The 104898-nt window shown below is 42.6% G+C and overlaps 9 protein-coding genes and 1 non-coding gene across 13 annotated transcripts in view; 3 read left to right on the top strand and 7 right to left on the bottom strand.

Annotated features, from left to right (window-relative positions):
* The first annotated feature begins 16640 nt into the window (after positions 1 to 16640).
* Positions 16641 to 37057, top strand: bace1 (beta-secretase 1). Its single transcript, XM_023961451.1, has 9 exons — positions 16641 to 17493; positions 30293 to 30381; positions 30475 to 30691; positions 33299 to 33436; positions 33509 to 33643; positions 33736 to 33837; positions 33931 to 34080; positions 34987 to 35158; positions 35715 to 37057. Exons 1-9 carry the CDS (start codon positions 17179 to 17181, stop codon positions 35951 to 35953), a joined length of 1557 nt encoding a protein of 518 aa, XP_023817219.1. The 5' UTR covers positions 16641 to 17178; the 3' UTR covers positions 35954 to 37057.
* A 374-nt stretch (positions 37058 to 37431) lies between these two features.
* Positions 37432 to 37515, bottom strand: trnal-uag. The gene has a single exon. It is a non-coding gene; the product is annotated as a tRNA-Leu (tRNA).
* Positions 37516 to 46131: 8616 nt separating this feature from the next.
* pcsk7 (proprotein convertase subtilisin/kexin type 7) lies at positions 46132 to 68926 on the top strand. 2 transcript variants are annotated; one of them, XM_011483069.3, is made up of 17 exons: positions 46132 to 46243; positions 46847 to 47157; positions 47356 to 47592; positions 50738 to 50872; positions 51350 to 51515; positions 51602 to 51692; positions 51813 to 51867; positions 55918 to 56056; positions 56138 to 56238; positions 58844 to 59011; positions 59821 to 59925; positions 60476 to 60578; positions 66449 to 66605; positions 66687 to 66781; positions 66885 to 66990; positions 67081 to 67198; positions 67781 to 68926. In XM_011483069.3, the coding sequence occupies exons 2-17, from the start codon at positions 46906 to 46908 to the stop codon at positions 68066 to 68068; spliced, it is 2316 nt and encodes a 771-aa protein (XP_011481371.1). In that variant the 5' UTR covers positions 46132 to 46243; positions 46847 to 46905; the 3' UTR covers positions 68069 to 68926. The 2 variants fall into 2 exon arrangements, with proteins under 2 accessions (XP_011481371.1, XP_011481372.1); XM_011483070.3 differs by having other exon boundaries at positions 46132 to 46248.
* A 1631-nt stretch (positions 68927 to 70557) lies between these two features.
* On the bottom strand, positions 70558 to 77160 carry LOC101169057 (transgelin). 2 transcript variants are annotated; one of them, XM_004075971.4, is made up of 6 exons: positions 76986 to 77140; positions 74074 to 74110; positions 71632 to 71820; positions 71382 to 71553; positions 71192 to 71294; positions 70558 to 71121 (listed from the first exon to the last, which is right to left on the bottom strand). In XM_004075971.4, the coding sequence occupies exons 2-6, from the start codon at positions 74083 to 74085 to the stop codon at positions 70983 to 70985; spliced, it is 615 nt and encodes a 204-aa protein (XP_004076019.1). In that variant the 5' UTR covers positions 74086 to 74110; positions 76986 to 77140; the 3' UTR covers positions 70558 to 70982. The 2 variants fall into 2 exon arrangements, with proteins under 2 accessions (XP_004076019.1, XP_004076018.1); XM_004075970.4 differs by lacking the exon at positions 74074 to 74110 and having other exon boundaries at positions 76986 to 77160.
* Positions 77161 to 81507: 4347 nt separating this feature from the next.
* LOC101168807 (caprin-2-like) lies at positions 81508 to 84534 on the bottom strand. Its single transcript, XM_020708547.1, has 7 exons — positions 84362 to 84534; positions 83137 to 83236; positions 82656 to 82835; positions 82257 to 82415; positions 82087 to 82175; positions 81919 to 81999; positions 81508 to 81827 (listed from the first exon to the last, which is right to left on the bottom strand). Exons 2-7 carry the CDS (start codon positions 83234 to 83236, stop codon positions 81699 to 81701), a joined length of 738 nt encoding a protein of 245 aa, XP_020564206.1. The 5' UTR covers positions 84362 to 84534; the 3' UTR covers positions 81508 to 81698.
* A 5701-nt stretch (positions 84535 to 90235) lies between these two features.
* Positions 90236 to 91471, bottom strand: LOC101168564 (complement C1q-like protein 4). The gene is made up of 4 exons (XM_004075968.4): positions 91363 to 91471; positions 91202 to 91291; positions 90999 to 91139; positions 90236 to 90921 (listed from the first exon to the last, which is right to left on the bottom strand). The coding sequence occupies exons 1-4, from the start codon at positions 91367 to 91369 to the stop codon at positions 90488 to 90490; spliced, it is 672 nt and encodes a 223-aa protein (XP_004076016.1). The 5' UTR covers positions 91370 to 91471; the 3' UTR covers positions 90236 to 90487.
* Positions 91472 to 92215: 744 nt separating this feature from the next.
* LOC101168138 (C1q-related factor-like) lies at positions 92216 to 93658 on the bottom strand. Its single transcript, XM_004075967.3, has 4 exons — positions 93606 to 93658; positions 93221 to 93325; positions 93007 to 93147; positions 92216 to 92918 (listed from the first exon to the last, which is right to left on the bottom strand). The coding sequence occupies exons 1-4, from the start codon at positions 93610 to 93612 to the stop codon at positions 92482 to 92484; spliced, it is 690 nt and encodes a 229-aa protein (XP_004076015.1). The 5' UTR covers positions 93613 to 93658; the 3' UTR covers positions 92216 to 92481.
* Positions 93659 to 94330: 672 nt separating this feature from the next.
* LOC101167887 (tripartite motif-containing protein 65) lies at positions 94331 to 99202 on the bottom strand. The gene is made up of 11 exons (XM_011483065.3): positions 98188 to 99202; positions 97796 to 97891; positions 97463 to 97696; positions 97209 to 97371; positions 97024 to 97128; positions 96898 to 96939; positions 96209 to 96250; positions 96077 to 96118; positions 95873 to 95938; positions 95592 to 95791; positions 94331 to 94857 (listed from the first exon to the last, which is right to left on the bottom strand). The coding sequence occupies exons 1-11, from the start codon at positions 98698 to 98700 to the stop codon at positions 94522 to 94524; spliced, it is 1839 nt and encodes a 612-aa protein (XP_011481367.2). The 5' UTR covers positions 98701 to 99202; the 3' UTR covers positions 94331 to 94521.
* A 205-nt stretch (positions 99203 to 99407) lies between these two features.
* nudt8 (nudix hydrolase 8) lies at positions 99408 to 104521 on the top strand. Of its 2 annotated transcripts, none has more exons than XM_004076017.4 (5): positions 99408 to 99585; positions 100189 to 100953; positions 101025 to 101157; positions 102614 to 102691; positions 103830 to 104521. In XM_004076017.4, exons 2-5 carry the CDS (start codon positions 100190 to 100192, stop codon positions 104010 to 104012), a joined length of 1158 nt encoding a protein of 385 aa, XP_004076065.1. In that variant the 5' UTR covers positions 99408 to 99585; position 100189; the 3' UTR covers positions 104013 to 104521. The 2 variants fall into 2 exon arrangements, with proteins under 2 accessions (XP_004076065.1, XP_020564204.1); XM_020708545.2 differs by having other exon boundaries at positions 99487 to 99585; positions 100095 to 100953.
* Positions 104472 to 104898, bottom strand: part of mfrp (membrane frizzled-related protein) — a 7864-nt gene continuing 7437 nt past the window's right edge. Inside the window, exon 13 of the mRNA XM_011483064.2 lies at positions 104472 to 104898. This exon is cut by the window's right edge and continues 1087 nt beyond it. The gene's annotated coding sequence lies outside the window, so the exon portion shown is untranslated.

Raw genomic sequence — 104898 nt, 5'->3', positions numbered from 1 at the left:
AAAGTATCAACTCATTTCTCAACAATATAAACCTGCCCAAGTTAAACGAAGATCAAATCACAAATTTAGACTCTCCGCTCTCGTTGTCTGAGCTTCATGAAGCTCTGTTACTTATGCCCAATGGTAAAGCACCAGGGCCTGACGGCTTTCCTGCTGAGTTTTATAAAGAATTCTGGGAACAACTGGCACCAACATTTTATAAAACTGTCACATCTATTAATGAGAGCCAATCAATGCCACCTAACATGAACTCAGCCAACATAATTCTTCTTCTAAAACCAGACAAAGATCCCACTAGTCCTTCAAGCTATCGCCCCATTTCTCTAATCAATGCAGATGTAAAAATTATCTGCAAAGCACTAGCACAGAGAATAGAAAAAATCACTCCTCACATAATTCACTTCGACCAGACTGGATTCATCAAAGGCAGACACTCGGATGATAATGTCCGTAGACTAGTTAATATAATAGACTTTGCCACCATTGAAAACCAGGAAATGACGGTACTATCGCTGGATGCTGAAAAAGCCTTTGACAGAGTTAATTGGAAGTTCCTTATTGCTGCCCTCCATAAGTTTGGTTTTGGAGAAGCATTCATCAATTGGATCAAAATATTATATCACAACCCCAATGCATCAGTTAGAACTAATAAACAGACTTCAAACAGGTTTTTTCTTGGAAGAGGAACCAGACAGGGCTGCCCACTCTCTCCTTCTCTTTTTGCAATATTTATCGAGCCTCTAGCTGCAGCAATAAGACAGAATGAGAGTATTAAAGGAATTAAAACCAAACACAGCCATCATAAAATTAGTCTCTATGCAGATGACATATTACTGTTTTTAAGTAATATACATTCTGTAAATGAAACGGCAACAATCATTAATGAATTCTCTTCTATATCAGACTATTCCATTAATTGGAATAAATCTGTTTTATTACCACTGAACAGTAATGCGGAGCAAGGACTCACAATACCAGTCAAATCAGGCAATATAAAATATCTAGGTATTTATTTTTCCCCCAAAATTTCAGAACTGGTGCAGCTAAACTACACCCCATTACTGAAAAACATACAGGACGATCTAACACGCTGGACCAACCTGCCTTTGTCCCTTATGGGCGAGGTAGCCACGGTAAAAATGAAAATCTTACCCAAAGTTAATTATCTCTTCTCAATGATTCCCACACAACCGCCATTAAAATGGTTCAAAACATTAGACTCATCCATATCAAGCTTTTTATGGAACAATAAACCTGCAAGAATTAGTCTAAAAACTTTAAAATCTGCAAAAAGCTGTGGAGGATTAGAATTACCTAACTTCCACAATTACTTTCTTGCAAATAGATTACAATATATCTTAAAATGGTTAAAAAATAATCCAGAAACTAACTCATGGTTAGACTTGGAACAGGCGTTATGTGGAAAGATCAACCTGTCAGATCTTCCATTTATTAGCCAAATAGTTAAAAAACAGGATTGTTTCAAAAGTATTAATATAAATGCCACTTTAACAGCCTGGTGGGAATTTCTCAAAATATCAAAATCATCAATTCAACCGTGCAAAATGACACCCATCTGGAACAACCCAGACATCCTCATAAACAAAAAAATTATCCACTTCCCAGCTTGGCAAGCAGGGGGCATAAAACAACTAGAGCACATAATTATTGATAGAAGATTCATAACTCCCCAGGAACTTCAAGACAAACATGGAATATATAACTTCTTGGAATATCAGCAACTTAAATCAATTATTACTAAAAAGTTTAAATACAGAGACAACGATTTAAAGCTACCAGATGTAGTTACCACTCTGATCAATTTCTCAATGAATAAAACTCTCTCCAAAATATACAAACTTTTATGCAATTTAGATAACAATATTTCACTTCCGACAACAAAATGGGATGCGGATTTGAGCATCAGCACAGATGAAAGTTTTTGGTCAGAACTTTGTCTAAACACCTTTAAAATGACAAAAAGTCCAAATCTGCAGCTAATCCATTTCAAAACTCGGTAACACTTTATATTAAGATTCCTTAACAAGCTTTGTTAACACATTAACAAGCATTATAAATGAATTTATAGGGTGTTAGTAAGACATTTATTAGTACAATAAGTCTAATAAGGTTTATTAAATTACTTAGTTAACACATTTACAAGCATCATTATTAGGATGTTTTTAAGATGCTAATGATGCATTTACTGATATTATAGGTGCCTAACAAATGTGTCAGTGTTAATAAGCTTAATAAGATTTATTAACAACCTTTGTTAACAAATTAAGAAGTATTATTATTGTTTGGGGTTCTAGTAAGATATTTATTAGCATTATAGATGTCTCACACAAGCCTAAGTGTTCATAAGCTTAATACGTTTTATTGACTAACTTAACAAATTAATAGGCTTTATTAATGTGTCAGATGCTAGTAAGATATTTATTAGCATTATAGATGCCTTGCAAATACCTGAAAGTGTTAATAAGATTTATTAACATCTAAAGTCAGACCATTGTCTTCTAAATCCATATTACTAAACTGCTTATAAGCTTTACAAATGTATTAATTAACTTTGTTAATAGTTTATTAATTGTTTTGCAGCACCTCATCTAAAGTGTGGACGTATTTTACCACAAACAACCACAAAGCATAAGGATTGTAAAAAGAACTTTATGACATTAAAACAGACTAAACGTACACAAATCGTTCTGTAAAAGATATATAATAATTTAATTCAGACAAATGATTTTTTTTGTTAAAAACATATAAACTGGTGTTGGATGACTCTAGCATCATAGCTAGTAATAGGATAAAGTATTAGCATCTATCCTGAGTGAAACATTCATTGCAAATCCCATCACCAGGAGACAGTTCTCTGCATTCAATGCCAACTGCATTCAACCACTGTTGCCTTGCTTCAAAGTCCACAAGAAAGTTTCACAAGCCAGTCATTTTTGAAGAACGTAGACAATAAACCTACAGGAGCCATGCTAAAGCTAACACGCTAACGACCGACCGGTACAGAATCAAAGATGGGCGGGGCTTTTTCCGTCACCTGTGTGAAAGCAAAGTCTAAGAGGCCATTCAATTGGCTGAAAGTGAGCACGCCTGTTTTGCTGATGAGTTTGATTGACAGATTCATTAGCCAATGGGGACATTAGTTAACCTGCCCATCTTTGATTCCTTTCATAATCAAAGATGGGCAGGTTAGCGTGTTAGCTTTAGCATGGCTCCTGTAGGTTTATTGTCTTCGTTCTTCAAAAATTACTGGCTTGTGCAACTTTCTTGTGGACTTTGAAGCAAGGCAACAGTGGTTGAATGCAGTTGGCATTGAATGCAGAGAACTGTCTCCTGGTGATGGGATTTGCAATGAATGTTTCACTCAGGATAGATGCTAATACTTTATCCTATTACTAGCTATGATGCTAGAGTCATCCAACACCAGTCTATATGTTTTTTAATATGTTTTATTTGTCTAAATTAAATTATTATATATCTTTTACAGAACGATTTGTGTATGTTTAGTCTGTTTTAATGTCATAAAGTTCTTTTTACAATCTTTATGCTTTGTGGTTGTTTGTGGTAAAATACGTCCACACTTTAGATGAGGTGCTGCAAAACAATTAATAAACTATTAACAAAGTTAATTAATACATTTGTAAAGCTTATAAGCAGTTTAGTAATATGGATTTAGAAGACAATGGTCTGACTTTAGATGTTAATACATCTTATTAACACTTTCAGGTATTTGCAAGGCATCTATAATGCTAATAAATATCTTACTAGCATCTGACACATTAATAAAGCCTATTAATTTGTTAAGTTAGTTAATAAAACTTATTAAGCTTATGAACACTTAGGCTTGTGTGAGACATCTATAATGCAAATAAATATCGTACTAGAACCCCAAACAATAATAATACTTCGTAATTTGTTAACAAAGGTTATTAATAAATCTTATTAAGCTTATTAACACTGACACATTTGTTAGGCACCTACAATATCAGTAAAGGCATCATTAGCATCTTCAAAACATCCTAATAATAATGCTTGTAAATGTGTTAACTAAGTAATTTAATAAACCTTATTAGACTTATTGTACTAATAAATGTCTTACTAACACCCTATAAATTCATTTATAATGCTTGTTAATGTGTTAACAAAGCTTGTTAAGGAATCTTAATATAAAGTGTTACCCAAAACTCTTCACAGAATTTACTACACTGGACAGAGGATGTTCAAGATGGGTCTCAGTAACTCAGACATTTGTCAGCACTGTGACAGTAATCTACCCGACAATTACATGCATGCACTATGGTTCTGCACGCCTGTCCAGGCTCTCTGGCGGCAGGTATGTGCCGATCTATCAGTCTGGCTTAAGGTTTCAATCACAGCTTCACCGTCACTTTGTGTGCTTGGTGACATGAGTGCCATCGATGTAGAAGGAGGATTAGGCTCTATCATTTTCATAACTCTTTGCATTGCTAAAAAAACTATTTTAATAAATTGGAAAAGCAAAAAAAATATAAATATAAGTCAACACAGAAATCTGCTGCTTGATCATATCAGCTTGGAAAAAATGTCAGCCCAAAGTTCAAGTAACTTCGAAAGAATTCGGTCTCTCTGGTCTCCCATAGCTAACTCCGTGACTTAGGGGGTGGGGGGGGCATGGTCGTCGCTGCTCCTTGCCCTTCTGCCGTGGGCCGGGGTGGGGGTCGGGGCCTCCGGTGCCTGGCGGGGGTTGTTGGGGGCTCCGTTGGTCGGGGGATCGGGTCCGGCGCCTGGGTGGGGCGGGCTGGGGCGCTGCGTGGTCCTTTGGGCTTGGGTGTGGGGGTGCGTGGTGGGGGGGTGGGGTGGTGGTCTGGCCTGGCTTGGGGGGGTGGTCCCTTTGCCTGTGCTGGGGGGGGTTGGCGGGGGGCGCTGCTCGGGGGGGGGGGGGGGGGCCCAGCGGCGCTGGATGGGCTTCCCATCTACGCCTGGGGCTGGGATCGGCCCTTCCCTGGCTCTGGGGCGGGACGGGACAACCCTCTTGGGGCCCCCGGTCGCTCTGGGTGTCCTCCGCTTCGGCTGCGGGGTCTTGGGGGGGGTGGGGTGGGGGGTCTTGTCGGCCCTGACCTGTGGGGGGGCATTCTGGGGGAGGGGGGGGGTCCACTATTGGTACGGGGCAGGGGGGGTTGACGGGTCGGGGTCTCCGCTGAGGCCATCGGCGGTTTCCCCGGCCGGTTGGCTGCCTCGGTCCCGTCGAGGCCTGACCAGAGCTCTTCTAGGGCCGGCGTTTGGGGGTGGGGGCCTGGGCTTGCTCCGGGGGGGGCCGGCGCTTTCTGGCTCCTCTCTCTCTGTGTGGGGGGGGTGGTGCTGGGCCTGGGGTGTCGGCGTCTCCGGGGGTGGGGCCCCTGGGATGGGTGGGCCTGGCCCCCTTGCTGGGGGGGGGGCGGGGGACAGCTGTTTGACCACCGGGGGACAGTCTATCAGTTGTCCCCAACTTACCCCCTTCCTCATATAACCTCATAATAGGGTGAGGGGGTGGGGGGCTTAGCCTGCGATGAGCCTTGGGGGGGGGGGTTTACTAGGCAGTGGCCCCCCTCCTATGGTTGCCGTATGGAGTGGGCCCCCCCTCTTTCGGTTTTACTTGCACCTTAGACATGTAGGGCCCTTGGTAGGGGGGGTGCTTGGACATCACTGCCAGCAAGCAGCGGATGTCCTCCTAGCACCCTACCCGCCAATTTTAACCGCACCTTAGACATTTAGGGCCCCTTGGTGGGGAGGGTGAGGGGACGTCACTGTGAGTAATCAGGAGATGTCCCCTTAGTGCCCTACCCGCCAATTTTAACTGCACCCCCCTTAGTAAACACACTCCTCCCCCCTCAATATATACATCCCAACATAAACACACACACATGCACACACACACCATCTCAAACACACATACACGCACACACATTTTGCAAGGAAGGTGGGACCTGGGTCCATCTGTCCCCTGCCTCTTCCCTGGTGGGGGGTGCGGGCCCCTTTGCAACGGCGGCCGTGTCCCCGGGGTGCCGGCTTCCTGGGCCCGGCGGTGCTCTCTCCGCGCGGTGGGGGAGTTCACATTACATCTGAGCCGGGGGTGTCTGGTCCCTGGGGGGTGGGTTCTGGTCCTTGCTCCTGAGTGCTGGGCCCCGCCAAATTTCCAACTGTGGCCGAGCCTGGTCGGGCCATATTTATAACACCCCTTGTGGGCCCTCTTTTTTTCCCCGGGGTTCCCCCCTCCTGGGCGGGGGCGGCGGGCCCCCTGCCTCGCTCCTCCCTGGACCAACCGTGGGCCGGGCGGATGGCTGCCTGGAGTGCGGAGCGGGTCTCCCTTGGGGGGTCCTGGCTCGTACCTGGGGTTGGGGCGGGGGGATGCCCGGAACTCCTGGGTGGTGGTGGAGTGCTCGTTTGGGGCTGTGGGCGTCCTTCTCCGGTGGGGCTCTGCGTTGGGTTCTCCCGGCGCGGCGGGGGGGCTGCTCTCCTGGTTGGGCTGGGGCGGCGCTCTCTTTCCCTCCGTGCTTCCCTGGCCTCTGGCTCTGGGGGCCTTGCGGCGGCCCTGCTGGCCCTGGCCTGGGTTGCGGGCTTGGTCGCCCGGGCGGCGGTTGTTCCCTGCCGGTTCCCGTGTGGCGTTGGGGGGATTCCGGCTGCCGCTGCTGCTGCGGTGGGGGTCTTGGGGTGGGGATGGCTGGGCACTCTCCCTCCTTCTTTTCACGTTCCACCATCCATTTTAGAAGAACATAAAACCTCACCTGAGCACTGGTGTTAGCTCACCTTTGCACTAATAGCTTGCATGACTGAATGACTGAAATGTTTCACACTAGTTGGTTTTAAGGCATAAGTATGCGTGTGTGAACACTATCTGTTTTGTGTACATGCCGACAGGTGGACATTTTTGCAGCTAGCAGGTGTGTTTATAACATTTGAGTGTGTGTGTGGACGGGCCCCGCCCTTTTTGTACTGCATTTGAACCTTACCATAATGATTAACAACCAGTAAACTTGTTGCTGTATGCTGCTTCATGGTCTTATCCCCCTTCCCCTCCTATTATCACCCCCTACCCCCCCTCTCTCTAGCGTCCCTCTCTCTTCTTCTCCTCTTTCCTTTTCCGTCCGGTCCAACACCAAAGATTTTCAGACATGATTGAAATTAATAAAGTTTGGCCTCAATTACAAAAGGGGTTTATTCAGACATACCTTTGGTTTGTCAGAAGATTAATAACCCCTCTTGTTAAAGCAAAATATGTCCAACACAAGAGGCCCTCAGCTCTCGTCTGTCTGCCCAGCTGTTGGACAGGACAAGTTAAAAAAAAAAAAAAAAAAAAACAATTATAGGTGAGCAGCCCCTTAATAATAATCATAACAGTAATAAAAGCACAATTAGAAGATAGTCTCCTGCAGCTTCCTGCTGATTTTGCTGTTCGAGGACAGCTGCAGCCCCATGAACAGCTATAGTGCGAAAACCATACAGTAGTGGTGTAACCCTTGTGCTATCCTAGGCACTTTAACGTTGGGAGTTGGGTCATCTAGACCCACTAAACAGTGCGCTGAACCTTTTTTCTTCAATGATTTCAATTCAATTTCAATTCAATTTTATTTGTATAGCCCAAAATCACAACAACAGTCGTCTCGATGGGCTTCGAAGTAAAACATGAACTCAAAAGGATCACGAATACAAAGAGTTCAATAGTAAAATACTAAAATGAACTAACAAACTGACTATGCTATACTGGCATCCCTGCCCTTAGACCCCCCTTCGCGGTAAGGAAAAACTCCCAAAAAAACGGATTCCGGAAAAAACGAAGAAACCTCAGGGGTGCCCACATGAAGGAGGGATCCTCCCCCAGGACGGACAGGCGATTTACCAGAACTCAAAGAGAAGAATTAACTTATCTAAATCTACAACTACACATTTGAAGTCCAGCAGACGAGCTTCATCCAGCCGTGGTTGTGGGGACAGTCAAAGGCGCGAGTCGAGCCGGAGACAGGAACCACAGCCAGATGTAGGAGCAGGAGCAGAGACGAGGTACTCGGTCAGGTACAGAGCAGAGACGAGCCAGAGATGAGCCAGAGGCAGGATCCACAGCCAGGTGTAGGAGCAGGAGCAAAGGCGAGGTAAACGGTCAGGAACTGGAGCACGGATGAGCCAACTGGAGTCTGGAAGCACTCCCACTCCCCAGGAGGGGAGAGGAAAAGAGGGACAATACATGAATCTCACTGTACCAAACAGAGGCATGGAGAACTAAATGATGAATAATGATCAAGAATGGAGAAGAGAGGAAGGGTAGAAGTAGAAAAGAAAAGAGGACAGAACCCCGGAGCACCATAGTTACCCCAGCTTCAACTTCTAGCAGCCTTTTAAAGGAAAAAGTTATTAAGTTTAATTTAAACAAATTAACATTAAGTTAAATAATCTCTAAATACTAACTAGTCTGACAATAAGCCTGTCCAAAGAGGAATGTTTTCAGTCTAACTTTGAATGCAGAAACTGAGTCGGCCTCTCTTACATGAGCTGGGAGTTTATTCCATAAAACAGGGGCTTGGTGACTAAACGCTCTACCTCCAACCGTACTTTTACTAATTCTAGGAACCACAAGCAGTCCTGCATTTTGGGAGTGAAGTGTTTTTATTGGATGGTAAGGTACTATGAGGTCCTGATTTGTGATCTTCACTGGTGTCCATGGATTACATGAAATCTTTCCACCTTTATCCACCTTTGTCATGGTAGGAATAATACGTCAAAGTAATGGGGGGTCATCTAAGATAGCACAAGGGTTAAACATAACTAGCAAAATGTCCTGGAGAAGGCGAATCACTGACCTAAATCCCACAGATAATTTGTGGTTGGACTTGAAAAACGCTGTTCATGACCAACATCCACATAATCTGACCAATTTGAGCATTTTTTTTAAAGAAGAATGGAGAAAAAACTGTGCAAATGTACAAGATTAATAGAAACTTATCACAAAGACCCTACGGTGTGATTACAGCCAAAGGATTATCTACTGCGAAATACTGACTTAAAAGGGGTGCATAATTATTTAACCAATTATATCTCTTTATATTTTGTTTCATTAACAATACTGTGTATGAATCTGTTTTCACTTACTAACATTAAAGGGTGTTTCCAATGAGTTCTTGTGTGAAACAAAGACATTTAAATAATGATGAAGGATTTATAGAGGCAAGAAAAAGGAAAAACATTCAAGGGGGGAATACTTTTGCAAGGCCCTGCTACTCCATTCACATACATATAAGTGATTATTAATCACTTATTAATGATAATAGTTAGGATAATTAGTCATGAAATGATTGGAAAATGATGAACTAGCAGGTAAAAGAAGATATAAAAATATCTAGATACATTCACACATAAATCTACTGTATTAACTTATGTCACTCCATGTTTCTTTGAATTAATTGCTCACATAAGACATTATTTACACACAATTTCTCCCAGTACCGGCAAAAAAGGAATACAGTAATATAATAATGTTACTTTTGTTTTATTTTTTGTAACCTCCCCCCTGATTTTTTTTTTTTTTTTAGTCCTTGGTAATAGCAGTTGGATGGGTGTAAGACTGCTATGGAAGAGACTTGGCTTCCCCTTCGAGGGGTGCAATTATATGAGGTTCCGTTTGTGCCAAAAATTTGTATTTGTGTCCACTGTCTATATCTTTGGTCCATTGTCTATGTCCACTGAACGAGTTCATTGAACATTGGTTCATGCGTTATGTTTAAAACTTTGCATTTGGCTTTGTCGTTACTCCCTCTGTCGTCAGGAAAGTCCTTGGCAACCGTTGCTAGTGTTGTTAGCTACGTCATTTCCCCGTGTCATGTCGTTCGATCTTGTCGTTTTTCAAATTTTGCCAAAGTCGTCAGACAAGTCCTTTGTACGGCCGGTAAATTGTTTCCTGTACTACCACGGAACAGAAAAAAAGTTTATGAAAGCCGGCGCTAGCGTTAACCATGACAAACACTTTTTTAAAAGTGCGTACAGCACTTTCACATTCCCGAAGCGACTCTTGACAATTGTTTCAAGTTATTTAGAGTATGACTCCAATTAAATATGGAGAATAAAACTATTGTTTATGTCTTTTAAAAAATAACTGATCTTTATCAAAAATGTTGTCACAAATCGGGTGGATAAACAAGGAGCAGACGCGTCAAAAACTTTGACTGGATTTTGATCTTTTTTCTTTAATCTGTTATGTATTTATTTGACCATGAGGTGGCGCTCTCGTCATCATCAGATTTAATTGAAGCCACACTCTAAATACCTTAAAACTATTGACAAGTTGCTTCGGGAACGTGAAACCGTTGTATGCATGCACCCCCTCCCCCCCTTCTCACAATGCACATTTGGAGGAATATTAATAAAGCTTTTTTTTTTTTTAAACGTGTTTCATTCCGTGGTAGTGCAGGAAACAATTTACCGGCCGTACAAAGGACTTTTCTGACAACTTTGGCAAAATCTGAAATACGACAAGATCTAAGGACACGACATGGGGAAACGACGCAGCTAACGACACTAGCACGGTTGCTTAGGATTTTCCTGACGACACGGGGAAACAACGTAGCAAACGACATTAGCAACGGTTGCTAAGGACTTTTCTGACGCCGTAATGAGACAACATGGGGAAACGACAATAATAAAGACAAATGGTAAGTTTTAATCATAAAGCAAGCATATACATCACAAAGCAAATTCAAAGTAGTAATCAAAGAAGCATGGGCATGCAGAAGATATTGCTTAGTAGTACACAGACATGAACGAATGTTCAATGAACTTGTTTAATAGACATAGACAGTGGACGCAAAAACATATTTTCATATTTTGGAACCTCATACGGGGAACCTCATATGGGGTTCCAATTGTGCCAAAAAATGTTTTTTGTTTATTTTCTATGTCTACTTAACAAGTTTATCGAACATTGGTTCATGTCTGCGTAATGAGCTAAAATCCAATGTGGGTCCTTAGGCAAGAGCCTTTGGACCGCTGCATATCTGCATATCTGTCCTTTGAAAATACAGGGTTATGTCAGGAAGGGCATCCAGTGTAAAATTTCTGCCAAAACACCCATAGGAATTAGATGATTCACTGTGGCGAGCGTCCCCTAACGGGATAAGCTGAGAGGTGAACAACAAGGATGTACAGTTTATTGCTCTTTGTTCATTACTGTATGTCATGACAATGTTTTACAGCAGTTAAAAAAACCTTTTATTTAAATAAATCTGAAACCATTCTAGTTCTATGTGCAGCAGGATGAGCTGCACAGCTGAAGGCAAACCCCCTGACTACCTGGGAGTAGTCTAAAAATGGTTTGGCCCAACACTTGAGCACTTGGTGTCTGGTGCTCAAACCCCGCCCATTTCTTGGTGGCTAACCCTCTGTGCTTCCTGGTAAGTGTGGTTGTGCCATCTCGGGTGAATCTGCTTTAGGTTTTCCTAAACAAATTGTGTTCTTTATCTGAAAAAGTAGGGATGGGAATAGAAGCCCCATGAAGCCTCATTGGGGTTCATGTAATTGTGCCGGAAAAATGAACCAACCATTCAGGGCTTTGAAACCACACAGAACAGCGACATCTGGTGGCGGACTGGATGTATATCATGCTTCAACTAAGCTCCTTGTAACACTTCAATGTGGAAACGTATGCGGAATGTGGAACGTAAAGCAAAACAATATTGTTAATGATGATAAAAAAATAACGTTAAACAACACAACGAGCTACGTTTGCTGTGAGAAGTGCTTGACACAGCAAAACACACATCACATGAAGAAAATAAAAGCAAAGCAAATTACAAAAAAAAAAGTAAAGCACTAGCTTTGAACTCAGGATTCCAGGGTTCAAACACTGTGACTATTCCACCAATCTATCTGTACCGATACGATGATCTTTTGCCATCATATATTGGTACAAGTATTTTCCTTATAAACAAAGTTCATAGTGAATTGTCTTATTAGGAGAAACCGAGTTGAAACGATCCTGAGCCACAGTACATTTTTTTTTTTTCCAGGAACCATGGTAAAGTGCAATGAACTGACACTGATTCCAATACAGGGGAAACAATAGAACTGGTTTTTGGTATTTACAGAGAACAGCGTGGCCAACTGTTCAAACACAACAAGATACATGTGAACCGTGGTTCGACCAAACAATGCATTTGGTGCTTCATACGTCATTCAACCACGTGATCTGCGCTAGTTGACACACGCCCCGAAACATTGTGCTGAAGCACTGTATTTCATGAAGGTGAAACGCGCGCTGAAGCGTCTGTGTCAAACGGGCCATCCCTATGAGAAAGAAAAGAGCTCTGGCATCCGGAGCTACCCTCTACACCCCAGTGAGCTTAAGGCGTGGATGAGTTTCTCCTCTCTGCTCTGGTTATCAGTTTGTTTGGTCTGAGCCTCTGCCTGTCTGTTTTAATATTTATTAATTGTGTATTAACAGATTTTTGTTTGTATTTAGGGGCAGCAGAGGCACTGCTGCTTTTGTTTGGCTTTCCTGTTTTTAAGCTCACAGCAGTTACACCTTGCTTCAACCAGTGGGCTGCAAGCTCTAGGCCTCGGTGCTCCAGCTTCTGCCAGTGGGCTTCAGGCCACACTCCAAGGCCGGACTTTCATCTTCTTGGCCTTTGTGGCAGCCAACAGAGCGGCGTCAAAACCTCTTTTTCTGCATTGTCATTGGACTGAGGACCTGGGGGGTATTCCAGAAAGCAGGTTATGCTAGCTCCCACAGTAAGTTTGAGGCTAAAGAAGTGTACAACCACCGCTTTCGGTTCCAGAAATGGAGGTATGTTTCAGGGTATGTCAAGTTGCCATGGCAACTGATGCTCTGAACATAACCTGATCTGGAGCAGGTTTAGTTGAAGGTTAGTTTGTTTACAGAGAGGTGAAGCAGCATGGCGTGTCCATTTGAAGATGATTTAGTAGATGAAGAAGCTCAGATAATACTTTTTCCACCGTGAGAGGGTGATAAGACCACATATGGATGTTGGAAAGATGAACCTTTTACTTTGATCTAACTTCATTATTTGCTTTAGTTAAGATAAATCAATTCTTTTTAGTTAAGTCAGCTTAAAAATAACACGTAGTTATCAGAAAATTATTTTACTTTCATTTAAATTAATTCAATTAAGTAGGTGTAACTTTGGTGCTGCTTTTAGTTCGACACTGGAAAGGATTCTGGGATATCATTCCCTTATCCCGTCTGGACGGATTTGGGTTTAAGTGTGGCTTTTTGTCTGAATGTGTTTAGTTATTTAGCTGTTTTACTGTGTTTTGCCGAGTTATTTTGTCCTACTATGTTTAATTCTTTCTGCACCATGAGTGAGGGGGAGGGAGAGGATGATGAGGTTGTATGCACCCCGACTATAATGTGGTATATTGATAAATTCAAAGATATGATATATGGTTGCACATATCAAATCTATTTTGTTTCATTCGTTTTATTGTTATAAAAATGAGTATATCTGCAGGCTCAAATTTAGACACATGAGAGTTCAAGAATTACAATAAATTAAGATGGAAAAACTTTAATTGAATTGGAGTAATATGACATTTATTTAGATAATTATGTATATTTCAGTTGTAAAAAAAATTGAGTTAGACGTAAGAAATTAGGTTGAATACATTTAACTCAATTACTTGTTACCAATTCAATTATTTTAAGTTGGATAAGTTATATATATATGCGTCACAATGAAAATAAGATCAGAAACTTGTGCGTTTACTTTCTTCTTTTTCTCCAAGCAGAAACTCTTTCTTTTGCTGATGATGCAGCCGTGTTACTTTTTTGATGGACGTATAATCTTCATACGCCGTCATAAATCTCAGACTCCGTCTCACTGAAGTGTCGCACTTTCTTTTTTTTTTCTCCACGCGTTTCCATGGTCACTCTGGAAATCGGTGATCTATTGAGAATGTCTTTATGTACCTGCTGTGCACGCCCATTAACCCAGAGTTACCAAGTGGAGCGTAATTACGCCAACTCATATCCGGTCTTTTGGAACCGACATACCCCGAGTAAGCAAGTTCAGGCGGATTTCAGCCAGAGTTCAGGGTTAAAGTCAGGCTAGTTTAAACATGCTTCCTGGAAAAAAAACCCTGCTGAGAGGTGTCACGCCCTTCCAAAGGGCCTCTGCTGTGTTGTGCTGGTTTTATCCTGTTTTGTGTGTGTGTGTATGTGACGGTGGGCATTGATTGTGGTTTTTTTGGTTTTCTTTCAAACAATATTGCCGACCCTTGTTATATTTCTCTCCTCCCTTCTTTTCTTAGGGCCGAGTGCAGGGCAGGGAGTGGAGACTCAATTCGGGCGTGTTTGGATTCAGTTTATATTTTGTTTTGTTTTTTCCACGAGTGCATGCCACAGAGTGGGGTGTTTTCTGTTTTAGTTTGGTTGCCAATCTCCTCCACGTGGGTGTGCCCACATAAGCCTCGGCCCTCGAAGGGTTTCTTCCCATTTCTCTTTTTTATTTTTATTTTTTTTATTTTATTGAACGTAACAATTCAATACACAACAGTGTAAAACATCAACAAGGAAAGAAGAAGCCAGGGGGGTATTACATTTTACACAAGGACATTGAAACTGACGCATAGATCAAATGTTTTAAGGGCTTTCTTATTGTCAGATTTTCTTATTGTGTTCAGGTATTGCTTGAACTCATTGACAAAAACAGAAAAATGAGGGGTATGATTTCTAGCTTTGGATTTATGAATGTGCCATTTGCATAAACAGAACAAAAGGTTAATGATATATAATTGTTCTTTTTTATGAGATGGACAGTGGGTGAGGCCAAACATAACATGTTCTAAGTACAGGCGAAAGTCTGGGTCAATGTGGGCGGAAATGAAATTACAAACTTTAGACCAGAGAGTTGTGGAAAAGGGACATGACCAAAATAAATGTACAGCATCTTCAGGGTGTTCTTGACAAAAAGAGCAGCTTACATCAATATCTTCTTTGAACATTTGCTTGGATGAGTAAAATTTGTGGATTAGTTTAAATGAAATTTCTTTCACTTTATTGGTTAAAAAGTATTTTGTTGGTAGATTCCAGATCTTTTTCCATTCTAAATGGTAAACTAATTTATTCCAAAAAGAAACTACGTAGGCAGGGAAACATCCTTCTGAAAGAGTGACGGCGATTTGCGTTACGTGAAGAAGAAAAACAATTTTGGTCTATTTCTATCTTAGTTGGATCAATTGGTAATAAAGTTGGACTCTGTAATGATGAGCTTTTGAATAACATGTAATACATTTAGGAATTGCTTTCAAAACAATGTTAAACTCAGTTTTAGGCATTTTGATGGAATATTTGAGGCAAAATTCTTCATATGACATTAAAGCTCCGTTTGAATTAAACAGCTGATTAACCAGAAGGATGTTTTGAGTAAACCAAGATGGATAAAATAAAGATTTATGTCTATATGTAATGTCTTTATTGTTCCATATGTAGTATCTGTGTGGAGAAAAATTGTGTTTGTAGATGAGTGACCAGGAAAGTAACATTTGTTTATGGAAGGAAGAAAGCTTAATTGGGATCTTTTGTACATTATAGTAACAAAATAAAAGAAAGTTTATGCCTCCTAATTTAGAAAAAATGTCATTTGGTATGAAATTCCAGATTGAAGTTGGATTCTTAATAAAATGTCTCAGCCTGTTTATTTTAAAGGTATTATTTAATGTACAGAAGTCTAGAAAGTTAAGACCACCCTTATCGTAAGTGTTCATTACAACTGTTTTTTTAATATAATTGTTTTTGTTCCTCCAAATAAAGTTAAATAGCATTTTGTCAATGGTTTTCAGGACTTTCTTGTCAACACTGAGGTATAAAGCTGCGTGCGTTAGGCGGGAAATTCCTTCAGCTTTAGTTAGCAAAACTCTGCTTCTCAATGACAAATCTCTCTGGAGCCACTGGTTCAGCTTTGTCTGTGTTTTATTAATAATTGGGTCAAAATGTAATTGGCATCTGACTTTTTTATCTTTAGAAAAGCTAATTCTTATGTAAGTGATGGACTCTTTCACTGGAATATTGCAGATAGAGAGGAAGTCGCAGTGTTTAAGAGCAAATAATTCACATTTTTTTATGTTTAAGCAGAGTCCAGATCCAGCAGAAAAATTATTGATCAGATTTATAGCTAACGGTACATGCGAATGATCTTTTAGAAACAGGGTGGTATCATCAGCTAGTTGGCTGATAGTGACTGTGTGGTCTTCTATTGAAATACCTTTTAGTGGAATTGAGTTTTAGTCGGTAAGGAGCTGGGTACAGAGGAGGAATAAATAAGGGGAAATGGGGCATCCTTGCCGGAGAGGTCCCAGCATGAAGTTTGATAGAACAATTTCCTCCTGCATACATTGTTTTAACAGCTCCTCTAAAAAAGGTCTTTCTTCCCATTTCTCCCTCCCCAGTGTGATTGAGTCCCTTGTTTTTAACACATTTTAGTAAATAAATTACTTTTAACTGGTACCACGTCTTGGCCTAATTTTAAACAAGAATCTGCGCGCCTATGTTGCAGCGCTTTGGGTTCCCCGGACGCTGTACCCGGGGTGGCGTTGTTGCTTTTTTTTATCTGCTACGACCACTTGCCACATGCTTTTATTGTGGAGGGCTAACCGGAAAACGCCTACCGCTGCTGACAGCGTTGACTCCCATCATCCCTCCAGAGGATGCGGCGGAGTAGATGGAAGAGGAGGCGGAGGAGGTGAAGGACTGAAAGGCGAAGAACAGCATGAACTGGTTGGAGGGGAAGGACGCGGATTGTGGTGTGCCGGCGGCAGGTCCACTCTGCGGGGATGGTTTCCGCCGTTTGACGGGAGGAAGTGTCGCGACCCTGCGGGGAGCGCGGAGGGACAACCTGTGTCTTTTTCTTTTGCCTCAAATGATGTGTGGCACTGAAAAATAAGGCTGGGCGAATTGTGAGGACCTCATTTTTTATTTCTGTGACCTTTTTAACGCTGAGCGGCGCGTTGTCGGTGTCTGGTTGACCCGGTCACGGAGCGGGAGATCAAAGGGAGCTCAACCCTCTGCATTGTGGGTCAGCTGCCATCATGGCTTTAGCCGTCATCTTAGCATCCTCCTCGCCTGCCCCTGCAGACTTCATGTCAACCTGAGATTCACGTCGAAAACGCTCCACATCGACCAGAATTCAAAGCACCGAGGCGTTTAAAATGAAAGCGTTGACGCTCCAGCCTCCCTGGCTGGTAGAAATATGTTTCTGGACGGCCTTGTGGCTGCTCGGCAGCGGGGAGTCCGCACCGAGCTCCCCGGGCCTGGCGCCCGCCATCCGCGTGCCACTGCGGCAGGGCGCTGGCGGCGACCAGCCGCTGCCGCCGGCCGTCGGCGGGAGGAGCAGGTCGTCGGCGCGGAGGCGGAGGGGAGCGGCACCGGGTGGCATCAGCTTCGTGGACATGATTGACAACCTCCGTGGGAAGTCCGGGCAGGGTTACTACGTGGAGATGGCCGTGGGCTCTCCTCCGCAGAAGGTAGTAGCTGAAACCACGGTCACGTGACTCTGATGGGTATGGTTATGTGGGTGCACGCGCACTGTCTTTTGCCCCATCTTTTTGAAGTGGGGGGTAGGAAATAATGACGGTGCAGCTGTGGGCACAGGCTGGCACCAGGGGGTAAGAAGAGAGAAGGAGGCCATTGAGCCTGACAGACAGACAGACAGACAGACAGACAGACAGACAGATAGATAGATAGATAGACAGACAGACAGACAGATAGATAGATAGACAGACAGACAGACAGACAGACAGACAGACAGGCAGACAGGCAGACAGACAGGCAGACAGAGGGAATCCCTGTGAAATGAGGGAGGTGGATTTCTGCTGTCAAAATTCAGAATCAATTTACAAGTTCACTATTTAATTAAATATTGATTCATTTTCCTGTTTTTTTCAACCAAAACAATAACATAAATAGCTTTCAAGGTAAATTCATTCATAACTTTCACAAATCAATATTGCATTTTCAAAGCAAAGATCAATTGAATGAAAGCTCACCCGAGAAAGAAGAGCTATTTACAGACTGAAAGAGGATGAAACGGGCAGATGGGAAGAAAATATGAGAAGGGCTCAGGAGAAAGGAGTGCTGGGCTGTGGCAGAAGGGGAGTTTTCAGGAAACAAAAGAAATGTTGAGAGGGATGAAGGAGCAGAAGTGCTGAGTAAAGGACCTGTGAGAGTCACTGACACGTCCTGCACACAATCAGAGGCATCTGCCTGTTTTTAGATCGGACAGTTTCATGAAAATATCTTTTTTGGAGCATTTTTATACATCAGTGAATGTCTGTTTTTGCTCAGCCTTTAATTCTGCTTAAAACCTAAAAAAATGTGACTCTAACAATATGATGCACGAAAAAAACAAAACAAAAAACCCCAGACATTTTTAGGCTTTTTAAAAAACCTTTTCCCTAAATAATTTAATTCTGAAAGCTTTCCCCCCAAAAAAACAAATAAAACAATTTTGACATTTTCCTTTTTCCACTTTTTCCATTTTTCCACCATAAGAATCTAAAATTAACACCAACCCTTTCAGGCTCTGTGCCACTAATGTCAGTGGGACGTATTTTATTGCGACAGGAAAAGACTTGGGTGTCAGGATGCAGCCTTTAGTGTTTGTGTGCACTATTGAGTGTGGTGCGTGTTCATGTGTGTGTGTGCTGAAGAAACAGCTCAATCCGGAGTTGTCAGCAAATTCTCTTTCCCCGAGGAGGAAGACAGGCCTGCAGGCTAGAAGTGCTGCTGCTTGACTTAAAGAAAGACCTCCTTTGATCACATTCTTAACTTTTGTAAAAGCGTTGCAGCGTTCTTTTATTATGATTATGCCATTTTTAGCCAAAACTTTTAAAAAAATCTTTGTTTTTTCTAAGACCGTTTCTGTAAAGCAGCAATTCTTCTATGGAAATTTACCTCAGATAACAACAATTTGAATAAATAAATGGCGTATATTTTAAGACTGGCCCAAGCCACGATGTCATTGTGATGGTCCCAAGCCTGGATAAATACAGTGGGTTGGGTCTGGAAGGGCATCCGGCGTAAAATATGGGACCAATGATATCCACACCGGATCAGTCAAGGCCCTGGTTAACAACAACCACCATCAGTACGTTCAGCAACAAGGTGCCGGTGGAAATTGGGCCACTGTTGGTCCAAGAAGGAGGACAGCAGGCAGGAAGGGAGAGAAGAGGAAAGTCATCAGTGTTGGACTGAGACTAGAGAATGTTGGAAGTATGACAGGAAAAGGTAGAGAGTTAGTTGACATGATGCAGAGGAGGAAGGTAGTCATACTCTGAGTCCAGGGGCCTCATTTATAAACGTTTCGCACAAAAGAAGGCGTACGCCACTCTCTACGCAATAGTTGAGATTTATAAAAAGCAAACTTGACGGGAAAATGTGCGGTCCTTCACACAAGCTCTGACCCAGGCGTACGCACAAAAACGGGTGAAATGAGAAACGGCGACACCGTCGGCAGATGGAAGAAACACGTGAAAGTGAAAATGACAATACTGCCTCTCAGAAATAACATGAAGACTTCACAAAGCAAGTCTTACAATTAACAGCTACACCAACACCCGTTTGATCGATCAGCAGTGAAACAAACAAAAATATCAAATGAAAATTACAACAGAAATTCAAATGAACACTTATTTGCAGAAAGAAAAGTGAAACATGTTCTGCAATATTGGCATGTTGTGCAATTCATCCTCATAAATAATATAGATAACAGAACAAAATAATGTACAAAACTGATATTCTTGTCAATGTTGGGGAAAGTTGTTTTCATAGTAAAACATTTCTTCATAAGCTACAGAATTATGGTATTCATGCATATGCCTTTAGTTTGTTTTATTTTTGATAAAACAATGTATGGCGTATGTCTCAACCATTCAGAAAGCAACAAGAAATTACATTTGCGCTGATCAATTTCTCATTTCCATGTCGATTAATACCGACATCTGTAGCTTGTCAGATGTAATTAAATGGAGGGAAATAAAATGCTGACTTTGATGTCCGACCGTTTCTTTTTTATTTAACCACGGTCCGAGGTTGTGAGGCTACAGCATGATTTACGGCGTCTGCCACCGTTTGCCGCTTACGTGCCTTTTTGGCATTAGTAATGCCCACACTGTGCCCTCCAAACAACACTTTTCTCCTCTTTTCCACCTCGCCAACGATAACTTCTACTTCGCATTGAGTGAAGTTACGTTTTTTTTGATTTCCTCTCTGTGTTTGCCATGGTTTCGCAATCAATGAATATTCATTTGTGGGCGTTTCACGGACTATTTATGGGCAACTATGGGCGTGTCATGAAGCCGCAAAAGCTGCGCTGCATTTAGAATTGGTTGTGATTTATTAAGGGAAAGATGCGTAGGATGTGCGTGCGCACGGTTTTATAAATCCGAATATTTCTGTGCGTACGCACGTCCTATGTTTCATCCGTACGCCACTTCTGACGCAAATCCTACGCAAAGTTTTAGAAATGAGGCCCCAGGAGACCAGGTGGAAAGGTGGCAAGACTAGACACTTAGGAACAGGGTTCATGTTGTTCTATCATGGTGGAGATGGGAGGAGAAATGGAGGGGGAGTTATCTTAAAGGAGGAGTTTGTTGGGAGTGTTGTGGAGGTATAAAGAGTGTCAGATAGAGTGATGAGTCTGAGGATAGAAATGGAAGGTGTGGTGGTTAATGTTGTTAGTGGGTTTACCCCACAGGTAGGATGTGAGCTGGAGGAGAAGGAGACATTCTGGTTGGACCTTGATGAAGGGATGATGAGCATCACTGGAAGTGAGAGAGTTGTCATTGGTACAGATTTTAATGGACATGTTGGTGCAGGAAACAGAGGTGAAGAGGAGGCAATGGGCAGGTTTGGTATCCAGGAGAGGAACGTAGAAGGACAGATGGGGGTTGGTTTAGCAAAAAAGATGGAAATGGCTCTAGTGAATACGTTCTTTGAGAAGAGGCAGGAACAAAGGTGACCTATAAGAGTGGAGGTAGAAGCACACAGATAGACTACATCTGGTGTAAATGGTGTAATAGCGTTTTTCCCTAGGAAACATCGGACTGTAACAAAACTTTCAACCAACGCCAGCAAAACCATCCAATCCCAGTTCAATATTGTTTCCTCATTCTTCTTATGTGAAAATGAAAAGTCTTACACTTTTAGAAAAATGATTTCTTTTTACATTTGTGTAATTAAATATTGTAATAATGATTTCAATGGCAAAATTGCTCTATAATGGACTATTCATGGCCATAAGGACATGCAGGTAGAAGAAATTGATTCCCCCTAGATTGTCGTGTAGAGCAGCGGTCCACAACCCCTGGGCTACGGACCGGTACCGGGCAAAAAATGTATACTCTCACTTTGATCATTTCCGTTTTGTTTATTTTATCTTCTGACACTGAAGGAAGTTATATTTTGGAAAATTACAGAATACTGTTCACCACATCTGTCTGTCTTGACATGTCACGTGACTTTAGACTTTTACAGGGTTTGCATGGTCATGAAAAACCTGGAAAAGTTTTGAAAATGAAAAATGCAATTTCTAGGTTCTTGGAAAATTGTGAAAAATCTGTAAAGTTTTGGAAAAATCAGGAAATATTAATATTTTGGGTGCAAAAAACACAAAAAAAATAGTTTAACATGAAATTGTGGCAGAAACTCAACCTCACGCTTACAGTGTTTACGCTGCCGTAAAGCAGTTTAAGTTGTCGTCATTACAGCCTATGGCGCTCTCAGCTTTGCTATGGTAAAACTGTACAAAATACTGGGAAATTTACACTCCTACCTGTCTGCCCGATCACAACTAGTGGCTTTTCATAGAGAAATATGAACTGTGGCTACTGAAAGACCTAAAACTCCTTTTGCACCAAAAACCTGCAAAATGCAGACATTGGTCCAAGTCCTTCGACATCAGCAGCATGAGAGAAGCGGGCTGGTGACAAACGCTGCCGAACACTCAGAGAACTTTTAAAAACGTCTAATGATGGCGTTAGCATGGAAGCGTATCACTTCAAATTAAAAAATAAAAATGAAAAAGGTAATCTTCCTTCCAATTTTTTCCGTGATTTTTGTTCTAATATTTTTAAGAACTGTGAAAGCAAAGAACTGCAAACAGGCTGGGCTTTCTAACCTCATCTGCTCATGAAAACCAGAAGATGAGCTGACATTAGACATGATCCGTTTGGTTTCTGTTTGTCACCAAATCGTCTGTTTGTTCTCCTTTTTTATCCATTAACATTGCAGAGCAAAGTGTTGGAGTATTTAATAGAGGGCCAGTATGAACTGTTTATTTATTATTGTTTGGGAGTCCATCCAGTCGACAATATTGGGCACAAAGCAGCAAAGTCTGTGGGAGACCTGCTGGATGCTCATGTTGTGGGTGTGGTCAACTTTGTCTTCTTTGCCATAAATTTTTCAGATTTTTGCTATAATGTTTTTTCAGAATTTGCTTTAATATTTTTTGGACTACAACAGTTGTTGACTGTTGATGTTAAATTTATTGTCTGTCACTTTTGAACAACTTCATCAAGGCCGGCGCTGCTTCTTCTTGGTTGCAGTCAGTAGCAAATACTGATACACACTCATACAGTGCTCTTTTGTGGTTGTTAGTGGGAAAATAACAAAAAGGATCCTATTTATTTGAAAGAAGACAAACACATATAAGTCGCGCCTGAGTACAGTCCCTGACAAAAGTCTTGTCGCTTATCCATTTTGTAGAAACAAAAGTGTATAACCTCACTTTTAATGAATCCATTGGTTTTAGAAATGTCTCATATGAAAGCTAAAACCCTCCCAAATTATGTTCAATATACTAAAATGAAATTGCTTCACTGAAGAAAGATTGATCATTTCATGAACACAGAAAGCTCACATTTTGGCAAGACAAAAGTTTTGTCGCCTTGAAATATGATGCACCCAATCCTAGATTACAGCCTCACCTGGGCTGGGTCCGGATGCTGGGGGGGCTTCTGGCCTGGGGGGCTCTCCTCCCCTCTCCTGGTCTGGCTGGTCTGGCTGGGTAGGTTCTGGCTCCCTTTATGAACACACGGTTCACGTCGGCAGCATGCATGTATCTCCACCCCCACGTGCACGTGCACACTGCCACACTGCTCCCTGTCTGCTTCATCCCTCCTCCTAACCCACAGTGTAGGGATGGACAGATTTTTTTCGCTCATCTTAGTGTCAGATTTTCACATTTGATGTTATATTTGTCTTTCCAGCAGATCTGGTATAAATGTTACAGCCTAAAATAATAACTTAGTCAAATCAGTGCTTGTATCCTCACCTTTTCACCTTTCTTCCTTTTACTCTCCCCCCCCCCCCCCCTCACATTCTTCCCCTCTCCCTCCCCACACACACTAAATGTAACAAATAAATAAAAAATAATACGACAAAAAGGGGTTTATACAAATCTACACTCTAGTTTCTTGAAGCTATATAACCTCTTTTTGTGATAGTAAAACCTGTCCAACACAAAAAGCCTTCAGCTCTAATCTGTTTGCTCAGCTGTTGGACAGAACAAGTTAAAAAAAAAAAAAAGATTACAGCCTCACCTGTGATCAATTACTGATCAATCAATTAGTGGGTGTGTCTAAAAAGAACCCCAGCACACCAGGCCTTCACATCAACTGCAACTTGACCTCTGACAACATGCCTAAGATTCACCCTGAGACCAAAGCGTTGATTATCAAGAAGCTGTAGACCAGATCCAATGCTGAGGTGGCTGACACCTTCAATGTGTCTCAGCGTCAAGTACAAAGAATAAGAAAAAGATTTGAAGAGACTGGAGATGTTTTTGACAAGCCCAGGTCCGGCAGACCCCGCAAGACAACTGCTCGGGAGGACCATTTGTTGGTTCGAAAATCCAAGGCCAGCCCCTTTTCCACGGCAGCAGAGCTCCACCAGGCCTGGTCACCTCAAGTCCCTGTGTCAACCAGAACAGTTTGTAGAGTTCTGTCTGAAAATGGCCTCCATGGTCCAATCAGTGCCCACAAACCAGCACTAAACAAAAGGCAATTGATAAAACGTGTGGCATTTGCCAAGGCCCACAGCCTGCTAAAAGGATGGACGCTGGAAAAGTGGCAGACGGTGGATTTCTCAGATGAGTCTTCAGTTGAATTACATCACAGCCGCCGCAAATATTGCAGGAGACCAACTGGAGCCCGAATGGACCCAAGATTCACCCAGAAAACAGTTAAGTTTGGTGGCAGAAAAATCCTGGTCAGGGGTTACATCCAGTATGGGGGTGTGCGAAACATTTGCAGGGTGGAAGGCAATATCAATAGCCTAAAATATGAAGAAGTATTAGCTACCTCTTCCATTCCCAACCATAAATGGGGTCAAATTCTGCAGCAGGATGGTGCTCCATCGCATACTTCCATCTCTACATCAAAGTTCCTCAAGGCGAAGAAGATCAAGGTGCTCCAGGACTGGCCAGCCCAGTCACCAGACATGAACATCATTGAGCATGTCTGGGGTAGAATGAAAGAGGAAGCATGGAAGACCAAACCAAAGAATCTTGATGAACTCTGGGAGGCATGGAAGACTGCTTTCTTTGCTATTTCTGATGACTTCATCTATAAATTGTATGAATCATTGTCAAACCGCATGGATGCTGTCCTTCAAGCTCATGGAAGTCATACAAGATATTAAATATGGATCTCACAGTAGCACTACTTAATTCACTGATGTTATGCAACATATTTTTGTTTTTGAAGTAAATTATTTGTTAAATTTTCACATTACTCTCTGTAGGCGACAAAACTTTTGTCTTGCCAAAATGTGAGCTTTCTGTGTTCATGAAATGATCAATCTTTCTTCAGTGAAGCAATTTTATTTTAGTATATTGAACATAATTTGGGAGGGTTTTAGCTTTCATATGCAACATTTCTAAAACCAATGGATTCATCAAAAGTGAGGTTATACGCTTTTGTTTCTACAAAATGGATAAGCGACAAGACTTTTGTCAGGGACTGTATAAGGCATTCCCCGGCCAAACTATGCAAAAACGAGACTTGTATTCCCAAAATATGGTATTCAGGAATGCATCTTAATTTTCTCAATATATGTCTTCCAGCATCAGAAAAATTGCCACAATGCGCCACATCTCCGAAAAGAATATTTGCAGAGAACAAAACGAGATGGTGGGTTTGTTGTTATTGTGCTAATTTATGTCTTTTTTTAACACTCTACCCATGGCCCTGTATGGGTCAATATGGAAAAAGTTTTTCTTCAGACATTGTCATATGTGACGGATGCACCACTTCCATTATCAAAACCCCTTACAGTTCATAATCCTGTTGTACGTGACTCAATTTGAATAATTCATCAAATTTATTTAATTTAATATTTTTTAACTTGTCTTGTCCAACAGCTGGGCAGACAGATGAGAACTGAGGGCCTCTTGTGTTGGACATATTTTACTTTAATAACAGGGGTTATTAATCTTCAGACAAACCAGAGGTATGTCTGAATAAACCCCTTTTGTAATCGAGGCCAAACTTTATTCATTTTAATCATATTTGAAAATCTTTTGTGTTGGACCGGACAGAAAAGGAAAGAAGGGAAGAAGAGAGAGGGATGTTAGAGAGGGGGGGGGGATAGGAGGGTGATAATAGGAGGGGGGGTATAAAACCATGAAGCAGCATAAAGCAACAAGCTACTGGATGTTTATCATTACGGTAAGGTACAGATAGAATACAAATCTCAAAGGGGCGGGGCCTGTCCACACACACTCATGTTACAAACACACCTGTTAGCTGCAAAGATGTCCACATGTCAACATGTACACAAAACAGATAGTGTTCACACACGCATACTTATGCCTTCAAACCAACTAGTGCGAAATCTTTCATTCATTCAATCACGCAAACTATTAGTGTAAAGGTGAGCTAACACCTGTGCTCAGGTGAGTGTTTATGTTCTTCTAAAATGGATGGTGGAATGTGAAAAGAAGGAGGGAGAGTGCCCAGCCACCCCCACACCAAGACCCCCGCCGCAGCGGCAGCCAAAACCCCCCAACGCCACACGGCAGCAGGTGGAGAACAACCACCCCCCGGGCGATCACATCCACCACCCAGGCCAGGGCCGCCGCGGGGCCCCCAGAGCCAGAGAACAGGGAGGCATGGCCCCATCACCACCCAGGAGTTCTGGGCATCCCCCCGCCCCGACCCCAGGTACGAGCCAGGACCCCCCAAGGGAGACCCGCTCCGCGCTCCAGGCAGCCACCCACCCGGCCCACAGTTGGTCCAGAAAGGAGCAAGGCAGGGGCCAGCCGGCTCCGCCCAGGAGGGGACACCCCGGGGAAAAGGGGGGCCCACGAGGGGTGTTGTAAACATGGCCCGACCAGGCTCGGCCACAGTTGGAAATTTGGGGATGTCCAGCACCCGGGGGCAAGGACCAAAACCCACACCACAGGGACACGGACTCCCCTGGCTGAGGTATGATGTGATCCCCGGCTTCTGGCCTTGCCAGAAAGCTCAGGGAGCCCCCTCCCTGCGTGGAGAGAGGGCCGCCCGGCCCAGGAAGCCAGAACCCAGGGGACACGGCCTCCGTTGCCAAGGGTCCTGTACCCCCTACCAGGGATGGGGTAGGGGACAGATGGTCCAAGGTCCCACCTTCCTTGTGAAATGTGTGTGTGTGTGTGTGTGTGTCTGTGAGGGTGTGTGTGTTTATGTTGGAATGTATATTTTGAGGGGTGAAGGGTGTGTCTACCAAGGGGGTGCAGTTAAAATTGCCAGGTAGGGCACTGAGGGGACATCTCTTGATTACTCACAGTGATGTCCCATCACCCTCCCCACCAAGGGGCCCTAAATGTCTGAGGGGAATAATTCATCAATTAAAGAAACACTAGGTATTTGGGAATAGGTCTGTTTACCCCAATTGCATCAAATCCTTCTTTTCCACCCTCTGTGTCAGATGCCACTTTTCAAAGATGACACCAAGCAGGTCTGAAGGGCTCCAATGATTTAATTACGGAAAAACAATTTGCATCTTTGCAACAATTGTCATATCTGTATAATCTGCCAGCAGGACACTTTTTTAGACATTTATATGTGCGTCATTTTATTATGACCTCCACTTTTTGGATGACATCCTTACGTTTGATCCAAATCAAAAGATGTCCATCAAGAAAATGTTTAGCATGTTTCCAAACATGTCTCTCTCCATGCAAACCGTCAAAACATCTTAGGAAATTATCCCCAAATCACTATAAAAGATCAGGACAAAGTCATGACAAAGATGAACTCATCTTCAGTGTGTGCGGGGCATTGTCTTATACACTTAAAATAGTTTACTGTGCACACCTCCATACATCCAAACTGGCTGAAATGCTTCCACAAATGGATCCTACATGTGACAGATGTAACCAGTAGCAGTGGAGGAGCTGTTCCTCTGCAGGAGCTGAAACTCAAAATGCACACACGCATCCAAAACAACAAAAACCTGCAGGCCAGACCCGGGGTCGTAACAGGTATGGAGGTATGGGCTGAGGAACTCTAAAGAAGAAACGTGAATAATTAACAGAAATTAATCTGAAATTGAAATGAATAAATTAAGAGAAATTAATCATTTGTGCACAACTTTGCAAAAATATGAATAAAAAATTTTGTTTTACGTTTGACACGTCTGTTTTGAATACGACTCTTGCTTGACTTGAATACGAAATTTCCCCTGTTAACAAACTGTCAAAAATACATCACAGGCGCATACACCGAGTCCCAAAACTTCGATTCAACAGAGTGAGCATGCGCTTTATACCGCATTTATTAAACTAAAACATAATTAAACTTTAGAATGTTATTGATTCCCTGAAATGGATATTATCTTAATACCATAAACCTGTTAAATAAAAAACACAGATTATACCAGCTGCCATTTTTATGTTGTCAGGTGACAACAGCTGATTGTGTAAACCAGGGGTTCACAAAGTTTTTATAGCGGAGGGCCAAATTAAGAACTCAACATTAGACTGGGGGCCAATTTTGGTGAAAAAGTGGATAAAGAGAAAAAGTAGTTTTTACTAACTTTAATGACCAAGTGTCATTTGTCCAGTTAACCAGGCCCTCCAGATGTTTGTCCAGAGGTTGCTGCTCAGATCTTCTACTCGTATCTATTTGTATCCTTTGCTCTGGACAAACAATGTCAGCTCCTTTCAGCATCCATTCTTTTACAAACTACCCGTCACTGAAGGACTTGCTTTGCTGGAGCGTTTCCAAAGCTACAACGTAGCTACTAGCTTCAGTCACAGCTTCACTGGATTTAGACATTTTAGTGAACATTATCTGCTGTGCAGCACAGCCTGGTTGTAGTTGTTGGAGCTTATTGCTGCGCTCCTCACCGGTAAATTTGTCATAGATTTTATGATTTGTTACATAATGATGATTTATATTGGTTTCTTTAAGCGATGCATTTACCTGCTTGTAAATCAGACACAGGACTTTATCCATGAGGTACGACACAGCAAGCATTTGACCACCTAGCTAGAAAACGCCTTTTCTCCTCACCAACACAACCTTTTCCTCAAAGGAACCTGCTCTGGATCTCTTTTATTGAGGGCCACAAAAAAATCTTCCCGCGGGCCGCCATCGGCCCCCAGGCTGCACTTTGAGATCCTCTGGTGTAAACAACGTACCGGACCTGGAAGTGGTGGGGAAAAAAAGAGCATCAGATGTCCCACATAAATGTAAAATGTCCATGTTCATTAAAAATATCATGACATGACAAAATATCTCATATTAAGATAACGATGAAACAAAATAACCAAAATGCCCTAGCAGGCAGTGGAGGGATTCCGGTTTCTGCCGCTGGGAAAGCGGGAAATTCCCGCTTCACTAGCCAGTTTATTCCCGGAACAGGAACAGGACAGCTATTTATTGTCTATACATATATACTGTATGTATAGTATATATGCTAGGCTGTAATTATAATTGGTATAATTGTTAACAGCAGAAAGGGGGGAGGGAGGGTGGTGGTCATTGTTTGTCCTTTTTTGTGTGGAAAATACAAAAAATATATTAACCAACCAAAAACTGCTACAAGAACCTGTTAAAAACAGCAGAAACACAATTTTGATCAGATTGAGCCTTCAAAGCAGGCAGTGTGTGTGTTAGAGAAACAAATTGGTGTGAACACCAAAGTCAGGATTTATCCTGAGCTGACAAGCTTGGCCCTTGAGACAGTAGCACTTGTGTGGGTATTTTAAGAGACAATCCATTATTGAACAGCTTGCTTTGGCTCAGTGGCTGGCTGCCTGCCTGCCTGCCTGCCTGCCTGCCTGTCTGTCTGTCTGTCTGTCTGTCTCTGTGCGTCCATCCTAGCAGCTAATGTCCTGAGCCTCTTTGAATCTGCCCGTCGCATGTTACCAATCTCATTTAACGGCGTAGAGTTTGAGAGGTGCACACCGGACACCTTTGCTTTCCCATTGATGGCTGTGTGCTCCATTCACAGATTTACTGGAAAATATGATACTCACACAGAGATGCAGACATAGGAGAAGGACGAGGGACAAGGACATTAAGGTTAAAGGGAGGTATGGCACTGCCAGAGGCTAGAAACTGATACAGACCATGTCTGAAATTCAGATCAACCAACGTATAGACGTGTTTACACACGTGTAAGAATTTGATATATTGAAAGTCCCACTCCATTCATCTTTTATTGTGTTGTAAAAGTGTTCCCAGTGTCTTTTATTTATGATTTTGCCATTTTGAGCCAAAATAAAAAAAAAACCTGTTTAGCTTTTCTAGGACATAGTTTCTGCAGAGCGGGAGGAGTTCAACGGAAATTTGGCGGGACTGTTGCTGTGGAGTAAGCCTGCCTCCACTTCCCGTCACCCATCTGTTTACATTCTCTCTTGTTGGCTTACAGCCCCTCTCACCCCCAAGCTAACATTACCGGTGCAACAAACCCGGCAGATCTATCCATCCGTCCAGTTCTGATCCAGATTCCAGCTCAGACCAGGAAAACAAAGACGTTCATGGATCTAGTTTTCTAAAAGTGGAGCCAACGGGGCAGAGCAGGGGGCTGGTGGAGATTGTATTTTCTGCGCCACAATTACAATCTTTTTCCAACAGCTCCTGATTCATAACAACTTGATTAAAAATACTTAGAAATCCTATTTTAGTCTTAATTTTCTTAATGTATGTCTGCCACCATGAGCGAAATGCCACAATAAACACCAAAACACAATTGAAGTGGATCTTTAAGTATTCCAAAGCAGCCATGTTGTTTCTGTTCAGCACACAGTGATGTATCTTTTGCTTCTTCTCATTTCAGTTAAACATTCTAGTGGACACAGGAAGCAGTAACTTTGCAGTTGGGGCAGCTGCTCACCCGTTCCTGCGCAGATACTACCATCGCTCTCTGTGAGTGCAGGCAATGTCCTCGAACGCACGGCCAAACTGGAAAGAAAAGCTCATCGAGGAATGTGACGTTCACCCCCTCTTGTTCTTTCACAGCTCCAGTTCCTACCGTGACATGGGCCGAAATGTGTACGTTCCTTACACTCAAGGCCGCTGGGAAGGTGAGCTTGGTACCGACTTGGTCTCTGTGCCACACGGACCCAACGCCACGCTGCGGGCCAACATCGCTGCCATCACCCAGTCAGAGCGCTTCTTCATCAATGGCTCAAACTGGGAGGGGATCCTGGGCCTGGCCTATGCTGACATTGCCCGGGTAGGTCCATGCCCTCTATCTTTGGATATTTGATCAATAATAAGAATGGATTGGATTTATCTGCTTTTGCAGACACTCAAAGTTCTTCCAATGTGTCCATTATTCATTCATACTTGGTAACTACTGTTGTAGCCACAGCTGCCCTGGGGCAGACTGACAGAGGCGTGGCTGCCGGTTTGCGCCTCTGACCATCACTGAGACATTCCCACACCAGTGGAGCCGCACTGGAGGCATGGAGGCTGAAGTGTCTTGCTCAAGGACTCAACGACAGATGACTGGGGCGGGGATCGAACCGCCAATCCTTCAATCATTGGACAACCTGCTCAAACTAATAAACTGACAATAAACTGCTTACTAATAAACTATGTTAGTGAAAAAATTCTATTTTAAGTTTTTATGCCAAAAAGTTTTAGATCACCTCAAGGCCCCTTCATTACTGGGATTGTCACATTTTATGTCATTTCAAAAAAGTTGAAAAAACAATTTGTGTAGCTTTGAAAAGCTCTTTTTCCTTTTCTAACTCTTTTAAAAATAAAATAAAAAAATAAAATAAAGCAGAAAATATTGAGTTTCCAGTAGAGAAACCTGCAATATCTTACACTAAAACTAACCCCTTTTGCTACAATTTTCTACATATAGAGTTACAACCCAGGAGACAAATGTTACGGTTCGTAACCAGAAAGGACCCAGGAGCAGGAAGGACTCGAATCCAAGGAGTTTGGAAGCCAAAAGGTTTAATAACCAAAATACTCCACACAAGTGGGACCAAAACAAGGGAGAACTGACAGGACTAAACAGGACACTGTGACAACAGAACCACAAAGACAGAACCTTAAATAACTAAACACACTAACTGAAAATAGTAAACAGCTGAGAAGCCTGGTGAGAACACAGAGGGTGGAGGGGGGGGGTGCAGCTGGCAGCTGCAATCATGACAACAATGACAAAAACTCAATTGTTTTTAAATTCAAAGAAAATCTATCCATTAAAATTGGAAAAATGAATATACTTGGCTGTTGGGTTTAGCGCCTCAGAGCAGCTGCTTGAGTCTGAAACTCGTCAAAGTGGTTTGTTGTTGGTCCAAGCAAAGCACACTGACCCTGTGGAGGTGGATTGGGAGGAGCTGGAGCTCACAGAACAGGTTTTGAGAGGAATACTCAGAAATGCATGAATGGGTTGTTTTTTTATGAGGAATTAACATTATAACACACTTATAAGCTCATCAGGTTTATTTTGCGTGATATAGACTCTTTAGTGACCCACTCCAATGAAAACGGTGATTTAGGTGTTTTTAACATGTTTTTGTAGCATTTCTCTGATGATGGAGGACACGTATAAAGAACAGTCATATTAAAATTGCATTTCAGAGTATTTCATTATTCAAATTCTTCTGAACCAGGAGCAGGACAAATGCAGTTTGAAAAAGCTTGTAGTTGACAGCCAAACTATAGTCAGCAGTCCTCAGTCTCCCTGCTCTGCTCCATTCTGATCATCCTCTGACAGACACACAGATCCATGAAGGTCTGTGTTTTCCTGGTCTGAGCTGGAATGTGGATCAGAACTGGACGGATGGATAGCTATGATACTGCTATCTATTTTTATTGCACTGCTAATGTTAGGTTGGCGCTGTGAGGGGCTGTAAGCTAGAAGGAGAGAGTGTAAAGAAAGGCATGATAAACTCAGAGGTAAATTTCTGATGAACTCCTGCTGCTCTGCAGAAACTATGACCCAAAGGTTTTTGGATTTCTGCTCAAATGGCATAATCATAGTCAAACACCAGAGCTTTAGCTAACATTAACATTTAGTTAACATTCTTTAGACCACCATAACTCTGAAGCAGAGAAAGAGTCTTGCTCTGATGTGCAACACTTTATAGTAGTGAAGTCTTAACACGATCAGCGTGCGGAGAAATCCAGCCTGAAGAGTTCTGGTAGGTCAAAGATCATGTTATTTAGGTTATTTAGGGGTCACCGACGACGTCTTAAAGGGTTAACTTGCTCTAAAATTGTCCGACCAACAAAAATAACACTGTATTGTAATATTGGTTCCTTTTTTAAATAATTCTAATGAAACACGGCTTTGTTCCACGTGAATGACTTTAAAAAAGAACGACTACGATGATGATTATATTTTATTTCAGACATATAAACTGCACATATAGATAAATATACACATAGAAACATACACACATGCAAACATCCAACACACAGTTGTCATGTGCAAACACCTATTTGGTTTTATTTAAATTTTATGCCCCAGCACACCCCCATACAATTCCAATGTATATTCATAAATATTTGCAGATTTATAACAGTTTGTTTATGCTTTGTCAGCATTTTTGGCTGTCGTGAACAATGAAAAATAGCCCGTCTGATTACATAGACAGGATTCATGGCTTGGAGATAAAATGGATGGATGGATGGATGATGGGTGGGTGGATGAATGGTGGATGGATGGATGGATAGATAGTGTTACTAACCCGCAAAGTAACCACTACGTTTTGTACAACAAGTATGGATGTTTTAAGCTCGTATTCACTTCCCTCAGACAGTCATAAATATTTTCAGCCATGCTTGACTTTTGGGATCCATTTCTCTTGTCTTCCAGCCGGATGAGACGCTGGAGCCTTTCTTTGACTCTTTGGTCCGCCAGACTTCAGTCCCCAACCTTTTCTCGCTCCAGCTGTGCGGTGCCGGTTACACCCAGAACTACTCCTCGGGCAGCTCCACAGTGGGAGGCAGCATGGTAGCACAATCCCCTACGTTTTGAAATATGTCTCATATTAATTCTTTATATAATACCTCTTCTTCTCGTTAGATCATCGGAGGAGTAGACTCCTCGCTTTATGTGGGAGAGATTTGGTACACTCCGATCCGCAGGGAGTGGTATTATGAGGTTATTATCGTGCGCATTGAAGTGAATGGACAGGACCTCAACATGGACTGTAAAGAGGTAAGATATAGTGCAGCAAAAATGAGTCATGATTTGGTGTTTCATGTAGGGAACATGGAATTTGTCACTCCTCGACCGTCCATCTCTTGCAGTACAACTATGACAAGAGCATTGTGGACAGCGGCACCACCAACCTACGCCTACCAAGGAAAGTCTTCCAGGCTGCAGTCAAAGCTATTGAGGCAGCCTCTTCGGTGAGGAAACACATTCAATGGCTCTAACACGAGTCTGACACGAAATGAGGAGCTGGGAGAAACCAACAGCATTCCTCTGACCTTGCTTTCCAGACAGAGCAGTTTCCCTCCGGGTTCTGGTTGGGGGAGCAGCTGGTGTGTTGGCAGGCCGGCACTACGCCCTGGCACATCTTTCCAGTCATCTCCCTGTACTTGATGAGTGAAAACCGCAACCAGTCCTTCAGAATATCCATCCTGCCGCAGGTAAGTTCAACAGAGCGTTCCTAAGCTTAATGCGGCTTCCATTTCAAAACCACAGGCTTTTAATGAAATCACTCAGGACTAAAACCAAACAAACAATTGGGTTATTTAGCATGCCCTGTTGTTAAAGTCCAGCGCAAGAGGCTTTCAGTTCTCATCTGTCTGCCCAGCTGTTGGACCGGACAAGTTTAGAATAAAAACATAAAACTTTCATTTTAAATTGTGACTGCCCCCCAGTGGACTGTCCCAAAAATGACTTCACTGATGAAACATGTCAGTCAACAAGTTTGTGTTTCTGAGAAACTGAATTTGGTGTAAACATGTTCAGCAATGAGAACAGCTGTCAACAACACACGTCTTTAGGACATTGTCTCCCAACAAATACAATCAAATCAGGTCAGATTTTGTGTCAAAGAAAACATCAAAGTTTAGAAACTCTTTCTCAGCAGCCAAATTAAAGTGTTTTCGCAAAAGAAAACTGTCAAGTTGACGTTTGGATAATAAATGAACCGTTTTAAAAATAATTCTGTTATATTTGTGCTAAGCCTGATTTTTTTTATATTTAATATAAAAACTGTTGCAGGGTCACCATCAGAACTGTGGTTCTGGTGACCCATCAGAACCAGAGTCCTGCATATCTAGAGGGCCTTTTCATTTCTTCACAAACCTAGTTTAGTAAGTAAGTATGTTTATTTCTATAGCGCCTCTCTCAGATAAAATCACACAGTGTTTCACAATAGTAGAAACATAAAATTGCAACCAGGCATCACACATCACAGACAAAAAAGACTAAAGTAGATCAGCTCACAGCTCTTCTGAATCAAAACGTCTGACCTGACTATTAAAACACTCAACGGAGTGGATCTGTGGTAATGACAAAGGGAGGCCATCCTCCTGTTGTTTCTGCAGCAATACCTGCGGCCAGTCGAGGACGTGGCCTCTGCTCAGGAGGACTGCTACAAATTTGCCGTGTCCCAGTCCAGTACCGGCACAGTGATGGGAGCCGTCATCATGGAGGGCTTCTACGTGGTGTTCGACCGCGAGAAGAAACGGATCGGCTTCGCTGTCAGCACCTGCCACGGTGAGGAAGATCAACCCTTCAAAGACCCTCACGGGTCATCTTTTCATCAAAGCGTTTCCAGTGGTCTTTTAATGATGATGATGCTGTTTTTAGTCAAATTCAAAAACCTGCAGCATTTTCTAGGACATTATTTCTGCAGAGCAGCAGGAGTTTATTAGAAATATGAAACACCAATTATCATCTATATGTCTATGTCATTAGAAATTCCCCTCTGAGTTGTGGGCGGGACTGTTTTCACAGAGTAACCCTCCCAACAGTCCTCTACCCATTGCTGAGAGCTCTCCGTTTACACTCTCCCACTAGCTTACAGCCCCTCACACCCCAGACCTAGTATCATTGGAGCTATCCAGTCGTACAGTTTAGATCCAGATTCCAGCAAAGACGTTCATGGATCTGTTTGTCTGCAGGGGGATGATCAGAATGGAGCAGAGCAGGGAGCTTTTCCTGATGCAAAGTTCCTATGTTCCACTTTCTTGGCGTGGTCGTTCAAGCCTCGTGGTGTTGTTGTGATGTGTGTGCTTCTCCAAGCCATTCAATGGCATTTGTCTGTTGGCAGTGCATGATGAGTTTCGCACCGCTTCTGTGGAGGGCCCGTTTCACGGCATCGACCTGGAAGACTGTGGCTACAACATCCCACAGACGGACGAGTCCACTCTGATGACCATCGCCTACATCATGGCTGGGATCTGTGCTCTGTTCATGCTGCCGCTCTGTCTGATGGTGTGCCAGTGGCGCTTCGCCCGCTGCCTCCACCCACACAGGGACTTCGCTGACGACATATCACTCCTCAAATGAAGGGATGGACTCACATGAAACCTATGCTGAGCTGGGTTGTGTCTAAAGGGAATGGAGGGGATTCTTGACACACGTGATAGAAACAGTGAATGGCGTACAGAGTGACCCCGGCTGACCTGAAGTTGTTTGTGAGGAGAGTCATAATGAACTCGACACTAGCACAACACAAGGTGCAGCGGTCAGCATCCTCCTTGCCTGTTTTCAGCTACCTATGCAGATCAGCTTGGCTAAACGTGAGCTAAAAGGAAAAAAACATTGTTGTTTTTTTGCATTTTATCAGTGTAAGTGAATCCCTGAAGTGCTGTTGTTTTGAGAAACCCAGAGAGTTGGGAGTGATCTTCATGCAGTCATGTCATGTCTAACAGCTTCACTGGACTTTGGGACATCGGTATGCAGAATCCTGGGCAGCAGGATGTGGAGTTGATGGCAGAACATGGATGTTCACCTGGCCTAACGAAGACACAAGTAACCCAGATATGGAAACAATAGAGTCCTTATTATGTTGTTATGTTTGAACATGTGAACGTGGTTGTGTCTTCTGTTTGCAGCTTTCGAGTGAGTGAAACAAGTAGCTCAAGCATGCCTGTATGTGCACAGCTGTACTTCACTGTAACCCAAGAGCAGAAGGTTTTGAGGCTAAGTCCAAAAGTTAATCAAAATCTATATACCAACGTATCCCTGCACACGCCAGGAAAGACTTCCGACTGTGAGGCATTCAGATGGATCCTGCAGAATGCTCTGTTTATGCCACAGTCAGCTGAAAGCAGAACTTTACCTGTTGTATATAAACCATGTGCATTCCTAATGTTCTCTTTGCACATTCACAGAACACATATATCTTTGCAAGCGACTGCTGAACTGGTTTTATGGGCTTTGATGACTAAATAGGGCTTTTTTTTCACTGGCACTAACCCTTCACACCTTTTAACACTTAGATGAGGAAAGCAGCCCCAAATATGTTATATACTAAATAACAAATATATATGTCTGTGAGGGACAGTTTGTGTCGTCTCTGAAAAAGCTGTAAATAGATCAAGTCTGATATTTATCTGTCAGATACTGGCAGCCCAGAGGAACCAATAAAAAGGCTTATTGTAACTATGATGTTGTTGTTTATCGTATTCTAGTTAAACAGAAAATATTGGTTTTTGAAATAAACATTAGAAAATAACTTCATTTTAGTTTTAAATTGGGTTTTAGACTTTAACTGACTTTGAACACCTGTTTCTGACTTATGTATCACTAAATCATAGTATTGGAGCATTGAAACTGAGTGTTTTTTTGAAGAGCTTCATTCATACTGATGTGTTTGTCTGTGCTTTATTTTGTTTTCACATTTTTCCCTCCATAATATGAACAATATCTATTAATAACATGGTGGCCTTGAGCATATATATTTTATAATTGTGACAACAACTCTTTATGTGGCAAAGATCATATGTCATTTATCGTTCCTAACACAAGCCACTGTATCTTTTTGTCAGGAGTGGGGTTTGAACCCACGCCCTCCGGAGGAGACTGCAACCTAAGCGCAGCGCCTTAGACCACTCAGCCATCCTTACCCTCACACTGATGGTCAAACTGAAGGAAGGAGTGGCTCGATTCCCAGGGGCGGCATGAAGAATTAATGCTACTGCCAACCTCATAAAAACGGACAGACAGTAGCTGCGTTTACATGGACAAAAGTAATCGGAATGAACACCTGATCAGAGAAAAAATGCGTTATGTAATCTCACCGTTCAGAACACTCTGACCCAATCAGACTCAGTGGATCAAAATTTCCTTCTGATGGAGATAGGTGGATTATGCTGATTGTTGATCTGATGGTGGTTCATTCAGATTGTGGGTCACTGCTGCTCTGGTTAACGTCATGCATAGACGGTGTGGCGCTCCAGAGGAGGCTTTGCACCGCAAACAGGACCAGCCGGCTGCTCCACGCGAGGGACCCATCCATGTTCCAGTTCAATTCAATTTTATTCTATTTGTATAGCCCAAATTCACAACAACAGTCGTCTCGATGGTCTCCAGTGTCCTTTCTTTAATTTTTTTCTAGTCTCTGGCAGCAGGAACGTTAAAAATTTTGATAAGGTATTAAAGTTTAACGTATTTGGCTCATTTTGTTACAGTTTTTCCGTGGTGGTGGTGGTGATAGTGGGGGGGGGGGGGTGAAAGTTTTTTTCTCCTCCAAAGGGGGGAACAAGAGAAAAAGTTTGAGAACCACTGATATATCGTATTCATTGTTTGGGAACATTTCATGGAAAAGTCCAAACTTTTAAACAGTAGTGTATATTAACACTTCTTTCAGCACCACAAAGAGAAACAAGATTTGTTTTGAAGAAGACCAATTTCCATGCACCCAGCCGGGTGCATCTCCATAATTTTACGTGTTTATTCTTTTAAAATGACAACATTTTTCAGATAATTTACGATTTTATTCTCAGAACTTTTTGTTTTTATGTTAGCTCTAACACTGCGGATATAGCAGGCTAATGCAACATAAATGCAGTTATCACTCACCAAGATAATGTATTTTCCTACAATCTATTAAAGTTTGATGCAGCTTTTTGCAAGATTCCTCATCTACCTAGGTACACACTTAGGCTACGTTCACACTGCAGGGCTTAATGCTCAATTCGGATTTTTTGAAAAAATCCGAATTGTTTGCTAGACCGTTCACATTTCCAAGTAAATCCGAACTTTTGTGATCTCCAGTGTGACCGTGACACGACCCAAACGAGACCCGCATGCGCAGAAGCCAGAAGAATACTCAACGGTGAACGACGTCACTCGTTTGCGGAGCCAACGTTAACAATGGATGTCAACAACAGTGTTGTCAAAAGCGGAGCTCTTTTTGTAATATTAAATTTATTTTCACAAAGGAGCAGCAAAATTACAATCTTCTCATTTTAAGAAGGCATTGGAGTCGGGATCGTCTGTACCCACTGTAGTGGAAGAGGAATGTGTATGTGCTGGGGCCGCGCGCCCGCGTGTGTGCAAGCGCGTGCCGCGATAGAGAATAGGGGGGGGCAGTGTGGGCGCGCATTCATGTTGTGTGTTACGGAGGACGGTAATAAAAGAAGGTTTCCCCCAAAATAAATGCTATGGACTCTTTATTAACCCGTTCTGGAGAATCTAAGGATCAGAACAGGGAGGAGGAGGGGGATTGCCTGGGTCCCCCGCGCTTCTGAGCACGGTCAAAGGGGAGAAAGAAAAAAAAGTTATCGCGGTAAAGGTTCAACACCACGCTCTGCCATTTATCTGGAATTTTTTTCAAAAACCGCCCAGTTGCGATCAGAGCCCTGGAGTTTGGCCTGAAAAGAGCGATCAGCCCAAATATTAATCCAATCAGTGACCTCCCTTCCCTTCTACTGACTGATCTCAGCAGCATCGTCCACCATGGTTGACGTTTACGTTCTCGTTCCCGCCTACTTCAACGCAAAATGATGACGTTTGTTGCGTGTCGATGACGTACAGTTCGGAATCAAGTCGCCTGGCCGGTCAGACGGCGGTCGCAATTGAAAAGATCGGCTACAATTCGGAATCAGGCCGGCAAACCCACGGGGCCTGGGTCGCATTTGAAAAGATCGGATCTGTGTCATTCAGACTGTCATGAAAAGATCGGAATTGGGCCGCTTAGGGGCAAAAAATTCGGAATTGGGTCGTTTCAGCCTGCAGTGTGAACGTAGCCTTATTAGAGGTTCTTGTCAAAAGGACGTTCAGATGCATTTCTAAGAACTACCAACTTTTTCCCTTACTCAGGTCTTCTTTTCTTCCACTCAGTCCTTCAAGCATATGTTGGAAAAACGTCAAAGATCAAAACAATGACAAGACGATCACTCCTACCAAATCCCAATGACCAACACTCCAAAATATTGACTGTCACCAGTGGGGAGGCTGAAAATTACAGATTTCAAAACCTGTTGTTTTTTTGGACATACAGTAGTATGTTTAGTTTATTGGAAGTTGTAAGTTGTGGGTGGGACTGATGTGTTGAGCTAGCTTGTGTACTTGTGTACACAAAGTTGGAGGCCATGTTGGATAGGTCCAGATGCCGGCTCACTGTGCTGCAGTTGCCCAAACAGAGCTGGAAAAACAAGAATGTGACTTTCCACCAGTAAATTATTACTGTCAGCTAATAAAGGAAAACTTCTAGAAAACATTTTCGGAAGATCTGAGTGAGTTTACTCTCAATAGTGAACGTTTAGACGGATCTTGTAGTCTGTTCAAAGTCCATGGTAGCTTTAGAATTCACACTATTTCATGTTTTCTGGCAGGACCACCGATCTTTTTTGGGGTATTTTGGAGGATGACCTGCTGAATTGAAGCATATTTCTAAGTGGAGGAAAAGAGACTAACCAGGATTCCCTCGGGAGGGGCGAATAAAGGCCGCCAGGTGCATTTCCCCCACAGCGGTGTGTCGTGTCTGGCTCCGGCTTGACAAGCCCTGGCGTGCTTTACAGCAAACGCCACCCGGGCCTGACCGCACCAGGGCCATAGACTGAAGTGCTCAGTACGCCCTCTTCCCCCCAGACCGGTGCAACTGGTGACCGACTGGGTGGAGACGAAACATTAATACCATGAGCCAGGGCTTATTTTTGTCATGATCAAAGTTTTTTTAAATCACTCATTAAACTCAATAAACTCATTGGGTGGGACCACTGGCAGGGGGGGAAGGCTGTGCTCAGTTCCTATCTTGCCTTTGTTTACACTCTCTTCCATCAGCTTAAACACACAACCCTCCCAACCCCCAAGCTAACTTTAGCTGTGCCACAAAAATGGCGAACAATGTCAGAGCCAAACGGGTTCTGAAGTGGTCTCTGTCTCCTTCTGACTGACTGAGACTGTGGTAGATGGCTGTGGGACATCAACATCGTCTTGGACCACAGCAGGCACTTCTAAATATTTTAAAAGTGCATCTAATGTGAATAGAAAAATAGAACATACTTACAAAGTATTTAGACAAATTTACCAAAGTAGAGGGGATTAAAACTGTATATTTTAATGCAATTTCTGACAACCACCACAAAGTAATTCTAATAATACTGAGAAAAAGAGACAAAGTACTGAATATATGTCATTACAAATATATAAATAACATGACAGCAGGTTATCATGTCGTGTTATGCTATTTTAATAAAAGCATAAGTGAAGGAATTAATTAAAGCAAAAAGAAAACCAACAAAAAGGTTTCATATCAAGAAAAAGTAAAGTCTCCAGGATGTCCTTTCTTCTCAGATTTGGCATGTTCTCCCTGTAAACTTGTGGGTTTTTCTCCGGGCGCCCGGTTTTTCACCACATTCACATTACAAAAACAACAAAATACAACCACAAGGAAGCACTATTCTGTGCTTTGATGTGCCGTCCCAAGTCCGGATAAATGCAGAGGGTGTTTACAGGGAGGCTTTTGGTGTAAACCAAAGCCAAATGACAAACAGCAAGGATTCACTATGGTGACCTCTAAAAGCCCCTTAAGACAGACCTCTTCAGGGACGTTCAGTCTATCACAGACTTTAAGCCTCCTCTGCAGACCAGTGAAGGCCCCACTTCTCTGTTAAATCAGCTGAACGACTAGTTTGCCCTCTTCGAGGTAGACAACAACACAATAGAACAAAACTATACCAGTGTAGCAGGAGGATGCTGCACGGCAATAGGCAATCCCCTCATGGGAGTAGTTTAAAAATGCTTCGGCCAAACACTTGAGCACTTGGTGTGCGGTGCCCCTCTGGGCTTCCTAGTAAGTGTGGTGATGCTGTCTCCCAGTGAGCCTGTTTTGGATTCCTAAATAAGTAAAAAAAAAACTCCCCTCTACGCCCAAGCGAGTTTATTTGAGTCCACATGGAAGACAAAAATTACATGTTTAAATTTCAGAGTGACGTTGGGGTGAATATGTTCTTTGATAAAAAGCGTTCTGCTGTACAGAGATCTTCGGTGAAGTGGAGTTTTGAAGAAGTTCGTCAGCGCCAATGAGTTATATTGCTAGAGGAGACATCACATGGTTCCTCATAGGAGGAGAGCACCACCATCTTGGTGAGGTCAAGTCACTGCTGCAGTGCATGCATGTGAACACATTTTTTGCTAAATGCCAATTCATTGTGCGGGCCAAAAATCAGAGAAATGAGTCCATGAAGGAGGAAGGTTTATCATTTCACAGGTAAGTATTATAATTTTTTTCTTTTAATGCTGCAGGGGCTTCATTAATAGAACACACGTTGACATGCATGATGCTGCAGGGCTATTATCAACATGCTGCATGATGTATGTATAATTTGCTGTCGACATAAATGTAAACTTTCTTTTGTTAAACCTACATACAGTATAGTAGGACTAGGCTATTGTAGTAATATAGATTTATACATTTATTTATTTAGTTTTACTTTTTTTCTTTTAACTTGTCCTGTCCAACAGCTGGGCAGAAAGATGAGAGCTGAGGGCCTCTTGTGTTGGACATATTTTCCTTTAACAACATGGGTTATGAATATACATACCTCTGGTATGTCTGAATAAACCCCTTTTGGAATTGAGGCCAAACTTTATTCATTTTAATCATATTTGAAAATCTTTTGTGTTGGAGCGGACGGAAAAGGAAAGAAGGGAAGAAAAGAGAGGGATGTTAGAGAGGGGGGGGGTAGGAGGGTGATTATAGAGGGGGGGGCGTAAAACCATGAAGCAGCATAAAGCCACATGTTGCTGTATGTTTATCATTACGGTAAGGTTCAGATGTATTACAAATCTAGAAGGGGCGGGGCCTGTCCACACAGACTCAAATGTTATAAACACATCTGTTGGCTGCAAAAATGTCCACATGTCTACATGTACACAAAACAGATAGTTTTCACACACGCATACTTATGCCTTCAAACCAACTAGTGTGAAATATTTCATTCAATCACACAAACTATTAGTGCAAAGGTGAGCTAAAACCTGGGGGGTATTCCAGAAAGCAGGTTATGCTAGCTCCCACGGTAAGTTTGAGGCTAAGGAAGTGGATAACCTCAGTTTTCGGTTCCAGAAACAGAGGTATGTTTCAGGGTAGGTCAAGTTGCCATGGAAACTGATGCTCTGAACATAACCTGGTCTGGAGCAGGTTTAGTTGAAGGTTAGTTTGTTTTCAGAGAGGTGAAGCAGCATGACGTGTCCATTTGAAGATGATTTAGTGGATGAAGAAGCTCAGATAATACTTTTTCCACCGTGAGAGGGTGATAAGACCACATATGGATGTTGGAAAGATAAACTATTTTACTTTGATCTAACTTAATTATTTGCTTCAGTTAAGATAAATCGTTTTTTTTCTTTCTTTTTTTGTTAAGTCAGCTTAAAAATAACACGTAGTTTTCAGACATTTATTTTTACTTATATTTAAATTAATTCAAAAGAGAGGTTCCAAAAGACCGGATATGAGTTGCCGTAATTACACTCGACTTGCTAACCCTGGGTTAATGCACGTGCACGCCGTGTACATAAAGACATTCTCAATGGATCACCGATTTCTGGAGTCACCATGGAAACGCGTGGAAAAAAAGAAAGCGCTATACTTCGGTGAGACGGAGTCTGAGTTTTTAATGATGGCGTATGAAGATTATACGTCCATCAGAAAAGTAATACAGCTGCATCATCAAAAGAAAGACTTTCTGCTTGTAGTAAGAACAGACAAAGTAAACGCACGAGTTTCTGATCTTATTTCCATTTTCCTTGTGACGCATATATATATAACTTATCCAATTTTGCCACCTTAAATGAATTACTTCTATTGGTAACAAAGTTAAATTTAATTCAATCAAATTTATGTATTTATCTAACTAAATGTCATATTACTCCAATTCAATTAATATTTTTTCCATCTTAATTCATTATATTTCTTGATCTCTCATATGTCTAAGTTTGAGCTGGCAGATATGCTCATTTTTATAACAATAAAAAGGACGGAAAAAACACACATCAAGCACAAATTCAGTATATAATTTTCCATCACTGTAATTACAGTGTGGATCAGTAGGGGTGCTATATAAACTCATCATCCTCTCCTTCACTCTCACTCATGGTGCAGAGACATGGGCACAGTAGGACAAAATCACTCGGCAAAACACAGTAAAACAGCTAAACAACTAAACACATTTGGTCAAAAAGCCACACTTAAACCAAAATCCGTCCAGACAGGCAAAGGAAATGGTATCCCATAATCCTTTGCGGTGCCGATCTAACAGCAGGACCAACGTTACACCAACTTAATTGAATTAATTTGAATGAAAGTAAAATAACTGTCTGAAAACTACGTGTTATTTTTAAACTGACTTAACAAACAAATGATTTATCTTAACTGAAGCAAATAACTATGTTACATAAAAGTAAAAAAGTTTAATTTTCCAACATCCATATGTGGTCTTATCACCCTCTCATGGTGGAAAAAGTATTATCTGAGCTTCTTCATCCATTAAATCATCTTCAAATGGACACGCCATGCTGCTTCACCTCTCTGTAAACAAACTAACCTTCAACTAAACCTGCTCCAGACCAGGTTATGTTTAGTGCATGAGTTGCTATGGCAACTTGACCTACCCTGAAACATACCTCCATTTCTGGAACCGAAAACTGAGGTTATCAACTTCCTTAGCCTCAAACTTACCGTGGGAGCTAGCATAACCTGCTTTCTGGAATACCCCTCTGGAAAACCACCCTGTGCTCAGGTGAGTGTTTATGTTCTTCTAAAAAGGATGATGGATTACGGGTCGGGGTCTCCGCTGAGGCAATCGGCGGTTGCCCCGGCCGGTTGGCTGCTTCGGTCCCATCGAGGCCTGACCAGAGCTCTTCCAGGGCCGGCGCTTGGGGGTGGGGGCCTGGACTTGCTCCGGGGGGGCAGCACTTTCTGGCTCCTCTCTCTCTGTGTGGGGTGGGTGGTGCTGGGCCTGGGGTTTTGGTGTTTTTAAATGTTAAAAACAATGTTAAAACATTTAAAAACATTTAAAAACACTGTTATTTTTTTGTCCGTATCCCTGTGGGGTGGGTTATGGTCCTGGCCCCTGAGCGCTGGGCCCCACCAAATTTCCAACTGTGGCCGAGCCTGGTCGGGCCATGTTTACAACATCCCTTGTGGGCCCCCCTTTTCCCTGGGGTGCTCCCCTCCTGGGCGGGGGCGGCTGGCCCCCGCCATGCTCCTCCATGGACCGACCGTGGGCCGGGTGGGTGGCTGCCTGGAGTGTGGAGCGGGTCTCCCTTGGGGGGTCCTGGCTCGTACCTGGGGTTGGGGCGGAGGTTGCCCAGAACTCCTGTGTGGTGATGGGGTGCTCGTCTGGGGCTGTGGGCACCCTTCTCGGGTGGGGCCCTGCATTGGGCCCACCCGGCGCGGCGGGGGGGCTGCTCTCCTGGTTGGGCTGGGGCGGCACTGTCTTTCCCCCCATGCCTCCCTGCTCTCTGGCTCTGGGGGCCTCGCGGCGGTCCTGCTGGCCCTGGTCTGGGTGGCGGATGTGGTCGCCCGGGGGGCGGTTCTTCCCTGCCTGCTGCCGGTTGGCGTTGGGGGGTTCCGGCTGCCGCTGCTGCTGCGGTGGGGGTCTTGGGGTGGGGATGGCTGGGCACTCTCCCTTCTTCTTTTCACATTCCACCATCCATTTTAGAAGAACATAAACACTCACCTGAGCACAGTTGTTACCTCACCTTTGCAGTAATAGTTTGTGTGATTGAATGAATTAAATATTTCACAATAGTTGGTTTGAAGAACACAAAAGCACATATTCACGCGAACACACAGTACACACGGTTCAGTGGGTGGGAGGGTGGAGTGGGGGTGTCCCACTGTGTTACAGTCAGAGCGCAGCTGCAGAGAGTGCTCACTGGGGAAGATGAAAAATAGGAATTTTCTTATATAATTCTCTTATTATACATATATATATATATATATATATGTGTGTGTGTACCTCACCAAGATGGCGTCGCGCTTCGCCAGGCTTCTCAAGCGGGCGTGTCTCCTCTAGCGATATAAGTCATTGTGTTGCAACATACAGAACAAAAAAAATGCAACAATTATGCACTTATAATGTACATTACAATTCTGAATACAGAATAAACGTGTTACATCCTTAGGAAGATTCTAATTATTAGTAACAATCACAAAAGGGAATAAAAATTAAATAAAGTAAATAGAACTAAACAAGTCATTGGTCAGCGCGTCTTTCTCCAACGTGTGACGTAAGCACGCACGCACGGCCATCGCAGCTCTGTTGCGGAAATGAGCTGACAAGCTCAGCGAAATAATCAAAACTCTTCACTTCCAGCGGAGAGGACACCCAAATTCCGTAAATAGTAAGGTCTCGGCACACTTTCTCAGTGTTTGACTGTAGTTTCTAACTCCTTTGGTGTCGTTTCATGACCTGACAAGCGCGGGAAGGCTTGTTGTCAGACTGTAGGCAGCTCGCCAACAAAAACAACTGCTCCGCGGTGAAAACACGGGGCTTACCGCTCATGCACGGCCCGATTCGTGACTGCTGTCGCCAACATTTGGGCCGTAACTTTGTTTTTGTGTCGCCGTAGAGCTTCAGCTGTGGCACAGACGCCGGTCGGTTGTTACACGAGCTAGCTTACAAGCTACAACAACGAGCTCGACGGGAGCTAATGTCGTGTTAGCCACAGTCTTTGAGCTAAAGGTTAAGAAAATAAAAGCTCCCGTAAAAACGAGCAGTTTGGCTGAAGGCAGAGGCGCTGAAGCAACGTGTGGGCAGCTGGCAGATCCTCTTTGAGACCGTTTTTGGTATAGATAGATATAAAACCTCTGTTCTGTTTGTTTTATTTTTATCCTTTTTTAGCATCGTCCAAAAATGTTTTGTAAATTCAGTTTTATTAGTTATATATGCATGTATTATACAGTCTTTCTACAAGGTCGCCATGAATGTGTCTCTGTTTGTCCAGATTGTTGCTCAGATGAAGAGGACTTGCCCGGTTGATCTGCCGTGTCGCCTCTCCTTGCTATGGCAACGCCATATTTCCCAACATTCCTGCTGCTCATCCTGGTGTCCTCCGTGGTCCTCTTCCTGCTGACTCTGATGCCGTCTGTCACTCCGTCCCTTCCTTCTCCACACTCGTCTCCTTCCTCACCCTGGACGTCCTCCTCCTGTGGTCCCGGTCAGTCCTGGGCCGTTCGGCTCCATCCTGGAAGGCAGCATGAGGAAGATGAGGATGTGGAGCAAGACTCTCTAGATCTGGATGTAATAGCAGACAGGGTAGGTATTAGAGTTTTCACTCCTTGTTATGGTTAAAACTATTGGATTGTTATTTGTTGACAATTTGTAATACTTGATTCCATCACTTTTGTTGTAAATGTCCAAAGGAATGTTTTATTTCCCACTTAAAACTCTGAGCCGTCCCTAAGGACTCAGCTCCTTGCTGTGTTTTTAGCGTCTTTCTGTTGTTTTTCTCAGGTGGCAGACCAGGCTGGGCTGCAGAATAAAGGCCAGATCGGACAGCTGAAGGGCCATTACCTGCTGTGCTCTGGAAGCTCTGACTCTGAGGCTCTGGGAGGGCTGTGGACGAGGAGTGCAGGGGAGGTTCTAGCAGCACATCCTCAAGTTCTATGGTTCTCCAAAGAGATGTTGCTCAGTCGTTCTAAACGATCAGTGGCCTTCAATGACCCCAACTACCCCAAGCAGTGGCATTTGGTGAGAGCATGTACTTCATATAAATGCCTTTTGAATTCTAATTTAGACCTTCTAATGATATTGTGGTTTTGGATAAATCAAAATACAAAGCTTCCTCTTTTCCTCATTGTTTTATAGAATGTGTATCATTACTGCTGGGTTTCAGCTTGACACATGTAAGGGCCGTTAAGGGCCTCGCGTGTGTTTATCACTAAATAGAAATAGTGTATTGTTTAAATACATTTCCAGTTGTAATCAAAACCAAACTAACAGAAAAAATACTCTTGAAGGAAAATGGATTTGTGGTTTGATCAGTCTTGTTGCTAGAAGGTTTTTTTTAAAGCCCAGCTTTACTACTGAAACAGCATCTGGTGGTTGTCGTCAGAAATGTTTATGCTGTTGTAAATGGAGGCTGATCTTCATGAGCAGAATGTTGTAAAGCTCATAATGGAAGATGCCATTTTTTATACTGTGTGCAGGAGGAGCGTTTTAAAAAATAAACTCCTCTCTGCACACTTTATCCACTCTTTCAGACAAATTCAAATTCAAAAGGTCGAAGCCTTCATAGAAAAATTAGTCCAGTAATATAACAAACCTTTGCTTGCAGTCAAAGATGAATGTAAATGTGGCAAATTAAAAGCGTTCTGTACAGGAGACACAGCACGGAGGAGACTGAACACCACCGAAAAAAATCAGAAAATCCTCATTGCAGTCCTGCTCTTGAAATGCCTCCGCGCTTTGGCCCTGTTTTTTTTTTTCTTTCAACGTTTATGACTGGATCCGACCCGCCTCCATGTTTTGTCCGGCCCACTGAACAATATCAGAGATGCATGATTTTGCTTTTTTTTTTTTTTAATCTGGCCACACGATGGAGACCCCCATAAAACATGACCCCCCCCCCCCCCTGCAGTCTGTGCTCCAACCTGAAACCCTCTAAAATCTCTGTCAAACAGAACAGAAGACAGTCTTTCCTTTCTACGTCACAGTTCATCTTTCAGGGCTTAGCTCATTCTTTTAGACCAATTATGCTGTTTTTTTAAACAGCGCACCCCGTTCTGTGTCTGATTGGCTGGAGACCCTGTCTATCGATCTCCTCTGTGTATCCTGTAGAGAAACGCTGAGCTCTTCAGATCAGAAATCTGTGATCAGATCTTTGTTTTCATTCTAAGATCCTGAACTTAATTTCTATGAAGGTTTGAGAATTTAAACAAGAGAAAAGTGTGAAAATGTTCATGTCTGTGTGAGAAAAGTGTATTTAGGCAGTGAGGAGTTTTACTGCCATAAACGTCTGGAATCAGACTCTGTGGATTTCACAGATCACGGTTATTTTTAGAAAGTAACTCCTGCAATAAACGAGGAAACTCTGTAGTGGTGAAAAGGTAAAACAGATATATGCGTAGCTGCAGCAGAAGACAGAGAAATGTGCTTTTTCATGATTACTGAACAGACGTGCAGGACACAGAACAGCTGCTCAAACTGTGAGACGTGAGGAGCTGCAGACCTCAAAGTCTCAGTGGGAATATGACGGGAGAGGAGCCACTATTTATTGTTGTTTTTTTTTAATGGATCAATATTCTTTTTCTTGACTTTTTTTGTCTTTGTAAATCACAGAGAGAAGTCATTTTTATTTCATAAATATTATTATTTTATTAAAGGATCATGAATGAATGAAACTTTATTCATAGAGCACTTTACAACTCCCTAAAGGGCTTCACAATAAAAGAAAGACAAAAGAAGTTTATGGTTTTAAAGAAAAGAGTTATTATGGCCTCACAAGAAGAAGTTTGTGGACCTGCTCTAGCATCCATGTGGTGTTGTTTTTCATTTTTCCCATTATTCAAACACCACATGAACGCAGCATTTCTCAAGGATCATCAAGCTGTTGGTGCAACTGGCTCTAAAATGAGAACAAAAGCTTTAACCTAAAAACTCTAAAATGCTCTGTTTTAAAATATAATTTTTAATCCAAATGTTTACATCCAGATTCCATGGTGTTTCTCTCTCACTCCACGCTTCTGCTCCTGGTCCGGCCCTTCTATTCAATTTTAGAACCCCATGTGGTCCGCCAGTCAAAACGCTTGCCCACCCCTGCCATAAAGCCATGTCAACAGAGTCTTTCAAATGAAAGAAAGAAGTCTGAATTTGAGATGAAATGTAGATCCAGTGTATTATTTTAAATCCTGTTGCATCTCTAGAAAGATGTCTCAATCCTAATACTCCTACAGTAAAGCTGTTTTCAGATGGCTTTACACTTTATGGTGAAGTTGCGAGTGGGTGACGTTACCTTCACATTTGCATTTCCTTCAACATGTTTGTCTCTTTTCTATATTTAGAATCCTGTGTTTCGTTTTCACTTTTTTCTACACAAATAACTTTGAAAGTGCTGCCAGCGCACGGCTCTGAGTGTTGATGCGTCACATAACGTTGCTTCTTTTATAACCTTGACATTTTTATTCCAGTGACACTTGACATTTTATTTCAGATTTTGGATTCTGTTTAATGTGACACCCTCCCATGAAAGTCCCAGTCCCATCATCAGTTTTCAGAGTGAGGATGCTGTTTTTAGCCAAAAACCTTTGCTGTTTTCTAGGACCTAGTTTCTGTAGAGCGGCAGTGGTTCATCAGAAATTCACCTGTGCGTTGTGGGCGGGACTGTTGGCATTGAGCAACCCCACCCCCTTCCTGGCACCCATTTGTAGATGCTCTCTCCTGCTAGCTTACAGCCCCTCTCAACCACAAGCTAACATTAGCGGTGCAACAGAAATGGTGATCAGTATCAGATCCATCCATCCGTCCAGTTCTGATCCAGATTCCAGCTCAGACCAGGAAAACAGAGACGAAAGCAGAGCAGGGAGACTGAGGCCCCGCCCAGTGTGGTTTTTACGTCACAACTACAAGCTTTATTAGACAAAGATTTTTTGTCTGCTAAAGACTCAGAAGTACAATTTTGAGTTTATTTTCTTCACATATGTCCCCCATTATCCTTTTCTGTAATCAATGCATTTCTTTTTTCCTGTAATGAGTCTGATAAATCTGTGTGATTTTTCTTTTTTCATTTTTTGTCCACAATTCATGCTTGAAATAATCAGAATCAAATCAAAAATGCCATAAATGGTGTTTAAAACCCTATTTTCCTCAGTAACACCCCCCCCTCCTGTCTGTGCAGCATAATGACGTCAACAGAGGAATGGATATCAATGTGACCGGAGTGTGGGAGCGTAACATCACCGGCCAGGGGGTCACAGTGGTGGTGGTGGATGACGGATTGGAGCACACCCACCAGGACATTCATCTCAATTATGTAAGTCTGAACTCAGAAAACAGCTTTCTGATGGACAAAAACAAAAAAATTGCTTACCAGGTCTCATTTTTGGGGAGCACCAGATCATGTGGATCCATGGGAATCGTGTCTGTAACTCTGTTGATTTCACTTTACCGTCACTGAAATCTGCTGTGGTTTCAGTCATTTTAGGGATCGACTGTATTTGTTTGTGTTGGCTTTTTCTTGAGAAGCAAACAAAACAAAAAGATCAGCAGACCAACGTCGGAAAAAGTCAGATTTGTTAGGTGTGTTTTTTAACAATGACTGCTGTAGGCATGTCTCCAACAACATTGAAGAAAAAACTCTTTTGGAACGTGTCAAGTACCAGTTTAGTAACAACGTCTGGTTCATATCTCATTTCTGGTTGGACCTGTTTAGTCTGAAGCTAAAAACCTAACGCTTTGAATGAGTAAACGTCACACTCAGTGATTGTTTTTGTATGCCTGTCCCTGTCAGAGTCCTGAGGGGAGCTATGACCTGAACTCCAACGACCCGGACCCCATGCCCCACCCAGACTCTCACAGTGATAATCACCACGGGACTCGGTGTGCCGGAGAGATCGCGGCTGTCCCCAACAACAGCTTCTGCGCCGTTGGTGTGGCCTACGACAGCAGGGTGGCAGGTACAAGACAATACCGTTCAGTGAAGGCGCAAAGGGAGGAGTTCTGCCGTGGGTTTGTTGAATAATGTCTCCTGCTGTCTGCTCAGGTATCCGAGTCCTTGATGGCCCGTTGACGGATAGTCTAGAGGCCATAGCTTTCAACAAGAATTATCAAGTTAATGACATCTATAGTTGCAGGTAGGAGAAGGCTTCTAGTTTTATTTATACCCATTGCATAACTGGAAATATGCTCTGATTTGTATGAACATTACAAATATGATCATACTGTCCTCTGAGCTAGAATGTTGGTTCTTGCAGTTGGGGTCCAGATGACGATGGCCACACGGTGGATGGACCTCACCCGCTGGGGAAGGTGACTCATTGCTTTGACAGTTCTCTAATTATCCTGCAGAGGGCAGTAGACTGCAAAAGATCAGTCGCTGTAGACCAGTGTTTTTCAACTAATCAAAAAAGGCTCAGGTTTCACACTGAATAGTTTGCTGATGTCTTTGTGGAGATCTTCAAAATAAAAGCACCAGATTTCTCAGCATCCTTCAAAAGGAAGGTGTGAAAAACTTGACGGTAGCTCCTCCCACATGCAGCGGGAACGTTGGGTTTATAAAAAACACTTTGGAACTAAAGTTCAGAAGTGGAGGACACGAATTTGATGCATGAATCACATTTGATGTGAACAGACAAGTGATTTAAATGAAGCACCTGGAGGGAGGAGGGGGGCAATCTGCAGCACACGTCTGTGCAGAACCGGTGATCTGAACGGATCCCGGATCTTCCGTGCAGCCGTAGCAGCTTCACGCGGGATCCGGTGTCAGAGCGTTTAAAAAGGGAATAAAACAGTGGAGGTCAGAGACGCGAGTCTGTCCGGCATCAGCACCACTGGATTTACTACAACTCCCATGATGCATTGGGCTAATGTAACGGCGTCTCTTATGGCGCTGCTGTTAACCGTCATGAAGCACAACAAACGCAAACGTCTGTGCTAACAGTCTGCAAATCTTCTTGATGAAATCAGAAAACAGTTTATTTCTCTCAGAGACTCCAAAGTTTGGTCCAAGTCATCTTTATAAAAGAAACAACTGCTTTCTGATGTTTGAAGGACAAATTCTATTCCAGACTTCAGTCACTTTAATAAAGTAGATATTAGGTTTAAATAAAAGTAACAAAAACAAAGAAGCAGCATTAAGGTGAAGTTTCCAACAGACACATTTAAACTAAACGGAAACAATTTAATCTCCCAAAAATAAATGACACGTTTTTGTTAAAGTTACCTTTTTTGGTAACACTTTATATTAAGATTCTTTAACAAGCTTTGTTAACACATTAACAAGCATTATAAATTAATTTATAGGGTGTTAGTAAGACATTCATTAGTACAATAAGTCTAATAAGGTTTATTAAATTACTTAGTTAACACATTTACAAGCATTATTATTAGGATTTTTCAAGATGCTAATGATGCATTTACTGATATTATAGGTGCCTTACAAATGTGTCAGTGTTAATAAGCTTAATAAGATTTATTAACAACCTTTGTTAACAAATTAAGAAGTATTATTATTGTTTAGGGTTCTAGTAAGATATTTATTAGCATTACAGACGCCTGACACAAGCCCAAGTGTTCATAAGCTTAATAAGTTTTATTAACTAACTTAACAAATTAATAGGCTTTATTAATGTGTCAGATGCTAGTAAGATATTTATTAGCATTATAGATGTCTTGCAAATACCTGAAAGTGTTAATAAGATTTATTAACATCTACAGTCAGACCATTGTCTTCTAAATCCATATTACTAAACTGCTTATAAGCTTTACAAATGTATTAATTAACTTTGTTAATAGTTTATTAATTGTTTTGCAGCACCCCATCTAAAGTGTGGACGTATTTTACCACAAAACAACCACAAAGCATAAAGATTGTAAAAAGAACTTTATGACATTAAAACAGACTAAACATACACAAATCGTTCTGTAAAAGATATATAAAAATTTAATTCAGACAAATAATTTTTTTTTAAAAACATATATACTGTTGTTGGATGACTAGCATCATAGCTAATAAGGATAAACTATTAGCATCTATCCTGAGTGAAACATTCATTGCAAATCCCATCACCAGGAGACAATTCTCTGCATTCAATGCCAACAGCATCCAACCACTGTTGCCTTGATTCAAAGTCCACAAGAAAGTTGCACAAGCCAGTCATTTTAGAAGACCGAAGACAATAAACCTACAGGAGCCATGCTAAAGCTAACATGCTAACCTGCCCATCTTTGATTTTGAATCAAAGATGGGCAGGTTAACTAATGTCACCATTGGCTAAGGAATCTGTCAATCAAACTCATCAGCAAAACAGGCGTGCTCACTTTCAGCCAATTGAATGGCCTCTTAGACTTTACTTTCACACAGGTGACGAAAAAAGCCCCGCCCATCTTTGATTCTATACCGGTCGGTCGTTAGCGTGTTAGCTTTAGCATGGCTCCTGTAGGTTTATTGTCTTCGTTCTTCAAAAATGACTGGCTTGTGCAACTTTCTTGTGGACTTTGAATCAAGGCAACAGTGGTTGAATGCTGTTGGCATTGAATGCAGAGAATTGTCTCCTGGTGATGGGATTTGCAATGAATGTTTCACTCAGGATAGATGCTAATACTTTATCCTTATAGCTATGATGCTAGAGTCATCCAACACCAGTATATATGTTTTAAAAAAAAATTATTTGTCTGAATTAAGTTATTATATATCTTTTACAGAACGATTTGTGTATGTTTAGTCTGTTTTAATGTCATAAAGTTCTTTTTACAATCTTTATGCTTTGTGGTTGTTTGTGGTAAAATACGTCCACACTTTAGATGAGGTGCTGCAAAACAATTAATAAACTATTAACAAAGTTAATTAATACATTTGTAAAGCTTATAAGCAGTTTAGTAATATGGATTTAGAAGACAATGGTCTGACTTTAGATGTTAATACATCTTATTAACACTTTCAGGTATTTGCAAGACATCTATAATGCTAATAAATATCTTACTAGCATCTGACACATTAATAAAGCCTATTAATTTGTTAAGTTAGTTAATAAAACTTATTAAGCTTATGAATACTTAGGCTTGTGTCAGGCGTCTGTAATGCTAATAAATATCTTACTAGAACCCCAAACAATAATAATACTTCTTAATTAGTTAACAAAGGTTGTTAATAAATCTTACTAAGCTTATTAACACTGACACATTTGTTAGGCACCTATAATATCAGTAAATGCATCATTAGCATTTTGAAAACATCCTAATAATAATGCTTGTAAATGTGTTAACTAAGTAATTTAATAAACCTTATTAGACTTATTGTACTAATGAATGTTTACTAACACCCTATAAATTAATTTATAATGCTTGTTAATGTGTTAACAAAGCTTGTTAAGGAATCTTAATATAAAGTGTTACCCTTTTTTAATTCAGACAAAAGATAAAAATGCATAAAACTTTAACATGGACACTTTTGTGTAGTTACAATATATCTTGTAATCATGAGGATAATGTTGGTCTTTTTTGTCTAAAATTGATCAAACATGCTGTGATTATATAATTGCTCAAAATGTACAGTTTTCTCTGGCACAAACATAAAAAAATCACTGGTCAGAAAGATTATTTTATTTATTTAATTGAGGTTGCATCAAATTTTAACTGGACGGAAAAACAACTACAAATTTTTAACTAATTAGTAGAAAATTAAATTATCTCAACTTTTAGGAAAAACAGCTGCAACTTCCAGCTTTTTGTGCCTGGATTATTACAAAAAATGGACACAAGATCATGGAGGGCATGTTCATCAAGACTACAGAGTTTCTCTTTTTCCCTTTTTGGTTGCTGGTGTGCCGCTGGATTTTTGTCAAGGAACAGGCGTTCAGCGGCTCAAAAGAGGTGTAAACACAGCTTTAAAGAACCACTCTGAGGAAAATGCTGTTTTTCACATTTTCCATCAGCATTTTTCTGATGATGGAGGAGGCATAGAAAGAAAGTTGATCTTAAAATGTCAATTTGGAGCATTTCTTGATCCAAACCACTGTGAATCAGGAAGGGATGAAAAAATAGATTGTATTTGTCACTGGACGGACCACAAGCTCCCGGTAATGTTAGGCTGGAGGTGTGAGGAAGAGCGTGTAAACAGAGAGCTCTTATTAATGGGAGTGGGGGTGCTCTGCGCCAACCGTCCCACCCAAAACTCAGAGGGGAATTTCTAATAAACTCCTGCCGCTCTGCAGAAACTGTCCCACAAAATGACACAGGCTAAATTAAGAGAGCACTAGGAACACGTCTACGACAGAAGACGACTGCATCGGTCTTTAAAACGACAAGCTGGGGACCGATTTTCCTGCAGCTTTCAAACTTGACGTGTTTTTATGCTAACAGGCGGCTCTGCAGCACGGGGTGATTGCAGGGAGACGAGGCTTTGGGAGCATCTTTGTGGTAGCCAGTGGTAACGGAGGTCAATATAACGACAACTGCAACTACGATGGCTACGCCAACTCCATCTACACAATCACCATTGGTAACGCACAGACTTTCAGTCATGTTTATGGTCCCCTGAGAGCTTAGATGTGTGAACGTTTGCATTGTTTGACTGTTACAGGAGCGGTCAACGAGAAAGGCAAGATGCCGTTCTATGCAGAGGAATGTGCGTCCATGCTGGCTGTCACTTTCAGCAGCGGGGGATCCAGACTCAGGAGCATAGTAGGTTTTACCACAAACAGAGGTGTTCAGACAAACACAACTTTGTTTGGTTTTTACTTTTAAAGGGCCTATATCATGCAAAAACAACATTTTGGCCTTTCCAGATATGAAAATGTTTATTCCTCTCCAAAAAAAACCTCAAGCAGCATTTTGATCCATTCACACATTTCTGAGAGCAGTGATGAAAGTCTTCCGGGAATTCCCGGACATCCGGTTTTTTGAGCAAACCGATCGCACCTTCCGGGAAACAAAGACCTGATCTCTACGGACAAATCGCTTTCCGGATGAAAAAATTGTCTGAAAATGGCGAATTTTAGCTTTATTTTCGATATTTCTCCGTCTCTATCTTCGTCTTCCCGGCCTAATTGACCAATGACGGGACGTTTTAGTTGCTTTCGGATGCGTCGACGGCTCTGATTGGCTCTGTCTGTACCACGTGGTCAGCGTGACGGATTCCCTAGAGACCGAAAATGGCGGACCCACGCTGACCACGTACACAAATAAATCTGAAGAGTTTGCGATCAAATTTGTGTTAAAATAATGGCGGGCATCGTCATAATTGAGCGTGGTCACGACCTCAGTTGTGAGAAGACGATAAAAAACAAATTTAAGTGGTCTTGGCTGGAGGAAAAAGACAAATATGGCGATTTCTTTTTATTGTACATTCGCAAGACAAATGTTGGAGGTGGGTACAATTTGTGTTCAGAATTTCACTCTCAGCGGTTTTAATACAATTAGTTATTTATGCAGAGATTAAAACATGCTAACTGTCTTTTACATTGTTTGAAATTGCCATTTGTTGCCATGGGGCGACAGTGGCTCAGGTGGTTGAGCAGGTCGTCCAATGATCGAAGGGTTGGCAGTTCGATCCCCGCTCCCCCCAGCCAACCGTCGTTGTGTCCTTGGGCAAGACACTTCACCCTCCTTGCCTCCAGTGCAGCTCCACTGGTGTGTGAATGTTTGTGAATGATCCCGGTGATGGTCAGAGGGGCTGTAGGCGCGAACTGGCAGCCACGCCTCTGTCAGCCTGCGCCAGGGCAGCTACGTCAAGTCTTTTTTTTATGTCGAGTCTTTGAATGGTTTGTATGTACCGTTTGTTAAATCTGGTCTGGGATCTTCTTCTTCTTTATTTCTTTGATCAGTGACTAAGGAGACACCCCCCCCCCCCCTTGTAGATTTTCTTGATCTGACTGCAGAATAAACGACCACATTGATCAAAACTCACTGCAGTCGGACTCAAAGATGCAGATGAAAATGAAATATACTAGTAGTGCATTTTATTAAATAAATTTACTTTTTACAGGTCATGCTTGGTGTACTTTGTGTAGAAAGGTAGTTAGAAAGATAGTTTAAAGCAGATTTGATGCAATTATAGTTTGAGAAAACAGTGCAGGTGGATGTTGGACATCCGTCATTTCTAAAGCAGAAATGGTTCAAATAAATGAGGTACTTTCTTGGAATATCATAGTTACTGGTGTTCTTTTTCCCATTTGGGGCTTTGATGTTACTATCTTTTAGCAATTGTATGTTTTGCAGCTTTTAGGAAAAGCTTAGATTGTAGGATTGTGTTACTTTTAGCAATTCTCCAAATTATATTTTAGGACCAGCAAGTCCTTATTGGTAAGTCAAACTAGGGGTTTGAATGTTAAATCATGATGCTCCAGTTAGTCTTAGTTTTTTGATTAAGAAGTGAATAAGTAGCTGCCAGAATGGACCAGGATTCATCTAAGACCATGTATTTTTCAAAAATTTCGCTCCGCTCCCGCCATATCGCTCAAAGAAAAGTTCAGGGATTTCATCACTGGAGAGGCACCAGCCCCTCCCAATCCACGAAAATGAGCAGGTTCTCACACTGTGACATCACAAAGTGAGGAACCGCCCCCAGGCTAACAGACACACTTTCTCCACGGAGCTAGCAGCCAACGGCTAAACGCCTTTATTTCATCAGAACAATATCCACATCCATCTTTACAGAAGTTTAGATGTTGATCCACAGAATGCCACAGGCTGGTGATATTCTCCGTTTAGTAAATCTAAAACTGTTTCCTCTAGAGCTTCATGCTAAAGTGTTTTATTTGAAAGATCCTGGATTATTACTAACACTAGAAGGAAATCGAGTAACGTGTAATTTCCAGTTATTTAAATTGATATAGTATTGATTTAAATTTGGTGGTAGAACTCTGATCATATATACTGAAATTCATCTTTGATTGACATTTTTAAATGTCACCCAAGTAATGACAGATGGATTATGGGAAAAAGATATTTATGGAAGATTTACAGGAAGTTGAAGAAATAAACTCTTTCTGCTTTTTATTCCAACAAAAAAACATCAAATTACCACTACAATAGAAGAGACAATTTTAATCGTTAAAATATGTGAACTGGGCTTGAAATGAAACCTTTTGTAATTTTATTAGTAATTACATAAGTAGAGGGAGAATTTTAAACACTTTGAACAGCCCTCACTGGTGGTTAATATTATCTAGCAGCCATGTTTTTATTCATCAAAACTAGCCTTCTAAACACGACATTTACCATCCAAATTCAGCAGTAATGCTGTTAAAGTCGCTTTATGACACAGGAAGACGTTTCTGCTCCCCAGGTGACGTCAGACTGGTCCATGCAGGAGGGGACGGGCTGCACGGACGGCCACACCGGTACGTCTGCTGCGGCGCCTCTGGCGGCGGGAATGATCGCCCTCATGCTGCAGGTCCGGCCCTGTCTCACCTGGAGAGATGTGCAGCACATCATTGCCTTTACTGCCACCAAGGTTAGTGTGTGGGAAGAAATGTATGTGTACATGAGGGGTTTTATGGCAAAACAAATCAGTGCAACAGTAACGAGAGCCAGAAATAGAAGAACTAGAATCACCTTCTATGTGGCAGAACAACCGATTGAACTGTGAAGGGTTTTGGTGTCTGCTCCGTAAAAGAATTTAGCCTGGTGCTGCATATGCTTGATTGAAGTTGTTGCTGTCAAAGTTAACCCAACATTGTAACCCCCCCCCCAACATTTAAAGACCCCCCAGGTCATCTGTAGATCTGTAGATCTTTGGTCAAATCGTTGCCAGAAGTCTTTTAATTGTCATTATGCCGCTTTTAGGTTTTAGCCAAAATCAAAAAGTGGTGTCGTTTTCTAGGACATAGTTTCTGCAGAGCAGCAGTAGTTCTCTAGAAATTGGTCTCTGAGTTTTGGGCGGGACTGACAGCGCTGAGCAACTCCGCCCCCCGCTGCTGAGAGCTCTCTGTTTAAGTGTAGCAGGAAGCTGGTGGCCCACCCAGCCTTGAGGTTTGAATAACGACATATTCAGAAGTGTGAATTTGAGCTTAGTTTTCTCCATCATGACAGAAATGCAACAAGAACAAGTAAGAAACAAAACACCATTGTCATCATCAGAGTGGGTCTTTGATGTTTGAGACTGAAAAACTCTGTGAAAAGGTTCCTTGAATGCATTATCACAATATTTGTAGTTTTAAACAATAAGGACAAAAGGAAAACGTTTAGTTAATAGAAAAAGCAAACTGTTCCTCTGAATCAAACAGACTGTGAAGTGAAAGTGACTTTTCTCTGTTTTTGTAGTGTGACCCAAACGCTGACTGGCAGCAGAACCAGGCAGGTTTCAATCACAGCCACCAGCACGGCTTTGGCCTCCTCAACGCATGGAGGCTAGTTAATGCAGCCAAGGTACACACCTACACACACACACCTGCACACACCTACACACACACCTGCGCACACACCCCCACACACACCTGCACACACACCTACGCACACACCTACACACACACCTACGCAGACACCTACGCACACCTCCGCACCCACCCACGCACACACCTGCACACACACCTGCACACACACCCACGAGCACACACCCGCGAGCACACACTCGCGCACACACCTGCGCACACACACCTACGCGCACCCCTACACACACACCTATGCACACACATCTACACACACACATCTACGCACACAACTACACACACACACCTGCACACACCTACGCACATACCTACGCACACACACCTACGCACGCGCACACCTGCGCACACATCTGCGCACACACCCCTACACACACACACAACTACACGCACCCTACACACACACCTATGCACACACATCTACACACACACACTCTTGCGCACCTACCTCCGCACCTACCTACACATCAGTACACTCCTACTCACGTGCACGTCCACAGTCCTCTGGAATCTCTCCCTCTGGTGTGTTTCAGGTCTGGGAGACGGTGCCTTTCCTGGTTTCTTATCAGAGCTCAGTGATTCATGAGGAGGCGGAAATCCTGATCTATCACAGGGAGCTGGTCCGTACCTGGAACGGTAATGTTTTCTTCTGCACCGCCCTCTAGTGGACAGTTGGGTTTACAGTCCATTCCTCCACTCTTGCTGCTCTGTGCCTTCCTGTCCTTATTAGGCCGTCTTTGTGAGTTTGTCTTGGGAGATTTCTTTCAGGTTTAATCCTGTTTCCAAACCTCTTCTTTTTGTCTTCTGAGATTTTTGGGTTTGTGCTTTCTCTGTCTTTACTGTCTTCCGTTGTCATGGTGATGACCTTTTCATGGCAGAGTCATTTCGTCTTTCCTCATCTTTTAACTCTCCTCCCTCACACTTTCCTTTCCTTTATTTTACTGCCTGATTGCATCATCACGCACAGCTGCTGTGTGGATTTATGCTGCGTTCATGCAGCAGCTTTTTTAAGGATAAGGCTTAGAGTGTGTGTAGATTTATGTACTGGATCGTTCCTGTGATGATTGTTTTTGGCCTCTAATGAAGAGCCGAGTGTTAGTTTTTTTAGTGTCTGTAGTTTTCTGGCAGACCCAGAATTCTGAATTAGTCTCTGTGAGAGTAAAAGCTGTATGTGTGGGAGTGTTAGGTGTGTAGGCAGACAACCAGCACTCCTGAAAACTGAGAGAATGGGGAAGGAAAAAAGATAAAACTCAAAGTTTGGGTCTTTCTACAATGTCCTTGTGGCATTATTCTCACTACGGAGAACATATATGAAGATTTTAAGATTTCTGAGTGTTTTTTTTTCTAATTGTGGTCAGGCAGTAGCAAACGAGACAATCTTCTTTCTCTTTCGGCTTTTCCCATCAGGGGTCGCCACAGCGAATCATCCTTTTCCACCTCAATCTATCATGAACATCTTCTACCCTAACGTTAGCCAACTTCATGTCCTCTGTTAAGACATCCATATATCTCCTCTTTGGCCGTCCTCTTGCCCTCCTGCCAGGCAGCTCCATCTCCAACATCCTTCTACCAATATATCCACTATCCCTCCTCTGAACATGTCCAAACCATCTCAGTCTGGCTTCTCTGACTTTGTCGCTAACACAGGCAACATGAGCCGTCCCTCTGATGTACTCGTTCCTTATCCTGTCTAACCTGGTCACTCCTAAGGAGAACCTCAACATCTTCATCTCCGCTACCTCCATCTCAGCCTCTTGTCTCTGTCTCACTGCTACCGTCTCTAACCCATAGAGCAGAGCTGGTCTCACCACTGTCTTGTACACCTTTCCTTTGAGTCTTGCTGACACTCTTCTGTCACACAACACTCCTGACACTTTCCTCCAACCGCTCCAACCTGCCTGCACTCGCCTCTTCACCTCTTTTCCACACTCCCCATCCCACTGAACTGTTGACCCCAAGTACTTAAACTCCTGCACCTTCTTCACCTCAGTCCCCTGTAACCTAACGCTTCTACCTTGATCCCTCTCGTTCAGACACATGTATTCTGTCTTACTACGACTGACCTTCATACCTCTTCTTTCCAGAGCAAACCTCCACCTCTCTAGCTGTTCCTCCACCTGCTCTCTACTCTCACTGCAAATTACAATGTCATCCGCAAACATCATTGTCCAGGGAGATTCCTGTCTTACCTCGTCTGTCAGCCTGTCCATCAGCATAGCAAACAAAAAAGGACTCAAAGCTGATCCTTGGTGTAGTCCCACCTCCACCTTGAACTCCTCTGTCTGACCTACAGCACATCTCACCACCGTCATACTTCTCTCATACATGTCCTGAACTACTCTGACATACTTCTCTGCCACTCCAGACGACCTCATACAGTACCACAGCTCCTCCCTCTGCACCCTGTCATACGCCTTCTCTAAATCTACGAACACACAATGCAGCTCCTTCTGACCTTCTCTGTACTTTTCCATCAACATTCTCAAAGCAAAAATGGCATCAGTGGTGCTCTTACGGGGCATGAAACCATACTGCTGCTCACAAATCTCCACCTTCTTCCTAAGCCTGGCTTCCACTACTCTTTCCCACAGCTTCATTGTGTGGCTCATCAACTTTATTCCTCTATAGTTGCTGCAGTTCTGCGTGTCACCCTTGTTCTTAAAGATCGGGACCAGAACGCTTCTCCTCCATTCCTCAGGCATCTTCTCACTCTCTAAAATCCTATTGAACAACCTTGTTAGAAATTCCACTGCTGTCTCTCCTAGGCACTTCCATACCTCCACAGGTACGTCATCAGGACCAACGGCCTTTCCGCTCTTCATCCTTTTCAGAGCCTTCCTAACCTCATCCTTTCCAATCTCTGCTACTTCCTGCTCCACAACAACCACATCTTCCTCCCTTCTTTCCCTGTCATTTTCCTCGTTCATCAGCTCCTCAAAATACTCCTTCCATCTTTTCTGTACACTCTCTTGGGTTGTTAGCACCTTTCCATCTCTGTCCTTAATCACCCTTATCTGTTGCACGTCCTTCCCATCTCTGTCTCTCTGTCTGGCTAGCCTGTACAAGTCCTTCTCTCCTTCCTTTGTGTCTAACCTGTCATATAGCTCATCGTAAGCTTTCTGTTTGGCCTTTGCCACCTCTCTCTTCACTCTACGCTGCGCTTCCTTGTACTCCTGTCTACCTTCCTCAGTCCTTTCTACATCCCACTTCCTTTTAGCCAACCTCTTCCTCTGGACGCATTCCTGTACTTCCTCATTCCACCACCAAGTCTCTTTACCGTCTTTCCTCTTTCCAGATGGCACACCTAGCACCTTCCTACCTGTTTCCCTGATAATTTCTGCTGTAGTTTCCCAGTCCTCTGGAAGCTCATCCTGACCACCCAGGACCTGTCTCAACTTCTGCCTAAATTCCTCACAAGTTTCTTCATTCTGTAGCTTCCACCACTTGGTCTTCTTTTCTGTTTTCCCTCTCTTCTTCTTCCTGACCTCCAGAGTCATCTTACACACCACCATGCGGTGCTGTCTGGCTACACTCTCTCCTACCACCACTTTGCAGTCATTAACCTCTCTCAAATGACCTCGTCTACATAGGATGTAGTCCACCTGGGTACTCCTACCTCCACTTCTGTATGTCACTCTATGTTCCTCTCTCTTCTGGAAGTAAGTGTTGACTACAGCCATTTCCATCCTCTTTGCAAAGTCCACCACCATCTGTCCCTCCAGATTCCTTTCCTTCACACCAAACCTGCCCATCACCTCCTCATCACCTCTGTTGCCCTCACCAACATGCCCATTAAAGTCTGCTCCAATAACAACTCTCTCTCCTCTGGGAAAACTCTCTATGACCTCATCCAACTCACTCCAGAATCTCTCCTTCACTTCTAACTCACAGCCAACCTGTGGCGCATACCCACTGACTACATTCACCATCACCCCTTCGATTTCTAACTTTAGGCTCATCATCCTGTCTGAGACTCTTTTCACCTCTAGAACACTGTTTACAAACTCCCCCTTCAGAATCACTCCTACCCCGTTTCTCTTCCTATCAACACCATGATAGAACAGTTTGTATCCTCCTCCAATACTACGTGCCTTGCTGCCCTTCCACCTTGTCTCCTGCACACACAGTACATCTACCTTCCTTCTCTCCATCATGTCTGCCAGCTCTCTGCCTTTCCCTGTCATTGTGCCAACGTTAAGAGTCCCTATTCTCAAACCTATGTTCCTGCCTTTTCCCTTCTCTCTCTGGTCACGGACCCTTCTGCCTCCCCTCTTTCTTCCACCAACAGTAGTCAAATTTCCACCGACACCCTGTAGGTTAACAGCATCGGTGGCGGTCGTTGTTAACCCGGGCCTCGACCGATCCGGTATGTCTAAAGTGTTGTGGATGATTCGCATGGTTATTTTGGCAATTTTTACGCCGGATGCCCTTCCTGACGCAACCCTCTCTATTTATCCGGGCTTGGGACCGGCACAGAAGTTACTGGCTTGCAACCCCTGTGGCTAGATTAGTAGCAAACGAGACAATGCAGATTGAAAAAGAACCAATCCGTGATGGAGAAAATATGCTACACACAAGTTGTACCATGGTTCGGGTGAATACTTGATTCTGATTGGCTGCTGGGTGTGGATTAAAAAGTGATAACCGCACGTCTAAAAAAGAAGTTCTGGTCACATAGCTTAAGTGTTCTATAACACTGCGCCCGCTTCTTTAACCCTAGAACACTTTTGCGATAAAAAGTGACATCATCACTTTTGCCGGTGTGGGAACCGGATCGACTCGGCTGCCAGAACTTCCACCAATGCTGACGTCACCCTACAGCAACACCAGTTGGACAAACTACTTAGCGATTTTACGTTTCCTTTTGTAAAGTTTTTCTCACTCATAACTAATAATGCCATTTTTAGTTTTAAGGTGTCAGACATAATTGTTTGTTACGTCGGACATTATTATTTGTTTCACCAAATGCAAACTGTACTTTAATCATTAACATAAGCATTAATTGAATTCCATACGATGGAATTACAGAACTTCATTGGATTTAACAGTTATGATTGCAAAGTTTATATTTCCCGTTTAAAACTTGTAGAAAGTATTAAAAAACTAATTACAAAAAACAGCACACTTTTTTTCTCAATTTTTATTTGTTCTTCATGTTTTATCAAAACAAACAACCAAAAAAAAATTTGATGTAATAGTCATCCATGTTTCTCACGAATAACGGAAATTTACAGTAATATCGTTCACTGTGACTGACCAATCACTATCGTATTCGTCATCGTGCCAACTTACAGCCAATCAAATAGTGTCATGGCATCATTGGTCGAAGGACCCCGAGAAGATCTGGCAGCCCGAGTCGATCCGGGACCCAAACCGGGTCATTTCTACCCAAAATGATATACCCATCAAAAGGTACTTTTCACACGAAATAGATCAAAACATAACAACACGTGATGAATTAGAGTGGCTTTGTTTCATTTTCAACTGTGTTATGTGTAACAAAAATCTTTTTAGGAAATTCCTAGAAACATGCTCAAAAATTACTGAGAAATTTGAGATCAAAAACTTCTTAAAAAGTAACAGAATGATACCAGAAACTTGGTCTTTGGTCCACCCCTTCTTGGGACATGTGAAACTTCCGTGGTGAAGGCACACCCTCCTGGACATGTTGACATTAATGTAGATAATTTTGCTGGGGTGAAAATCACCCGGCGATAGAGCTCTAGGGTCAAAACAACCTTTATCTTCATCATCTGGACAAAAACAAGCGGTAAGAGGTGAACTTTCTCTCTGAACTGATGCTTTATTCAACACATCGTGATCATCAGCATAGAGATTGCTCTCCTTTGTAGCTGCAGTCGAGGTTGGTGCAGCGCGTTGTCACGGTAACATGATTACCTGGTCCGCTTTTTGTGAAAGAAGCGATCCAAACTGAAAAAGTAACGAGAATAAAGTACTAAAAAGTGATTGAATATTTCTTTCTTTTGTAAATGACCATGGTTTAACCGGGTTAACAGCCTTTACAGTGTGCATTATCAGAAAGTGTCGGATGGTTCAGGCTTCCACGGCGTGCGTTCATTTCTGATAATTCGTGGGCCATTATCCCTTACGTTTTGAATCATGGAACTGTCGATAATAGGTGTGTGTGTCCTTTTGTGTCTCCTCTTTCACACTGCAACGTTTTCTGGACATCACCCCCACTCCACTGCCTCTTCCGTCCCTCTGTTAGTTTTTCCTCATGCCCTGCTTTCAGCGGGAGGCCCTACATGGTCACGGAGCGCTGTGGCTCATTAGCAGCCAGGGAGACGCAGAACCGAGTTCTCTGACAGCTTTTCAGGAGAAAACAGGGGAGGAGCGCCGCAGACTGACCACGTCTCTCATCTCCTGCTTTCCCTCTTTGTTTCATTGATTACAAAATGTAGATACTTAAAAAAAAGAAAATTTACATGGGTGCCACATCAGCTCTCAAAAAATGACTGATGATGATCCGCTCTCCTCTTCTTCAGTTTCTGCCGCTGACCTAAAAGAGTCTGGAATGCAGACGCTGGAGCACGTGGCCGTCACCGTGACGATAACTCATCCTTGCCGCGGTAGCCTGGAGGTGGTGCTGGTTTGTCCCAGCGGGATGCGTTCTCTCATGGGGGCTCGTCGAGCCACCGATCGGTTAGTGCGTCGTTTGAAAACGGGAGAAAATGGCGGTCTGTGTGTGGGCCTCAGTCAGGAGTTTGCTCTGTGTGTTTGCAGCGACTCTGCAGGCTACACGGACTGGACCTTCTCCACCGTGCGCTGCTGGGGGGAGAAGGCTGAAGGCGTGTACATTCTGAAGATCTCAGACCACAGTAAGACGACGCCACACATGATGATGTCGAGCTCTCCTGAAGGGCAGCTGAATCACCATTCCTTTCTATGCTTTCAACTTAATTCCTCCTTAACTTTGTGCAGAGGAAGCCATGTCTGACCGGTGCGCCGCTGTGGGGGTGCTGAAGGAGTGGAAGCTGAGCCTGTACGGTTCATCCATGAGCCCCAGCCAAGTGAAGGAGCGCCAGACGTGCGTCTTTGCTCTGCAGACTAGTCCTCCTGTGCCTGACGGCAGTGATTTGGTCGCAGTTTGACCGGCTGTTGCTTGATTGATTGGCAGGTTGGTGAAGGAGGCCATGAGCGGCAAATACCTGGACAGCAATTTCTCGCTGCCTTGCCCCCCAGGCCTGGACATCCCATCTGAAATCATCCGACCTTTTACATCCAACAGCCTCAAGGTACTGGCGGCGTTCCCTCACTCAAACACCAGCAATTTATAGAACTTAGGGATTTTTGGAAACGCTGTGACCTAAAAAAACACAAGTTTGAGCTGAAAGAGCGTTGAGAGTCCTGCAGAAAGTTGTCCTCCTACAGATTGTGACACTTTAGAAATTGCAAAGTAAGTCATTCATTCCACTGGGCTTTTATTGAAGTTTCATTTCCTGAAAAGATGGGAGGCTTTGGGCTTTGGCTGAATTTCCTCACTACTCGCTACTTTGTGCTCTACATGGGGCGCTCGCCATCGTTCCAATCTACAATTCCAGAATCCAGTACTCTGGAATAGAGACAACAATGCATTGCATTTGAAAGAGTTCGCACGGGAATAAATGTTTGTAATGTTTTAAGTTGTGTCTTCACAGCCAATACTGTCACAGATTCAGATTTTCCCTGGTAGAAGGTTGAAAGTTCAGGTCACATCCATCCGTTTGACATTTGATCAATTCAGAAACATTTCAGTGCTTTGATAGTGATGCATACAGAATAAGATCTGCCTGTCTTTGTGTGAAATCCACTAGCTTCCTCTGTGTTTCCTCCTGCAGTTCCTGCTGCTGTTTGGATGCTTCGCCCTTTTCTGGTCCCTCTACTACACTCTGGAGGTCACACTGGCCAACAAAAGCCTCCGCGCCGTCTTGTGCCTGCCCAGGAGGCAGGATTCCAGCTCTGTGAAATTTAGACACAGCATCAAAGGAGTGGAGGAGGCGCTAACGGAGCAGGAGGCTGGGGAGTACAGGGAGGAAGAGGAGGATGACTCTGGGGTGGAGTTGCACACGGTTCTGGACTATGAGGCCAAAGTGCCGCTGTTGGCAGGAGAGCAAACTGTAGTATAAACCAGCTAAAGGAACGCTGCCGGAGCTCTGCGGCTCGCTCTCCCTCGCCTGGGCTGCTTCTGGCTGGAGGTGAGGGCGTCCAAGTGGACCTCCAACTCAAAGGAGGAGTGGACTCTTCGTCCTTCTCCTCATCTCTCAGACAAGTGACCTTGTTTGGACTGTAACTGTGCGTGTTTGTGTACTTCCTCCTTAAAAATGTCCTCAAAGACACAATAATGTGGGAAAACCTTTTGCTTTTTAAGGGTTTACATGGACAAATCTGAGGTTTACGTTTAAGTAAACTTGTTGTTACTCAAGGAAACATTTGAAGAGCTGCTTCTGGACAGCGACGTGGAAAAAGTTTAAAATCCCACAACAACTATCCTGTCTGTGAAGCTGGAAGAAGCGCCAACAGGTGTGTTTGTTGAACTAGTGAAGACAAATGTGAGAAGAGATGAACGTTGTGTGTGTGCGTGTGATGCAGTGCTGGGTTTTTAACATACAGGGGTCTTCCACTCTCAAATGTGAAGTTTCATAAAGGTACTCTCTTTTTTAAAAGACGTTTATTTTCTGAGGTGTGTTTTTTTTTTTTTTGACTCCTTTGTGGCGGGTGGGTTTTTATCTGCTGGTTCCTCAATCAACTACTGTTTAAAAACTTGAAATGGAGATTGGAATTTGTATTTTTTTATAAATTATAATATATAAATGTGTGCCTGTTGTACACATGTACTGTATGCTGACAGTGTTGACCTCTTTACACCTCTTTTCAGATTGTAATAGGAACTCTTCTCTTTTTCTATCTGAATGACTGGAGTGCAGATTGGAGCTGTAATGCAGTGCGAGGCACAGATGATTGAAAATAAAATACGTTTAAACTATCATGGATTCAGGTGGATTTGTTTCTATTGGTAATGGACTTGGGGAGGAAATCAAAGCAGAATTTTGAGATTTTTTACATCAAATCCTGAAGTTTTTCTATCATCTCATCTAACTTATTGTGGAAAAGCTCACTATATAGTTCAAGCATTTCCTCTGGTTTTCTACACAAGAAAAATTGGTGTGTATTTACGTATACATTAATTATATAATATAATATTCAATACATTGATAATTAGCTGCTTAAAGTCCACCCATGTATGCGCTGGTGTTAGCTAACAAGGCTACAAGTGAAACATCTGAACTGTTGCTAGCTATGCTAAGCTCAGAGATTGTTTTAGACCCACTCAGATCATCGGTGGAGCTGTTGTTAAATGTTCCTCTAGTTATGTGGTCTTTTAATTATATTGATGTCAAAGGTAAAAGACTGTCGTTGTTTTCTGGGAAATAGTTTCTGCAGAGCGGCAGGAGTTCTGTTGGCGTGTAGCAATGTCGCCCTCACTTTTAATGAGAGCTCTTTGTCTACAAGCTCTCCCACTAGCTTACAGCCTCTCACACCCCCAACCTAACATTAGCGGTGCAACAAAAATGGCATCAGGTCTGTCCATCTGTCCAGCTCTGTTTCAGATTCCAGCTCAGACCAGGAAAACAAAGACCTTCATGGATCTGTTGGTCTGACAGTGGATGATCAGAATGGAGCAGAGCAAAGAGACTGTGGCCCCGCCCAGTGTTTTTTTTTTACGCCCTGAAAATAATTTTTACAGGCCCCCTAACACAGCTGCAATCTTTCTTCGTCCTCTCTTTTGTTTTTACGTTCACGTGTACCCTGTTCCATCCCTTCCTCAACATCCTTTACCTGCCTCCCTGACAGCCAGAGGAGGGTCCTGGACCTGCTACTGAGGAGTGTACATGACAGACAGACATTCAACAGTATTTCCTATGATATATCTCTTTCCAATAGCACAGTCACCAACTTGTGAAGTTGTCTGACTGGACTGAGCAGCATCCCTGTCTGCTGCACACACCAGATTCTCTCTACCCTTCTCACTGCACATTTTCTATTTCCTTTCTTTAAAGGGTTTATTTGTTTCAATCTATTAAAATTGGTAAACATGATTTATTTCATTAACTCTAATAATCCTTCTTTTGACAGATTCACCTTTGTTTTGAAATTATTAGTCCACACACACCCTGTAAAAACTTTAAAAGTAGATGAATGGATGGATGGATGTGACCTCCGCCTCTCCCAAAATGAGGCCAAATTCCTCACCGTTGCTCCAGATACGGGCACCGCCATGTTGAAACCAGTCAGCGATTGGTTCAAGTCGCTCTGAGTCTTCGGATCCTTCATGAGAAAAGTGTCACAAACACCATTTTCTTCGGAGTCTTTAAGTGCATGAAGGACGACATGAACCTCAGTACCAGTAGATGTGTGCCCGCATCTACGACAGGCAGAAATGAGCAAACTTTGCTTTAACTTGGCACAGTCCATCTTTTCCCACCTGGCTTGATCAATCTTCCTTTGTTTTCAGTAAACTAAACCTTCATGAATGATTCTAAAAGACTGAGGCTACTTTTGTTTTATATATTTCAACAACAGGTGACATTTCCAGAGTCACAAAATACTTCAGAAATTATGTCAAAGTCATTTATTATTAAGAAAATGTACAAAAACATTGGCACTGACAGAAGTGGTGAACTACAAAACACTACTGCAGCATGAAGAGGCGTGTGTCAATCTGGACTAAATAAGCAGGTAAACATTTTAGTAAAATATAAATTCAAAATTTTTTTGGATTGTGTTGCACAAATGTCAATTATGGAGAGGATTTTATGTCAGTAAAGATTTTTATGTTTCAAAAATGTGTTGTGTTTTCTTTGTCGACCTTCCTGGAGATGACGGAGTCTGCTGTGTCAGTCATGTTCGTCATTAAGACATTCAGTTTTCAGTTTTTCGGCTTGTTGTTGACCCGACTGTTAACAGCTTTCAAAAAGAATAGTAGAGCTTTGACGTTTTTAGGCAACAGCAATGGCCAAAGAGCAGTGATTTCTGTTTTTTTTACAGGATCTGTCTGGGCCGTCCATAGCTCATGCCCTCCTGACTGGCACCTTTGTTGGACCCCATCTGCAAGCCGATCACGTTTTTGCCCGCCTTCAGCTGGTCGTCGCTGAAGTCTCGCTTGTTCTCTTGCGCCTTCCTGCAATGACATTTGGAAAGAGTTCTACGGCGATTCCTTCTGTTGGCCCGCTTGGTGTCACTGAACTCACTTGAAGAACCAGTTGGGGTCTCCGTTGTAAGTGCCTTCGTCCTTGGTGACGGCCAAGCTGCCCAAGGCCGACAGGGTCCTCTGCACCGCAGCCAGATCCTTTCCTGCACCAACACATGCGGGTTGAATGCTTCACAGGCCACAGCGCCCAAGCCTTTTCTGCAACCACACCCCAATGAAACCCATCTGACCTTCCCAGAGGTCCACGGTCTGGAACATGTCAGTCTTGGTGACGCCGTACTTCTCTGCCGCGTTGAGGAACTGGGAGATCTGCTCCATCTGCTTGAAGGCCATGGGCGAGCTCTGGGTCTTCTTTACGGGTTTCTCACCAGCAAACAAGCTGTTGATAAGTTCCCCTAGAATCTGCAGGGACAAGATGAAGCTGCAATGGAGCACAGTCAACACCAAAAGAGAAAAAAAAAAGAGCGTGATTACACTCACACATCCATCCTTCAACCAAGCCTGGAAGCCCATTTTTCCTGGTTCTGGTCGACCCACGCCGGAGCCACACTGACGGCAGATCCACTCCACGAGGATCTGCTCCAGCTCCGGGTCGTACTTGCTGTCAATCTTTTCTTGAACCTGCCGGCTCATGCCGTAAGACGGGCCTTTGTTAGCCATGCCAGCACTCTGGAAGATGGTGGATGGAGAACAGTGTGGTAAAGGGAAAAGATTAAGGACATCTTAAATGGAAAAAGGGGAAAATAGGATCATGTGTTTTTCTTTGCTCAAATTTGTCCAAATATCTTCAGTTCCCCGTCACTTTTGATTTTGCCTCAGAGGATGCAGACTATCTTCTTCTGTAGTTTGAAACTGCCAGATACCGGAAATCCTTCCTTCCCAACACAATTCAGCTCTACAACCCCTCACAGTGTAGCAGATGACTTTTGCACATTTAGCACAATGTTACCTGTTTGTAAATAGTCTGTAAATTATACCGCCTTATTTGTTTACATTTCTGCTACATTTTTTTTTCTATATTATTGTTTATTTAATATTACGTTACTTTCTCTTATGTTTCCTGCCATGGTAACGCACAAATTTCCCACGTGTGGGATCATTAAAGTACTTCTGATTCTGATAGTAGTTGGCAAAAAGCCTTTCTGGTGCATGATCACCATGCAGACCACCTCCAAATCTGTCTCCAAAAGTATTTCTGAGCCCTACCCCTCATCTGCCCCACCCTAAATGGTTTCCACGGTCACCAATAAATTACCCCAGCCATTATAAATTGTCATCACAAGGCCTAGACGGAAACTAAACTGAATGAGGTTTGTTTAACCCATGTGCTATCCTATGGGGTCCAGATGACCCACCCTTCCATTGACGTGTTCTCCCTACCATGACAAAGGTGGATGAAGGTGGAAAGATTTCATGTAATCCATGGACACCAGTGAAGATCACAAATCATTGAAGAAAAAAGGTTCAGAGCTCTGTCTAGTGGGTCTAGATGACCCCACTCCCAATGTTAAAGTGCCTAGGATAGCACAAGGGTTAATCGAGGTAGCGTGGATGGAGGAGGGAGCTTTAGTCTGGAAGTGCTAACGGTTAGAACTGCACTTGAGTCAAGATTCTCCTAACCTCACTTACCCTGCTGAGGAAGTGACGCTCACTTTCCTAACGTCCCACTCTGATCAGCTTTTGATCCATTTTCAAAGTCTTCCCAGTGGTGTTTTAATGATGATGATGCTGTTTCTAGACTGAATCCAAAAACCTTTGTTTCAGTTATGAGTGGGCCCAGTGGAACCAAAGCAACCCTGCTCCCTTTCCCATTACTGAGAGCTCTGTGTTTATGCGCTCCCCTGTTCACAAACCCAAGCTAACATTAGCGGTGCAACAAAAACGGAGAGCAACAACGTAGCCTTCCATCCCTCCGTCCAGTTCTGATCCAGAATCCAGCTCAGACCAGGAAAACAAAGACGTTCATGGGTCCGTTTGTCTGACAGATCAGAATGGAGCAGAGCAGGGAGACTTTGGCCTGCAACTATAATCTTTTTCAAACAGCATTTTTTTGGTCTGCTCAAGATTCAAAACAGTTAGAATAAAGAAATTCTTTTTAATACATGTCCTTCAGCATCAGAAAAATGTCACAAAAACAAGTTTTTTCCTTGGAGTAGGGCTTCAACTTCAGCAGCATAAGGATGTCATCAGGATAAACTCCTGTTTTAAAAAGTTGCATCATTAAATTACTTTTGAATTTGGAGGAAAACATTTTTTTATTCTTCATTTTTGGCAAGGACGGCCCAAAATGCAGCGACCGAGGAGGTTTTACAGGGAATTAAATTCACCTGTCAGGTTAACTGCAGTTTTGGTGGCGCAATTTCAAATTTGTATAATTGTTTTGGCAAATTTGGGGCAAACTTGAATGAACAAAGCAAAGTTTCTGCAAGAGTTTCCTGGTCACGAAAATAAACACACAAGACCACAAGAAATACGTCTGGATCCTAGGAGGCAAAATCTAAAAAATGAAGGAGTGTAAGTGGAGGGCTGCCTTTCACAGTAAGCAATAACAAAGGCATTGACACAAACACTGACAACATGCAGGTAAGAAGCGTGTTCATGAGTGTAAATGCTCAGCAATCAATGTAAATGTCTCTTTTTATTACACACACACAAAAACAGTGGAATTAACAGCACAGTGTCTTCCAGTGCACACCATTGAGCCTCCCAAGAGTCGGCTGCATCTCTGAGGCAAAATAGTGGACAGTGGGAGCTCCAGGTCAGTCACAGCTGATACGCTTCTCCACACACACTCACTAACAGAAATGCAGTCTTTTCTTTCATCGTATGGCAGTGCTGCCCAGTTTTCTTTTTAGTTTTATGCCTTTGGGCCAAAAAGCCACGTGCAAAACCAACATCAAAGTGCTGTCAGCACCATCCAACCTTTGTTGCCATCTTGATGTCGGGTCACGTCAACTTCCTGTTGCAGGGGAAGTTCACAGTTAAGAAGGTCAAACCCAGAGCCGACTAGCATTTGATTGTTTTTTGTTTTTTGCATACAATGCAAGGCTGTTGCTAGGGCAACGGCAAAAATTGGAATCTAAAGGGTGACAAGGAAATCCTTTTTTGTTTGACATTGTCAAATAAAGCTTCGATGTCAGTAGGTGGCAGAATATAAGGACACATAAACTGCTGCTGTGTGTGATAGAGATGGTTTTGTCTTCCAATATGTGTTTTATTCTGTTCACACTTTGAAACAAAGTAGATTGGCGTTCTCACCAATAAATGGTAACCAACCGGCGAGAAGCTAGCTTTAAAATTTTTATTTTAGTTTTGAATGTCAGTAATTAGCAAGTTTGTGGGTTACACAAGATACAGGCTCAGAGGGCCTGTGGTAGAGTGTCCGCCCTCAGACGAGATGGTCATGAGTTCAAATCCATGGTCTAGTCATACCAAAGACCCAATCCTTCCTGCTTGACACTCAACACTTCAACAACCAAATGGTTCCTGAGTGCGGCTGTGTCTGCAGCTCACCCCTCCCCCAGGGGGGTGATTAAACGCAGACAACACATCCAGTGTGTAACGGCGCGCAGGACTTTAACTTGATCTTTTTTTTTAACTTGGCTAAAAGATTACTGGTAAAGAAAAACATTTGCCACTCTTGGGGAGGGAAAGGACTCACTCTTTGTGTTTCTATAAGTATCTGCATTGTGTTGCTCCATTTTTCAGATTTGGAGATTGAATGTTTGCCTCAGTGGTTTTCCTGATTCCTCATTTGGGATTAATAAAGGCTTTTTATGGAGTGACAGGATCTGGCTTCCTGGGACCTTCAAAAGAGTCCTGTCATATTTTCAGGCGGAGGGCTCGGAGGTCAGATTCCGTCCTCGGGTTCTTTTCAGCTTTTGGTCCCTGCCAGACAGGATCCTTCTGTTTGGTCTTGTTGCCTGGTATTTGTTGCTGGAACGATTTCAACGGAAAAGTGGTTGGAATGAGTTCATCTTAGTTCTGGGACTGTATCGGTCCGGAGCCCCCGGAATCAGTTTCACATCAAAAGAAATACTCCATGACGACATGTCACAGAGCCAAAGACATCCATGGACGTCTGCCCGGAGCGTCCGCAGTGCGTTACCACCAGCCCATGTGCTCGATAGCTTTTGAATCCCTGTGGAACATGGAAAAGGCAAACTCTGCAGCGCGCTTCTTACTTTCAACCGCAAATTAAGAAACTCCGTCTTCATTCTGCTCTTAAAGACAAACACACACTCTGGGCTGTTCTCTCTGACCTGCGTCATTATGCTGTTATTACAGGCTAATGCTAGTCTGGTATGCACTTAACGTCTTTCCCTTTGGACGCTTTCCTCTGACTCTTGGTCTAACACGTTTCTCTGCAGAGGGAGCAAACAGAGAATATAGTTTTCAAAGAAAACAACTTAGAATCTGTGCATTCTTCCCCATTTGGTTCTGTCAGGAGAGGGAGCAGTAAGATATGTGTAGCAAGGCTTGTGGATGACGAGTGAGTCCACAAGAGCTCAGTCTCTTTACTGGAATTTATGAGCAGCCAGAGTCTCGTTGTTGTTCTTGGGGTCCAGCCCAGGATCCAATAAGAGAAGCTTATCTGCTAAACAAGCTTCTGTGCCGTCTAGCTGCTTCTCTTTTATGAAACACTGCATTCCAGCCTGCTTTTCTGCCAGCAGAACGCACAGACCAGTGCTAATTTTGTTGGTCATAGATAGACCGTAGTTGATGGTAATGTCACACATTTTTTCGGACGTTCAAATTCCTACTAAAGCTAAGAAATTGTTTTTATAAAAGTAAATATAACCCTCAAAATTTTCTTGACCCACATAGGAAAAATAGAAAGATCTTGCTCTCCAGTAGCCTTAAAGCTCCTAACTTGATCGACTGTCTCCTCACACTCATCCATCTGTCCGTCTCGTGTTTTTCTTGCTCTGTTTTCTCCGTCACCATGGTGATTGCATTCAGAGCCAAAACAGGAAGCCAGAATGAGGGCTGTGGCGGCTGCAGCAGCCCGTAGGACGTCACGCGTCCCTCGGCTCTTCCACAGTTAACCGGCAAACCGCCAAATGATGTTTTGGCTTGGACCAACTCATGCTGGTTCCTGTAGCGAGTGTGTGGGAGATCAGGGAAAACCGAGTTGAGGAATGTGATCCCTGCTGGTAAATAGGGACAGAAGTACCAGCAGATGCTCTGCTTTCTACCACTCTGTTTAATGAGAGCTGCTCACAAAACTGCTGCTGTGCCCTGACCTGCCGGGCTGGAGGCGTGCTCTGAAACTGCTGCCAAGGCCCTCCATGGTTCTGCATAGTTGCTGTTTGTCGATGCACCTTGTTTCCTGACTGTGAGTGCTCACAGTTCCTGCTCTGATGTGCATTAACTGGCATTGCTAAGAATCGACTCTTCCTCTTCTTTGTTTGTAATGTGCCTTTGGGTCGGCAGGGAAGCTCACACTCTCAGCTGCTGCCCGCTTTGACTGAATCATGGAGCGTTCAGCTTCTCAAAATAACCTGTGAATCAGAAAGTTGTGTCTACTTTGTTTACAAAAAGGGTTTTTGGCTCATAAAGTGTCTAACATGACATGAGCACTTCATACATATGCATCCAAAGCCAACTTTATGGCAGCAGATCATTTTAATGTTCAAACTGACAAAGACGCTTTGCATGGGAGATGAATAACCTCACGATAAACGAAAAACAAAGGGGATTCTGTTTGAATCGATCAAAAATAAACCTCTTTTTAATAGACCTCCGTGTTTCCTAACTCCGTCCTTTGCCAGATGTTTTCATCCCAGATTGAGATCTTCACTCTTTAGACTGAAAAGGAGAAGCATACTCACTGCGTTGGAGGAAAAGGTGAGCTCTACACGGGCCGGCGGTGCAGTGTGCGGGACAAGCTCAGACGCTTGACAGAGTGTTTGTATATGCCTCACAAGGACCTCCCTCCCCAGGATGCCAGCTTACATGGAGCAGAAGAGGAGCAATGACTTCACTTGTCCACTGAGAGAAAGGGAGGAGGGACCACATCAGAGAAATAAGAGGGGAAGGAAAAAAGGAAACTTCATCCTTATAAGGCCATGGCCTTTCAGCAGCTCCCTCTCCCTATCTGTTGCACGTCTTCCTCTCACGTCAGCTCAATGCGTCCGGCCTTATTTGGGTAGACCTTCGCCGTGTGGAGGAAAGAGAGACAGCAGCCAGGCAGAGTCAGTCTGTTCCAAGGGAATTCTCCAAATTCTTTCAGGACATCTCCTCATCTACTTAATGGCTGCAAGAGACTAAAAAGGATGATGCAAAGGAAAGAAAAAAATCACTGAGCGAGGGTCTTCCTCATTACATCTTTAGGAGACAGGTTGATGGGAAAATAAATGAGATATACTCATTAATGTTTAGGTAGAGACCTACAAAAAGTCCAATAAAATCTCTGCTTCTGCAGCAAATTCTTGAGCGCACGCCATCCCCACTGATCACGACATCTCCAGTTCCTCTGTTTCTATTAAGACTATCTTTTGCCATTAAGTTTCCTTTGCTTCCATGTGTGAACATGTCCTTCAGGTCGGGTTCTTGGCATAAAAAAGTCATCAGGAACCACCTTCACGTTCTGACATATGTGTGAGAGTCAGGTGAGCTGAGCAGCATCGGATTTCCTTTTCTGACAAACAAGTACAAAGTGAAATGGCTGAGATTGACTTTAAAGTGGAATTTATTGCATTTTATGTAAAAAAAAAAAAAGATTTCCATCTGTTTTCTAAACCTGCTTAAGCCCTGTAAAGGTTGCTGGAGCCAATCCCAACCACACAGACATGTGCCCAGAGAAAACCCGCTCATGCATGAGGAGAACGTGCAAACTCCACACGGAAAGAACACAGCTTGGATTCCACTCAGGGGCTTGTTTTGTGTGAACCATCACTAAACATTTCTGAGTTTTTCAGCTTAAATTGTCACTTAAGTGCTGATTGGATTATTCTGTTACTCGTGTTACTCGTACAGTGGGGACGTACTTACAGTTATATGTGCAGCTTTAAAGACCCACTCTGATTAAATGATGTTTTTTTTTTTTACATGGAACATGTTGCATGGTATATTTCTGATGAATTCCGACTGCTCTGCAGAGATTACGTAAGTCTTTGTGTCTTTAAAACCTTTTGATAAAATCCACAAAATACATCAGAATCACTTTATTTATTTGCCAAGTACAGCGCATGTACAGGGAATTTGACTTCGGTTACTTGTGCTCTCGTGCAAACTAGCAAGGTAGAAGGATAAATAATAAAGGGATAAATAATATAAAAGAAGGTAAGTGTAAGGTAGCTGTATGAATAAATAAACATAACTGAATAAGGAAATAGATTGAAATAACAAGACAAAAAAATAAAAAATGAAAAATGCAGCAGCAGTAATTCCAGTTGGACAGTTTATGTGATTGTACAGTGTCCTTGAGTAGTCTGGAGTCAGGTGTTCATAAGAGTGACAGCTCGGGGGAAGAAGCTGTCTTTGTGGCGAGTGGTTTTGGTTCGCAGTGTCCTAAAGCGTCGCCCTGACGGGAGGAGGCTAAAAAGGCAGTGTCCAGGATGAGAGGGGTCTTTTACGATCCTGCCAGCCCGCTTCCTGGCACGGGATCGGTACAGGTCCTGAATGGGGAGAAGGCTGGTACCAATAATCCTCTCAGCAGATCTGATGATTCTCTGAAGTCTGTTTCTGTCGTGTCTGGTAGCTGAACCAAACCAGACCGTGATGGATGTGGTCAGGACAGACTGGATTATTGCAGTGTAGAAAATGGTCAGCAGCTCCTGAGGCAGGTTGAACTTCTTGTTGCAATAATCCAGTTGCAATACCATTTTTTAATGAGTTATAGATAATATCAATGATCATCCAATGGGTGAGTTTTTTCACAACAATGTCAGGTAACCTTGTGCTATCTTAGATGACCCCCCCCCCCCCCTTCCATTGAGGTGTTCTCCCTACCATGACAAAGGTGGATAAAGGTGGAAAGATTTCATGTAATCCATGGACACCAGTGAAGATCACAAATCATTGAAGAAAAAAGGTTCAGAGCACTGTCTAGTGGGTCTAGATGACCCCACTCCCAACGTTAAAGTGCCTAGGATAGGACAAGGGTTACGATAAAAATGTTGACCTGAATGTTTAGGAAAAAAACACCCTTTTGTCTCAAATGTAATCCACACACTTGTAACATAGTGTTTAGAAAGTATTAATTATCAACAAATTCTTTATTCTTTCAATACAGCAAGCAGTCATTACAAAACGAGGGACAAAAGGCGAGCTATTCTCACCATAACGCTTTAAAATTTAGTAAAAGTTTTCACTCAAAATCAAAATGACTTTATTTTTCTGGTTGGAACTTCCTTTGCTGGTTGAACACAGAGCAGACAATCATCGGTAAAATCAACACAACACACACACAACCTAAAAAAAAGATAGAGAGTATAAACTATGACCTGCTGAAGCAACCAAATGGAAAAAAGAAGCTAAAACAGTCAAAGTGATGTCGGTGCAAAACTCCATGTGGCTGTCTTTGTCCTGAATGGTGATGATCTGAATCTTCATCCTGAACAAACTGTAACGGCTGTGCAGGATGTGTGTGGTGTTTGTGGCGATCATGTTGTCATGTCCTGTTCTTGGGTGCTGATTAAAACGATTCTGTTAACTGTGTTACGATTACTGAGACAGTGAACCACACCAGGCAACCGTGTTAAATGAAAGGATGGATTCAGTGAAGCATCCATAAAAAGCTACCAGGACGGATGGATTTGGAGTTTCCAAAGTTCCAGAAGGAAAAAAAGAGGCGATGTTGGCATTTACCAAGGAGCTGTTCACTGTTAAACTGAAATGTGAGTTTGTGGTCAAATATGGTACCAAGATATAAACAGAGTGGACTTGATTCAATCTGAAAAGGCATCTCCTGTTCCGGCTCCTCCGGGCTGCCGGGCCTGGTGTGCCCATGTTGGGTTCACAGGGCCTGGGGGTTGGGGGTCTCTGGGGCGGGAGGTGCTGGGGATGAGTTGTGCTTGTGCTGCATAGATGCTGACACCCGGCCAACAGGAGGACGGGGCAGACGGCGCCTTCTGGGTTCTCTTTTCTTAAGCTCTGTCATTTCTCCTTTAGTTGTGCTTGTTTTTGTGTATTTTATTATGAGGGGCTTATTTAATTATTTTATTACATGTGTGGGAATTGGTTTTATTTTATTCTTTTTTTTTTTATGGAAAGCACTTTGAGCTGTCGGTTTGAAAGGTGCTTTATAAATAAAATTAATTTGAATTTGAATTTGAATTTAACAGGCGTGATGGAGTGTCCATGGTGGAAACAGACGGTCATTTCTTTGGTCTATGACACATTTAAATCCAAACAGTTGTCGTCACACCAAGAAGAGAAAAGGTCCAGTTCATGCTGTAACACATCTGGATTTGTGGTGTCCATGGCGACGGTATCGTCCCAGTATTCCATGCATGTCAGCTTCTCCAGTCATTTGTAATGTGGAGAAATCCCAGAGCCTTGTGGAGCCTTGTGGAGCACCTGTGGACTTTGAGGTTCACTGTGACCCACTGAGGTGTCGCTGTCAGGAAGGCCAGGACCCGGAGGACCAGGTGAGGGTGAACGTCCATCTGGAGCAGCTCACCCCCCATCAGCCGTTGTTGCAGTGTTAAAGGAAAAGGACTTTGTATTAAATGAGTATAAAAAGTGCTTTAGAAATGCAGTTTTCTGTGATGTTGGCCACAGTGTTTCCCACCATCCTGTGTTCGTCTTTTGACAGTTGTTGTTTTTAGTTTATTGTCTTAAATGACTTGGGACAGTTCTATACTATGTTTAAACACGTTTTTTACTGTCGAGCACATTGTGTTCTATGCGTGTTGATGAAAGGTGATCTAATAATAATCAACACCAGCAAAGAACTGGTGTGAACCAACCACTGGAGAGGACACATTTCCATGTTTTATAGTTACAGCAACATGCCTCTGGATTGCAGCAGAAAGAACTCATAACTTTAGCAAAGACAAGTAGAGACAGGGAAACTTGTGTAAATCATATCTAGAGCAGGTTGTGTCATAGTGTGAATATAACCCACGGCGGCGACCTTCTGGAATGACCTGACGGTTTGTGTGTAAAGCGTGGTCCTGTCCTGTGTTTATTCATCTGCAGAAGTTTACTCAGCCTGTCAGTGGTTTGCATTCACTTACCGTCCATGAAAGGCCTGTGTTTACAGAGGGATGCTGCCACAGGCCAAACGCCGAGCTGCTGTCGGCGGGCCAAAAGCCCCTTTTTATCCATGCGATGTCTGCATGTTTGACTGGAAACACCAGGAAGATCAGCTATCAAGTATTCAAAACAGCTTTTTGCCACACAAAGCAAAAGTTGTGGTAGTTTATTTGGAAGTACACAGCCTTTATGTGAACACACACAATGCAAAGTTGTTTCAGTTTCTTCACCATCTCTAATCTTCACCATCAACTAAAAGGCAAATCAGACAAAAAAACAGCATGAAGGTTTCTTGCTCTCCTTTGAGACAAAAGGTCCAGAGAAGAGCTCCAGCTCGTCTTTCACTCCTGAACGTAGGGATAAACGATGTGACCAGTAAATATGTTGTAACTCAGACTGGTGCAGAGTTTCCTTCCAGATGTCAGCTGCAGGTAGACCTGATCCCCTCCCTTCATCTCCAGAGTCACAACCTGACAGCAGAGAATCACAGAGGCCAAGTGAGAAAATCTCAGAGAGGACAACGTTTCTGCATCCCAAGATTTTCCATTTCCGTTGGCTCACTTGAGTGGCACTGTCTTCGTTGTCCTCTCGGTTGTTCTCCAACACGCTGACCACCAACTGCCCATTCTTCATCAGCTGAACCTACACGCCCAACAAATACAGACACAACCTCTTGAGCTTCCTGCTGCTGTGCAGGAAAGGCTGGAACATCCTAAAAGTCGAGCTTACCTTATGGTAGAGGCGTCCGGTGCTGTCCACGGCTGAATATGCCGTGAAGGAAAACATGTAAACACCTGGACAAGAGGCCGTAAAGACACCTGGAAAAGAAGGAAGACGGCGCCTCATAAAAAGTCGGCCATCTTTTTACAATCTGAGATCACCTTTTCTGTTTGTCTTACCCAGAGACGGGTTGTAGCCGTTACCGTCGTTAAGAGCTACCACGGAGTAAGGTACCGGCACGTCGGTGTTGAAAGGGCCAAAGCACCGCTCAGTGGAGCCAGGAATTGCAACGGCCAGATTTGGATCCATGGAAGCCTTGAAGGCAACCTTGAAGCTTTCTGAGAGGAGATGTTTCATTTCAACTATTCCTTTTTTCATCTGACAAGTAAAACGTTTGCAGATAAAAAACAAAGGGAACTGGGGGAAAAAATTAGTAACAGGAACATTTAAATTCACAATAAAGAAATCAAACTGGTATAGAATCATCTATTTTAATCATCTAAAACATGAAAAAAAGGAGATTTGAAAAGCTAAACATGTCACAAGATGCTTGAATCTCTCAGGTGTGCCTCTCTTACCTGTAAAGGCCTTTACTCTAGAATCCAGCGTCATAACATCTGCATAGAGGTGCTTGATCCTCAGGAAAGTGTCTTCCTCTGTCTTGTGCATCTCGTTGGTGGCACAGCAGCAGCCGCGCTGGTATTTGAAGGTGCAGTTGCAGTCCCACTTGTTGCAGGTCAGAGATCCTTTCGACTGGACTGGAAATGAAGAAAAACAGAGAAACGAGTATTCAGAGCATGACGCCAACGTTTCAGAGTCATTTCAGAATACTCACTGATATTTACAGCAATAATATTCCCCAACATTTGTGGATTATTTGTCCATTAAATTGGGAATGAGTGAAAAAACGGAAACCGTGACAGGTATAATCGTCGTGACCCTTAAGTATTTTGAGACTGAAACACAGTATTAATCTAAAAGACTGTAAACAGAAGCAAATGCTGCTTCTGTCACTTCTATGATGTGTTTTATTTGCATTGCATGTGCGCTTGGACGTACGTGCAGCATCTTGCAGCATATCTGCGGCGGTGGACTGGGATTCCACGCGACCGAAGAGAAACAGCGACCCCGACAGGAGGAGAAGCGGTAAGACACCCATCTGCAACGTAAAACCTCAGCAGATTAAATGAAAAAAAATAAAAAGACGTAAAATGGGTTTGTTTACAGGATCAATATCAATCTCAGAACTCTAAATCACAGCTGAAACAAAACTGAAAAATAGTAAATTCTCCTTTTCACGTTACATCTAAACATGTTGTTTTTAACACACATGGATGAACACGCCTTTGCTAATCCTTCAATGTTTGTGTTCATCTAATCATGAAATACTTGTGTACTCAAAAGTTCATTCAAATTGGCCAAAGTTCAGTTCTAACTTAAAGGAAGCACTACACAAACATTTGACCTTTGACCTGAGCTGGAAAAGTCGAGGGTCTGCAGAAAAGACAAGAAATCTGCTGTAACAGAATTTCATCAGAATCTGATGTTTGCCTGTTCTTGAACACAAAAAGACCAGATCACCGGTTTTAGTTACACAATGTTAATCTTGAAGTTCAGATTTTCAACTTTTGGACCAAACATGGATTTTTTTTTTTTTTTAAAGTTGACGCTTTAGAGCACAGCTTCAATTCATTTATCCAAAGCTTATAGGTAAATTACAGCAGTAAAAATAAATTGATTTCTGATGATAATTTGGTACATTTATGTTTGTGGTTTTCTTAAAATATGTTATTATAACAGGTTTTTTTTACATGTGGTTAATAAAAGTAAATTAAGGGTAAATGAATCAAAGTTCAAACATATGATATAAAGAACAAAGAAAGAGATCATAAAGCATTTTTTTGTAAATAAAAACAGCGTACCACATTGAAAAAGAAAAAAAAACATTTTATGTTCAAAGGTTAATGAAACAAATGTCCCTCAAAGCTTCATGTAAACATGAATATTAAAATATTTATGCTGGGTCTCTCTCAAAAAATAATTTTACCTCAAGGGACTTCCTGGTAAAATAAAGGTTAAATGAACATTTTGAAAAAAAAATCATAATTACATTTCAAACAGCCAAACTTGTTTGTATTTAACTCGACTTGTACATGTAAAAACAGTGGTTAGTACAGGTTATTTTATTAACACCATGTTTTTAACATTATTATATATTTTTAAAACAATTTAAAATATAAAATAATGTGTTTTGATGTTTTGAAGGATGGAAGTATGAACTTACGGTTTTTGTTCTCCTTCTGGGACTGTGACAGGCAAACGTGTGCGACTTTGTCAAACTGAGAGTTGAAAGAAGTCGGGTCTTCTTATTGGTGGAGATCAGGTGATCCACCTCCACAAGCTGAAGACCAGCAGATCCACCTCCTCACATCTGAGCACCGACTCCTCCTGTACACAGGTGTCTGGTAAAATGAGAGTCACTCATTACAATGGAGAAACACCAGCTACAATGGAGGCTTTGCTTTGGGAGGAAAGAACAACGGCAGGGGGCGTGGATCTTTCAGGTCCCTGTTGTTGGGACTATAATACCTGTTTTGAGGACACTAGTCTTTGGTTACCATCTTCCATGAGGAAGATACTCAGAAATATTGACACAGAGAAGGTCTTTGTCCACCTCCTTAAGACGTGACAAAGACAAATGAACATGGATCTGGATCTGGCAGCAAAGTGCCGTGGCCTGTTTCTCACATGCTTCTGCAGCTCTTCGTTAAGCCGTGATGGTTAATGTGGCGCCCTCCATGGCCCTCAGTTCTGAGAAGATCCCTGCATTTCTACACTATGACAAAAGAGCTGGTATCGCTTATGTTGCTGTTCTGTGTCAAATTCAAGAAAAGATTTCCATCTTTACCTGGAAGCACCTCCAACCTGCCACAGAAATTCAACACTTGTTCCACTTTTGCTTTAGAACATTGCAACGTTAGGGCCGAAAACGTGTCATCTACACAGACCAATGTCTTTTTCACATGAGAAATTCTTTTAGTTTCTCCCCCAGGGCTCACAAGTGTGGAAGGATTTGTCTTTTTCACAAGGACACCAGAAACTTCTTCCCTTAGTTTTGCTTTTTTCTGCCTGCTTAAACCACAAGTTCAACTTTTTAGTGCATCATTTTTAAAGGATGGACTGAAAATGAAGGAAATAAAAAAAGTTTAAACAGATTAACCCTTGTGCTATCTTAGATGACCCCCCCCTTCCATTGAGGTGTTCTTCCTACCATGACAAAGGTGGATAAAGGTGGAAAGATTTCATGTAATCCATGGACACCAGTGAAGATCACAAATCATTGAAGAAAAAAGGTTCAGAGCACTGTCTAGTGGGTCTAGTTGACCCAACTCCCAATGTTAAAGTGCCTAGGATAGAACAAGGGTTACAAAATAAAGGACATTTTTTAGAATACCGGAAAGTGTGGTCTCAAAACAGGAAGAAATAAGACCCCCCCCCCCTGAATTCACCTAAACTACTCAATTTGACTAGAAAACCTTCAGCTTGACATCACACTTGGGTCAAACCTGAAAAATGTTGTGTTTCATGAAATCATTTAAAGTGTGTAATCTCTAATGACCATTGCTGACCCTCCGTCAGACAGTGATTCATTACCTCTTTGTTGTTCTTTAGATAATAGAGTGTTTCCTGGTACAACAGACTTTTTAAAACCATCTTCTCTTTAGGGAAAACACACTGACAGCCTTTTGTTTGAGTCTGTTTGTTGTTAACCTGGTTTTTCTTCTCATGTTGCTGTCATCTTATGAAGGAGATGGAGATGCGATTGGGAGTATCAGGTCTCTGTGCCCATTCCCCTTGTGACAGCATGTGTTCTAACGTGTTCCCTGACCTCAAATGGGATTTCAAACTGAGCGTGAAATTTCAGCATCAACGTTTGGAGATGGAAATTTCATTTATTATCATCAAGGACAGCCAGAGATGTGCATTTTTCCCATCGATATTGTGATGTTTCAGTGTTAACAGATGTAAATGATATTTATGTGAAAATCAGTCAGATTTAAGACTCAGCCACAAGGTTGAAAACTGCAAATGTAGATGTAGAATTTGGCTTTTCCTGTGAGTTTCCTATTATACATTCTAAACAATTGACATGTTTCTCAGTTTTCATGGTAAGAATAAAAATCAAACTGCTTCTTAATTCTAATGTTATTATATGGGTTATTGGGCTAGACCAGGCCGCTGAAACTCCAGTTTACCAGTCAACCTAAAGGCTATGTCGTCGTGTCAGAGAAAGAATTGGTCCATCCAGAGAAAATGAACTGTTGGACAGCAAAAACATGGGAATCCAGGGAAAGATCAGATCACACACCCCAAAGTAAAAGTTGGCGGTTTTATCAATAGTTAAAATGTTTATGTTGATACATGTAGTGACTTCAGGAGTTTAAAAACCTAAATGCTAAAATTTCTTAAAAGTTAACAGTTTTTTGAAAGTTGTTTGAAAATAGCTACATGTGTTTTGCTTTAAATGTCTTTCCCATGCTTTTCTGAAGCCTTTCAGAGTTAACTATGTCCACGATAACATATTACCTTTGGCACACTAAAGGATGTTTTTTTAATGAGTTATTTTCACTGCTCATTTTCATACCCAAAAGTAAGACAACTTGATCTCTGAGGCTCCGCCTTTCGCTCTTTGTTGGTGCCGCCCATTTAATGACATCGTCCTAGGGCCGACCTCAATCTGCGTTTCTCCCACGTTACCAAACAACATCCAAACTTTGCAAAGATGGACGTGCAGATTGAGCGTTTAGCCGATCACCGCTAGCTCCACGGAGAAAGTGGGTGTGTCTGTTAGCCTAGGGGTGGGGCTGATAGCACAGACTCTTCCTGGAGGGGGCTGTGCTTCACTTTGTGATGTCATAATTTTGTCAATTGGGAGGGGCCAGTGCTCAGAGAGCAGGTTTTTAGAGGAATACTCAGAAATGTGTGAACTGATCAAATTCCTGCTTTGGGGATGTTTTTTGTGATAAATTATGATACACTTAAAAGATCAAAAAGTTGATTTTGCGAATGTTATGACCTGACATGGCTCAAAGATGCAAAATACTAACTACTACGTGTCTGAAAAAGCCTTGTCTCGGTTACTTCTTTTAACCTTCAAGCAAGAATTCAGTCCCATTCTGATTGTCTTTTGATCTATATCTAAAGTGTTCCCTTCATTATGATGATGCCGTTTTTAGTCATAATCAAAAAAGTCGGTGTCATTTTCTAGGACATAGTTTCTGCAGAGCGGCAGTGGTTCATTAAAAATTCACCTCTGAGTTGTGGTGCGGAATTAAACCTCCACTTATTTCCTTATGATCCCTTTGTTTACACTCTATCCTGCTAGCTTACAGCCGCTCATATTGGTGAGTATTGTTGATCTCTGTTGATCAATGTTGATCAATATCATAGCCGTCCTGCTTAGATCCAGATTCCAGCTCAGACCAGGAAAACAAAGGCGTTCGTGGATCTGTTTGTCTGACAGTGGATGATCAGAATGGAGCAGAGCAGGGAGACTTTGGCCCTCCTCCTGTAGCAGCTGCGTCACTGCTACAGGCTTTTTTCATCTGCTTCTGATAATGTGATTTCCTTTATCATGTGAAAAATGTGACAAGAACATGTTAAAAACACCAAACACACAAAAAAAAAAAAACATTGGAGTGAATCTTTGTCAGGCGCTGCTTGGCAGAGATTAAGCCACAGGACAAAAAAGATCTTCAATTGAGGGGTTTTATTTTACCCAACACAAAAATGACATGGGCCTAAATTAAAATGGGGTCAACTTAAGAAAAATGTAACTGAGAGAATCAATAACAAAAGCTCAAACCAACTGAACCAAAACTGACCCACCAACAGAAAACATTAGGGAGATTTTATACTGGCTGACTAGACCAATGACACAACAGGGAGAGAACTACAAATACAAAACATTCAAAACCTAAATATTAACTAAAGTAGTAAATTACTAGTAGTTTAATGCTTTAATCAAGAAACTGAACTTATACTTCAAAACAAGTTTCCACCGCCCAAATGGAAGTATTCAGGAAGTTGTGCAGCTCCTGCCTCTGCCCAGCATCAGGCCTCAGAGAGAACCGAAAAGAATAGGATTACTCAAAACATGTGTGCAAAATTCATTCAATTCATTTTGTTATGTAATGTGTAAAGTAAGATAAATTTGTGTACAAGTATAAATGGTTTTTACTCAGCAAACCTGAGTGTGGAGTTTGCATTTCCCCCCATGCATGAATGAGTTTTCTCCGGCTTCCTCCCACCGTCCAAAAACATACTTCACAGGTTCATTGGTTAATCTATATAAAAAATATTGAGTTTTATTTCAATAACAGAAAATCAAACTGAAAGAAAGACTGGAGAGAAGATCAGAACACAGAAGAGTCAAAGTGGATTAACCTTTTACTCTGCAAACTATTGGAGATTTCAAACCTTATTTTTAGAATTTTAACAAGTTTTAAGTTGTTGTTTTTTTTAGCTTAGCCTCAAAATCAATTTGCTCTAAACTTTTGATTTAAGACTCCAAAAAAACCTCACAGTTCACTGCAATTTTTGGTTCAGTTTTTAGAGTGTTATTTTCTATGAGTTATATAGGCTAGAGTCGCTACGCTAACTTGTTGAGTACACAAAGTTGGAGGCCATGTTGGATAGGTCCAGATGCCGGCTCACTGTGCTACAGTTGCCCAAACAGAGCTGGAAAAACAAGAATGTGACTTTCCACCAATAAATTATTTCTGTCAGCTAATAAAGGAAAACTTCTAGAAAACAATTTAGGAAGATCTGAGTGAGTTTACTCTCAATAGTCAACGTTTAGGCGGATCTTGTAGTCTATATAAAGTCCATGGTGGCTTTGGACTTCACACTTTTCCATGTTTTCTGGCAGGACCATCAGTCTTTTTGGGTTTTTTTTTGGAGGATGACCCGCTGAAATGAAGCATATTTCTAAGTGGAGGAAAAGAGACTAACCAGGATTCCCTCGGTAGTGGCGAGTAAAGACCGCCGGGTGCATATCCTCCACAGCGGTGTGTCGTGTCTGGCTTCGGCTCGACAAGCCCTGGTGTGCTTAACAGCCGGGGCCTGACCGCACCAGGGCCATAGACTGAAGTGCTCACTATGCCCTCTTTCCCCCCTGGACCGGCGCAACTGTCGACTGACTGGGTGGAGACCAGCCCATATACATTTATATGTGATGTCGGCTCCTGATGATCAAAGTTTTTTTCTCTTTAATTTAGACCAAAATGAATCATTTTAATGTATCTGGTAAGCTGTGTCTCCTTGTTTACAGACTTTTCCAATATGGCGTCACTCTTTACGTATCTTGGATAATGGGAAGTGGCTAACGTAGCATCTCTAGCCTGTATAACTCATTGGTTATTTTCATATTCAATAAATGTCAACAAGTTAGTCTGGCATTATTTGTCATTATTTTGGAAACAAAAAGGATAAGTGGTATTTTTTGATTATACGAGTGTTTATTAAGGTGGGCAAACTTGCACTATAAAACCCTATTCCCATTTTGTTCTAAAATAAGTCATTTCCATGTGTTACACTAGTTTTTGTCTCACTAAAACCATAATGAACAATAATTAGGTACATAAAAACTCAAACGTACAAACCATCTGCTTATAGCAAAAATACTTCTTATTGGGCTGTAAAACATTCCATTTGAAGTAATTCTGTCTAACAGTTTCTTTTTGTCAGCTTATTTTTCCCTTTTGGAATGTTGTGTGCATCTTTGTGTTTCTAAATTTTGATGTCTTTCTATCAGGTTTCTTTTATAGTAAAAATGTCTTCCTGCATGGAAAAATCATTTTAGTGATTTTCTTCTTAACCCACAAGAACCCAGACCTGTTTTTCACAAGGGTTAATGATGTGTATTTTACCACAAACCAAGTGGACCATATAATCCATTTCCAACATTCTTCTGTTACACTGATGTCACCATGGGTTCTGAAGGGTTAAGATAAGGTTTCTTTATTAGGCTTCCTCTTTTTGTAGTGTAGCCAGTGGCATGCTGGGACGTAAGCAGTGGGCTTCAATACTAAGCTTTATGTCTATAATATAGTTTTTTACACATTTCAAACATTGTGAAAAAATAGTAGACAGCAAATAAAGTCGCGTTTTATGGCTTTATTGTGGTCAACAGCATAGATGTCACATAGCTTATTGGCTTTAAAACATGAATTGTTTTGCTAAAATTGTTGATTTTAAATCTTATATTAAAGACGTTTTCAGGTTTAGATGCCATGATAACAGCAGGAGGAAGGGGAAGTTATAAAACATGACTGACTCTCTGGGTTGAGCCAGGGCAGATAACGAACATGATGGGGCAGGTTTTCGTCCAGCAGACTAACTCAGTCCCTCATTCAGTGGCATAGAGCAGGAAGGCGCTGAAGGTGTTGTAGTGGCTGCTGTCATCACACAGGAAGCAGCCTCTGGTCAGGCTGACAGACACCTTGTCTCCCGCCGTCAGCTGCAGGGCGACGGCTATAGTGGCGCTGTCCTCCTTGTCGTTAGTGTTGAAGTCTTTGGCTGCTGCCACTGTTTTGCCGTTGACCTGCAGACTGGAGCATATCGCGAGCGTGAAGCCGGGAGAGCCGGAGTCGCTGTAGGAGGTGACAGCCAGGCTGTAGACGCCGGAGAAGGGGACGGTCAGGAGACCGGTGTCTGTGCTGTAGGCCCCACCCAGGTTAAGGAACATTTGTTTATAGATGATGACGCTGTTGGTGGTAAAAGGCCCGTAACATTTGAAATTATCGCCGCTGTACAAAGCAGCAGTGAAGGCCACGCGTTTAGCTGGAAGCAAAACACAGAAAAATACAAAATGAGAAAATAGTTATCTGACAAACGTAGGTTACATTTTGGAATCTCACCTTTAAGAGTGCTCAGACTTTGGTTCGTCTTTCTGAAATCCTCCTCGATGTCTGTCAGAGTTGTGTCAAAGTACGTCTTCAGTCTGTTCATCTCTTGCAGCATGAGGCAGCATCCACAGGACGCCTGGTCCACGGTGCAGGCTGAGCACAAAGACACATTGATAAACAGATTCCATGCTCAGAGTGTTTTCATATTTCCTCACCATTGCTGGAATCCGGACCAACCCGGCCAGGTCCATCCCAGTTATACTGGCCATCAGCAGAGACACACAGCAGGCACAGCAGCGCAACAGCTGGGGAGTAATGCAGAGTAAACACTACGTCTTCAAATCTGTCGTGGTTACACACTTTTCTGAAGTCTCACCTCTCATGTTGGAGCTAAATATCAGCTTAAGAGGAACGGCGAGGTGTGATCCACTGCTCAGCTCAGGAAAACTAAGTATTGATTTATAGTTTTCCCTCCCTTTTGCCTCTGAGTTTTGTTCCTCCTCTTTTGGTCTTGCTCCACCTTCTAATGTTCTGTTTTTTTGAAACAGGGTCATTTCATTCTGTCGGAGGGAGCTCTCACTTTCAAGAATCCGACACGCCCCAGTCAGATCTTTGTGGTCGCTGCACGGCAGGTATCACCTGTCGTCTGGAATCAAGCACGCCCCGTCAGCAGACAAACCCTCTGCATCTCTGGGTACAGTTTTATTGCCAGTGTGACTGCCACGGATGCATTGGTTTGGTCAACACAGGTGGCCTCATTTGCTTTATAAAAAAACAAAATGAAATACCAAAAAGAGCTTATTAAATTACATGAAAATGATCCTTATGTGTATTACATACACCCAAATCATGGTAAGGAGTGCCAAAAATCCTTTAATTAGTGTCAAAAAACCCACAGTTTATTCAGACTGCGGTCAAATCTATTCCTGAAAGTTGACGGTAAATTTATTTACTAAGGTTATATGTATCTATATATATATAAGTGAAATAAATTATATATATATATTTATATACGTATATTTTTTTATATATAGTCTTTTAAACAATCACATTCTAATCACAGATTATATATCATTATATATGATTGGATTTGTATTATCCTCACGAGTAAAGTGCCATGATAACGGCTTCCTTCTACTTTGTTTGTCTGAGTTTATCATCACTGCCCTGTTTTCTTTTAAACCACATTTACATTTTTATTTACTCAAAAAAAGTGATGGAAATCATTATTTGGGTTTAAAAAGTCTCATTTATTTGTTCACAAGAATTCATCAGACAGTCAAATCACATCATTGCAATAGTTATGAAAGGACAGGACACTTTTGGTTCTGGATTTACAAAGCCACATTGGGACATGAAAAACAACATCAAGGCAAGGGTTTTACTAATTAAAAAGTGGGTGATACCACTATCATTTATTGGTGAGTGGAACAGAGACGGTCACTAAATCTTGGCTAGGATCTTCTGGATTGGCTGTGTTTAAAGTACCAGACAGCTATGCTTTGTCAGTGGCATACAGCAGGAAGCCGGTGAACGTGCTGTAGTGGTTGACGTCGTCGCAGATGTCGCATCCCTGCAGCAGACTGGCCACCACCTGGTCTCCGGCCTTCAGCTGCACGGCCGCCACAGCCGTGCTGCTGTCTTCCCTGTCTTTGCCGTTTCTTTCACTGAGCGGGGCCGCCTCGTTGCCGTTGACTCGCAGGCTGGCGCAGCTGGCCTGGGCTTTGCCTGATGCTGCCAGGCTGTAGATGCTGATGGAGAAGCTGTAGACGCCGGCGCGGGGAGCGGTGAAGATGCCGGTCTGCTCGTTGTAGTTGTTTCCTAGGTTGATGAAGATGTTTTTGAAGATGATGGGTTTGTCGTTGGCGAAGGGGCCGAAGCAGGTCAAGGTGTTGGCGTTGTTTAGAGCGACAGAGAAGGCACTGCGACTGGCTGCAGAGTCAGAGGAAGAGGCGCAGGAAGGTTAGAGGTTGTCTGAATGCTCGTTCAAGCTCCTGTTTTGTGATTGAGAGACCCTCACCTCTCATGTAGTTAAGGTTCGTCTTCGAATTCATCAGCTGCGTTTTCAGTTCCTGGACGCTGTAGTTAAAGAACTGCTCCATCCTGTTGATCTGCTTCTGCATCAGACAGCAGCCGCACGACTCCTGGCCGCTGTTACAAACTGAAAAGACCGTTTCTACCACAGAACACACAGAAAGTGTTTACTGATGAAACTTTTTTTGACCATCTCCTACCTGGGACCAGACTCGGTTCTGCGCCTGGCGTTGTAGAAGCAGGTCCATTCCAGCCAAAGTTCATCTCACTCAAGGCTGCAGGCAGCAGACAAAGCAGCACAAGCCCTGCAAAACGTGACAATTCAAAAAGGGATGCAAATTCACAAACGTCAGGACATATTTTTAAAGACTGCAATTTATAGACATTGATCCCAAAATACTTGTTTTGCCCTCTCCGGCTCACTCTATTTTTGTTGTTTTTTTAACCAGTTTATCAGGCTGGATATCTGCTCTCATAAGGAACAGATGACATTTAAATCTGAATAGAGTTTAATTCCAATAATAGAACAGCTTTTGTTGGAACAATTTAAATAAAAATCTTGTCAACACCACAGTTAAGCCTCACCTCTCATTGCGATCCTGGCAACTGAAGATGCTTCAGAGAAATGGAAAATGGTGTAGACTGATCCTAAGCCTGACTTCCAGGATAAATATCACAGTCAGAGCCCCTCCCTTTACCTGTTTTTGTAAGAAAACTTTGCTCCTCCTCTTCCTTTAGCTCTTTTTTTCCTCTCGGGATTTCTTCCAATGGATTTTTGGCACACGAGTAGAAAGTTTCAAGCTCTGTTTGTCATACTCAAGTGTTATCTAACACCTTAAAAGAGGTGTCCTATTATCACTGGTTTAGAATTGTTTCCAGAATCCGTGGAAGAGCATGTTCTCCTTGTGCATGCGTGGGTTTTCTCCAGGCACTTCAACGTTCACCCACAGTCCAAAAAACATTCACAGGGTAGTTGAAGGCTCCAAGTTGGCCCTAGGAGTGAGTGTGTCACCCTGTAACAGAGTGTATCACACCTTTGCCAAGCAGGAGCCGGGCTGACTCCAGCAGCCCCGTAACCCGGAAGGGATCAAGCAGATTCTGAAGATGGATGGCAAAATGCCTGGGCTTTCTGACACTTTTTTGCTAATGTTTTTTCTGAAAAATCTTGAAAAAATCACCAAAGATAAAAATAAAAACCTCTCAATGCAGACATACTGAATGATAAACAGTCTTATACCACACGGTCTACTCTTGATGTGACAAATTACAGAATGTTCATCAATATTTAACAAAAAGGTCTTTTAAATGAATTGAGAGTTTGATAAGCCTTTATTTACTTCAAATTTTAAAAACAGTATAACGCAAGCAGAGCATTTTTTTTTCCCGCAGAGATGCTTTTCTTTTTGCATTTTGAGCGACAAAACAAGACCTTAGACAATGCATCCAAGTTTCTTTAACACGCCTGATATCAAGAGCTGGTGTATCATCTTTGACAGTTATCTCAGTCCAATTGGCAAATAATCACAGTATCTCCTATCCCTGACCAAAACCGGAAACCTGGGTACAGCGGCCCAGTAAACTGTGTCTGGTGCCGATGGATGAGGGTCGCCTTGTTGTTTGAGACGCTGTGAAAGCTCAGAATCCCCACATGCTGGTCCAGGTAAATGCCGATCCGTCTGGCCTTGGGTGCGCCCAGCATCTTTTCCTGGTTATTGTGCCAGAACGAGAAGCCGGTTCCAGACCAGTACAGTCCCCACGACAAGGCGTTATGGCCCATGCGGCTGCTGTCATCAGTAGTATCCCGCGCCATCTCCTTATAAGCTACACCAATGGTCACCTGGATGGTGGGAGAAAAAGGTAAGACATGTGAGCAGAGACAAACTAGATGCTAAGCTTTGGCTCATGAACCTAAAAGCAGCCTACTAACAGTTTGAAGGAGTCAAAACTGTGTTGGTGTAAAACCTATTTTACTACAGCAGCACATTCTGGCTATGTGGACCATTGACACTGCATGAAAACTGGAGCATGAGTGTGATGTCACCCATAGAAAATGCTTTACTTCTGGCTTCAACCTAATGAAGACACCATTAGTCAATCACCATTTTTATCATGATACAGACCCCCCCATGTTGGAGCCAGATATGTCAGTAAGCAGTGATTGGTCCTAGTTGATCTGAGACAGAATTTCTATGCAACCAGTCTCACCAATCAGAAAGGAGCTTGTTGGAAGGCCACACCCCTAAAGCAGGCTACATAAAATCTGTCAAATGTTTCGAGTGTTTGACATGAGATCACACACTTTTATTGAGGAATCAAATTGGCCAGTTTATGACTAAGATCAGAGCAAGAATGGTTATTCTGGCCAATAGAATGACTGAATAAAAGATGTTTACGAGTACTGTCTGTTTGGAATGCCAGGTGGGAGGGGACACTTTATCCAAATCTCTCCTACAGTCAACGATATGGACACACCTGATCCAGATGGTAGCTTTATCTAAATAAACCAATGATCACCGGAACCTGAAAGAATGGGGTCCAACACCGGATTCAAACCAGTTCCTAAAGATTCACCTTCTTGCCGGTCCACTCCACCTCCCAGTAGTAAGGGCTGCCTGCCAGGGGCTCTTTGCAGAAAACCTGTCTCCAGAACATGAAGCGTTCGGGATGATCTGGCGGGTTCAGGTTCTCTGCTTTCATTACGGCCTTGTGTTGGTCTATCACATGCACGTGGCGATATGATGTGTTGGGGTCAAAGGTAGGCTCGAAGCGGACTGATGGAAGAAGACGGTTTTTGATAAAGACTTTTGAAAGTGGCCAATGTTTCATGTGGTATTGTAGAGTGGAAAACTCACATTTCAGCATCTCCTCTCTCGTTTTAGGCTCTGGGTTCATGTAACCACTGGGTGCGTTCAAAGATGCTGGTTTACAAAATGAGAGTTAAAATTTTTTACATTTATACAAAATGTTAAAATGTTTCATTTTGCCTGTGCTTCTCTTTTAAAGAGTCTCCTTTAATCAAAAGGATAGTTAATACATAAAAGTAATTTTGAAATTACCTCGAGGCCGAGGAGGTGGGAAAGGTGGACATGAGGCTGAGACTGAAAACCCAAAGAAATCATTATAGAAGCAAACAAAAAGAAATTCAATCTTAACTTTTTGGACTGCACTGTGTGAACAGAGAATCTCACCTTGAAGACTTGCAGAGCGCCCCACTCTGGGCGGCTCCATCACTGAGGAGAAAACATGATTCAATGTTGTGGACTAGGGGTATAATGAATCAATTCATGTTCCTACGGACAAACCAGATCGGTCTGTCTGAGCCAAGTTGATCATGGCATCAACCTACATGTACATACATTATAAAATAGTTTCAAATGAAATAAATCAATTACAATTGATATTGGAAAATATCATTAGGATTGTGACATGGTAGTTGTGTTTCACTAAAAACGACCAATCACAGCGGACAACAAACATGTGACAAAAGCAAAAACGGATCCGTCCATCATTCCAGACAATGTGTGGACAGACTTTGAATAAAGTCATGTGACCATCCAGTGTCTAGAATGTTCTAAGAATGTTCCCTTTGGATTCTTTGGATGTGGAAAAACAACAGTGGTGAACTTTAGGAAACTAACATGTGAATGGATTTGACATTCATTCTAGTTTACTTGTTTGTTTGGACACAGATTTCATTTCCACTTGATGATCTGGAAGAAATCCAAGAATCTGGAAAACTTCACTGTTCAGTAGCAGGAATTTCTGTCTGGAAGTTTGGATGAAGAGGATCTGGATCCACTTTAGGTCAATGGGATTGTTCAAAATGAACCGTCACATCCCTTCAACCTACGCTGCACTCATTTTTGAAAGGACTTACCTTGAGGTCGTAGAGGTGGCAAAGGCGGAGGATTTGTAGCGTCTTGATAAAATACAGAGCGTGTGTGAGAAACATGTTGCTGACGGTTCTTCAGGCGAGTGTGTTATAAAGGTGAAGATGTCAAACCTGCTGCGCTTGCTGTGGCCTGGCCAAAGTAGTCTGAGTGTGCTGTTCCAGCCGCTTCAGGCGCTTCCACACCATTGGGAGTTTGAACCACAGGTTTACAATTCACTGCGAAGAAAAGGAAAAAAAAAATACTGCTTAGAAAAAACAAGCAAATGTAGACGACTTGGCAGCAGAGAAGATTTTACCTAGTGTGACGATCTTGTCAATGCTGGCTTTGGATATGTCCTGTATGGACTCCTGCAGCTCTTTGATGACTGAGCGGACGGAGGTCACAACCGCTTCCTCCTGACTCAACACCGACCCTGCTGCAACAGCCTTTTGCCCCAGCGGCTCCATAAGGAAGAAATTCTACACAAAGTTTAAAAAAACAGAAAAAGAAAGTAAATACAAAATAAGGATGAAGTGGGTTTACAGCTGCATCCTGCTTGATCCTCATTACCTTCAAGAAGCAAACATTGTCCTGCATGTCAGCCAGCCTGCTCAGTTCCTCACTCCTCCAATGAAGCTGTGCCACCTCCTGCTGGAGTCTGTGAATCTGGCCCTCCACGTCGTTTCCCAAGCTGCTTTCACGGCTACCAAGGAGCTCACTGATTTGAGCTCCGGTTTCAGTCAAGTCTTTGACCAACTCGGAGAAAACACATGAGCTCTCCCTTTCCACAGCTTGCATCATGGCCTTGGAATGCAGAAACAGCAAAAGGGTGTTGACTGAAAACATGCTAGTCTTTACTACTGGTTAAACATATCAAAACTGAACCAACCAGCCTCCACCAACCTTGTGTTGACGAGCAGCATGTGGAAGCACATTGAGATCCTTCTCCGTCTCCTGGATTCTTCTCTGCACCTCCGCCTGCATCTGAACGATCTCCTTCTGTACAAACACACACATTTCATGGTTCACAAAATAAAGAGGGAGATTTTTTTTTCATGAACAAATGAGGACTAAAGATTTTTTAAAAAGCATCTCAACTTCCGTGGAAGGGGTTTAGTTTTGCAAGTATTTCAAGTTTAGTTACAAACTCCAACAGTTATATAACAGTGAAAACATTTTTGATTCAACAGCTCACCCCCCCCCACACACACACACACATACAAACAAACACAAACTCAACACTACACAACACGACACCAAACACATTTTGGAAATTGTCTCTCTCAATTGCTTACCTGTCTTTCTTTTCTTTCGTCTCGTGGTTTGAGCACACGGTGTCCCTTGTGTCCATACTGGCAACAGCCCTCGCAGACACACTCCCTGTCCTCACAGCAGAACAGATCCAAAGGCCGGTTGTGTTGAGGGCAGAGTTTGGCTTCCACTGGAGGAAGCTGAGGGTACGCGCTGCCCTTCCTTGGGCCCAAAGCTGGTAGGACCTCTTCATAGATAGGCATTGATGGTGGGGCTGAGGGGGCAGAGGCTGTGGAGGAGCGTTCCTTGAGGCTGTTGGTTCTCAGCTTCTCCATGGCCTCTGCCAGCACCGTGCTTCTGGCCAGAGAAGGCCGAGGGTTGAAGATCTGCCTACACTGGGGGCAGCTGTACTGACCCTTACTGAGCTCCTTGTCCCAGTGACTCTGGATGCAGGATAAGCAGTAGGAGTGTCCACATGGCAGGGTTGTAGGGTCCTTTAAGACGTCCAGGCACACTGGACAGGCGAAGCTGTCTTCTCCAGTCCAAGCTTCAGACATCTCGCAAAACGAAGAATGAGGCCGGATTTCAACAAAGCAGAGCTGAATGTGTTGATGAGCACAAACGCGGTTTCAACAGGTTATAAGTGAAGTGCTGAAACAAACCAAAAAAACTAGTAAAATCACTGAGGGACAGCAAAGCTGAAATGCCAGCTCACACCAATCACATGCTCTCAAATACTGGGAGGGGCCGGTTGAACAGGTGTGACAGGGAGTTTCTCACATGTGTAATCATCGTTCCACAGTTGTCAAAGTTTCAATTGGAGCTAATGGCGAGCTGACGTCACTATTACAAGTGAGTGACGACCTGCCAAAAACATGCAAAAACGTTGAAGTCATTGGGAAAGCCTATTTTTTACATTTCCTTAAAAAAAATTCAATTGCAGCAAACAAGACAGTCAGCTTCATATTCCTAACAGCGGAAGCTTGGGCAAATAACGTTGAGATATTTGTCTCATTCATCCTCCTCACCTCCATGTATTGGTTTATTTGCGGCACCACGTGACTAACCTGCCCGCTTCATACAGACCGACGTCCGCCTATGGGGGTGCGGGCAGCTCTGACGCACCGAACAGCATCTCACTGGTGCTGCGTTTGACAGAGTCGGAAATTAGAAATGTTAGTGGTTTTTCACCGTAGCACGTCATTCTGTCAGATGGTGAGGTAGAAAAAAACTAACCTTGTTAAATGTAAACTTTTTTTTTTACAAATATACATATTTCACATATATATTTTAAGTCAGTGAAAAAGAACTTCAGTAGGGTTTTATACATTTTTGCTATTTTTCTTAAATAAAATATATCTTTTTTCGTAGCATAAATTGAACGCAACATGTTTACTTGGAGCCGGCTAGCTAAGCGATAGATCAGGTTCTCCATCGTGAAGGTAAGTTCTTTCCCTTGACTGTAGAGTTATTCTGGTGAAACAAACACATGACTCGTTTGTGGCTTCTTTTGGGTCATGCCAGAAACGTAGTGATAACTAGCAAAGCTTGATTTCCTGACTCATATTAGCCGGTTTCTTAGTGTTTGGTTAGCTTGACAAAATTCGCATGCGCACTCGGTCACACTTTGTTATGAAAAAACATTTCAGTTGAACTGCTTGGCAAAGTGGTTATATTGGTCTAAAACACTTTTAAAAGTGACGAAGATATCCACACTTATGTATTGTATTTATAAAATATAAAGCAAATATATTGGCAATAATCAGCGGCTAGTCTGTTCTGTCAAAGTTTGCCCGACTTAGTTTCTTTAGCAACTAAATATGGAGAGTAGTAACTGGATTGTGATCATTGGTGGATATTTTCCTCTTTTTTGTTTTTAATCAGTTTAAGCTAATGCTGACATTTGCATCGACATTTAATATAAAAAAAGTAATATTTTGTTTCTTGTCAGGCAGCAAAGCTTTAGCTTTTGGCTAACCTGCTTGTCTGGAAGATGAGAACAAGAAGTTCTGTTCGTGTTCAGACTCTATCCGTCTTTTTTTAAGGATGTTTCGAAATTCCCAAGTCCAGAGGAGCTGGACGTGCTCCATCAGACCTCTGCTGCTGAGAGAACCCCCCCTTTTCTCCCTCTCTGAGCAAACAGCTTACAGACATCTTGGGGTGAGACAAGTGGAGGACAGGAGGGATCAGGAGAAAGGAGGAAAAAGTACAGATGATGGGTCGTCGTTATCCGACCGGACTTCTCACTCCTCAACCCGGCTGCCTTCACTTAGTCCCTCTTTAAGTCTTCATCTGCTCCCCCCTAAACACCACCGTTTTAACCCCGTAAGCTTTGTCTGGGAACGTTTCATCAGGAGGACTTCTTTCCAGGGCCGGAAACAGTTTTTGAGCCTCAGCCACCTTTTGCTCGGTTGCATTCATAATGCCGGGTTCAATATTTCACAATTCCATCCGCGTCCCGGACAGGAAGCTGCTTTCAGTTCTAAAGCCAGTCTGTGGATTTTAGGCCAGCTCCAAAGCAAAGCACAAGCTCTCGATTTCCACCCAACCAGAGCCGTGCACCATGCTGCCCCCCCACGCACCTGGACAGACTGTCTGTCTCCAGACAACGAAAGCCGCTGTCGACAGAACCTGCAGCCCAACTGGGATCTCTACGACACCAGCAAGGTGGGAAAAGGCCCCAGACGGGAGAAGAACCCCGATAGGTGGGCCTCCATCCTGGTGGCGCTGTGCTGCAGCGGCGGACAGCCGTCTGTCCTCTTCACTCTGCGCTCCTGCACGTTGAAGGGCAGACACAAAGGAGACGTCAGGTAAGTCTGAGGCTACAGATGAGCCTCTGTTAAAACCTGCAGTGTCTTGGAGCTGTTCTTGTTTGTTGTAGCTTTGCAGGAGGAAAGAGCGATCCGTCAGACAGAGACGTGGTGGCCACGGCGCTCCGGGAAGCCCGAGAGGAGCTCGGCATAAAGGTTCCCAGAGAAAAGGTTTGGGGGATATTGAAGCCTTTAAGAGACGCGGTGAGCTGGATGCTTTTTCATTTCTTATTTTTGGCCAATTAACTCATTTTCCTAATCAAATCTATTTTTTTTTCTTTTCTTTTTGAGAAATATTGTCACTTCCAGGATTTAATTTAATAAACTCTCTTTTTTCCATGTAAATCCCCTTTTTGTTTAATTGCAAAAACTGCATCTTATACACTTTTTATAAAATCATTTTCTCGTATTCTGAAATAAATATAGGGCAAAAAATTGTTCGAATTTTAAGTATTTTTTTTTAGGAGCTACATTGTAATAACGCCAGATGAGGCATGGACTGATATTGTTCACATAAAAACAAGACATTTTTACGTCTAAAGTTCTGCTTCAAAGCTAGATATTGGTAAATGTCAGACTGATGACACATGTGTGGAGCCACAGTGATGATGGCTGTGGGGTTCAAATATTTATCTAACACTACAAAATAACACTTGGTGTTAAAGATCCACTCCAAAGAAAATGGTGTTTTTGGTGTTTTTAATGCTCTTGTTGCATTTTCTAGATGATGGAGGACAAAGCTGAGGAAAACTAAGCTAACAATTGCATTTCTGAGTGTTTCTTTGGCTGTAGATTAGGAGCAGATTAAAAAAGTTGTTTGACAGAGATCTTAATTGTGATGTTGAAAATATGCTGCCTGGGGGGGGGGTACTCCCATAGACGTATATAAGCAGCCTAAGCCGGTGTTCTGTCACCCATAGAAAATGCCTCTGGCTCCAGCGAAATGCAGCCAATCAGGAGTAAGCTAGTTCAAAGTCCACGCCCCTTCCACTGAAAGTGGCTCAGGGTGGGGGCCAGCGGGCACCACAGGCTTTTATTGAGCCCTCAGATTGGTCTGTTTATAACTTGAATAACTTGTGATGAAGAAAAAAAGATCATGAAGACAAACTAGGATTAGCAAGAAGATGTTCAGAAAACGACATCAGAGCCAGAATGGTTACTGTGACCCACAGAATGGGTCTGTGGGGTTCTGGCTTCTTCCTGTTTGGAACATGGGAGGGGAGGGGTCCGTATGTCCAGTGATGTATACTGTCAATGGTTGCTCCACATCACCCACAATTTCTGAAGAACTACTGCCGCTCTGCAGAAACTAGGTCCTGGAAAACCACACAGATTTTAGATTTGGCTAAAAACGTCATAATCATAAGTAAAAAAAACACTGAGAATACTTTTATAATAGATCAAAAGATCGTTGGAGTGGGGACTTTTAAGGGAAAAAAGGTCTATTTATGAAGTTTGTTTTGGTCAATATGTTTTTGAAAATCAGCAAAGTTTTATCTTTTTTTGTGTTGTTTTTTTCAAATGTCCTGTTTACTTTATCCTACAATCTTCCCTGTATAAGTGTCTTGCCTCTACAGAGCAGATGCATCAAAATAGTCGGTAAGCTTGTGTTCTTGTTGTACGGCGGCCTTGTAACCGTGTGCCGTGCGCTCCTTTCCAGTCTGGGATGATGATTGTGCCGGTGCTGGCTAACCTGGGGCCTCTGGAGGAGCTGACCTTTAAGCCAAATCCAGAAGAGGTTTGTTCGCTTCTCATCTATTTCTACAAAAAAGTGCATCCCTTTGGAAAAAAGATTCCCTTTCTGCAGGCGATTGGTAAAGTTTTAGGTTTATTCATGCCTCTAAGGCATATGGTTAAAAGACGATCAGCCATTTTGGGCTCAAACAAGTATCCGAGTACTCTAATTTATGATCTTCATGAGTACAGTAGAGTAAAGGAAACTAAAGGATATGTAATCGCTTTAAATTGGTGAAATAATGTTCCATTTGAATATATAAACTCAACAAATCTACTGTCAGTAAATAGATCTTCAAAATAAAATGTTGGTGGTTTTCATTTTCAAATTAAAAGTATCAAGTGTTTTTTATAGATTTTGGGGGGAAACTGAAGTTCAGTTCACTGGAATAAGTTCTAAAAAAACTGATTTGGTTGAAATACGGCCAGTCAGAAAGAAAAAGGATGAATTACAACATGTAATAAATAGGAAATTAAGAATATTACCAAAATCTCACGATCGTCTGCTAGGATGGCGGAGAAGCCGCACCAGAAGGCCTCATCTGTCTCCTGTAACTATAGCCGGCAAACCTTTGAGGAAGACAAAGCTGTGGAGAACATTTTCAGGGTTAGTTGGAATGTGGCGCTACAGCCGGCTGGTGACCTGCAGGCTGCACGCCGCCTTCTCCCAATAGTAGCCAGGTTAGGCTCTGGCAACGCGGCGACCCTGAAAGGGACACGGCGGGTTCAGAACATGGACAATGACCCAAAACAACCGTGACGCTGGTGCTTGGTTGACTGTTGAGGTTAACTAGGAAGCTGACAGAAAAACAAATTCCATGTATTTATTTCTGAAATTTTTGTTTTGTTCTGTTGTGTTTTATTCATTTTGATCTCCTGTTCTAAATAAAAGTATAAATGATGGTGATTAAATACATTTTGATGTAATTTTCGTACATCCTTTAAAAGCATAACATTTTAAGTATTAAGCATCTGTGAATCGTTGATCTTGATTCAGGACGGACACTGTCATGTTGGAGTCCAAGTGGCTTTCATGGCTTCCATTTGGATTTTTTTCTTCTAAAAGATCACTTGTGTTTGTAGTTTTGTGAACCCAATCAAATCAAATAAGAACCTTGCTCTGTCTTCCATTTCCCCTCCAGGTGGATGAGATCTTCACCTTGTCCTTGTCGCACCTGTGCGACCCCCAGAACCGCGGCTACACACACTTCCGCACAGGTGACAAGTATGGATACACGCTCCCCGTGTTCCGTAACGGGAAGCATCGCGTGTGGGGTCTGACCGCCGTCGCCTTGGACCACACCTTAAAACTCATCGTACCGTGACGGCGTTAACACAAAGACGTGTAGATCACAGAGGGGCTCCTGACACGCCTGTGCACTTTTGCTTTGTGTAGCTACGTTATCTAAATGAAGACAAAGTATGTTGACTCTTCAAGACAAAGTGTGAAATCCCTGATCTTCTGGTGCTTAACAACCTCTATTGATAAGGATCCTGAGGTTTATGGCCAAATCTGATCTTTTCTTGATATTTCTCATTTTATTTTTTCCTTTTGCTCTGAAAACAAAAAAATAAAGTGACAGAGGCAGTTTTTGAACATACCTCTCAAGGTTTTTACAAGTCCAGTTCCTCACATCCTGATCATGTTTCTAAGTGAAATGAATGATCTTGAGTTCCTGAAGGCATCTGTGCATCAAGTTACACACCTAGCTAAGCTCACGAATGTAAGTGTAATCATGATTTAATGAAAACTGATGTAAACACTGAAGTCAAAAGGCCCATAATGATGCCGAACCATTATTTTATTTTTCCAGTGTTTTGGCTCCTCTTACAGCCTCTTTTATAGCAATCCTGTAAATAAAAGCACTGAACTGGAACTATATAACAACGTCCACTTTCAATGAAAAGTCCATGTCAATGCTGTTTTGGGCCTCCGGGTTCAAAACTGGCAAGAAATGCGCCGCTACAAAAGTTTTGAAGTCTCTTTTTCGCGACTCGGGAACTCTCATTTAGTAGTGACGTAAGGGTGGCCTCCTTTTTAATTCACAAAAGTGCCAACTTTTAGGAAATTGATCATGGAGGAGAAATGAATAATTGTCTGAACCCGGCTGGAATTCTATGACCCCAAGTCTTTCATTTATCGGAATAGAGCTGTGACAGAAAACGCCTGGAGTGAGATTCATGAGATTTGGACGTCTGACATTTTACACC

The sequence above is a fragment of the Oryzias latipes genome, chromosome 13 (assembly GCF_002234675.1).
Source record: "Oryzias latipes chromosome 13, ASM223467v1".
Classification (NCBI taxonomy): Eukaryota; Metazoa; Chordata; class Actinopteri; order Beloniformes; family Adrianichthyidae; genus Oryzias; species Oryzias latipes.
Note: the sequence above shows the minus strand (reverse complement) of the source record. Positions and strands in the feature narration are given on the sequence as shown.

Bases quoted from the DNA above. Each gene is read 5' to 3' on its own strand.
- LOC101168138 (XM_004075967.3), bottom strand. The intron at 93,148-93,220 runs GTAGGAGATGGT...CGGTCTTTTCAG, and splicing joins AGAACCGAGTCTGGTCCCAG to TTTGTAACAGCGGCCAGGAG. The intron at 92,919-93,006 runs GTGAGGGTCTCT...CTGACTCTGCAG, and splicing joins GAACCTTAACTACATGAGAG to CCAGTCGCAGTGCCTTCTCT.
- pcsk7 (XM_011483069.3), top strand. From the start codon at position 46,906: ATGGCAACGCCATATTTCCCAACATTCCTGCTGCTCATCCTGGTGTCC. The intron at 51,868-55,917 runs GTGACTCATTGC...TTATGCTAACAG, and splicing joins GACCTCACCCGCTGGGGAAG to GCGGCTCTGCAGCACGGGGT. The intron at 59,926-60,475 runs GTACACACCTAC...GGTGTGTTTCAG, and splicing joins GGCTAGTTAATGCAGCCAAG to GTCTGGGAGACGGTGCCTTT.
- LOC101167887 (XM_011483065.3), bottom strand. From the start codon at position 98,700: ATGTCTGAAGCTTGGACTGGAGAAGACAGCTTCGCCTGTCCAGTGTGC. The intron at 97,892-98,187 runs GTAAGCAATTGA...GTGTTTGTACAG, and splicing joins ACGAAAGAAAAGAAAGACAG to AAGGAGATCGTTCAGATGCA. The intron at 94,858-95,591 runs GTGAATCTTTAG...CCCACCATCCAG, and splicing joins TGGAGTGGACCGGCAAGAAG to GTGACCATTGGTGTAGCTTA.
- bace1 (XM_023961451.1), top strand. From the start codon at position 17,179: ATGAAAGCGTTGACGCTCCAGCCTCCCTGGCTGGTAGAAATATGTTTC. The intron at 30,692-33,298 runs GTAGGTCCATGC...CTTGTCTTCCAG, and splicing joins CCTATGCTGACATTGCCCGG to CCGGATGAGACGCTGGAGCC. The intron at 33,644-33,735 runs GTAAGATATAGT...CATCTCTTGCAG, and splicing joins TCAACATGGACTGTAAAGAG to TACAACTATGACAAGAGCAT.
- LOC101168564 (XM_004075968.4), bottom strand. The intron at 91,140-91,201 runs GTGAGGAAATAT...CTTTGTGCTCAG, and splicing joins TGGTCCGGATTCCAGCAATG to CCTGCACCGTGGACCAGGCG. The intron at 90,922-90,998 runs GTGAGATTCCAA...TTTTGCTTCCAG, and splicing joins AAGTCTGAGCACTCTTAAAG to CTAAACGCGTGGCCTTCACT.
- nudt8 (XM_004076017.4), top strand. From the start codon at position 100,190: ATGTTTCGAAATTCCCAAGTCCAGAGGAGCTGGACGTGCTCCATCAGA. The intron at 100,954-101,024 runs GTAAGTCTGAGG...TGTTTGTTGTAG, and splicing joins AGACACAAAGGAGACGTCAG to CTTTGCAGGAGGAAAGAGCG. The intron at 102,692-103,829 runs GTTTGTTCGCTT...TTTCCCCTCCAG, and splicing joins TTAAGCCAAATCCAGAAGAG to GTGGATGAGATCTTCACCTT.
- LOC101168807 (XM_020708547.1), bottom strand. From the start codon at position 83,236: ATGGGTGTCTTACCGCTTCTCCTCCTGTCGGGGTCGCTGTTTCTCTTC. The intron at 82,836-83,136 runs GTACGTCCAAGC...CTTCATTTCCAG, and splicing joins TATGCTGCAAGATGCTGCAC to TCCAGTCGAAAGGATCTCTG. The intron at 82,176-82,256 runs GTAAGACAAACA...CTTCTTTTCCAG, and splicing joins CGGCTACAACCCGTCTCTGG to GTGTCTTTACGGCCTCTTGT.
- LOC101169057 (XM_004075971.4), bottom strand. The intron at 71,554-71,631 runs GTGAGTGTAATC...TTGTCCCTGCAG, and splicing joins CTTGGTTGAAGGATGGATGT to ATTCTAGGGGAACTTATCAA. The intron at 71,122-71,191 runs GTGAGTTCAGTG...ATGTCATTGCAG, and splicing joins GACCCCAACTGGTTCTTCAA to GAAGGCGCAAGAGAACAAGC.